This window comes from Malania oleifera, chromosome 5 (assembly GCF_029873635.1).
Source record: "Malania oleifera isolate guangnan ecotype guangnan chromosome 5, ASM2987363v1, whole genome shotgun sequence".
In the NCBI taxonomy this organism is placed as follows: Eukaryota; Viridiplantae; Streptophyta; class Magnoliopsida; order Santalales; family Ximeniaceae; genus Malania; species Malania oleifera.
Genome location: NC_080421.1, coordinates 81,544,831 through 81,689,009, shown reverse-complemented (window position 1 = coordinate 81,689,009; position 144,179 = coordinate 81,544,831). Strand labels below are relative to the sequence as shown.

Genomic DNA, 144,179 nt, shown 5'->3' with positions numbered 1-144,179 from the left:
GAAGCAAATTTTCTTGGACCATGTTAGAGTGATTCCCCATTAAACAAAGGGATCTAGTAAATAAAAATTGAATCACACTAATCTCCCATAAGAATGTTGATCTTCTCAATTATCAATTGGAAATCATGCACTAGAACAACAATGAAGTTTGAATATTCCTCCGAAAAATCAAGATTCACATTCAATTGCCTGGTATCCTCAATGTAGGTTAGCTTGCAGCATTGTAAACTTATAAACCACTAAGTGATGACTTGTAAGTGCAATCAATAGCTCAATGAGGGTCACTATAGAAAAATTGACTATTAGTAATTGATCAAAACCATCACTAATAGTTAGTAGTAATGATTTCTATAATGAAAAAAAATGGTCATTAAAAAGTCATCTCTATTGTCTAGTAGTGATGATTTCCAAAATGCATCATTGATAGTCAACTAGTAGTGATGAATGCAAATTGTCATTAACACATTATATAAAATCACCACTAGTCAACATTTTGAAACTAAGAACATTCGCCACTGCTTGTATAAATTATATATACGATTATCTTACTATTTTACTATGATTCTGAAACAACTGAAATAATCATAACGTTGTATAAACTAATCTAAGTAAACTGTAATAACTGATAATCTGAGATAACTGAATAACTAAATTATCTAAATAACTGAAATATCTTATTAACTCAAATAATTGAATATAATGGTTCTGAAATCTGCATATTAGGGTATTCTGAAAATGCTGCAAAGTATAAGTTTTTGTACGTATACTGTAAATCATGGTATTCTAAAAAGTGTATAAACTATATATCATGATACTATAGAAACTACACAAACGTAATTCTGTAAAAAGTTGTGTAAAACTCTGTACTATATCAATATTATCACGCCACACAACTAAAACTCATTAAACATAATTTGTAAAACCTTGCATATTCCTGCTCTGATTACTCATGAACATATACTATATTTTACTGGTAATAATCTCTACTTTAACTAGCATAACACCTTATCTGATCACTGAAAAGCCCATATTACAATTGGTCCTATATCCGCAGGGTTCCTTGTTAACCACCCTGAAAACAGCATTCTCCATAACAAAATTTTGGTATTTCTTTGTGTGGGTTACATTTCTTATAACTATTGTAAATTTAAATTCCAAATAAAAAACCTTACCTTGAAATTGGAATAGAATTCAAATCACTTCCACCAACGATCCACTCTGGTAGGTTTGCAAAGAACTTTCCCAAGAGCGTCGTGGTGACCTCAGATTGTTGATCTGGAGAGAAACAGGGCCAGAATCGAAGAGAGAAAGGGAGAGGTACATTTAGAGAGAGAGAAAGGGAAACTTCTATGCCAAAATTCTACAAAAATATGATTTTAAGAATACTTATAGCCCCGGATTCGTCTACGAGACACGTCATCTCGTCAATGAGTCCCTGAAGAAAGTTCGTCGACGGATTTGAACCCTTCGTCGACGAATTTCAAATTGCCAAAAACCCCCCCTCTCGGTATCTTCTCGTCAACAATACATGTTCTCGTCGATGAGACTCTCATGTGTTCTCATCAATGAATCCTCTATGTTCATCGACAAGGCCGTAATTAATTTCCTGGGTTATTACATTCTCTCCTCCGTATAAAATTTTGTCCTTGAAATTTACTATCTATGATGAACACCATCCCATAGAGACGAACGGTCTACTTATTTTATTACTTACCCTCACTTATGGCATAGGAATACCGTGGTTACATTCAAAGTTCTAGGAGATTACAACTATAAAAGAAAATTTCTCCAAAACCAAAATACTACCTATCCTATACTCTACATTACAATTACACTGTACTAAACAAAATAAAATTTATCATTACTTTAACTTACACATCACTCCTGTAACCCACTAAACAGGTGGGGGTATTTCTGTCTGATTTCATCTTCAAGTTCCCAAGAAACTTCTTCTACCGCGTGATTCCTTCAAAGGACTTTTACTAGTGATATCTTTTTACTGCGCAAATCCTGATCTTTTCTATCTAAGATCTGTTCCTGGCTTCCTCATATGCTAGAGCATCATTGGATTCTAATTTTGCATAACTAATAATATAGGAAGGATCTAAAACGTATTTCCTTAACATAGAAACATGAAATACATCATGTATTTTGAATAGAGCTGTTGGTAAAGTTAGTCGATAGGCAACTGGCCCAATTTTCTTAAGTATCTCAAATGAGCCAATAAACCTAGGGCTCAACTTATCCTTCTTTCTAAACCTCATGACTCCCTTCAATGGTGCTATTTTCAAGAACATATGGTCCCCCAATTCAAATTTCAATTCCCGGCGGCGAGTATCTTTGTAAATTTTCTGCCGACTCTGTGCTACACTAATTCTATTTTGAATAAGTCGAAATTTATCATACACTTGTTGCACTATTTATGGCCCCAAAATTCACCTCTCACCTAGCTCACTCCAGTATAAAGGAGAATGGCACTTCCTACCATAAAGCGCTTCATAAGGTGTCATGCCTATACTAACCTGATAGTTGTTGTTGTAGGCAAATTTCACTAGTGGCAAATACTGGATCCAGCTACCCCCAAAATTTAATACACATGCTCATAACATATCCTCGAGTATCTGAATTGTTCTCTCTGTGTGACCATCTGTTTGAGGATGAAAAACAATGCTAAATTCTAACTGAGACCCCAAAGCCTCGTGCAAGCTTTTCTAGAACCATGATGTAAAGCGTGGGTCACGGTCTGAGACTATAGATACTGGCACTCCATGGGGTCCAACAGTCTCTTGAATGTAGATCTATGCTAATTTGTTCATAGGGTAGCTAACTTTAATAGGTAGAAAATGAGCTGTTTTCATCAGCTTGTCCACAACTACCTAAATGGCATTCTGTCCATGTGGCACCGGCAGTAGCCCAGTAACAAAATCCATGGATATGTGATCCCACTTCCACTCAGGAATATAGAGTGGTTGCAACTATCCTATCGGCTTTTGGTGCTCAGCCTTAACCTGCTGGCATGTCAAGCACTGCTGCACAAATTTTGCAATCTCTCTCTTCATACCACTCCACCAGAAATACTCTCACAGATCCCTATACATTTTCGTACTGCCGGGATGAACTATGTATAGAGATATGTGAGCCTCCTCTAGAATCATTCTCCTAATATCATCATTCGTAGGCATGCACAATATGGTGCGAAATATTTGAGACCCATCGTCAGAAATTCTAAATTCCTCTCCTTGACCATTTTGTACCCGGGCTATTACCTCTGCTAATTCTAAATCATTCCCCTGAGCAGTTTTAATCCTTTCATATAGCGTAGGCTAAATTACAATACTGGCAATAAATACCTGCGGATCATCCTCCACTAACTCCACGCCGAGCCTCTCCAAGTCCATCTGAATTGGGTGCTGAATTGCCACTGCTAATTGTGTTGTATCCCCTGATTTACGACTCAGTGCATCAGCCACCACATTTGCTTTACCTAGGTGGTAGCTAATGGTGCAATCATAATCCTTGATAAATTCTAACCATCTCCTTTACCGCATATTCAACTCTTTTTGTGTAAAGAAGTATTTTAAACTCTTATGATTAGAAAATATTTCATATCTCTCACCATACAAGTAGTGCCTCCAAATCTTCAATACGCATATCACTGCAGCCAATTCCAGATCATGGGTAGAGTAATTCTTTTCATACTCTTTCAACTTCCTGGAAGCATATGCTATCACCTTACCATGCTGTATCAATACACAGCTAAGCCATTTCAAAGACGCATCACTGTAAATTACATAACCATCACCTCCTGATGGAATCGTCAATACTGGTGCAGTGACAAGCCGCTGCTTTAATTCCTAAAAACTTTGCTCACATTCTTCATCATATGCAAATCTTGTATTTTTCCTGGTCAACCATATGACAGGCCTTGATAAGGCTAAAAACCCCTCAACAAATCGACGATAATAGCCTACCAGTCCTAAGAAACTTCTAATTTCCTGAACGTTCTTTAGCCTAGCCCAATTCACTACCGTGTCAATTTTATTGGGATCCATGGAAATACCATCCCCTAAGATCACATGACCCAGAAACAACACTTTCTCTATCCAAAATTCACATTTACTAATTGGCATACAACTTCTTCTCCTTAAGCGTCTACAGTACCTGCCTCAAGTGCACCTCATGATCCTCAAAATTCTTTGAGTAAACCAGTATATCATCAATAAAAACCACTACAAACTGGTATAAATACTGGTGAAAAAGTCTATTCATCAAGTCCATGAACACAGTTAGGGCATTCGTCAAACCAAATGGCATAACAAGAAATTCATAGTGCCCATACCTGGTCCTGAAGGTTGTCTTCAAAATGTCCTCTCCTTTTACCCTCACTTAATGATAACCTGATCTGAGGTCGATCTTGAAATACACTCGTGTACCCTGGAGCTGATCAAACAAATCGTCTATACGGGGTAGAGAATATATGTTCCTAATAGTGACCTTGTTTATCTCCTTGTAATTAATACACATCCTCATAGACTCATCTTTCTTCTTTACGAACAACACAGGAGCTCCCCATAGCGATACACAGGGTCATATAAATCTCTTCTCCAGCAAGTCTTGCAACTGATCCTTTAATTCTCCCAATTCAGTTGGAGTCATACGGTAAGGAACCTTATAGATCGGCGCTGCCCCTAGAGGTAAATCTATAGCAAATCTACCTCACGTTCAGGAGGCAACTCAGGTAGCTCTTCTAGAAAAATATCTAGAAATTCCCTTACCACTGGTGTACTATCATCTTTCGATTCATTTCTTGACACCTCCTTTGTAAAAGTCATAAACCCCCGACTTCCGTCCAGAAGCAGTCTGCTCACCTGCATGGCTGACACTAATTACAATGAAGCACATACATGTGAACCAATAAATTTGAATTCTTGCTCACTAGGGGGTCTAAAAATTACTTCTTTCTGATGACAATCAATACTAGCATGATTAACTGCTAACCAATCCATACCTAGTATTACATCAAACTCACACATATCTAATACGATCAAGTCAGCTGGTAACACTCTCCCCTAAATTTTTATTGGATAACCCCTAAGCACTCATTGACAACACACCATTGACCCTAACGGTGTAGCTACTGACAATTCCACATCTAAATATTGGGTCTCATATCCAGATAATTTGACATAGGTCCCAGAGATAAAGGAATGAGTAGCACCTGAATCAAATAAAACAAATAAATTGATATGATAGAACAGTAAAAATACTTGTCACTACATCTGGAGCAGTCTCAGCATCACCCGACGTCAAAGTATAAACCCTCATCAAGGCTATATTCCTTTGCTGGCCACCACGTGGTTTTTAATAACCTCCTCGATAGGGTCTAGGAGCTGGGACCTGGGTCTGTTGTCCTGGACATGCTATGTCATGTGGTCGGATCTCCCACAACGATAGCAAACATCTCTCCCTACCCGGCACTCCCCCAAATGTCATCTCCCACATATTTGACATACTAGGAAGGTCTGCATACCCTAATTCTCACAAGGTCCTGTCATCTAGCTCTGATCTCCCCTTTCACGGCCTCCTCTCCATGGCCCTCAACTGGACCCTACCTGAAAACTCTAAGGTGTGGGCCTCTTTCTCTGACTCTGAGCTTCAATACCCCTTTTTATGCCACTCTCAATAATCGTAGCCCTATCTATGACCTCTATAAAAGTCTGAGCCCAAAAACCAATCGTCTGCTCAGGTAAGTTCTGCCTCAACCCTTTTTCAAACTTCCTTACCTTTTTCTCTTCATCTGGTGCCAAATGCGGGGATAATCGTGACAACTTAATAAATTGAGTTGCATACTGAGATACTGTCATCTGCCCCTGAACTAGGTGCATAAACTCTACTGCCTTCGCACTCCGAATGATAGCACGGAAATATCGCTCGAAGAATAGCTTCTTAAATCAATCACACGTCACCGGCACTGGATCCAGCCTCTGCTCTTCAATTAGTCGCGCTGACCTCCACCAACGTTTCACTTCTCCTATCAGTTTAAACACTCCAAATACCACCTTCTATTCATCCGCACATGGAAGCACTACTAGCATCTCCTCAATGTCCTTGACCCAATTTTTTGCCATAATTGGATCAGCTCCTCTAGCAAAAGATGAGGGCTTCATCTGCGTAAACTGCTTGATCGTGCAGCTACACTTCCCAGAGCCCTTGGCCATTTCAGCCATTACCTGCTGGGTAACACTGCATAATACTGCATCAGTATTTGCACCAACCAAGCTGCATGATCCTGGTCTATCTCCCCTAGCTTTCGTACCACTGTTTCCTAGGTCTATCCTGAAAGTAAAGAACACACTTTAAATACCTATCTCCCATGCAAAAACTCATTCCATTTTATTCAACTGAAATACTATATCCACGGTTAACTACCCTCCCTAACCTAAATTCAAAATCCAATTCTACAATTTAGACACACGACCTGACAATAGTTTACTATGACTTTCCAAAAATCATCACCCTAAGAAAGACACAGAAACCACCGCGGAAATCCTGTACCTATACCACTAAAAAAAACCTCAATCCTTTCCTATACTCTGGTATTGCTTCTGCTGCACTCTAAAGTCTATAGAACCTAGCAACTTAGGCTCTGATACTAAACGGTGACGACCTAATTTAATAAAGATTTTTTTTCCTTACATATATATTGTGAACTTCCATTGCTTTGACACCTATTATTATAAGTCAACTGACATCTCGTCCAGATAAGACCTATAGAAACTGTGCTACAACAAACAACCTAAGCAGCGAGAAGCTGAATTCATAAAACCATAACCATATAAATACATTACAATACCAGAGTGTTTGAACAATTTCCTAAACATACATACACAACTGCTCCCAGAAATACTCTCAACTGAAACCAGGGCTATACAAAATAACCTCCCAAAAATACTCACCCTACTGATGGGCAGTATAGTAGCCCCTTCTATTTGCAAGTCTGATCTGCTTGCCTAACTGGTTCACCTGAAAAATGTTAAATCATTGCGATCAGACAACGCTCAATAAGATGAAATATGTTATCACCAGTGTGTGGTCGATGAGTTACATATTTATAGAATCTGATTTAGAAATACCATCGATAATAGAAACTGAGAAAGCATGTATCAATAATGTACACTATAGATTATACCTATGTTACTTAACATAACTGTTCTTATAAATTTTCTGTTCATAATACTTCTAATATTCATAGTTACATCTACCGTCTCTATAAATTTGAGTATACATATAATAACTGAGAAAATTTCCCTGGATAGATAACTATATGTCATGATTTAACCCCTCATGACAGGGTTGTGCGGCCTGTAGGCAGGACCTATCATGTCTGGTAGATCAAGGTAAGTCAATTGGACTCTGAAAGTCAAATCAGCCTCCTCAACCCTTATCTGAAGGAGAGCCTATCCACAACATAGGCACGATCGACTACTGAATACCACATATTATCTGAGAAATGTGGTTGCACTCTGAACTGAATGTAGTTATGGTATCGTACTCTGTAAATTGATTTGTAATGGTCCATCAGGGTCTGATACTACATAACACTTATATATATATATATATATATACAATTATCTTACTCTTTTACCATGATTCTGATACAACTGAAATAACCATAACATTGTATAAACTAATCTGAGTAAACTATAATAATTGATTATCTGAGATAACTGAATAACTGAATTGTATGAATAACTGAAATATCATATAAACTGAAATAACTGAATATAATGGTTCTAAAATCTACATATCAGGGTACTCTGAAAATGCTATAAAGTATAGGTCTTTGTACGTATACTGAAAATCATGGTATTCTGAAAAGTGTATAAACTGCATATTATGATACTGTAGAAACTACACAAACGTAATTCTGTAAAATTTATGTAAAACTCTATACTATATCAATATTCTCATGCCACACAACTAAAACTCATTAAACATAATTTGTAAAACCTTGTATATTCCTGCTTTGATTACTTATGAACATATACTATATTTTACTAGTAATAATCTCTACTTTAACTAGCATGATATATTTCCCTTACCTGATCACTGAAAGGCCCCTATTACAACTGGTCCTATATCCGCAGGGTTCCTTGTTAAACACCCTGAAAATAACATTCCCCAGAACAAAACTTCAGTATTTTTCTGTATACTTCATTTCTTATAACTATGGTAAATCCAAATTCCGAATTAAAAGTCTTACCCTGAAATTGGGATGGAATTCAAATCACTTCCACCAATGATCCACTCTGGTAGGTTTGCAGAGAACTTTCCCAGGAGCGTCGTGGTGGCCTCAAATCATCAATTCGGAGAGAAATGGGGCCGAAATCGAAGAGAGAAGGGGAGAGGGACGTTTAGAGAGAGAGAGAGAGAGAGAGAGGGAAACTCCTGCGCCAAAATTCTGTAAAAATCCAATTTTAAGAATACTTATAGCCCCGAATTCATCGACAAGACATGTCATCTCGTCGACAAGTCTCTGAAGAAAGTTCGTCGGCGGACCTAAACCCTTCGTCGACAAATTTCAGACTGCCAAAAACCCCCCTCTCGGTATCTTCTCATCGATGATACATGTCCTTATCAACGAGACTCTTATGTGTTCTTGTCGACGAATCCCCCGTGTTCGTCGACGAGGCCCTAATTAATTTCCTAGGTTATTACACCTTAGGTCCTTGCACATGCACATAAGATGTCCCAAAAAACACATATATTATCAGGAGAATTGATTGAAGTAAAAGTGGACTTATAGGGTAAAATCAGTGAGGCTTCGGGTGACCAAATAGTTATATTCAAAAAGCTTCAGGCAACAAAACCATTGACCAGTCAAAGTTTTGACTTGATTTTGGGCGATTGAACTAAAAGGAACATAGCATCCCCAGTCAACCCGACTCACTCTAAAATTGAACAGGTCAGAAGTTATCCCAAGTATAGGAGTTCAGTCGTGTAATAATTAGCCCAAAGGCTAGATCGTCTCCTCAGTGAATGCAGTCCTTTGTATATACTTTGTGTCATGTCATATATGTTGCATCCATCTCTTCGATTAATTATAGTTAATTGTGAATTTTTTATTTTCATTACTGTTTAAATACGCATGTGTGATTAATTGTAAATACATTGTTTCCATCATTGGTTGAATAAAATGTGGATGAATGTAGAGTAGAGGGTTAAGAAAAAAAAGATGATTTCACACACTCTCATAGCTTTATACTCGGGCTTTCCCTATTACGATTAGAAAGTAGTGTAATAGTGCCAGTTCCCATGTGGCAGGGCCTATGGGGACCTGCGAACCACTCCGCTTAATCAAACTTTGTCTGGACCTCTGTGAGGGAGGATGGAGCTTCAATCTAGGGACCTTTTTTCAATAGGGATTAAAGCCTAAACACACAGTATTTATCCAAAATCCTTCTTTTGGGATAGAGTTGCAAAGAACCATGTATGTATACCTACCCTGGGTTTGGGACCGAAGCCACATCCTTCTCCACATGTTGTAATCCATGTTCTTTGTACATATGTTAGGAAAATGCTTTGTGTTGTGTACATCCTGCATCCATGTTAAACATTCATACTATTTGGCCAATATTTCGAGAAAAGTCTAATTCATTTATGAAAAAATCAAATTTTATCTCCCAATGTACCCTGCCATGAGGAAAATGGATCATTCTTGGGATCATTAATGGATATGGTTTTTCCCGGAACTCTAACCGAATGATTATTTAGATTGCATTGCATGCATCCATGCATAATCTATGCATGAGATTTCCTCTCTAATGGGTAGGTAATCATGTTCCAACTTCCTATCAGGTGAAATCAAAATTCAGAATTTCAAATTTGAGCCCACCTCTGCCTACCCTTAAACCACCAGAAGTAGAACAAAAGTCATGGCAGAGCAATTAGAAAGCCAGGTTCTGGGCATAAAGCAAGGATAGGAAAAGTTGAGTAGCCAGATGAAAAGGATACTGGATTTTCTATTAGATAGTGCAGGAGCAGGATAATGAAGCTGACATGGATCCTATCCACGCTCTGGGGTTCACCCCGATCCAGGGGCAAACATTGGCACAACCTCCAGTGACCATAGAAAACTCCCTGCCAAATAGTGCTTCATTCATTCCTATTGCACCAATGCCAGGAGTTCCAGCAATCAGAGTACCCCCGATAATGATGATAGATGTGGGGGTAAGCAGAATCGCAACCGAGCGTTATTGTGATGTGCTTGAAGAATGGTTAAAAGCCATTAAAGGATATAATTCATTTGGTTCTATTAACCCGGCAGACCTCTGCCTAGTACTGAAAGTGGTCCTACCACCAAAGTTTAGAGTACTGGATTTTGAAATGTTTGATGGGGCCCAGTGCCCACAAGCTCACCTTTGATTGTATTGCCAAGCAATGATAGCCTACTATGATGATGAGAAGTTGATGATGCACTACTTCCAAAGTAATCTAACCGGTACGATAGCCAGATGGTATATCCACCAAGATAAGGCGTAGATTTGCACATAGGGAGATCTGGCAAATGCTTTCGTAGCTCAATACCGTCATGTTATAGAAATGGTGCTAGATCAAATGGCCCTACTAGAGATTGAAAAAGGGCCCATAGAGACATTTAGAGAATGCGCCTACGGGTGGAGAGACATGAAAATCCAAGTAAACCCCCCGGTAAGTGATCGGAAAGCCATCACCTTGTTTGCGAGTACACTAAAAAACCCCTACCATGGAAATCTTCGGGGAGAAACTCCCCATGATTTCATGGATATTGTGGCCATAGGAGGGAGGATTGAGGCCGACATCAATGTAGGTCTTGTCGAGGATGATAATGTTGAGATTGGTCCGAGCAAGAAGTGGACTAACAAGAAGAAAGACAAGGAATCCCACATGATTCAAGGGCGTTATTAACAAGGTAGATGGAATAGGGGTTCAAGGAGAAATTTTGTTATCAAACCCACCATTAATTAGGTAGTGCATACAAGCACAAGACCCCAACTCATTCCATCCGCGCCTACGCTCGCTCAGCAAAATGTTTAGACGCAGGGAAGGGTTCCTAATAGGATCAAGCCAATTTATGTATTCTATTCAGAATTGTTCCCCCAATTGCTTAAAAGAAAGCTTATCTCATTCATCCCCAAAGTAGCTGTATGACATCCCATACCACACTGGTATGACCCCGAATGCTCGCTACACATATCATTCTAATTCACTCGACCACACCATTGACCGACGTTGGACATTTAAGCACTGGGTACAATCACTGAGGGGTGTCGGTTGTTTGGATTTTGATGATAAATAGTCAAGAATTCAGAATAATCCTCTACCCAATCATAGGAAAGGAAATGATTAGCATTTCGGAAGGAGCCAAAGCCAAGCAGAAAGAGAGTATCAGCCATAGATCCAAGAATAGCTTGAAGAGAGGGGTTTACCTTTTTACAACAGGAGCGGAAATACAAAATTGACAGATTATTGACTATCTAATCCACTTCATATGGTGCTTTTGTCTTCTTTATTTCTTTACTTTTCATTTTCTCTTTGTAATTCTTTGACATTTTCGTCTTAGAGAATTTCATCCCCATCAATGAAATGAAGTTATGCACTTTTGTATATCATTTGCATCATGAGTTCAATTGCAAAGTTTTGTTTGTTAGTGTTTCATGTGGGAATAAGGAAAGTAACATTGCCAATATTCACAAGCCAAGAAGAGATGTTAATTTTGAAAATTTGACCCAAAGGTGAAAGAAGAGGAAGATGGAATAATTGTCCTTACCCCATTGAATTTGAATGTTATGAAGGAGTATTTTACTCTTGAAGAAACTCAACAAAATGAATGTGTTCTTCCAACAATTTCATGTCAGTTCATTACTTTTGTTTTAATCAAATGACAAATGGTCATCCTTGGCCAACTAGTTTTCCCAAAAAGAACCAAATATTGAATTTTCATTTGTTAAACCCTTTAACAGTCATTTTCCAAAATTTAACTGGGTTTGGGATTGCAAAGGTTTAACAGATCATAGAAGATAGAAATTAGTTACCCAAAGTGACAGTAGACCATTTTTCGGCTACCAAGAAAGAAAAGTTGAGAAAAAAAAAACCCCCTTGCTAACCCTATTGAGCTTGAAATATTCAATTCCTCATTTGAGCTATCAAAGGATCACACCCCACATTAGGGCAGTTTCAAAAAGATTTCATCCCAAAAAGAGTGCAAATGGAAGCAAAGTTGATATTCCTTTACGAAAAGAAAAACAAAAGACGCAGTAAAAAATAAAATGCACAAAGAAAAAAATAAAGAAAGAAACATGGGACATAGTTCATAAGTGATCTTTGATTAATGACTACCCTTTTAACATTCAACAAATTTTGAGCCATATTGTACCATTTCCTCTTATGACCTGTACCCCGAAGCCTACACTACAATCCAAAGGAAAGACTTGACCAGATTAGTATACATATTATTGTCTCAAATGAATTGTTAGACTTAATGTTGAGTTTGAATTATGTAATGACCTGATCCTGAAAAGGTACGTAGGCAACTTGTTCAAAAGGAAAAGTTCGGTCAAAATCTTGCAAAAGTCTCACCACAAATTGGGGCGGAAAACGCCATTATGGGTTGGGATTTTTAAGCCTTAGTTTCTTTTTTCTTCTAGAAACCTATGTCCCTAAGCCTACGTTTTGTCCCGAGTCTTAAAGACCATCTTGAGATCAAAACATGGGTTAAACTGGACTAAACTAGGGGCAATAGTTAAGCAAATGAAGATTCCCCAGTAGTTGCATGGCAAAACAAGACATGGGAAAAGAAGCGCTCTTGGTAAAACTAGGGCAGTTGGTAAAAGGTGAAAATCAGCTATTCTTCCTGATGGATTAAAATCGATGTCATATGGCTTTTGAATATTGGCTTAAAAATTTAAAAATTGGTAAAACATGTAAACTTGGTAAAACATCTATTTTTTCATATGACCTCTTGATTAAGCAAATTGATGTCCTGAATGCATGATCATTCATTACGCCAAAAGAGGTTTCAGCTCATATAAACGTTCCCTATTTGAAGCGGCATTTTGAACATAGAAAAACATTCATTCTGTGCTGATTGATATCCAAAATTCATGACCATTCATACTAAAATCCTATCATCCTTAAAAAAGCTCCAAAAGTGGATTGAGTAGTTAAAAAAGTATCCCGCAAAGCTCGATGATTTTTTGGGAGCCAATTCAGAGACTTGCTTAAATAGAATTTAAAAATATGGCCAAGGATAGTTACAAGTAAATGAAACTAGGGCAAATTATGGGTTGAACTTCACTATATCCAGTCCCAGTGCCGTCACATCAGAGTAAATTTCAAAAACATGGTCAAGAGCGGTTACGAAAGTATTTAACTAGGGCAAATTTTCATGTTAAGTTTCATTATAGTCAATCTTGGTGTTTGTACATCAGTGTAAAAGTTGAAAGCTTGGCCAAGATCCATGACAAATGAATGTAATTGGGGAAAATGATAGGAAGAATCTTTAATAAGGACCCTCATGTTGGATTGGAATTTGAAAAATGGCCAACCTTAAAGTTGGGATTGTCGATTACAGGCACATTAGGAGAATAAAGTTCATGCATCAATATGCATAAAAAAGAAAATACAAACTACATGCACATCATCTCATACGTATGATAACATATCCCTGCATTATAGCATCACAATTTGCAACACACATATATATAGCAATAGAGCATCATTCATTCATACTTGTCTTATTGAATAAGCTTCTGAACATCCTTATTGCATCCTTAACTAAGTAATTTTTGAAATTAGGGCAACTGACCCCAGGTACAAATTGACACACTTTGGAACTGGGGCAGTTGACCCCAGGCACAGATTGATATGCTTTGAAACCAGGGCAGTTGACCCCAGGCACAAACATTTGCTTTGAAACTAGGGCAGTTGACCCAGGAGAAAATTAACCCATTTGTTTTAACATCTGAGCAATCCTTGAGATTTTCGAGAGCTTACACTCGAATGATCATTTTGAATCTCAAGATTCTACACTTGATAGTTTCGAGATCCTACACTCGAATGATCATTCTGACTCTCAAGATTCTACACTTGAGATTTTCGTGATCCTACACTCGAATGATCATTTTGACAATCAAGCTTCTACACTTAAGACTTTCAAGATTCTACCCTTAAGATTTTCAAGATCCTACACTCGAATGATTATTTTGACTCTCACGATTATACAATTGAGTAGTCTTAGGGATCATACACCCGAGTTTTCATCTGACTCTCAAGATTCTACACTTGATACTTTTAAGATTCTACACTTGAGATTTTCAAGATCGTACACTCGAATGATTATTTTAACTCTCATGATTCTACGCTTGAGTAGTCTTCCGGATTATACACCCGAGTTTTCATCAAACTCTCGAAATCCTACATTTGAGAAGTCGTCAAGATCCTACACTCAAGCAATTTGTAAACTCTCAGAATCCTACATCTAAGAAGTCCTCGAGATCCTACATCCGAGTAGACACCAAAAACCTCGGGATCCTACACTCAAGCAATCAACAGACTCTTGGAATTGTACATCTAAGAAGTTCTCAAGATCCTACACTCGAACAATCGGTAGACTCTCTGAATCCTACATCTGAAAAGTCCTTGAGATCCTACACTTGAGTAATCAACAAACTCTCGGAATCCTACATCTGAGAAGTCCTCAAAATCCTACACTCGAGCAATCAGCAGACTCTCAGAATCCTATATCTGAAAAGTCCTCGAGATCCTACACTCGAGCAATCAGCAAACTCTTAGAATCCTACATCTAAGAAGTCTTTGAGATCTTACACTTAAGCAATCTACAGACTCTATGAATCCTACATCTGAGAAATCCTTGAGATCCTGCACTTGAGCAATCAACACACTCTTAGAATCCTACATTTGAGAATTCCTCGAGATCCTACACTTAAGCAATCAACAGACTCAAGATCTTAGACCTGAGTAGTCGAACATGCAAAGGACCTCAAGACCCTACACCAGATTGATCATCCCCAGCGAAGCAACTATATTTCAAAGACTCAGAGTCTTATACCTGAGTACTCGAGCAGCCAAAGGATCTCAGGACCCTACACCCGATTGATCATCCCCAATAAAGTAACCATTTTTCTAGGATTCAATACCCTAGACCTGAATACTCGTCTTCTGAAGGATCTCGAGATCTTGCACCCAATCAATCATCCCCAGTAAAGCAACCATTTTTCAAAGACTCGGGTTCCTATACCGGAGTACTTGAGCAGCCATAGAATTCAAGACCCTACACCTTATTAATCTAAAGGCTTGAACCAATTATAATAGGTGTCTTTTATCTTTACAGGCTTGTTACTACAAATAACGTAGGAGAGTTCCTACTGTTACATTAAAGCAACGAAGCCTACAAAGAAGGACGGCTGTCGGCACCCCAAATTTAACCAAGCAGCTTGGAGTAGACCTAATGCAATAAGAATTGACTTGAATCCCGAGAATGGGAGGATTTGATTGAATTCTGGTGAATTCTTAAATCCCAGTGAATACTTGAGTTCCGGTGAATTTTAATCAAGCCCTAGTATTTTAATTGAGTCTCGGTGAATTTTAATTGAATCCAGGTGAATTGTAACTAAGTCTCGGTAGTTTCTAGTCAGGTTCGGGTCCCCCGATGTTTGGAAATTAAGTCTTTTTGAAAAAATTGCAAAAAGAGAAATACATAAAATACAAAATAGAAAAAATACCAAGCAAATATAAAAAATACCATGAAATAAAAATCTAATCCAGCATCACCCACAGAGCCTTCAACAAAAATGGCATGTGCGTAGTTGGTTACATGATTCCTCCCAAGAATAGAGGAGTAGGCAGGGGAGAGAGTAAAAATCTGGTATAACTATTTGCCAGCCAATCCACCACCTAGACTCCCTATAAATAGGGAGTCTCTACTCAGCTTTGTAGGCATGATTCATCTAACCATCCTCGTTGTCTCTATCTTTTTTCTCTTGCAAACCCATCCTCGCCCCACTCAGCTCCATCTCCGCCTAGCTTTCATCGCACAACCACCATCTCCCTCTCTCTCTCTCTCTCTCTCTCTCTCTCTCTCTCTCTCTCTCTCTCTCGTAGCATCTAGGGGTGAGCAAACAGTCGGTTCAGCCAAATTCGGGTAATTAATCGAATTAACCGAAAAATTCGGTTAAATAAAAGCATTAACCGAACCGACTGAATTGGTCGTGGAAATCAAACCGAAACTGACCGAATTACCCGAACGGGTAATTCGGTTAACCGATTTTAATCGATTTTATTTAAAATTTATAATTATACAAAAAAATTAAAAAACCAAATCTAGCTTAATTAAATACCTTATTTATTAATTTTATTAATAAAAATGATATTTTACCATAGAACAAAGAACCCAAAACAAGAAAAATGACGATAAAATATAATAATAATAATAATAATAATAATAATAATAATAATAATAATAATAATAATAATAATAATAATAATGACGAGTATAATTTGGGAGGAGATAGTGATTAAGGATTTAATATCCTTAAATCTATCAAAAGAAATGATCCATGATCGCAAAAATTTGCGGAAAAGGATTTATATATATATATATATATATATATATATATATATTTCAAGAGGCAGACAGTTGCAAATGAAGCCTTAGAAATTTCTTTCAAGAGGCTGGCAATTTTTTGGCTGGATTATATAGAGTTCAAAAGATACTCTGAAAACTATATCCACCAATTGATTGAAGAGAGAAAAGGGTATAGAATATAATGTCACTTTTTGGAAAATGATCTAATTCCTAGTCTGTAAAACTTGCATGTTAGCAGAGCTTTATTGTGGACTGCTCCTAGGATTGTTTGACCAGATCAAGACAATCTTATGCACTTTTCTTTTAATAAAAATTATTAACTGTTTGATTAGTGGGGTATGATGCCAAATTTCACGCTCCCAGTGGAAGCCCTGGCACAGAACCTCTTCACTCCTTCAAGACATCTCTGGCACTTACTACTACTACTACTTCTACTGCTACTATTATTATTGATACTGGCTTTGATCATCTGCCCATGTATTGAAACTTGGATTTTTCACCATTTGTGCAAATTCCTCTTTGTACCATAATGGTTGTTTGGCTTACTAGTAAAATCTCTTCTTTTGCAGCTCCTGCATCTCTACCTCTTTTAAATTACCAAAGGTGATAACCAGGTATGGCCAGATGAAGCTTCAAAGGACCTTGGAAAGTAAAAATACGCTCTTCACGGAACTGGTGAAATAGTGATATGAATAATGGAAACAAATAATCTGTATTTTTCACAAGTTTAGTTTCTACTAAAGGCAAATTAAGCAAGACAATCCCAGAATTCAATAGAAAAAAAAATGGGGTGGAGTGAATTGTGGGTAGGGTACCCACTGTCAGCTAAACTAAGAAACTCTTAATTTTGAAGAAAAAAAAAATCTATAATGACACCATCAGAGGCTCACAACTAGTCAGTTAGGTGTCTTATCCCTATTTAGATAAAATATAATCAATGTAAAAATAGAAGTATAGAACCCTGTTTACATAAAATCTAATAAATGTAAAAATAAAATCATCTGCATACCAAAACAATCTAGAAAATCTTCCTAAAAAAATATAATCACAGACCAAACATGAAATTTAAAGGTCTGCAGTGTCTACTTGGATTTGAGTTCAAGAGTACAAAGTTCATAATATTATATTACAGACCAATGTAAATAGTTTGTGCAAAATAAAAATAAAAAACAAACATAAAATATAAATTGTTTCTAAAAAATTAAAATAAAAAACTAGGACTTCAATGCTTCAAACATCAGCTGACAAGTGACAGCTACAATTTCATGGCTTCTTGTATTAGAAACTCCCACTTTTCAGCTTCTTACATTGCAAAATACAAAGCACAATTTCTCTGCTTATTTCACCTGTAAGTCTGCAACAAACCAAAATAATGATAATTGATAGCATGTAATTTATATGACAAAACACTAAAGCATAATCTCAATATGAAAGTATGAAACCAACCCTTTGTCTTTCTTTGTTTGTCTTATTCACCAGTTGTGGACTCCAATGCAACCTTTGACAACTCTAAAAAATTGTATAGAAGCACTCGTAAGTTGTAATAATTAATCATTCAATGAACAAATGAAAATTTTTGACAATATATAAATATAATATTACCTTTTTCTAGATTTTCAAGGTCATCTATGTCTTCTTCAACCTTAATTGGAGTATGTGAACCCCGAATCCAATCTTGTGTACAGATAAGAGCTTGAACAATTTTAGAAGTCAAAGAACTCCTAAAGGCATCGAGAACACGCCCCCCTGTGCCAAAAGCAGACTCTGAAGCAACTGTAGAGATGGGTACTGCTAAAACATCACGAACCATATGTGAAAGAACGGGAAACCTTTGACTATTTAACCTCCACCACTCCAAAATATCAAAACCCTCCACGTCCTTTTCACAATCCTCCCCCAAATACCTATCCAACTCTGATTTATTATCTCCACCTCCAATTGGAGTCTTGTACTTTTGATACAAAACTTTGAACTTTCGTTCTGCTGCTTCACCTTGACCAGTGGAGCAAGTCGAGCTTGAAGTTTGACTTCTGTTTGATTCTTCATTTTTAAATTGTGACGACTTTTTATACTTAGCAAACAATTCCATTGTTGTATCCTGAACCTGTTTCCCCACCAATAAACCTTTGTCGCCTTCATACATAGTAGAAAGAGCATATTGCACAAATCCCAACTTACGTCTAGGGTCAAGAACAGATGCAACAAAAATCAACATATTCATTTTGTCAATGTTTCCCTAGTACTTGTTGTATTTATCCTTCATTTTCATGCTCATTAAACTCAACTCTAGGTCATCACTATTTTCCCACTCTTTTAGAAGACAATCAATCCCACTAATTTCATCAAAAAAGGCATTACTTGTAACATACAAAGAACCTGAAACTCATATAGTGAGTTCATAGAAGTGTTCCAAAAACATCACAAATTTTCTAACTTGTTCCCAATCAAAACTACTTGGTATGCCATCCCTAGTCTCAAGCTAAATTCTAAATGAAGGATGTTCATCCCTAAACCTTTCAAAAGCCATTTCATATCTTTGAGCTGTGTCTAGCATCAAATAAGTAGAATTCCATCGAGTGCTAACATCTAGGCATAACATCTTTTTACATTCTACTTTTTCTACTTCTGCGCAACTCTTGAAATTTTTCAACATAGCAGGTGAATGCCTAACATATCTGACTGCGTCTCTAACACAAGCAACTGAATCCCCCATTTCTTTCAAACCATCTTGCACAACTAGGTTAATTATATGTGCAATGCACCTCATGTGCAAGAATTTGCCTCCACAAATGTCTTTTCTCCAATTTGAAACTTTTCTTTTTATGTAGGCAATTGCAACGTCATTTGAACTTGCATTATCTACAGTCATTGTAAACACATTATCAACTCCCCAGTCAAGCAAACACCTCTCAATGGCCATACCTATCTCTTCACCTTAATGACTATAAATTGGTCAAAAGTTAAGGATCTTTTTGTTCAATTTCCAATCATTATCTATAAAGTGTGCAGTCAAACACATATAATTGACCTTTTGCAAAGAAGTCCATGTATCATTTGTGAAACTAACCCTTTGAGAGGAGGCTTTCAAAAACTTTTTCAACTTTAACCTCTCTTCCATGTAAAGGTCATAACAATCCCTAGAAATTGTCCATCTTGATGGAATTCGAAAACGAGGGCATGCAACTTTCAGAAGATGTTTGAATCCCATATTCTATACAAATTTAAAAGGCAATTCATCAACAGTAAGCATGTAAGATAATGCCTTCGAATTGCCTCTTGGTCAAATTTCCAATTTGTAAGAGTTGCCTCTGAGCCCTCTGCATTTTTTAAGGCTGGTTGATAATTTAATTGTGTCTGTTTTGTTTCTTCAACATGTGGATTTTGTGCACATCTAACCATATGATATCTAAGTGTGCCTGTACCATTCTTTTTAGGATCAGCACAATAATCAATATGACAATAATGACACTTACCCTTAATTTCACTAGACTCCATCACAAATTTAGTGAAGTGATCCCACACTTCAGATCTTGGTCTCATTCTCTTCCTAACTTTTTCATTAGATTGAGTAGGAGGATTAGTAGCACTCTCACTTGTCATACTAGGATTTGAAGGCTGATGTGGGGAATTAGCTTGCGTCATTATTGCATCTTCCAAGTTTGGCACCTCCACCTCTATAGGCAAGTCATTACTCATTTTCCCTTTAATATCTGAAAAAAAAATAAAAAAGAAGGGTAAAGTCCATCATAGAAGAGTACTAATCCAAATTTTTTAAAAAAATACTCTAATCACAACATAAAGCTTTCTTACCTTAAAAACTTTTACATAAAACAATATGCTTACCTATTGCATTCATATTCATAACTTAGCAAGTGGTAATCATATGCAGAAAGCTCAAAAAATGTGGTTCTGGGTTTCAATTATTAAAAATGCATACAATGAGCACGCGTTGATCATCCCACTGAAATTTAATCGATGCATTTGTTGTGAATAACATTTTAATGAATAAATTTGCATCACTTATTTCTGGCTAAAAGAAAATAAAATTACAATACAACGTTTTTCCACAAAATAAAATGGAAGCAGACACTTGATAATGTTTCAATGGAATATGTTCTCATTGAACTTTCAAGATTTAAAATTTTCAAGCACTAAATAATGCATTCCAATAAAACTAACCAAGAACTAGGATAAATTTTCTCCAGATTTCACCTAATTTTCACGACTCTAAGGTGGTGTTTGGGAGCATCCATTAAATATTTTGAAGCTGAATTCGTTAATAAACACAAAACCAAATTTGTTGAATAATCTGAAGGTCCTAACTATTTACACTAAAACTGAAATACTCATCCTAAATGCAAAATCAACTTCAAAGACAAATCATATTTTCCATTCTAAACCTTCTAATAATTTCTACCGGAAATTATAAATGAAGCAGCAAAAATGTTGATAAATGCAAACCCAAAAAACGCACATAAATATAATAACAAAAGTGGAAGAAGAAGAAGAAGAAGAAGAAGAAGAGGAGGAGGAGGAGGAGGAGAAAAGGAAGAGTTACTGCCACTAGGGTTTGGCTTTGCACGGCGAGGTGGTGGCTGAGACTGAGAGTCCAAGACGCTGAGGAGTGAGGAGTGAGGACCGAGACGAGAGACTCCAGAGGTGGTCCAATGACTCTGATGGAGAGGCAGGAGAGTTGCGGCCTGCAGGCGTGCGCCGTGCGGGGCAGATCGGCACTCGGCACTCGGCAGAGCACAGAGAAACTGAGGAACAAAGGAAGCGATAAACCCTAACTCTAATCCCCAATGACCCAATCCGGCAATCCCCGATTCCCCATTGTGAGAGTGTGAGTCTGTGTGTATGTCTGTGGACTGTGAGTGTGGAGTGAAATGAGCAAAGGCACGGAGCCTTTTTTTCCCACCAGGCCTAGGCCCTAAGCCCCAAGCGGCTAACCGATATTTTTTTAACCGTTAACTGAACCAAACCCGATTAATCAAGAGTTTATAAAATTTTAACCAAACCGCCCGAGCTGAATTTTTTACCCGAACCAAACCGGCCAATTTCGGCCAGTTAATCCGGTTAATTCGGTTTTCACCAAATTATGCTCACCCCTAGTAGCATCTACACCTTCCCCCTTGTCTCTGTGTATGACCTCCTACAAACATAGCTCCAGTCACCACTCCCACGAAAGGGCAGCCACGACTCTAGCTTCGACGCCTTCAGCCCCAGCACATTCGACCTCTCTCCCACTCCTCACCGTTCTCTTGGCACTCTCCCTTAATCTCTCACTCTCGTAGATCTCATTCTTAGGTTCTCCAACTAGCAACTCCAACCTCACTACTGAGTTCCTTTTTAAGCCCAAACATCTCCTGTAGCTCCGACCGTCCTTTGCTTCGGTTCTCTCTCTCTTGTTGGCCAGCATCTTCGAGCACCTCAAGTCAATGCGCTAATTACGAAAGCAATCATGTGGTAAGCTACAACAACAGTACCCCCACGCGGACTCTCCCTAACTCTTGATCTCTCTATCTATGGCAGCACTCGATGGTAGCTCTCTCTCTCTCTCTCTCTCTCTCTCTCTCTCTCTCTCTCTCTCTCTCTCTCTCGCGTTTTCTTTCTCTTTTGATTGTTTCTTTTCTATTGTAGTGTAAAATGAGAAAAAAAAAATCTATTCTATTTTGCTTATTCATATAGTTTCGGATGTCGGAGTTTAGATTCAATATAGTTGCAAATCTATGTTTTAGATCAGATCGGAGCTTGGATTTTTGGTTATGTCTCAATGTTTGTAGATTTTTTTTGTGGATGGTTTAAAGGGGTTTTGGTGACTTTGATTTGTTGAAGTTTGAGTTAATTTTTTGAACAACATTGTTGGGATTGTGTTTTTGTTTCTTGTGTTTTTCTTATATATATATATATATATATATTTGGTTGCAGTGAGGTTTGAGTATTGTGGCTTGGCATTCTAGGTTGGGTTCTCTAGTTTTAGGTCTCTGGAGTGTGGTGACTCTACACGTGCAAATCTTAAGGGGCCTCTCATCATCGCTTTTCTATATTCTACCCATATTTCACTGCTTCCTGACTCGGGCAAGGTCATTGCATTGGATATTAATTTGCCCATGAAGCAAGTATTCCATTTTTTTTTTTTTTTTTTTATGAGCAGTGAATTCTTGTGGCTCCTCTCAGGATTTTTGCAAGTGCCAGTTTGTTGGAGTTCTTAATGCATTAGACTTTATTTTTAATTTTGAGAGAACTTGGGAATCATGGATCAAACTTGACAAAGGAAGAGCATGAGACTTACACACACCCACTAACTCACACACTATATGCAACACAAAGCACACACTAAAACACACCCACACACACACCACTACACACACTCGTGCACGTACCTCCAACACCCATTTTTACACACACTAACACCCTCTCACACACACTTAAATAGGCAGCAAAACACACTCAAACATATAGCAAAACACACAAAGCACTCATAGCTAACTCTCTCACACACACACACATGCTTAACACAGACCTTGATACGTGCACCTTTACACCTGCACCTTACAAAAAAAAAAAGGCCGGGGGGGGGGGGGGGAAGAACACACACAATACCCACACACACTTGTACACACACCTACACACACACTAAAAGGCGCACCACTACCCACACACACCTGTTCACACACCTGCACACACACTAAAAGACGCACCAACACACACTCTAATACACACTATCTCACGCATCTCAAACACTAATTTAATGAACATCCCTCCACAACTTGCACACACACACCACCAATTTACACACACTTATGCACGCGTACACACACACACACCAACTCACCCACTCATGCACGTACCCACCCATGCACATGCACACACACTCATGCACGTGCACAATGCATGCGTATGCACACACACTCATACACGTACACAATACACACCAAAATACGCACTCATGCACGCACAAAATACACACTAACACACACAAACTCATGCATTCCATACATGCACCACCCACGTGGAAAGCACCGCATGTTGACGTTGGTATTGACCGGGCCTAAAATTGGTCAACCCCTCTTGGACCGGTTCTTTCCCAAACCAGTTGGGCCCTTTGAACTGGCATAGGTCCGGTTTGATCTTTTGGTTCGTTTCATATTTTAATTAAATAAATTCACAAAGTCCACAAAAACAATAAAAATTTCAAAAAATCATTCAAAAAACTTGGAAAAATTTTGAAAACACTTTCACACATATTTTCATGATTTTTACTTTAATTGTCTTTGTATTATTTAAATATGCGGGAAAAGTATTAAAAAATCATAAAAATATTTCTACAATCACAAAAAATTCAGAAAAGGCCATAGAAAATTTTGGAGGACTCAAATCCCAAATGAGTCCAAAAACCTCCTGGAGTATTACTTTTCATACTTAGGAAAATCCTACAAAATTTCAAAAAAATCCAGGAGTGTATTTTGTACCCTATTTTCTCGATTTTTTGATCCCGATGATTTCAAAGGGAGGTATGAACTCTTCGGAGTACGATATGCCCTAGTTCTAAGGGAATGCCTATATAGTACCTTCATTTTTCAATTTTTGTAAAAGAGTAATCTTAAAGGCTTATTACATTTTTTTGTGGGATAATTTTCAATTAATCTAGTATTGTTCGTAAGAACGGACACGTAAGGGGTGCTAATACCTTCCCCTCATGTAACTGTACTCCCGATCTTGACTTTGGCAATATAGACCCATTTTACCCTTAATTGGGTACTAATCAAGTGTTCTAACCACACTTCAAACGGTTAGTGGCGACTCCATTACAGCATGTTTTCCACGAAAAATATTATTTTCAAAATTCACCCCATTTTTCCCAGTTCGCAGCCGCACCCATGCATGTTTGGCAGGTCCGGGACGTCGCGACAATGATTATGCATATGTGTCTTTTATTCTATATAATAGGTGATCTAGTGTGTAGAGTATGACTTATATGCAAAATATTAGATCATCAATTCTTATAGAATATAAGTTTATTGTTCACAGTCTTAAATGGAATTGGACACACCACTGGTAGGACTGTAGTACAAAGTTTTAATAGATCTGTCTTGACTATAGGGAATAATATAGGTCCAACTCCTTGTGTTAGTACACTTCGTGTGTATTGAGCAAGACCGTCTTGGGGAAATTGTTTTTATACCGACTATATAAAACAATTAATACCTCATGATTATTATGAGTGCTTATGCTCTTAATCCTGATATGATTATTGGACACGTGCATGTAGTGTTTATTAATTACTTTGATTCATAGAAGAGTGAGATTCTTTATGAGTCAATAAACTCAGTGAGTTGGGTAATGACATTATGTATATGGTGAACATTAATTATTGATGGAATCCACGTCCCGGTATTGAGATTGATGATACCCCCTTGAGGAAGCTTATAATTTTTGATTGTATCAAACCCTACAGGTGGATTTTGAATCTAACTCATCAAATAAGTTAAGTGGAAGGTTTGAGGGAATTAATATGCTAATTAATTAAATTATCAGTAATTTAATTTAATTAACGAGTATCTGTAATCTTTATGTGGGGAGATACATAAGCATTTAATAATAGGAGCTCGAAATTTAATTTCAAATGTGACAAGGAGTGCAATTACAATTCTTTAGTGGTATGAATTGTAATTAACATAATTAATGATTAATCCGAGTTGGATTAGGAATTCTTAATTATATTGGAAGCCCTAGTTATATTTTCCCTGAGGTCCCTGTTGTAGCCTACATACATGTGCTTCATTCAGTGGTGAGGGAAGACGAAAAAGCACACACAGAGATGAGAAGCAAACCCTAACCTTGCTGACGAGCCCACTCTCTGAGGAGCAAGGCATGTTCGAGGAATACAGTAGAAGATCCTTGGTCATCATCAAGAGTTCTTCTTTGATCTCACAGACCCGGGAGTTCCTCTTTGTGCTTGCAGATTTGGGAGTTCTTCTTCGTGCTTGCAGATTCGAGATCAAACCAGAGAGATCTTGTAGGTATGATCCTAATCAAGTAATTAGGATTTGTAAGATCGAATTTTTATTGTGATCTGGGTTTGAAAGATCGAATTTTTGTTTAACTAAGGTGTGCAAGATTGTTTTTTTTTTTTCAATTATCCATATGCACTACAACTAGATCTTAGGAGTATTCCGTAGTAGACCCTTTCAGTGTGAGCTTTGAGATCCTCATGGCTTTGATCGTACCTTAACTCTATGTGCCTTCTAAGAGAATTATTTGTTCAAGCACTAGATGCACAAGTGAGACACTTTAATTTGTCATAATTAAAACAGGATAAGACTCATAAAGTCAACAAAAAAGAGAATGATAACCTCTAGCTTTTATATAATATTAGTTCTGATTAGACAAACAAAGGAGTTTACACGATGTATATCAATATAAGTGCAAAAATCATAAATACAAAATGATATATTAAGTTCAATGCGATCGTAGAGTTTGTTCTTCTTAAAATGTATATATTCAATTGCCTCATTCTTAAAATGACACTTCATATATAGATTGACTCTCAGCCCGAGCGAGCTACTACTTCTAAACATCGATTAAATGATTAATAGTCACTTTTCATTCGAAGAATGTCTTCAATTGTACGAACCTGTCAACTAATCTATGTTTTCAATCTAAAAAAATAAAACATGTCTAAGGAAATTTAGGAACTTGAAATTTAAATTTGATATTGATATGATGTTCCGGTTAACTTTGAATACGTAAAGAATTTAGTTACAAAAGTATGAAGTTCAAGCAACTCAACAATATCATATGCATTTGTCATTGTATTTGTAATAACCCCAAAAATGGCTATACAAGGTTAGTCGAGTGATTCCAAAAATAATAATAATTATAATTAATTAATTAATTTTATAAAAATGAAAAAAATAATAATTAAATTTATTTTTATTTTTATTAAAAAAATATATTATTATTATTATTATTATTATTATTATTATTATTATTATTATTATTATTATTATTATTATTATGTAACCTCCTGAAGCTTCTACTTTAGGAGGATTGGAATTAAAGTGTTCTGTGCAGAGAGCCCCCCCTTCCCCAATTCTTGTCTCTCACTCTTCGTTCTCTCTCCCGCTCTCCTCGTTTTCTCAACGGTTACTCGGCTAATCGAAAATTAGAAGATGCCGCTGGACTCCATTTTTCGTTGCAGTCATTTCTACCAGAATGGATTGGTTGTAGGAGCGGCGTAGGTGTAACTCCTAGGGTAAGCTAAATTTTTTCTTTTACCTCAATTTTCTTGTAAATTTTAAGCCTAATTGACGATCGGACACCACCACGAGAATTTAGGGATGATTCTCTATAAGTCTAGCAGAGCAGATTTCTCATGGGGTCTTCGTAGGCATAACCCCAAATTTGGGATAAGGGGGTTATTAAGGGGCTAATTGTTATTTAATTAGTATTAATTTAGAAATGCTATAATATTGAGCATCTGAGGTTGAACTAAGATTTTTGAAATTTAGGGCCCAGGTGAGCGCCGTAGGTGTAATTTTGGGACCCCGCGGGCATAGTTCAAAAAATTAAGTGAGAGTATTAAATATTAGTTCAAATGTTAACTTGAGGTATATGGAGCCTAAGGAAGGTTATATGAGTATTATTTTGAGGAAACGAGTCAATTAATCTAAGGAAAATGTGAATTGCAGGATTTGACTTTCGGGCGCCAAGGGCGTAGGATCCGGGTTTTAACGAGACTCTCAGTAAACCAGGTAAAGGGAATAAATTATAACAGTATTTTTAGAGTTACTATTTGAATTAATATGTGAAAATGAGCATATGGTATTTTTTCTGGAAATTATTATGATATAAATATCAGATAAATTGTGTGGCATTTGGGTAATATTAAATTGTAATGTTTTGGAGTGTGAAATTAATATACTATGAATATTAGATGAAAACTATGTGGCATATGGCGTATATTGAAAAATGTGAAATATAAGGATGAGTAATTTCTGAGAAAATATTGAAATGAAAATTATTGATGTGATTGGTGAAAAATAATGAAATATGGTATTAATATGTGAGTAGAAATGATTTGCATGAAAAATGAGATTTTACAAATTATTGATATGGGTATTTTGAGAAATGTTGAAATACGTGAAACACGATATATACTATTATGAGATGATGAAATGTGCACAGAAAATGATGAGAACATTTATATTGAGATGAATTGAGATATACTAATATGAGATTAATGATGTATATTGATATGGAAATATTGAAACATGAAAATGAGAACGTGAATTCTAAAACGTATATACTGAAATATGAAAATGGGAAATATGAATATTACAATATGGAATTGAAATGTGTTTGATGAAATGTCAATACCGCATAATGATTGCGAGTATGTGGTAATGATAACCCTGATGGATGGTTATGGAAACCCTAATGATGGGTTGTGATATTGAGCATGGTACCATTGCTAGTGGTGTAGTGCAACCACACAGACTCTTGGAGCGTGTGGCATGACAGTTGATTGAGTTGCTTAGTAGAGTTGTTGTGCCCCTTGAGTCCGAATCAGGGCTATAGGTCAGCCAGTTGTACTACAAACGCTAGATATGTGATATGACATTTTAATCTAACCGAGTTGGCGAACCGTGGTTAGATCGAGCCTTCGGGCTGCACAACCCTGACCATGGGGGGAAGCATGGCGTGGAAAGAAAGATTCTCAGGATAGCTATGAGTTAAAGATGCGATGTTGGTATTAGATACCAAGGATACTCATAAGTCGAATAGTGAAATGGAAACAGAAAGTGAAAGAATGATAAAATGGGCTAAAATAAGAAATAATGGAAAATAAGAAATAGAGAATGGAAAAATTAAGAAATGATTCTATGTGAGTTAATAATATAAATAATTGAGGCAAAGTGAAACTCTCTGCCTGAGGGTTTACTGAGTAATGTGAGTGGCCTGATAGGTATCAGATATGGTCATTCTGGTAGCATGACGTGTTAGGGCAGAGGGAAGCTACCTGTATGGGCGGGTAATCTTCCCTATTATTAGGAACTTCGCGGGTAAATATGTGTTAGAAATGATTGAATATGATAAATGATTTTAAAGCTTATAAAAGCTTGTATTGTATATCTATATGATTATGAAAATATGTTTATCAGTGTATTTTTCTCAGATGAAATGATGATTTGAAAAGTAAAGTGTGTTATAATTGAACTCATATGGCCATACACTGTAAATAATTTATTCCTTCTCACTGAGTTGTCTCTCATCCAAATTATCTAAATTTTTCAAGGAACAGGGATAGGCCAGGTGATAGAGCTCCAGGACCATAGGGAGCTAGGATCCTGACACACAGGGTGAGTTCTTGGACTAGGGAGATGTAATTCCCCTAGAGTTGAGTTATTTTTAGGTATTTGATGGTAGTGTATATATATGTATATTGATACTTTGGGTATTGTATTTTGGTTTTTAGGTATGTATTATCTTCCGCCGTTAGGTTGTATAAATAAAATGACTTTTTACCCAGTACCCAATGCGGGTCAAGTCATATGAATGGTAATAGGGTTGTTGACGTGACCGATTTATGAATGTTGTTGATGATGAGTGAATATTTATTTATTATTATTTTTAAAAAATTGTACAAAAATCGGGGCGTCACAGTTTGGCATCAAAGCCTAGGTTACTAGGTTCTGTAGACTTTAGTAGATAGCGGAATACAATACCAGAGTATAGGAGTGAATTTTGAGGGAAATAGGAGATGGGTAGATTGAAATGTGAGTTAGTGATTGTTAAAGGATGAGGTGAGGATTAAGGTTCTATCTTGCGGCTTAGATACAGGAGTACCGGCATTGTTTCTGTGTTTTTCCTGTGGTAACAATTTCAAGAAAACTATGGATACTATCGTTGGGTCTTATTTCTAAGTGGTAGGACTTAATCTTAAATGGTGATTAAGGGTGTGAAGATAAATGGTCATAGAAGAATAATTTATAAATTATAGCAGTGTATTGGTTGTGTGATAGTAATTGTATACTGAGATTAATTGCTTCCATTACAGGATGGATATTGGGAACAGTAACACGAATGCGGGAGGTGATGGAGTAGGACCTTTCAGTATGGGTGGTGGAGACCCTGACGCCATGTTGCGTAGCGTCACTCAGCAAGTGATGGCTGAGATGGCTAGGAGCTCGAGGGAGCGAAGTTGCACGATTGAGCACTTCATGCGTATACGACCCCCCGTCTTTTGTTGGAGGAGTGGACCCACTGATAGCAGAGAATTGAGTTCAGGACATAGAGGACATATTGGAAGTTCTCTTATGTACAAACAAGCAGAGGATGTTATTTGCCACATTTTAGTTGACTGGGGAAGCAAAGCACTGGTGGGGGTCGGTGAGATTATTGGAGGAGTAGAGGTCGGACCCTATAGCGATGACGTGGAGTCGCTTCAGGGAGATTTTCTTCGAGCAGTACTTTCCCTCTATGGTCCGGAGTGCAAATGTATCAGAGTTTCTATATCTGACACAAGGACCTTTGACGGTGCAGCAATACGCAGCGAGATTTATTGAGCTATCCCGGTTCGCCTCGTACGTGGTGCCAGATGAGGAGAGGAAGGCAAGGAAGTTTAAGGAGGGCCTGAGGTAGAACCTATATGAGAAGATCGTAGGTTTCCGAGCTCACACTTACTCAGAGATAGTAGACAAGGCTACAGTGATTGAGAGCGGCCTATAGAGAGGTGCAGTAACACAGAGCCAGAGGAAAAGGCTCGTGCTTTCTTAGTTTTAGGCAGGGTCTAGTTGAGGTCCGTGGAAGAGATATGGTAGTAGAGGGGGACGATGATAGGAAGGGGGAGATCGAGTAGTACAGGGCAGACAGACGCCCCCTCCTTGTCCCAGATGTTTGAGGAGGCACCAAGGAGAGTGTCGAGTGAGGGAGGTTGTCTACTATCAATGCCACTAGCCTGGACATATTGTGAGAAACTTCTGGCACCGCCAGCGGTAGCGGCTGCTCCTTGACCATATAGAGGAGGCTTTCAGGCATCTCGAGGTGGACAGTAAAGGAATACTGCTTCAGCACGAGTTTATGCATTGACCCCGGGAGATGTTGAGGCGGCTGGAGATGTGGTGACAGGTACTATTTCAATATTGTCATTTAAAGCCATTGTCTTGTTTGATTCAGGGGCGACTCATTCTTTTATCGCCCGGAAATATGTTAAGTTGTGTGGGTTTGAACCTCAGCAGTTAGATATTAGTCTGTCTGTAGCTACGTCGACTGGGGCTGTAGGGATATGTAGAAAGGTACTCAAGGACTGTCCAGTGGGTATTTAGGGAAGGTCTTTATCAGCTAATCTAGTGGTTTTAGACATGCATGGGTTTGAGGTAATCTTGGGAATGGACTGGTTAGCTGTCCACTATGGCAACATTGATTGTTATTAGAGAGAGGTAGTGTTCAGACCTCTAGAGGAACAAGAGTACAGATTCGTGGGATCACATGTGCACACCCCACCTCAGTTACTATCTGCTATTCAGGCACGTAGGTTGCTATTAGAAGGTTGTCGGAGATATTTAGCCTATGTAAAGGCAGTATCAGAAGGGGATTTGAAGGTGGAGGAAATCCCAGTGGTGAGGGATTTTCCTGATGTATTCCCCAAGAATTTGTCGGGACTACCTTCTGATCGTGAGGTAGAGTTTGTTATTAATTTGGTTCTAAGGAAAGCACCGATTTTGAAGGTGCCGTATAGAATGGAACTGACAGAAATGAAAGAATTGAAAAAACAATTGCAAGAACTATTAGATAAGAGGTTTATTCTGCCCAGTCTGTCATCTTGGGGAGCACCGGTTTTATTTGTGAGCTAGAAGGATGGGTCGATGAGGTTGTGCATTGACTATAGGGAAATAAACAAAGTAATTATCAAGAATAAATACCCGCTCCCACGTATCGATGATTTGTTTGATCAGTTACAGGGGACACAAATCTTATCAAAGATAGACTTACACTCCGGGTACCATCAGGTTAAAGTCAGAGCGAAAGATGTTCCGAAGACAACATTTAGAACACGGTACGACCATTATGAATTTCTGGTTATGTCATTTGGGTTGACAAATGCTCTTGTAATGTTTATAAATTTGATGAATAAGGTCTTTTACCAGTACTTGGACCAATTTTTGTAGTATTTATTGATGATATACTAGTGTATTCGAAAAGCCTAGTGGAGCATAAGGAACATCTGAGGATAGTGCTTCAGGTGTTGAGAGCAAAGAAGTTCTATGCGAAGCTCAAGAAGTGCAAGTTCTGGTTGGAACAAGTTACATTCCTTGGACATGTTATATCCAGGGGTAGTATTTCTATTAATTCGAGTAAGATTGAGGTGGTAGTAGACTGGGTACAACTAAAGAATGTGCATGAGATCAAGAGTTTCCTAGGATTGGTTAGGTACTACCGCCGGTTTGTTGAGGGCTTCTCTAAACTGTCAGGCCCACTGACCAGATTGACCAGGAAGGGAGTGAAGTTTGAGTGGTCTGATGAATGTGAACAGAGCTTTCAGGAATTGAAACAGCGACTCATCACTGCATCTGTGTTGACGATTCCTTTAAGAGAATAGAGGTTTGTAATTCACAGTGATGCGTCCCATAAAGGGCTCGGATGCGTGTTGATGCAATGAGAGAGAGTGGTAGCCTATGCCTCACAACAATTGAAAGAATATGAGAATAACTACCCTACCCATGATTTAGAATTGGTGGCGGTTGTTTACGCACTGAAAATTTGGATGCACTATCTATATGGGGGTAGGTGTGAGATATTTACTGACCATAAGAGCTTAAAGTATTTTTTCAAGAAGAAGGAATTAAGTATGAGGCAAAGAAGATGGCTAGGGCTAATAAAGGATTATGACTGCACTATCAGCTACCACTTGGGAAAGGCTAATGTGGTTGTTGATGCTTTGAGCCTGAAATTAGTAGATTCATCTGTGTTTGCAGTGGAAATTCAACATCTGATCCAGATGGATCTAGAGAGGCTTGGTGTGGAGCTAGTAAAGGGCGATCATCAAGCGTTTATTGTTGACTTGGTTTTGCAGCCAACTCTACAGGAGAGAATTAAAGTAGCTCAGAGGAATGATGTAGAACTAGTAGAGATGGGGAAGGTACATGATGGTTAGGAAATAAAGTTCAGCATCTCAAATGATGGAGCCTTGAGGTTCCGTACCAGGTTATGCGTTCCTGCCAACCCTGAGATCAAGAAGGTTATTCTGGAGGAAGCACATCAGTTCCTATATACTGTACATCCAGATAACACTAAAATGTATAGGGATCTTTGAGAGTCCTTCTGGTGGAGCAACATGAAGAGGGAGATAGCTTAGTATATGGATCAGTATTTGACGTGCCACCAAGTGAAAGCTGAGCATTAGAGACCGATGGGATCATTACAGCCACTCCACATTCCTGAGTGGAAATGGGAGCATATAGCGATGGATTTCATCACAACATTACCTCCGGCGTTGCATGGATAGAACGCTACCTGGGTAGTAGTGGATCGACTGACAAAGACTGCCCACTTTTTGCTGATCAAAGTTAGTTACTCCATGGATAGATTGGCTGAGTTATATATCCAAGAGATAGTTAGGATCCATGGCGTTCCAGTGTCCATACTTTCAGAAAAAGACCTACGGTTCACATCTCATTTTTGGAAGAGTCTGCAAGGGGCCATGAGTTCTCAATTGTCATTCAGCGCAACTTTTCATCCTCAAACAGATGGGCAGGCGAAGAGCACAATACTGATTCTAGAGGATATGCTGTGAGCATGTGTTGCTGGACTTTGGAGGTCGTTGGATACAGTATTTGCCACTGGTCGAGTTGGCACATAACAATAGTTACCAGGCCAGCATTGGGATGGCACCGTATAAGGCATTGTATGGTAGGAGGTGCCGATCCCCGTTATACTGGGATGAGTTTGGGGAGAGATAGATATTGGGGCTAGTGCTGATATAGAAGACTTAGGATAAAGTTAGACTCATCAGAGACAGGATCAGAACAACACAGAGTTGGAAGAAGAGTTAGGCAGATACTCGCCGGCGAGAATTGGAGTTTGATAGAGGAGATCACGTGTTCCTAAAGGTGGCACCGCTGAAAGAGGTTATGAGGTTCGGGAGGAAGGGTAAGCTGAGCCTTAGGTATATTAGTTCATTCGAGATTCTTGAAAGAGTGAGTCCAGTTGCCTATCGGCTGACATTACTACTAGTCCTGTCTAGGATCCATGACGTATTCCATGTTTTTATGTTGAGGAAATACGTCCCAGACCCCTCCCATGTGATCAACTATAAAGCACTGGAGTTGGGTGATACTTTAGCTTATGAGGAAGTGTCAGTGGAGATTCTTGATTGGAAGGAACAAGAGCTACGCACGAAGAAGATTCCATTGGTAAAAGTTTTATGGCGCAACCATGCCATTATGGAGGCTTCCTAGGAACTGGAAGATCAGATGTGCTAGAGATATCCACACTTATTCAGTGAAGTTTAGAGTTAAGCCAGTTAGAATAAAAGAAATAATATTGTGTATTTTTATTTGTATAGCGTAACGTAAGATAGATAGAGTTTTTAGGTTTGGACTGTGTATGACTTTGGGAGAATTTGAAATAGTTGTAATCTCTCAGAATGCTCTTTGTAACCACGGTGTTCCTCCGTCATAAGTGAGGGTAATTAGTAAAATTGGAAGAGTTTTCTTTAAGAATGAAAATGTGACGAATAGCAAATTTCGAGGACGAAATTTTTATAAGGAGGTAAGAATGTAATAACCTTAAAAATGGTTATACAAGATTAGTCTGGTGATTCCAAAAAGAAAAAAATTAATTAATTAATTTTATAAAAAAGAAAAAAATAATAATTAAAATTTATTTTTATTTTTATTAATAAAATATATTATTATTATTATTATTATTATTATTATTATTATTATTATTACACACACACACACACACACACACACATATATGTAACCTTCTAAAGTTTCTGCTTTAGGAGGATTGGAATTAAAGTGTTCTGCGCAGAGAGCCCTCCCTTCCCCATTTCTCCTGTCTCACTCCTTGTTCTCTCTCCCTCTCTCCTTGTTTTCTTGATGGTTACTCGCCCAATCGAAAATTAGAAGATGTCATTGGACTCCATTTCACTGCCGTCATTTCTATTGGAGCGGATTGGTTGTGGGAGAGGCGTAAGCGTAACTCTTAGGGTAAGCTAAATTTCTACTTTTACCTAAATTTCTTATAAATTTTAAGCCCAATTGACAATTGGACACCACCACAAGAATTTAGAGATAATTCTCTACAAGTCTAGCAGAGTGGATTTCTTGTGGAGTCGTCGTAGGCATATCCCCAAATTTGGGATAAGGAGGTTATTAAGGGGCTAATTGTTATTTAATTTGTGTTAATTTAGAAATACTAGAATATTGAGCATCTGGAATTGAAGTAAGATTTTTAAAATTTAGGGTCCAAGTGAGCGCACGCGGGTGTAATTTCGGAACCTCGCAGGCATGGTTCAGAAAATTAAGTGAGAGTGTTAAATATTAATTTAAATGTTAACTTGGGGTATATTGAGCCTAGGGAATGATACATGAGTATTATTTTGGGGAAATGAGTCAATTAATCTAGGAAAAATGCGAATTGCAGGATTTGAGTTTTAGGCATTAAGGGCGTAAGATCTGGGTTTTAACAAGACTCTCAGTAAGTCAGGTAAGGGGAATAAATTATAACAGTATTTTTAGAGCTACTATTTGAATTAATATGTGAAAATGAGCATATGGTATTTTGTCTTGAAATTATTATGACATAAATATCAGATAAATTGTGTGACATTTGGGTAATATTAAATTGTGATATTTTGAAGTATGAAATTAATATATTATGAATATTAGATGAAAACTGTGTGGCATATGATGTATATTGAAAAATGTGAAATATAACGATGAGTAATTTTTGAAAAAATATTGAAATAAGAATTATTGATGTGATTGGTAGAAAATAATGAAATATGGTATTTATATGTAAGTAAAAATGATTTGCATGAAAGATGAGATTTTGCGAATTACTAATATGAGTATTTTGAGAAATATTGAAATACGTGAAACACGATATATACTATTATAAGATGATGAAATGTGCACAGAAAATGATGAGAACATTTATATTGAGATGAATTGAGATATATTGATATGAGATTAATGATGTATATTGATATGAAAATATTGAAACGTGAAAATGAGAACGTGAATTTTGAAACATATATACTGAAATATGAAAATGGGAAATATGAATACTGCAATATGGAATTGAAATGTGATTGATGAAATGCCAATACCGCATAATGATTGTGAGTATGTGATAATGATAACCCTGATGGATGGTTATGCAAACCCTAATGATGGGTTGTGATACTGAACACGGTACCGTTGCTAGTAGTGTAGTGCAACCACACAGACTTTTGGAGCGTGTGGCATGATAATCGACTGAGTTGTTTAATAAAGTTGTTGTGCCTGCTGAGTCAGGATCAGAGTTATAGGGCATCCAGTCGTATTACAGGCGTGAGATATATGATATGACATTTTGATCTAATCGAGTCGGCCAACCGCGGTTAAATCCAACGTTCGAGCCGCACAACCCTGACCATGGGAGGAAGTCTAATGTGTAAAGAAAGATCCTCAGGATAACCATGAGTTACAGATGCGATGTTGGTATTAGATACTAAGGATACTCATGAGCCGGATTGTGAAATGAAAACGGAAAGTGAAAGAATGATAAAATGGACTAAAATGAAAAATGAAAGAAATAATGGAAAATGAGAAATAGAGAATGATAAAATTGAGAAATGATTCTATGTGATTTAATAATATAAATAATTGAGGCGAAGTGAAACTCTTCGCCTGAGAGCTTATTGAGTAAGGTGAGTGTCCTGATAGATATCAGATATGGTCATTCCTGTCAGCATAACGTGTTAGGGTAGAGGGAAGTTACCTGTATGGGCGGGTAATCTTCCATATTCTCAGGAATTTTGCGGGTAAATATGCGTTGGAAATGATTGAATTTTAGAAATGATTTTAAAACTTATAAAAACTTGTGTTGTATATTTATATGATTATAAAAATATATTTATTAGTGTGTTTTTCTCAGATGAAATGATGATTTGAAAAGTAAAGTGTATTATAACTAAACTCATATGACCACACACTGTAAATTATTTATTTCTTCCTCCTGAGATGTGTCTCACTCAAATTATCTAAATTTTTCAGGGAACAGGGATAGACTAGGTGATAGAACTCCGAGACCATAGGGAGCTGAGACCCTGACACACAAGGTGAGTTCTTAGATTAGGGAGGTGTAATTCCTCTAGAGTTGAGTTATTTTTGGGTATGTGATGGTAATGTATATATATGTATGTTGATACTCTGATTTTTGTATTCTGATTGTTAAGTATGTATTATTTTCTCCTATTAAGTTGTATAATTAAAATAACTTTTTACCTAGTATCTAATGCGGGTCAGGTCATATGAATGGTAATAGGGTTGTTGATGTGGTTGATTTGTGAATGTTATTGATGACGAGTGAATATTTATTTGTTATTATTTTAAAAAAAAATTATACGAAAATCGGGGCGTCAGAGTATTTATAAATGCATCCTTCATTGCATCTATTATTGCAACCATTATTGCTTCAGTGAGCATATTCACACAACACATGTTTTTGTCACTCATTAAATTTTAATTACCACAAGATGTATAAGTAAACAATATACTTGTTATTGGATATTTACAACTATTTGAACATAAAAAAAATATTATTTTATTTTCGTGTACCAACGATTTACGGAAACTTTTATAATAGTAATAATATGTACTATTAATAAAGGAATCCTTCTTTCTTGATTTAATTTTTAAATCATTCAAAACACCACTATACCTATATTTTGCCTCAAAATATATCTATAACTATATTCCAAACATACTAAAATATTCTATAATTACTCATTAGTGCAACTATTCTTTTGATCAAATTTATATACCTTTTAACTCTTATTATCTTTCTATAATATTTTTAAAAATAAATATAAGATTAATTAAAAAGAAAAATAAATAAATAAATAAACTAATTAAAAATAATCATTTGTTGCGTTGGGTTTTCTCTTGGAATAGAAGGCAAACAGAAGATCATCACATGAGAGAAATTTAGACAGTTTTTTTCCGATTCATCTTTTTTTTAAAAAAAATAAAGAAATAATACTTTTTTGGTGAAAATAATTCCCGAAATGACTCTGACATAATCTCGCTACTTCAAGTACCGAGATTTGTCACATGTCATTCTGGAAATTATTTCTCAAAAAAGATATTATTTAATGTTTTTTTTAAAAAAAATGATAAATCGGGAGATAAATTATTTTAATATATTTATTTAAAAAATGATAAATCGAGAAATAAATTCTTTTGCGTAATAAATTTTTCTGCATAATAAATCAAGAAAAAATTCTTCTGGGTAATAAATTTCTTCTATGTAATAAATCGAAAAATAAATTCTTTTAATATATATTTTTTAAAAATGATAAATCGGGAAATAAATTCTTCTGCTTAATAAATTGAGGAATAAATTTTTCTATGTAATAAATTCTTCTACATAATAAATCGGGAAATAAAATCTTTTATGGTAGCAAGATTTGACACGTGTCATTTCAGAAATATTTTCTAAAAAAAATATTATTTAATATATTTTTTTAAAAAAATGATAAATCAGGAAATATATTTAATAAATATATACTATAAAATATAATTTTTCTCCGCGAGAATCATAGAATTAATTTTAAAGTACTTGAATTGACGAATTTGTTCAGCATAATATATTAAATTAATATTATTTTCTTAGTTTATTTTATTACAATTAAATAAAAAAAATAAAATTATCATTTATCAAGGGAATTTCTTTACTTTTTATAAATTTAACTATTGACTAATTATAATTTTGGAATAAGAGAAGGGTTCTTTTTGTCCATAAAATTAAATCTTGGATGACTTTTTTAGATAATTTTCAACAGTTTAACATATGTAGAGTCATATTTAATAAACTTAAAAGGTGTTATGAATTTTATAAAAAAATAGTATTATCTACAAATGACACAGATTACCAAAATTATTTTAATTTTATACAAATATTAATTATTAAAAAAATATCATTCTATATTTTTTTAATTAAAATTTTAAAAATAAAACTATTTTTTACATCTGCTCAAGCCACCAATATGTTTTTTGTGAAAATATTCATAAAATGCTCTGCAATTCTTTTATTGGGATTGTAGAAAGAATATATATATTTTTTTAATCCCAAAAGGCAAAGTATAGATCCCAAGTTTCTTTTTGAAAGCATAGATTCGGAGGTCTTGAGTTTTAATTTGTAAAAAATTAAGTAAAATTTAGTATATTTTTATTGTACTTAACTTAAATGTGTACATATTTAAATGTATAGAGTCAAGCTATCAAGCTCCTAAACATAGTAAGAAATTAAGAATTATGAAAGTTGCTTATTTGAATGCCTAATGTTTAAATTTTAGACTTCAATTTAAAAATATATTTAGATAAATAATTTACAAAAGTAGACTAAATTTTTTCAATTGAAATAATATCTCAAAAGGGCATATATATATATATATATATATATATATATATTAATAGTTGCCAAAAAATAAAAAATCTTTTGATACTATTCCAAAGTGCAAACATTGAATTTTAAATTTTTTGTAAATTTAAATAAAAATAGAAATTTAAATTTAAAACTTGAAGTTTATATTCATAAACACATAATTGAAAAAATTATCTTTGTCTCCATGAGAAAAAAAATCAAAATAATCTTTCTTACAATCTTTTTAAGACTTAGAAATTTAGAACTCTATTAATTTAGTATTAGTATTCGAACATTAAATTTTAACCGTTAAAGTGAAATAAGATCTTCATCTTTAAAATAGAAAAGGAAAAAAGATTGTATTTATTATTTCGATAAATTAAAAAAATGAAAAAAATCTATGTTTTACATTACATTTGTAAACTCCAATTGGAAAAAAAAAAAATTTAAATAACATTCCCAAAATGTTCACATGCAAACCCCTATGTATTTATTAATTCGTAATTATTTTTTGAAAAAGGTAATATAAAATTATTTAATCATTTTATAACCTTCACATTCCAAAGCAAATGAACCAGCAAGATTTGCCACACGTCCAAAGCTGCCTTATTCATGCACAGTAAATTTCGCTACTTAATCCAACGAGATTACGTCAAGTTTATTTCGGTAATTATGTTTCTATAAAAGATATTATTTAATATATATTAAAAAAAAAAAGAAGGTATATAGGGAAAAAATTCCAAACATAAGAACACCACACGCGAGAAGTCTAGAATTAGAACCGACGACGCGTGCACGTTTCGATGAGTAAAACCCTCCACGTGTCCCTTGCGTCACACTTTCCCGATGCTCTCGCGATGCATCCGGAAGTTTCTCACGCCTAAAGCATCCCTTACTTCCTCACTCCTTCTCTTTCTTCGCTTCCCCTGCAATTAGGAAACCTTCTTTCGACTGAAATCTTTTCGGTTTCTTGTTTTATAGAGAAACAGAACCCTCGCCCTCTCTCCTTCATTTTCCCTTTTCTCGTGCTGAAAAACTAAGTCACGTTTTGAAAATAGTGGCAACGTCTTGACTGTTTCTTGACAAATGTGGCAGCATCCCTACCGCAAATCAGATGTGGAGGCCGGCGCACGGCCGCTCTATCCTATGATGCTCGAGTCCCCGGAATATCGGTGGGCCTTTATCCGCAAGATTTACACAATCTTAGCCCTCCAATTGCTGCTCACCATCGCCGTCGCAGCCGTCGTAGTCACCGTGCACCCGATTGCGCGATTCTTCACGAGCACCGAGGCCGGACTGGCTCTGTACATTGTTCTTATCTTCGTGCCGTTCATAAGTACGTTTCTTCAGCGTTAAGCTTCTGTTTGATTTTGGAAATTTTTTTTTTTTTGGTTGTTTTGGGTTATTGGTTTGGGGGTTTCGTTTTCTTCTATTTGTTTTGTTGTGCTTGATTTGGTTCTGGATGTTTGAAATTGTTGGTGCAGCCCTGTGCCCGTTGTACTACTATCATCAGATTCACCCGGTGAACTACTTGCTTCTTGGGACATTTACGGTGTCTCTGGCTTTCGTAGTTGGGCTGACATGTGCTTTTACTAGCGGTAAGGAATGTAATTTTATGTTTTGGCCCCTTTTGTCTTCTCTATATATTTTCTTAATGAATTGAATGAAAACATATTGGGCGAATACGTTGGTTGAGGCGTTATAATTGTGATTGTATTGACATGTGATGAATTGACGAGTTACGAAGTATAAATTTGAATTGGGATGAATATTTAACTGGCGACTTCTTTTGTGAATTAGTTTTGGGTTGTGCTACCAGTGTTAGGTTTGCGATCAGTTCTAAGCAACATAAAGGCAGGTTTGCAATCAGTTCTAAGCTGTACAAAGGCATAGTCCGGAAAAGAGGGACAAACCATATTAACAGCATTTTCTTTTAATTATTGATATCTAATGTTGGGAAGTATATTTAATTGGTATGTTCTATTGTTCATCCAAAAGGATGAGAAAATGAGGGAGATTGCTGTTCAAATTGACTTGGCATCTTTTTATATTTTTGTTTTTTATTTTTTTCAAGAGTGCACATATCATTATATTTTAAGAAAAGAGTTTTGGGTTTTTTCTTGGGTGATTAAAATCCAGGTGGAAACATAATATTTCCCTACTAGATTCTGGTTCTGTTACATTCACATATTTTTGTATTGATTGTGGATCAGAATTTTGTGGAAAGTGCCTTGTATCTTTAGTAAGAAAAATGATAGAATACTCATATATAAATCTATTGCAAATTTGGAGGCTGCAAATCTGCACAAACCTTCTACTTTTATCGTCAGTGCTGCATGTCCTTGAAGGACTGCATTGGGATTAATCATAGTACTTTTATCTTAGATACTAATTGCACAAATCTAACTGTATATATGTGATGCGTAGAACTTTTATCTTAGATACTAATTGCACAAATCTAACTGTATATGTGATGCGTACAATGTGTTAATTAATCGATTTTGCATACTCCTAATAAGTTAGAATTTCCAAACATATGCCAAACAACGTAGGTTTTCCAATTAATATCTTCTTGTTGGATTGTGGAATCATGAGTGTTTTGTTTCTTTGATTGATTCGGGAAATAGATTTGATTGAGAATGGTTAAATAATTAAGAAGACTCATCTCAGGTTGCTCTTAACATGGGGTGAATTGAGCTTTAATTAGTAGCATTCTCTTAGTAGTTTTGTTTAATTTATTTGGGCATTATCTGGTACAGGATAAAATTGATCGGAGTAATTATTAAGAATGTAATCTTTTATGAGAATAACTTTTTTATTAGTAGTCTATTAGCATTATTTCATCATGGAAGGAAATGTAGAAAAGTAAAACAATCCAAGGGATGCAGTTATTGCTATGATTATTTTGATTGTGGCAATTGCTTTTTGATTTCACCTAATTGAAAGCTTCATTTTTTTTTGATAGATTGGGTTGATATGTGCAGTGTGTTTGTTAACTGTTAATACCCTATATGGTCTGACAAAAAAATTTTGTACTATTTTTTAATTGGCAACAGGAAAAGTTATTTTGGAGTCTGTGATTCTAACAGCTGTGGTTGTGGTGAGCCTCACTTTGTACACCTTCTGGGCAGCAAGGAAAGGCTACGATTTCAACTTTCTAGGGCCCTTCTTGTTTGGTGCTGTTCTAGTGCTAATTGTCTTTGCACTGATTCAGGTATTTCAGTCTTCATGGGCAAGCTCAGTTTTATCTCTCTCATGGATTACAAATTTTGTACGTTTAATTACATCACAAGTTCGTGAAGTTTACTAAATTGCACTTCACTCATTTCAATTTTAATCATAATGGACTATTTTAATTTCATATTCGAACTAGTTCAAAGTCTCTGTATTGTTGAAGTTGGAATTGAAAACTTAAGGATTGATTTGTCGTAATTAAAATTTCAGACAGGGAAAGTGAAGTGAAGTGAGGTGCAATGTTGTAAAAATTTTGGGACGTCTATAATTGATCAGTGTATATGTATAGTCACCTGTTCCATCTAAATTATATGCTTTGTCCTGACCATGGTTTTGGGATTTGGATTCTGGGCATGCAGATACTATTTCCCCTGGGCAAGCTGTCTGTAATGATCTATGGTGGTTTGGCATCGATCATATTTTGCGGGTACATAATCTATGACACAGATAACCTGATCAAGCGCTACACTTATGATGAGTACATCTGGGCTGCGGTTTCCCTGTATCTGGATGTCATTAATCTTTTCCTCTCCCTGCTAACCATCTTCAGGGCTGTTGAAAGCTAGGGTAGTGGTAGTATTGCTATTTTGGTGTAAACGCTTGAAAGTAGCATCTTTTTTCTGGTGCTTTTAAAGTGTTTTTTTCTTGGAAAAATGACTGTTTTTCTTGCACCGCCAATTGTAGGGGACTACTGCCACTTCGAAATTTTTTGAATAATGCTCATCTCTCTCTCTCTCTCTCTCTCTCTCTCTCTCTCTCTCTCTCTCACACACACACACACACACACACACACGCACACACACACACACACACACACACACACACACACCCGTCTGGGCTGGACTCTTCTTTAGATTTGTCGACTTAACCATGGGTTGCTCTTTGGTCAAGTTTAGTCATTCTTAGTCTCTGAAACAATCAAAAAGCTGAGGAGTTGTTGAAAATCTTGACTGTCTATGCTCAAGCTGCCGAGATACACAGTAGTTATAAACAATAATATAAACTTTTCTGAGTTTTATGATTGTTCATTTCAAATTTTCTCTCTCATCTCCATTACTAAAAAGGGGTTCTCATACTTACAAGTTTCAAAAGTACTTGTCATGTCCCCTCCAGCTGATTAAGGATACAATTTCCTATCCTTTTTACTGACTGCCCCCACAAACAGGTGAAGCATGGGTGGTGCCCACAGCGTCTTTTGCTTCAACTGAAATGTCCTCACTATCGCTCTAATGTCTTTTGAAAATGAAAAAATGAGGCTAAATCTTGAAAATGTCACAACCACGCTCCCATGCACCTTCCTCCATGTTCTCCTCGATCCTCATCCCTTCGGAGTTGACAAACCGAAAGGTTTAAGTGGGACGCTTGCCACAGCCTTCGGTTTCGTGGGCATAGTCTACTCCACTAAAATCCAAAATCTTCATATCACAAATTTATACCATGTCTATGATAAAAAAGAGTACCCCCCGGCCCTCCTCAAGAAGATTATTGGGAAGGCAAATTGTCCCAAGAGGCATTAAGGAGATTATCCAAGTCTCGACCTTTGATTCTCACCAACTTATGGCAAAAGCAATGACTGCTTGTTGCTCTAAAATATCCTTCAAACCTTTCACGCGAGTATCTCAAGCAGGGAAACCTTTCACCCAAGTATCTCAAGCAGGGATATACTCATCTTAAATGAACGCATTCAATAAATTATATGCAAACAACAACTTTTAATTAAAAGTTGATTATGATGGTAATTCAATAGATTGTTACGTGTTTTATGATATCAATATGAAAACTTTTGTAGTTTAATGCATTTTAATATTCTTTTGATAGCAATTAAATGAAACTCTCTAGGATCAGATTTATACCTAGTTAGCTAGCGCAGAATCAAGCACTAAACATAATATCAAGTCTGAGTCATGTTTATACCTAGTAATTAAGGAAGTCCCTAAGTCATGTTCATATGGAATAGTATGATTGAATTCCAGATTTAACTACTATCCAAAAATGAAGGAAATTAAATCCTATAATTAGCTAACATGTTATTCACAATGGAACAAGGTGTTTCTGGACATGATCCGAAGATGGTTTCGGACATGATTCGAAAAATGGTTCTCTATGTTGCTTTTGTATGAGACGGTGAATTATCTACTCAATGGACTAAATGAAATTAAAGCACATTTTATTTATAAACCCAAGTAAGACACAAAACTTAGTTACATAACAAGCCCAAAATTCACGTGCCGACATCCGTGTCACAAACATTTTATCCCTAAATTATAAGAAATTGAGGATGCGTGTTAAATGAATAGTGATTATCGTCACTTTGAGGAGTTAAACCACATTCAACAACATCATCTAATCCACTATTTCTGACAATAAATAGCCAAAAATGGTGTTCATGCTTTAACGGATAATCTATCAAACACCTTGTGTGCAACCTTATTACTTACCAATCCTTAGTCTCCTTTTGTTTTAAAACATCCCATGAATACAAATCAAACTTAAACAACGACACAAAACCAACGCAATCAATATTACTCATTTAATGACTCATTCAAACAAATAAAATAAACAATGACAAAATTAAACAAACCTGAACAACCTAATATTTAAACATCCAAACCATGAACTAAACATGAAAATTTCATTAATCTAATAAACATTCAACCATGAAACAAACTCAATCCAACAATAATTTAAATGAAATAACTCAATCCAATAACATAAATGAAACAAACTTGGTCCAACAATAAGTCAAAATACGGTATTGAAATCAACATGAAATTAAAACAAACAAAGAACAAAGGATGGAAGAATTAAAGGAGAGGAGAGAAAAGATAATAGTAGCGGTCAAATTGAGGGATTCCTCTCTAGGTTTGTCTGCCCCAATAACTTCAATCCACAGCTTGTGCAAACCTCCAACAATCGCCTTCAAAGTAAGCCCAAAAATGAAAAACAAACGAACAAAAATTAGGATAGAGGAGAGGGAAGGAGGAGAGAAGAGGATTCTAATCCTTGTGAGTACACAAAGATGCTCCAAAACTCCCAGCTTGCACTGCCCTCTTGCTCACAGCCTCCAACCTCCCTCAAACTTACGTGCACACCTTGCTTAAAACATAATTTCCTTGCCTCCTTTGCTGTCTTAGTCGTGTTTCCCCTTGTTGTAGGCGCATGGGCCTATTTTAGATGGCCCTTGTAGCTTCTTTTCTTCATAACATGGCTGGCCTTGCAGGCCACACACATGTGCACATGGCCAGGACTTGTTAAAACATGTTTTCCTTCCCAAAAATCAGCCCTACCCATGTGGTCTTCTCCAAGTAGGCGCATGGGCCACTTTTGGATGGCCTATGTGACTTGTTTCTTATTAGCCCATCTAGTGTGTCCTCCTTGTGCATCTTTCATTACTTTAAAATGTTTGGACCTTTACCTCTTATTCCTGAGCATTGTCCTACAATAAGTAAGCACGAATGTCATAAATTTACGGGCAAAGATAAGATAATTATCTCAATATCAACAATTAAGTTCAATATTAAAATAATGGACATAATTAGACATTTAAGTAAAATTGTAATACTTAGTTATAATTAGACATTTAAGTAAAATTGTAATACTTAGTTAACGCATTTAAATGCTTAATTATACAACTTTGACACGTAATCACACCCCACAACTAACGTTTTGCTAGTTTATAGCAAATAATGTAAATGCATTCATACCAGGGGAGTAGCAACCATAATTCTAGTACTTTTTAAAATCACATGCCCTGAAATATGCTTGTTGAGTTTAGGAACACAGGAAACAAATTAATTCATATTAAATATCAACTGAGAGATTTATACATCATTCAGTAAATCAGCCAATGTAATGAAATGTAACAAAGCTTGTGTACATAAGAATAAGACTAAAATTCCAAGATTGACTACCAAAAGACATTAATAGTTTCAATCAGAACAGTTAATCTAAGAAAACCGTATGGTGCTACTCTAATTCAAAACCATTGTAGTGGTGACTTTCACGCCATTACACTTTAAAATGTACCTATTTTCTTATATAACAAGAACCTCGATAATAGGTCGTCATTTCCAGTACACAAATGTACAATGGCAGCTTTCACGCTATTACACTTTAGAAGGCACCTACTTTCTCATTTTGTTAGGACCCTGGCAATAGGTAGCCCTTTTCAATACACAATTGTTTTTCTCTCTTTTTATTTCTTTTTTTTTTCTTTTTTCTATTTTTTTCATTTCTTTTTTGCAATTGATCCTTAGCTTGTTTCTCATTTTCATTTGCTTCATACTTTTTTTTTTCTAAGCCATTAGGATATGGTTCATTAGAGTCCCAAAAAACTGAAGTGTACATTAACCAATAATGACCTAAGGTAGTATTTCTAAGTATTTTGACCTGTTTTGTGTGTGTTTTAGTAAAAACTTTTAACATCTTTCTCTTGGTTGAAACTAAATGAAATGGATACATTTTCCTTTTGATCTAAACTTTGATTTGTACTACATCCTACATGTTTGATATCCTAAAAAAAAAATTTTAGTACGTAAAATTCAATAATTAGGAATTTAATATGCTTTGAGCTCAACACCAACACTTCCCCAAGGTGGACCAAACAGTCTAACACATGCAAGCATCACATTAAAACTCTATCACATGGTAGCACACAATTGCACATACAAATGCTCTCCCCCCAACTAAAATGAAGCATTGTCCTCAATGATTGATAAGAAAATCAAAAGAATAATACTAAGAGAAGTAGAAGAGTACCTGGGTAGGGAAGTAAGGGACAAAGAAAAAAAATTGAAACTAAAAGAAAATGTACTTGCAAACAAACTAGAAAAAAAAAAAAAAATGAAATGAAATAAATGAAAGTAACACATCATTGCTTCTCTGGAGGCTTGGGAAGAATTTCATCTCGTGGGTGTTGTTGACTTTTTGAGTCTTATCTTGTTTTGATAATGACAAATAATATGAATCTCATTTGTGCGTTTAGTTTATAAACATATTTATCTTTTAGAGAACACATATGGTAAAGGTAATATGAAAGTCATGAGGCACTTAAAGAACACATAACGTGGCCCATTCCATTGAAAACTAAAGAACAAAGACTAAGGACACGTACTTTTTCAGTTGTAATGTATTTAGATTAAATTGTATGTGCATGTCTTGCTTGAACTGAGTAAAGCTTAATAATGACCGTAGACTGATCTTGGGAGCTCAAACTTTTCATGGAAAACCTCTTACTTAAAAAGACAAATTATACAAAAGGTTTGAAATGATTTTGAAGTTCAAAATATGTTAAAACTCATTTTTATTAAGGGTTCAATCGACTAGATCATAAGCCTGATTGACCAACATTCATGCTTGGAAGATCGAGCAGACCGGATCATTGGCCCGGTAGAGCGAACTAGGCTAGAAAGAAAATCACCTTTGGGCCAGTCGACTAGACGCTGGGTTAGTCGACCAGAACTCGTAGGTTTAAGCTATTTTGAGTAGAAAAATAGGCATAAAAGGCAAATTTATTATTATTATATTACCTAACGGCCATAAAACGGCCATATTGGGTCTTTGCCTATAAATACCAAGTCCAATACCCTTAAAACAACTTTTGCCAATATCAAATCATACTCTTACATTGTTGGGCTTTTTATTTACTCTTTTTCGCAAATCAAAGAGCATTTTACTCTTATATACTCTCTTCATTGCAAAAATCATTTTGAGAGCAAAACTCTAGTTTCTCTTTATCTTGTATTTGAAAATAATTTTTAGAGAAATCATTTATTGCACTTGAATCTTTGAGCATTTATTATATACACCTCACTTACTCAAAGATCATTTACTCTGATCTAGTCTCATTTATTTTCAAAAATCCTTTTGAGAGAGAAACCCTAACTCTATTGAGTTTCATTCATATCTTGTGAGAGTGCATTAAGATTTTCATCATACAAACTAGATTTTGAAGAAGCATTTTATTGTACACAAAAACTCTTATTCTCATTTGTATTTGCGGTTCGAGTTTTGAATCGTGCCAAGTAAGGGCATATCGTTTGGAGAGGTAGCTCCGCCTATAAGGTGTGGTGTAATGGGTACCTCTGCCTGAGTGAAGGAGTGTGTATAAGGTGGCTCCGCCTTAGTTGAAGGAGTGGATAGTGGAAATTCTCAAGCAGTTGTCTTGAGGCAAGAACGTAGGCGAGGATAGTCGAACCTTGTAAAAATCGTCGTGCTTGCTTTCTCTTTCCCTACACTATTTAAATTTTTGCATGTATATGTTTACAGTTAATTTGTTGTGATTATTGTATCTGTTTTATATTTAATCTTGTGCTTGTTTGAGATACCCTAAGATTGAAATATTGTATGTTTTAAAAATAGGGCAAAAAGTGACCTAGATTTTTAAATATCCAATTCATCCCCCCTCTTGGGATTACACCAAAACTCACAATTGGTATCAAAGTTTTGTTGCAAAAAGCTTAAACGTTTTTGTTAAAGATCACATGACTCATCTTGGTGTATCCCTTTTTGGTGAGGGACAATCATCTTCATGCCTTCCAATATTTTGTGGTGTTGACTACACTTTTTGGAAACAAAGAATGCAAATTTTTCTTCAAAACGTAGATTGGAGAGTGTGGAGGGTTGTAGCCAAGGGTGATTTTATACATGTGACAACTGTTGAAGGTAAAAGTGTTCCTAAAGTTGAGGATGATTTTAGTGAAGATGACATGAAATTAGTACAAGTAAATGCTAGTACTATGAATGTTTTATACTGTACATTAGATGCAAATGAATTCAATAGAATCATGACATGTAAAACTGATAAGGATATTTGGGATAAAATAGAAATAACATATAAGGGAACTAAGGATGTGAATAATAGTCGTATAGATATGCTTACTAGTGAATGTGAAGCTTTTAGAATGACTTCCAATGAATCTATACAATCAATGTACACTAGATTCACACACATTACTAACTCTTGAAATGCTCTTGGCAAAACCTATCTTACTTATGAAATTATTAGGAAGGTACTCCGAGGACTACTTCCAATCTAGGAGCCAAAAGCAACAACTATAGCGAAGGAAGAAATCTAAAAGATATAACGCTAGACGAGCTCATTGGATCCCTAATCACATACGAAATGGTGATCAATAAGAGGTTAAATGAGCAGAGCAAAATAAAGAAAGTTACAACTCTCAAAGCTTCAACGAGTAGCTCTAGTGAGGAAAGTGATCAGAACTCCAATGAGGACATGACCTTGCTAACCAGAAAGTTCAGCAAGTTCTTTAAAAAGAACAAGAGATTTGACAAAAAATATTAGGGCTCATGAATAGAAAGAGGAAAGTTGAGCAGGAAAGAACAAAAGGGAGATCCTCCAACATGCTACAACTGCAAGAAAGTTGGCCACATTAAGCCAGAGTGCCCATTACTCAAGAAGGACTCAAAAAGGAAAAAAAAGGCAATGAAAACCATCTCTTGGGACAAATAAAGTTCCAGCAGTTCTGATAGCGACTCCAGCGAAAATGAATTTGTAAATTTGTGCCTAATGGCACATAGCGATCATGAGGTACAATTGTCTTGTTCTTTTTCTTCGTATTATTCTAGTGATGATTCTGATGATAATAACATGCTTATATATGATGAATTGTAGTAGGAGTATCTTAGTGTTCATAAATTGCTTGAGAAAATAACTAAAAAGAACATTGATTTGAAAAATAAAAATAAAGATGTTGACTTTTTGAGTCTGATCCCTGTTTTGATTATGACAAACCACAACATCTCCTTAGTGTGCTTAGTATTTGAACAAATTTATCTTTTTGAAAGCACAAATGTTGACGCAATATGGAAGCCAAGAAGCACTTTAAAATTACATCAAATTGGTGCATTCCATGAATTTGTAGAGACTAGAAGACTGAAGACTTTACTTTTTTAAGTTGTAATAGTAATTAGGTTTCAATAGTGCAAGCATTCCATATGGTTTAAATTGAAGCTTAATCCTGACCATAGATTGACCTTGAGACTCCAAGTTTCATGAAAAACCTTCTACTTAAAAAGTTAAAATCATTCAAGGGTTTTGAAATGATTTTGAAGTCAAGAGAGGGCCAAAAATTTGAATTTGTTAAAGCCTAGTAGATCGGCTCCCAAGCCCCAATCGATTGACCAGTGCACTTGGCTAGAAATGCATTTTTGTAAAGGCCTAGTCGATTGGACCTTTAAGCCCAGTAGACTGGTCAGACCATTTGGCCAGAATTATGAAGTCCCAGTCGACCGGCCTCTCGAAAGGCTAGTAAAGCCCAGTCGATCGGCCTTCAAGCCATTGATGATCCGGTAGCGGATCGTAAGGTTCGACCGACCAAAGCTTGCAAAAATGGAAATCTTCCTAGGGCCAGTCGACCGAACCTCTCGGGTTCAGGCAAATTTGAGCTCCAAGGGATGAAAATTTTGAAAATAAAATATTATTTTACTCCCCAACAGTCAGATAATGGCTAGAAATTGAAATGACCTATAAACACCAAGCTTAACACTTGGAAAATGTTAGAAAAATCATTGGGAGCATACTTCATATTCTTTAATTCCCAAATAATTTTTTTATACTCATTTTGAGCATAAATTTCTATTTCTCTTACTCCTTCATTTTGAAAGTACTTTTTTTTGGGAGAAAATCTTTTGAGTTTTATTGAAAGGCTTGAGCCTATATTCAACTTATATATATTGCTCGTAGGCCTTACTTCATTTGTGATTTCAAAGCATCAAATTCCTACTTCTCCATCATTCTTTTTGAAAATATATTTGGAGAAAATCTTTGAGCAATACAAGAGGGCTTAGAGCATATATTCATCTAATATATATTTGCTTGGTAAGCTTCTCATTCTTGATATTGCAAAGGTCCGTCATTTGAGAAAAGTTATTTTCCAATCTCTTATATTTACTTGGAAAATATTTTGAGAGGAAAGCCCCAACTCTACTAGGCTTCATTTTAGAATCATTTGAGAGTGCATATAGATTTTCATTTGTACAAATCAGCTTATTGAAGAAGCAATTCTTTGTACAATTTTTTTTTTTTTCGCCTTATTTTGTATCCTTATAGTTTGGGTAGTGAATCTTGCCAAGCATGGGGTATCGCTTGAAGAGGAGGGCTCCATCATACTCAAAGAGTGTTGAAAAGGAGGGCTCCATCCTATAAGGAGTGTTGTAAAGGGGGGGTCCATCCTGTAAGGAGTGTTGTAAACGTTTGCTTTACTTGATTAATGGAGCGGTATAGTGAAAGCCTCAAGCGGGTTACCTTAAGGCGAGGATGTAGGCAGGTACAGCCAAACCTCGTAAAAATATTGTGTTTGCACTTTCTTTCCCTACACTATTTATTTTTCCGTAGTTGTATGCTTACGTTTAGTTTGTTGTGAATGTTTTAAATGACTCCAAAATTATTTGCAAGTTCATAGAAGGGAAAAACAATTTTGAAAAACTCCTTGGTGCTCAAAGAAAATCTTTAGACAAGGAAGGACTTGGATTTAATGGAAAAGAAAATAGGAAACAAAAAAATCATTTTTTTTTTGTTTTTCATTTTATTGTTCTAACTAGCTTTTCAAGAAGCATTTCATTGTATGCAAAAACTCTTATTCTCATTTTTATTTATGGTTCGGGTTTTGAGCCATGCCAAATGAAGCCATATCATTTGGAGAGGTGGCTCCACCTATATGTAACGAGTGGTGTAACAGGTATCTCAACTCGAGTGAAGGAGTGTGCATAAGGTGGCTCCGCCTTCGTTGAAGGAGTGGATAGTGAAAATCCTCAAGCGGGTGTCATGAGGCGAGGACGTAGGCGGGGATCGTCGAAGCTCTTAAAAATCATCGTGTTTGCTTTCTCTTTCCCTACACTATTTAAATTTCCACACATGTATGCTTACATTTAATTTGTTGTGATTATTGTATCTTTTTTATATTTAATCTTGTGCGTGTTTGAGATACCCTAAGATTGAAATATTGTGTGTTTTAAAAATAGGGCAAAAAGTGACCTAAATTTTTTAAATATCAAATTCATCCCCTCCCTACTCTTGGGATTACACCATGACTTACAAGTGCAGGTTTATAAATTGAACTGGTGGGTCTCCAAATTTGAGTTGTCACAAAAACTATGTTTTGTTACCTACACAGAAATTAGCTTCAAATAAATCAATGCTCTCCAAGGTGTTAGAAAAAACATATTCAGATTGAATTTCTTGTATTGAATCAGGTGTAATCCCAAGAGGGGGGGGGGTGAATTGGGTATTTAAAAAATTCTTTGACACTTATTTACCGCTTAAACCCTTCTTATATATTTACCAATGAATTCTTGTAACTCAATTACTTATGTGTAAGGCTATCCAACCTATACATGTAATATAGAAAATTTAAAAGCAGTGCTAAAAATAAAGAGCAAAGGGAAGAGAGGTTTTTATGAGGTTCAGCCGACTTGGCCTACGTCCTCGCCTTGAGCAACCACTCAAAGATTTCACTAAATCCCTGCTCCTTAAATTGGGATGGAGCTTCCCTTACAATTTGCTGCTTACAAGAGGCATAGCTCCCTTCTACTCCGCTGCTTACAAGAGATACAACTCTCTCCTCACAAACCGGTTCACACAGTAAACCGTGTCTACAATAGAATATAAAAAATAACACTCAAAAATGCTTCTAACAAAAGCGTGTGAGTACAAATCAAATTCCTAACACATTAACATATGATTAAACTTGAAGCTCATGAATGTATGAAAACGATACAATCGTTTTATGTATGATATGCTTCAACACACAAACCCTCTTTAATCAAAACTCCTAAGTAAAGATATACTTGAAATACTTTGGAGTATATTAAGGTTCTAGTTCACTTTGTAAAGATACACAAATATGTCTATTGTGAACTTGTTAAAAGCCTTATCTTGAATGTTTTAATCAATATATATCAAAAAGCTTTCTTTCAAAATATTTAATCACAACCCGATCTTTGTAATATGTAAATAGATATATGATATGTAATTCAAAGATTAAAATACTGAGTATAAGGTTTTCCAAACAAAGTATCCCTCAATAAGATAAATATTTATGAATACCAAGGATGTATATATTCAAGTGTTTTAAAATATCTAAATTATGAATCTGTTAATTGAAACCAAACTTTGATCAAACCTTTCAATCAATCATACAATCTTAATCAAGTAATGATCTTGTTTAAAATAATTATGTATATGTATAGACATTTTCAAGATCAACCTATTAATCAAAATAGATTTTAATAATAAGCTCTATGAACGATATATATGTATATTTATATACTATTGAATCAAAAACCAATCAACCAAGCTAAACAACTTTTTCAAGTAAAGATCTTTTCAAAAAAAAAAAAAAATTCTTATATATATATATATATATATATATATATATGCACACTCAAGATCAAACTTTTCTAATGATAATGAAAAACACGTAATGAGATGAGAAGTTCTTAAGAATAATAACTTGAATGATCAAACCTCAATACTAGATTGAAGTATAGTTGAATGAATGAATGCCCTTTGATTTTCGGAATAGATTTGCCCAAAGAAGATGAAAGTAGAATGAAGTGCAGACAATCAGCTCAAGTTCCTCTACAATCTTGCAATAATATGTGTTCTTCTCTTGCTGTGTGTCTTAGTTTTGTTCTAGGGTTTATATATTCAGTATATATAGTATCTTACCCTTATGATTAATCTCAGCTGTTGGATCAAAGAAATAGCTCGCAAGTTCGTTTAATAAAAATCACAATTTTAAGTTTTCCGCAAGTTCAGGCGCCTGAGGTCGAAAGCCCAGGCTACCGAAGTTCATTAAGCCTTTGAAAAATCAAGTTGGAATGCAGGGTCAGGCGCCTAAAGAGGGAAGTTTAGGCTCCTGAAGTGGGTTCAAGCACCTGAGGTCCCAAGGTTAGGCGATTGAAGAGCCTCGGCCGACTTGCTGTGTTTCCCATTAATTCTTCAGGCTACCGAACTTAATCTTTAAGATTCTACAGAAATTCTTCAAGCTACTGAGTGTGAGTTCAAGCTACTGAAGTCCCCTTTTTTCTCATTTTTTTTTCTTTTTCTAATTTCAAAATATGCTTTGCTCTTTTTCTTGGGCCTTTTATAAAACATAGTTTCCATGATTTCAAAAACATTTTTAAGTCCATTAAGGTTCCCTGACGATATACATGAAATGCATGAATCCTAAAGAAATTCTAATTTATGTTGAGCCTCAAATTAAATCATATGAAAATGTAGGTACATGAGTTCTAAATACTCATTCCCAAGATGTTCTTGAACTTTGCCGCTTGCATCTTGATTCTTGTACTCTTTGAGTTCCATGGATCTTGCCAAGATATGTTAGCTTTACTTTGTGACTTCCATGACTTGTTTTCTTTCCGTGCATGCTTAATATGGTTCCTATTCATAAACTCAATGCACAGATCAAATGTCAAGTGATTTGTCATTATCAAAACCGGATTGGACTCGTAGAGTCAACAATCTCCCTCTTTTTGATAATGACAAATGCACGAGCAAAAATATATAATGGGTTATGCCTAACAAATCTCCCCTTCAATTAATGTATCAAATATTCAATGAATGACAATATGCTCATGTTTATACACAAAGTGTTTAGCTTTAATCCAAATGAAATATGAAATATGCTTATAATAAATATGCTTATGATGTTGCAATCCATGACATCAAACAACTGTTTCTCCCCTTTTGCATATCTCTTTCTTGCAATTAGTTTTACCAACATTCTTTGCTTCTTTTTATTATTTTTGCTTCCAAATTTTCTTCCCCTTTTGACATCAACAAAAATGTGTAAACTAATAAAGCATGAGTAGACGTACCCTTATGTGTTTCTCCCCTTAGAAATCTTAAGGTTTTAAGCGTGTCCAATTATTGATTAATGCAATACCAAGTGAGTATATCATAAGTGACGTTGCTCCCCCTGAATTATATCATCTAACATAATTCTAAGCAACCTCTCGACTATGGATGAGACCTAATTCATGCCTAATTTGGATAAACCTATCCTCCACAAGTGGTTTCGTGAATATATCTGCCCATTATTCATCCGTGCAGACAAACTCTAGTGTCACATCTCCCTTTTGCACATGATCACAAAGAAAGTGATGTCGTATTTCTATGTGATTAGTTCGTGAATGTAATATAAGATTCTTTGAGATATTTATTGCACTTGCATCTTATAGGAATTGTTTCATAACTTAATCCAAAATCCTTCAGTTGTTGCTTCATGTAAAGCGTTTGAGCACAACAACTACCTACCGCTATGTATTCTGCCTCAGCTGTAGAAAGAGCAACTGAATTTTGATTCATGGAAAATCAAGAGACCAAGGAGTGTCATAAGAAATGACAAGTACCACTAGTGCTCTTCCTATCCATTTTGCTACCCGCAAAATCAGCATTTGAATAACTAAGAATCTCAAAGGATGTGTACTTAGGATACCATAACCCAATGTCCATGATTCCTATCAGATATCTAAGTATCTGTTTAACAACTAACAAATGGGACTCTTTTGGTGCAGACTTAAATCTTGCACACAAACATACGCCAAACATTACATCTGGTCTACTGGCAGTAAGGTATAACAAGCTACCTATCATTCCACGATATAGTTTGATGTCTACTGGTATACCTTGTTCATCTTTGTCTAATTTCAATGAAGCGCTCATAGGTGTACCTAGTATTTTTCCGTCTTCCATATTAAACTTTTTGAGTAAGTCTTTAATATATTTTGATTGATTTATGAATATTCCATGATTTTCTTGTTTGATCTGAAGTCTTAGGAAGAAATTTAGTTCACCAATCATACTCATCTCAAATTCATTTTGTATGGTATTGGTAAATTCATTGCACAATTCTTTATCTGTAGTGCCAAATATGATGTCATCTACATATACTTGTACTAGGAGAATATCATCTTTCTTAGACTTTATGAACAGGGTTGTATCTATCTTTCCTCTTATAAATCCATTTTCTAATAGAAAACCGCTTTACCTTTCATACCAAGCTCTAGGAGCTTGCTTTAAACTGTACAAGGCTTTTGTCAGTTTATAAACATGACCTGGATTCTTATGGTTTTTAAAGCCTAGGGGTTGTTCTACATACACTTCTTCATTTATGTAACCATTTAAAAATGCGCTTTTGATGTCCATTTAATATAGCTTGAAATCCTTAAAAGCTGTATATGCTAAAAGCATTCGTATGGCTTCCATCTTAGCTACAGGGGCAAATGTTTCTTCAAAATCTATACCTTCTTCTTGATTATATCCTTGAGCTACTAATCTAACTTTATTTCTCACAACTACTCCATGTTCATATTTCTTATTATTATATATCCATTTGGTCCCTATGATTGACTTATCCTCAGGTTTGGGAACTAATGTCCAAACTTTGTTTCTCTCAAATTGATTTAATTCTTCTTGCATAGACAGCACCTAGGATTCATCCTCTATAGCTTCATTCACATTCTTAGGTTCTTTTTGAGATAGAAATGCAAAATGACTAACCATGTTCCTAAGAGAGGAGCAAGTGGCTACTCCATGTAATGGTTCACCTATTATTTGATTTATGGGATGATTCTTTATGTATTTCCATTCTCTAGGTGGTTCATTAACCTCATTTGTAGTTTGATCAATTTCAATGGATGGTTCTTTAAGTTCATTTTTCTTTTCTGAATCATTCTCAATTGATAGTTCTTCTAGTTCCTTGTTTAATTCAATTTCATCTTCATTAGTTCTTTTGGAGAAGGGATTTGACTCATCGAACACTACATGAATAGATTCTATGACCGTCAATGTTCGTTTGTTATATACTCTATAGGCTTTACTATCTAAAGCATACCTTAGGAAGATACCTTCATATGATTTCACATCAAACTTTCCTAGATGCTTATTGTCTCTAAGCACAAAACACTTACTGTCAAAGACATGAAAATATGATATGTTTGGTCTATGGTCATTCCATAATTCGTAAGGAGTCTTATTAAGTGATGGTCTAATTAGAACTCTATTTAGCACATAGCAGACGGTATGCACTGCCTCGGCCCAGAAGTATTTAGGTAATTTATGTTCGTTAAGCATAGTTCTAGCCATTTCTTATATAGACCTATTCTTCCTTTCAACTACACCATTCTGTTGCGGTGTTCTAGGAGCTGAAAAATTATGGGCAATTCCTAATGAATTACAATAGTCTTCCATGCCTTGATTTTTAAATTCTCTACCTCTATCACTTCGAATTTTAGTAATTGTATATCCCTTTTCATTTTGGACTTTCTTGCACAGGTTTATAAATTGTTCACATGCTTCATCTTTGTGACCTAAGAATAATACTCATGTGTATCTTGAAAAATCATCAACTATGACAAAAGCGTATTATTTTCCTTCTAAACTCTGAATTGGGTTTAGTCCAAATAAGTCTAAGTGTAGCATTTGGAGTGGCCTAGTAGTGGAGATCTCTTTCTTCTTCTTAAAGTTTGTTCTTGCTTATTTTCCTAGTTGGTATGCATCATAGATTTTATATTTCACAAATTTACTCTTAGGCAATCCCTTAACTAATTCTTTCTTAACTAGTTTTGAGATTAAATCCATGTTTGCGTGTCCTAGTCTCCTATAACAAATCCAACTTATTTCATTCATAATAGATAAGCATGTCACACTCTGTGAAGTTAAGTTATCAAAACTTGTGGCATATACGTTTTCATGACGCTTAGCAATGAATAGTATCTTATTATGAGTTTTGTGTTCAACTATGCACTTGTCATGTTCAAATGATACTTTGTAGCCTTAATCACATAGTTAACTTATGCTCAATAAATTATGCTTTAAACCTTCAACTAATAAAACATCATCTATAATGAGTGAGGAATCATTACCGACTTTACCGATACTTGTGATCTTTCCCTTAGCATTATCTCCAAAAGTAACAACCCTTCATCCTTGGGTATGATAGATGTGAACTTTGCTTTATCCCCAGTCATGTGACGTGAGCATCTACTATCCATATACCATCTATCTTTTGAGGATGCTGATCTTAAGCAAATCTGTAAGACACAATCAAACAACTAGCTTTGGTACCCAGATTGTCTTGGGTCCAAGGGGATTAGTGCTAGATTGATATTTGATCTTCCATACTTTTTTTATTTTTACATATTTATTTTTTAAAGGATAGTCAAATTGTATGTGACCCAACTTTCCACATTTTAAGCATGTAGTATTTCTATAATAATTCTTAGTTGGAACATATGACTTTGATTCTTCTATAAAATAACCCATGTAAAGATGTCTTTTCTTTAGATTTTCCTTACCATTAAAACTGAGTCCTTCCTTTTCTAGGGAATTTCTTTGAAATCCTAGGAGCTTTTCAAAATTGTTTTGTCCTTCAGTAAATTTACAAATGATTTCAGATTTATCTTTCAAATCATTTTCTAACTCTTCAATTTTCAAATCTTTATTTCTTATGAAAGATGCATGAGATTCATTTTGACGTTCAAGTAAGTTTGAAAGTTCTTTGACTTTACTTCTCAACTCAGAAATTTTCTTTGTTTTCTTCTCAAGCATTTTAATAGTGTACAGGTATTCTTGTTTCAGTTCATCATATGAAATCATATCATTTTCATTTTCAGAATCACTAAAATAATATAAAGATGACGAAAATGATGATTGTACCTCAAGGTAATCATGTGCCATTAGACATAGATTGACCACCTCGTCGTCACTGGATTCAGATTCTGAATCACTAGTACTGTGTGTATCCCAGCCGACTTTTAGCGCATTCTTCTTTTTCTTTGAGGCTTTTACCAGCTTGGGGCACTCAGGCTAGATGTGTCCAACTTCTCGGCAGTTGTAGTATGTGGGTGGATCCTCCTTCTTTTTCTTCATGCTTTGCTATCCTCTTTCTGATTTAGAGTTCCGAAATTTTCTGTTGAACTTCTTGTTCTTCTTCAAGAACTTCTCGAACTTCTTTGTTTGCAAGGCCATGTCATCATCCGTTTCGGAATCGCTTTCTTCACTTGAATAGCTTGATGATGCCTTAAGTGTAGTGACCTTCTTAGCTTTGTTTTGTTCATTTTTCCTCTCGTTTATTGCCAGCTCATAGGTGATGAGTGATCCAATGAGTTCGTCCAGCGACATCACCTTGAGATTTCTCCCTTCTGCTATTGTTGTAGCTTTCACTTCCCACACTAGAGGTAATCCCCTGAGTATTTTCTTGATCAACTCATAAGTAGGGTAAGTTATTCCAAGATCATTTAAAAAATTAATGATGTGTGTGAATCTAGTGTACATGGATTTTATGGATTCATCAGTCGTCATTTTAAATGCTTCATATTAACTAGTGAGCATGTCTATCCTACTATCCGTAACTTCCTTAGTGCCTTCATATGTGACTTCTAATTTTTCCCAAATTTCTTTAGCTGAGTTACATGCCATTATCCTATTAAATTCATTGACATCTAATGCACAGAAAAGTAAGTTCATGGCAGTGACATTGATTTGAACTGACTTCCAATCCTCTTCAGAATATATTTATCTTCAGTTTTAGGTACATTAATCTTATCAATTACTTTCATGGGAATGTGATTTCCCTTAGTCACTATTTTCCAAACCTTCCAATCTACGTTCAGTAGATATATGCTCATTCTACGTTTCCAATAGGTGTAATTTACACTACAAAAAAATGGGTGGTCTAGTGGATGAGTGTCCCTCACCGAATGGAGTTACACCAATGTGTGCCATGTGATCGTTTTACAAATTAACTATCAAGTCTATGTAAACCCGCTCTGATACCAAATGTTGAATCAGGTGTAATCCCAAAAGGGGGGGGGGTGAATTGGGTATTTAAAAAATTCTTTGACATTTATTTACCGCTTAAACCCTTCTTATATATTTACTAATGAATTATTGTAACTCAATCACTTATGTGTAAGGCTATCCACCCTATACATGCAATATACACAATTTAAATGCAGTGCTAAAAATAAAGAGTAAAGGGAAGAGAGAAGACAAACACAGTTTTTACGAGGTTCAACCGACTTGGCCTACGTCCTCGGTTTGAGCAACCACTCAAGGATTTCACTAAATCCTTGCTCCTTAAATTGGGACGGAGCTTCCCTTACAATCCACTGCTTACAAGAGGCACAACTCCCTTTTACTCCGCTGCTTACAAAAGATACGACTCTCTCCTCACACACCGGTTCACACACCGAACCGTGTATACAATAGAATATGAAAAATAAACTCAAAAGTACTTCTAACAAAAGCGTGTGAGTATAAATCAAATTCCTAACACATTAACATATGATTAAACTTGAAGCTCATGAATGTATGAAAACGATACAATCGTTTTATGTATGATATGCTTCAACACACAAACCCTCTTTAATCAAAACTCCTAAGTAAAGATATACTTGAAATACTTTGGAGTATATTAGGGTTCTAGTTCACTTTGTAAAGATACACAAATATGTCTACTGTGAACTTGTTAAAAGCCTTATTTTGAATGTTTTAATCAATATATATCAAAAAGCTTTCTTTCAAAATATTTAATCACAACCCGATCTTTGTAATATGTAAATAGATATATGATATGTAATTCAAAGATTAAAATACTGAGTATAAGGTTTTCCAAACAAAGTATCCCTCAATAAGATAAATATTTATGAATACCAAGGATGTATATATTCAAGTGTTTTAAAATATCTAAATTATGAATCTGTTAACTGAAAACACACTTGAATCAAACCTTTCAATTAATCACACAACCTTAATCAAGTAATGATCTTGTTTAAAATAAGTATGTATATGTATAGTCTCTTTCAAGATCAACCTATTAATCAAAATAGATTTTTCAATAATAAGCTCTATGAATGATATATATGTATATTTATATACTCTTGAATCAAAAACCAATCAACCATGCTAAACAACTTTTTCAAGTAAAGATCTTTTTAAAAAAAAAAAATTATTCTTATATATATATATATATATATATATATATATATATATGCACACTCAAGATCAAACTTTTCTAATGATAATGAAGAACACGTAATGAGATGAGAAGTTCTTAAGAATAATAACTTGAATGATCAAATCTCAATACTAGATTGAAGTACAGTTGAATGAATGAATGCCCTTTGATTTTTGGAATAGATTTGCCCAAAGAAGATGAAAGTAGAATGAAGTGCAGACAATCAGCTCAAGTTCCTCTACAATTTTGCAATAATATGTGTTCTTCTCTTGCTGTGTGTCTTAGTTTCGTTTTAGGATTTAGATATTTAGTATATATAGTGTCTTACTCTTAGGATTAATCTCAGCCATTGGATCAAAGAAATAGCTCGCAGGTTCGTTTAATAAAAATCACAATTTTAAGTTTCCCACAAGTTCAGGCGCCTGAGGTCGAAAGCCCAGGCGACCGATGTACCTTAAGCCTTTGAAAAATCAAGTTGGAATGCAGGGTCAGATGCCTAAAGAGGGAAGTTCAGGCTTCTGAAGTGGGTTTAGGCACCTAAAGTCCCAAGGTCAGGCGACCGAAGAGCCTCGGTCAACTTGCTGTGTTTCCCATTAATTCTTCAAGCTACCGAACTTAATCTTCAGGCTCCTGAAGAAATTCTTTAGGCTACTAAGGGTGAGTTCAGGCTGCTGAAGTCCCCTTTTTCTCAATTTTTTTCTTTTTCTTATTTCAAAATATGCTTTGCTCCTTTTCTTAGGCCTTTTATAAAACATAATTTCCATGATTTCAAAAACATTTCGAAATTCATTAAGGTCCCCTAATGATATACATGAAATGCATGAATCCTAAAGAAATTCTAATTTATGTTAAGCCTCAAATTAAATCATATGAAAATATAGGTATATGAGTTCTAAATACCCATTCCCAAGATGTTCTTGAATTTTGCCCCTTGCATCTTGATTCTTGTACTCTTTGAGTTCCATGGATCTTGCCAAAATATGTTACCTTTACTTTGTGACTTCCATGACTCGTTATCTTTTTGTGCATACTTAATATGGTTCTTGTTCACAAACTCAATGCACAGATCAAATACCAAGTGATTTGTCATTATCAAAACTGGATTGGACTCATAGAGTCAACATCTTATTTTAACTAGAAAAGATCTTTATCCAGTATGGTTTCCAAAAAGTTCACTTCTTTAAGAACCAATCTTTAAGGAAAAAGTGTTGGAATAGTTACCTTTGATTCTTCAGAAACATCAACAACAAAATTTTTACCTAGTTCTTTGAAAGTGGAACGCTCACCACTCTAACTAGCTTCTCTATTCGGTGTACCAATCACCTTATCACTGCGGAGATTTGTTACGCCATTGCAATATCTGACATTTACTCTAGTAGAGGATGGAAGTTCCATGGTTGCAACTTGCACATGAGTATTTAGCTGGGCTTGAGATGGGGCTTCACCTTTCTCTAATGCACTCAATGTTGTGTTTAGCCTAGTCAATCTGGTCTTTATGTCATTGATGGCTTAATAATTCTGAGTGTTGATCATATTTTTGCTTGCCATGATTTGATGAAAGGTAGCACCCATATGAGCAACCGTATCATCCAGTGACTTCTTAAGAGGTTGAAGAGACTGCTGATGTTGAGCCACTGGGTACTGCTAAAATGTTGCCTGAGTAGGTGCAGTTGGCTGACTTGATAGCCCTAAATAATTTCTCCATAAGAAATTAGGGTGATTTCACCATGTTAGACTGTAAGTATTCGAGACTAGTGGATTCTAAGGTCGACCCACCCAGATTACATTTTAAGGTTGCTCTGTACTATTCTGCTCTTCCATCTCCATTGAATCTAATCTTCTAGTGATTGTAGCCAGACATGCCTAAACATTAACGTCATCCTTTAGTTCATATTGCCCTCCACCAGGCATTGCTCTTAATGGTTGAGCTGCAATTGGTCTTCTATCAATCCTAGTAGTCCACTGCTGAGCATTTTCAACTAAATAGTCAAAAAATCTCAGTGCGTCATCAGGCTCCTTGTTGAAGAAATCTCCTAAACACATTGTATGGACAAACTGCTTCGATTCAGGGGTCAATGCAGTGTAGAAATAGTTGGCCAATCGCCACGATTCAAATCCATGATTATGACACATGTTAACCAGCTCTTTAAATCTTTCTTAACTTGCATGAAATGTCTCATCAGCTCGTTGCATGAATTGATTGATCTGTTCCTACAAAGATTGAATTCTTTGTAAAGGAAAAAATTTATGCTGAAATTATTTTTGCATGTCAGACCAGCTAGCAATAGAGTTTGACCTAAGAGAATTAAACCACGTCTTAGTTTTGTCTTTCAATGAAAAAGGAAACAGATGCAATCTAATTGCATAATTAGTAACAACCCTATTCATGAATGTAGTGCATGGAAGCTCAAAATCAGTTAAATGCTTATATGAATTTTCATACTCGATCCCATGAAACAGAGGTATCACAAATATCATGTCATGCTTAATGTTAAAATTCTATGCATTCTCAAGTAATATGGTGCAAGATGGTTGTGTGGTTTGTGTGGGCTGCAGATAATTGTTAAGTGTCCTAGGAACTTGTTCAACCATGTTATCAGCAAGGAAATGATTTTCCAAATCAGTATTAGAACCATGATCAATGCTAGAATCCAATTCGACACTTGAAAAACTACTACTAACACTATGATGTGCGCAACACAATCTATTTTCTTGTCCATAGCCTATGACATCAAACATGAGTGCCACAAAGATGAAATGCTTCAAAACAACTAAAGTAGAACAAAATGCAAGAAAGAAGAAAAACAGGAAACAAAGAGCACTAATGATGCAAACAAGAATTACAAAATCTAAACAAAGAAAACTAAAGAAATAAAAAAAAAACATATAATAGGAAAATTCAAGACTAAGCAAACCGTTCCCCGGCAACGGCGCCAAAAATTTGACTTTACTCTAAAAACACTTTAGAGATTAACTCCCAAGTACAAGAGTGTCGAAAAGTAGTAATTGAGGAAGTCCCTAAGTCATCTCCATAGGGAATGGTATGATTGAATTCCAAATTTAACTACTATCCAAAAATGAAGGAAATTAAATCCTATAACTAGCTAACATGTTATTCACAATGGAATGGAGTTTTCGGACATGGTCCGAAAAATGGTTCTTTTTGTTGCTTTTGTATGAGACGGTAAATTATCTACTCAATGGAATAAATGAAATTAAAACAAAGTTTATTTATAAACCCAAGTAAGATACAAAACTTAGTTAGGTAACAAGTCCAAAATTCACGTGCCGATGTCCGTGTCACAAACACTATTTTTGTCCCTAAATTAGAAGAAATTGAGGACGTGTGTTGAATGAATAGTAATTATCCTTGATTTGTGGAGATAAACCACATTCAACAACATCATCTAATCCACTGTTTCTAACAATAAATGGCCAAAAATGGTGTTTACGCTTTAACAGACAATCTATCAAACACCTTGTGTGCAACCTTGTTACTTAATCAATCCTTAGTCTCGTTGTGTTTTAATACATCCCATGAGTACAAATCAAAATTAAATAACTACACAAAACCAATGCAACCAATATTACTTATTCAAACAAATAAAATAAACAATGAAGAAATTAAACAAACCAAACAACTTAATGTTTAAACATTCAAACCATGAACTAAACATGAAAATTCCATTAATCTAATAAACATTCAACCATGAAACAAACTCAATCCAACAATAATTTAAATAAAACAACTCAATCCAATAACTTAAATGAAACAAACTTAATCCAACAATAAATCAAAATACGATGTTGGAATTGGTGTGATCCAAAGGTGGGGGGGGGGGGTGAATTAAATTTTTAAAACTTTTTGGCTAATTTAAACATTTTGCCGATTCACCACAAATCATATCCCATTCAAATATAGTAGTGTATGTAAAGTGATTAAGCTATGTGTGTAGACATACACATGTAGAGCATATCACTACAAAAAAACCTGTTTTTAGTGACGAAAGTATTAGTGATGGTTTTAAAACCATCACTAATAGTGTGGTATTAGTAATGGTTTTTAAGAACCGTCACTAATAGTGTAAGTATTAGTGACGGTTTTAGTAGTCGTCACTAATACCACACTATTAGTGACGGTTTCAAAACCGTTACTAATACTTTCGTCACTAAAAACAACGCGATAAATATTTTTCGCGTGAAAATTTTTCCGGGAAAATATTAGTGACGATTTTAGGATATTAGTGACGGATTAAATTTGTCACTAAAAGTCACTTATTAGTGACGATTAACTAACCGTCACTACTAATATTTATGAATAAATAAAAAAATTAGTTAAGGGTATTAGTGACAGTTTTGAAACCGTCACTAATAGTTTTTTCATTTAAAAAAATATAAAAAAATAGTTTAGGGTATTAGTGATGGTTCTCCCAAACAGTCACTAATAATGAGATATTAGTGACGGTTTTGAAATCATCACTACTAGTATTTTTATTTAAAAAATATATATAAAAAATTAGTTAAGGGTATTAGTGACGATTTTGAAACTGTCACTACTAGTGTTTTTATTTAAACAAATATTAAAAAAAATTAGTTAAGGGTATTAGTGACGGTTTTGAAACCGTCACTACTAGTGTCTTTTTTTAAAAAATATTAAAAAAAATTAGTTAAGGGTATTAGTGACGGTTTGGGAGAATCGTTACTAATAATGGGGTATTAGAGACGGTTTTGAAATTGCTACTACTAGTTTTTTTATTTAAAAAATATATATAAAAAAATTAGTTTAGGGTAATAGTGACGGTTTTGAAACCGTCACTACTAGTGTTTTTATTTAAAAAATATATAAAAAAATTAGTTTAGGGTATTAGTGACGGTTTGGGAGAACCATCACTAATAATGGGGGTATTAGTGACGGTTTGGGAGAACTGTCACTAATAATGGAGTATTAGTGACGGTTTTGAAACCGTCACTGATGCTTAAAATCTAAAATCCCTTAAACGCGCCACAATCTGCTTAAATTTGCTTCCCCGCTCTCTCCCGCTTTCCATCTCCGTCACTCTCTCTCTCTCTCTCTCTCTCTCTCTCTCTCTCTCTCTCTCTCTCTCTCTTTCTCTCTCTCTCTCTCTCTCTCTCTCTGCATCTGCAGAACTTTTGTTCGATCTTAGACGGCACATAGCTTGCCTCGCAGTCGATTTGATGTTGCCCTCTCCTTCCTTGGCATCCCTCTGCCTTTTGATTGCAACCACCAGCTTATAAGCCAGAGCAGGCCACGCACCAGTCACTGAGAGCACCAGCAGGCCAGTCCAACTCCGAGACATCAGCAGACAGGAGGGCCTTCACCAGCTGTTCCACACAGCCACTGCAACCACCCACTCTGTTCCACACCAGAACACCCGAGGACCACGACAGAAAACCAGCAGCAGCTTCTTCCAGCTACCAGAGCAGAACTCTTTCTCTTCTTTTATCTTATTTTATTCTTGTTTTTATTGAATATTGTTATTGGTTTCTTATTTTGTCCTTCTTTTTATTTTAATTGAACATTGTTACTGCCTTCTTATTTTGTTCTTGTATCTATTTTAATTGAACATTGTTACTACCTTGTTATTTTGTTCTTGTTTTTATTTTAGTTGAATATTGTTATTGCCTTGTTTTGGGATCTATTAAAAGTTTAAGTTCTAAAAATTATTCAAGGTGTTTTATATTTATTGCAGTGATTATCTATTTAGTTTCTCAAGTAGTTTTAGTGACAGCTTTAATATTAATTTAGTATTTCACTATTTGCTTAAGTCCAGTTGAGTTTGGAAAAGGGTTTGTTTCAAAATATGTGTCATGTCCTTGACTCACTCATAAATCTAGTCTTTTTGTTGAAGCTCGTTTTAATTAGGGTCAGACTTCCAATTTTAATTTTCATACACGTGCATATGATTTTCAATTATGTGATCTTTTTCTCTTTTCTTATGGCCTTCTTTCAATGATGATGATTTGAATTTGAATGTAGTAAAAAATGAAATTGAGGAGGAGAGTGGGAGATGGAGTTCATATCAACACGTGGGAAAAGCAGGGTCCGTCATTCCGACGACTTCTTTGGCCGGAACTGAGGTCAGCGTAGAGGAGATTCCAAGTTAGTTTTTTTTTAATGCTCAATAAGTAGATTAAAAATTATATTTTTGATTTTCTTTGTTACCATTTTTAAATTTTGGTCCTTACCTCTTTGAGAACGATGCCAGCTATTAATTGTGTTCCCATTCTAACCTAAGAATGTTTTTGACAAGCCCTTAAAATAGTCCTATATCAATTTGGTAGTTTTGAATATTATCCCTGTATTATCTGGAATCGTTCCTAAACTTTTTAATTTTATTTAGTTACTGGTTCTTATTTTCTCTGTTTCTACAGCTGCCTGCTCAATTCTGCTCTTCAATTTATACTAATATGTGTTGTTATTTGTTGTAGTTGTTATCTTTTGCGAAAAAATTCATTACATGGCATATTTCAGTGAAAAAGTGAAAGGTCCTGGATTCCTAATAAATAATTTTGCGTGTATCTTGCTGCCATATTTGATTGTTGATGTAGATATGTATTTACTGGTTTGAATGATTCTCTCATCAAGATTTGGTTGATGGAGATTGCATTCGCTTGGCTAGTTGTCGAGGAGTTGTTGTTGTTGTTATTATTATTATTATTATTATTATTATTATTATTATTATTATTATTATTATCTTTTGCGTTAAAATCATTACATGGCATTTCTCAGTGTAAAAGGGAAAGGTCTTGGATTCGTAAAAATCATTACATGGCATATCTCACTGTTAAAAAAATTGGATTGGAACTGTGGTTCTTAGTTTAGCTTTTTTGTTGGAGTTGGAAAATTCCTATGTTTTCAAGTCAGTATTTTGACGAATTCTCTTGATGATGGCAAACAAGACTCTACAAGGTTCGTTTAGGAGTTCAAAGGACTTTAACAAGGGGTTTCTCCCTTGTTCCATTATGGTTATGATGGAAGCATTAAAAAAATCGTTAAGGGCGAGCTTTAGAAGGGAATTTGTTTGCAGGTTTTATGGTTGGGGATGGGGTAAGGTAAAGTTGGATTATTTTGTCCGTGCTTTATGTGGGTGATATCTTACTTTTCTTGTTTAGCATTTGAGGTCATTAGTGATTTTTTAGAGGAGTTATATTCTCATTTAATTTGTAAATTTTAGTTTATATGGCATTGAAAAATTCCGATGTCTATGTGCTTTCCAATCCTTCTCATTAAATGAACAAAAAGCAAATTCTGTGTAGTTTATATTTTATACATATCTGTTGATTTAAATTATTTTAAAATTATGTTTATTTTTGAATAAGAAAAATTTTAAATAAATTCTGTGTGGGCTTCATCAATGGCAGTCAATGAAATCAGACAAAATTAAGTGATTGACAGGTGGTTAACATTCTATCGAACTCACAACTGCAGTGGAGGCAAAGGTGGTGCATGAATTTTGTTGTAATTGGGTTTCAATTGAGGGCAGTAAGTTTAGGATGTGTCTGAGATGCATTTGCCAAGGATAATAACTGTTAATGGCAGTGGATTTCAAATAGAAAACAAAAAATAAAAAATAGATTCTTGATGTATATAATATAACATACATACATGCACACACATACACCTATCTCTCTAACTATTGTTAACAAAAGATGGTGAGGTAGTTGGCAATCAGATTCTTATCTGTGCATATTATTCCAAAGCGTGTTTTTTTTTTCATAGATTTTTAGTTTAAATAAAATTTTTCAAATGAAGGATAACCCTGATATGGATAATATTTGTGATCCTGTGGTATTTATCAATTCTACTCTTACATCATTTGCACAAACTACATAGTCATATATGATTTTTCCCCAATTTTTACATTACATGATCCCTTTTTCGATTCAAGTGTTTTTTGAGTATTTATTTATGTGCAACCAAAAATTAATTGTTAATTGCCAAAAAAGGAGATTAAAAGTAATATAGGGTCCAGAAGAATGGATGGAACACTAGAGGAAGTGACATTGTTTCCCATGCAAGTCTGTAGAAATTTGTTTCCCATTTTGCTTGTTTGTTCCTTCCTCCCACTCATTTTAGAGTAGCTAATGGCACTAAGGTTTGATTTTGGGAGAATGCTTGGCCTGGTTACAGTCGTTGGAGTAGATGATGTTTCATCTTCTTAAGATTTCCACTCTTCACAATGCACGTCTCATCTCTTTCTTTTCTTTGGAGAGGAGCTCTCTTTATTGAGATTTTCATTTTATAGTGAATTTCATACCAATAGTGTCTACTCTGTGAAATATGTTGTTTATGGGATAATCCAATATATTTTGATATATGTTGTTTATGGGATGTATGAACACGTTATATTATTTAATGCTTATTATATGAAGTTCTTGTGCACTTGTAAAATTCATTACTAATTGGATTATTGTGAACTGTTTATAATAAACACCTAGGTTTGGAGCATATCTCTATGGAAAATGTCATATTTACAGGAAAAATGCTGTCAAAATTTTTCAGAAAACATATACTAATTTTTTAACTTTCTTAATTTATAGGGTTTGCAACTGTGACAACGTCAGCACGATGTCATGCACTACGGATGCAGCTTTTGACTTTTTTTGTTATCTGAACAGATGAAATGTATTTGAATTTGAATTTGTATAATGTATTTATATTTAAATTTTAATTTGTATAATATATTTTTATTTTAATTTGAATTCGTATAATATATTTGTATTTGTATTTAAATTTGAATTAGAATTTTGAGTAATTTATGAATTTTTTTGCAATTATGGTTTAATGTTATGTATAAGAAAATGTAATTTAATTACAAATTTTTACAAGAATTAATAATTGGGGAAAAAATTATTTTTACTACTAATTGTTCAATTTAAATATTAGTGACGGTTTTAAAACCGTCACTAAATCCATAGTATTAAAACCGTCACTAATAATAGAGCAATAGTGATGGTTTTAAAATCGTCACTAATAATAGAGCATTAGTGACAGTTTTAAAAGTGTCACTAATAATAGAGCATTAGTGACGGTTTTAAAACCGTTACTAATAATAGAGCATTAGTGACGAATTTAAAACCGTCACTAATACTATGGCTTTAGTGACGATTTTGGTCGAACCGGTGTAGAATTTATAGTGACGGACTTAGGTTTTTAGTGACGGTTATAATCCGTCACTAATACTCTATTATTAGTGACGGTTTGAAAAATTCGTCACTAATAAGTATTAGTAACGACAGATATAGTGACTAATTGAAAACCGTCACTAATACTCACAAAACTGTCACTACTGGTTTAAAACCGTCACTAATAATCTTATTTTTTGTAGTGTATCTTATTAAAAATAAATGTGTGCATGCGAATAACTATATCCATGAATGAACAAGCATACACATACTGAATTTAAAGTGCAGTATTTAAATGAGAGAGCGAGAGAGAGAGAGAGAGAGAGAGAGAGAGAGAGATGATTTGTTATCGAGGTTTAGCCAAACTAGCCTACGTCCCCGCCTTAGGCATACCTCCGAAGGATTCCACTAAGTGCTCACTTTAACTGGGCAAAGCAACACCACTTACAATCCTCTCCTTACCGAGCAAGAAATACCCCAGGTCATAATACAGGGCTGACCCCAACCTACACACCTCTCCTTACGGGGTAAGGAATACCCTAGCTCAATTTCCAAGTTGAGCCAAATTGGTCTCCTTTACGGGGCGGAGACTCTCTAGTTCAATTACGAGCTGAACCTAACTAGTCTCCTTTATGGGGCAGAGACTCTCCAATTCAATTGATAGACAGAATCCAACCGGTCTTCCTTATGGGGCAGAGACTCTCCAGTTTAATTAATGGGCTGAACCCAACCGGTACAATAAAAATATTTTTGTGCATTAAAATGCTTCTACAACTAAACAAAGACATACACTAATAAAGCTCCAAAACGTGCATTCTAATATGATATGAAAATGAGCTTAGAAAAGTAAGGGTGAATTTTTCAAAATTATTTTTGCAACCTTTATATATGATATATATGATAAAAACTTCAAAGGTTTAAACCCTATAAAAAAATTCTTCAAAAATATTTATCAAGAAAATAATCGGGAGAAACCAAGATTTACTCTCAAAATTGATTTTAAAACAATAAAGGCATTAATGAGAGTAAATGCTTTTGATGATATAAATGCCCTAAAAAATTTGCACTCTTTCAAAAATGATGTTACAAGAAAATGGATAAGTGAAAGAGAGATGGAGAGAGTGTTTAAAAATTTTCCTTAAAGAAATTTTTGCAATAAAAATAGTTTGGGGGAACGTTGATTAACAAAATATTTTGAAAGAATTTTAACATTAATCAAAGTTACTAATTTGAGTTATGGACGGGGTATTTATAGAATTTCTGAAATTTTGACAATTGAGGGACATAGAGGGAATTTTGAAATTTATTTAATTAAAAATTAATTATGTTTAATCCCTTAAAAAATTCGGAATCTAAGAGGTTTGGTCGACTGGTGCTAGGGACAGTTGGTTGAGCACTCACAAAGAATTTGAAAATTAACATGGGTTCAGTTGACTGAGGAAGTTGACCAATTGGTTGAGTTAGGGCGATTTTTGAACCTTTGTAGGTTTGGTCGACTGTGGGTAAGAGTCTATTAGCCGAGCTAACATGTTCAATTGGCTGACCCATTTTAAAACGTGAAGGCTGGTTGCCCGAGGAAGGTGGAAAAGTCAATTTTCATTGGTTAGTCGACCGTGGAAGCTACGTTCACTTTAGGGTTCGTTGGCCGAGGCATGGTCAACTTATTTGACTTTTGTTTGTAAGTGTGGTCAGTCCACTAAGAAGTACAAAGCATTAACTGGTCGGTCGACGGATATTTTTTAATTTAGCTTAAAAGTCCAACATTGGTCGACCGAAGTCTTTGCAAAAATAATTTTAGCCCTGGTTATGACCGTATAGATATTTCAAAATCTTATTTGATTTTAAATTTTATGAAAAGGATTTTTAATTAAACTTAGGTGCCCTAAGGTCAGTCTATGGCTTTTGATTCCCTACAGTCGGTCTATGGTGCTGTCTGAGCATTCAAATCATATCACGCAAGATATATGCATTATTACAGAGTAGATATGAGAACTAAAATGCATATACAAATTAAATCAAATTTCTTCTTTTCTTTTACTCTTCAAGTCTTCATGGAACATGCCAAGATGATGTGAACTTTAAACGCTTCATGGCTGCCATGTTTCCTTAATATTATGTGCGATCTAAAATATGTTCCTGTTCACGCATTTAAAAACACACATAAGATACGAGTGCTTTATTAGCATCAAAACAGGTATCAAACTCAAAAATTCAACATACGATATTGAAATAAACATGAAATTAAAGCAAACGAAGAACAAAGGATGGAAGAATTAAAAGAGAGGAAAGAAAAGATAATAGTGGTGGTCGAATGGAGGGATTCCTTTTTAGGTTTGGTTGCCCTAACAACTTCAATCCGCAGGTTGTGCAAACCTCCAACAATTGCCTTCAAAGTAAGCCAAAAAATGAAGAACAAAAGAACAAGAACTAGTATAAAGGAGGGGGAAGGAGGAGAGAGGAGTAGAAAAGAGGATTCTAATCCTTGTGAGTACAAAAATATGCTCCAAAACTCCCAGCTTGCTCTACCCTCTTGCTTACAGCCTCCAACCTCCCTTAAACTTACGCACACATCTGAAAAGGATCTAGCCTATTTGTGAGGTGTCGGGTCCTTCACCTTAACATCTTAGCTGACATTAGCATTTCATTTCATGTGCATTTTTATTTGTCTTATTTTTTCTTTTGTTCATTCTTCAATTTCTATAGTTTCTTGGTCAATTAGGACTATTATTACACTTTTTTTTCTTCATACCACCAATAGGAATTAAGCTCGAACAATAGTTCATAAAATAAGTCTATCTCTAGGGGTGGTTCAGCCTTCACATCATGAGTAGGTAACAAGACCTAGGTTTCTATCTTCCCACTAGATGTCACCTCTAGGCTAGTAAGTCAAAAAACAGAGACTAGTGTACAAATAATCGTCTAGAAGAAAAGAGACTAAGTTTCGTGAACTCAGATTTGATGTTAACTGAGTTTTGTGAACTTAGATTTGATGTTAACACTCAAAAGGATGATAAATAGCTCAAAGATATCTTACAAGGTGTCATAGTCGCCACGGGTGTTCTCTCAGTACTCACAAGGAACCCTAAGTGCAATGAATCATGTGAGTGTGTCTATTTAGCCTCATGAGATGTCGTGTAAATATAAGAATTTATATAGCCAGATTAACACGAGTGTATTACCAATCAATTCTTCATGGAGTTACAAAATCATATAAAGAGTAGCAGGTGGATGGCCAAGCTGGAGGAGTAGCAGGAGGAGGAGGAGTAGCCAGCAGCAGCCGTGAGTGGAGGTGGTTTGGAACAAAGCAACAGCAGAGTCCTCGCTAAGCAGCAGCAAAGATTCTCATTGTGGCTGAAAGAAAAATAGTAGCAGCTGATCCTCTGGCAAGTAGCAGCTAATCCTCTGGCAAGCAGCAGCAATAGTGGCTGGGAAGGATGAAGAAGAAGAAGAAGAGGCAGTAGGGGGGTTCGAGGTAGCAGCAGCATAGAGAGGACCTCTCGGGTTTGTGGGCTTACATCAGTAAGGGGTGTAAGGGGAGTAAGGGGGAAAGAGAAGAAGGATGAAGGAGAAGGAAGAGAAAGGAGAGGGGTAGCTGGGAGCAAGAGAGAGTCGAGAGAGTTAGAGAGAAAGGGAGAAAAAGAGAAGAGAATGAGGGTTGGAGAGAAAGGAAAAGAAGAAGGGTAAAGGGAGAGAAAGTGGAGCTAGGGTGCAGGTTGGGAAGAGAAGGAATATAAAGGGGAGGGGTAGAGAGCCCTATGCCCAGCCAAGGAGGATCCGACCCAGCTGCATGGCCGGGTCACATTAGGGTGAGTTGTAATATTTTTTTTCTTTTTTCTATTTCTCATTTTTGTTTTCAGTGAACAAGCTCGAGTTTGATTGTCTTAGAGCCCTTATCTCTCGAAACTTAAAACAAGGAAGTTGTATATAATTTTCTTGGCTTTCTACATAATTTTGAATCATCTTGATCAGAGCTCTAATGAGAAAATTATGCCTGAATTACGAACTGGTGCCAGGTTTAGCTTCTCATAATTTTCCTGTGATAAAAAAATGCTAAAAATTCATAAATTACTCAATAAAATCCAAATATTACAAATAGGACACCGTGTTAAAATATTGAGAACAATTAGGTATTTAATTAAAAATATAAGCCCCAATGTATGAATTAAATCACCTAATTACGCAGTTTAAGCGCGTAATCAATGATATGAACTATGATGCACTAATAATTGATTGATGTATAAATCTTGAAAAATGAACTTACATGGAATCTGAAATTGAATCTAGAACTATTTGATCATATGAAAGATTTTTTTTTTTTTTCAAAACATTGTTATAAGTGTGCTTATTGTAAAGGGGAGCCTTATCAAGGTTCACTCACCTTTACTCCTTATTTTTCATCATGAAAAAGGGGGAGATTATTGGCCTAACGAGGCTTATGAATCTTATTTTGATGATAACAAATCAAATGAATTTAACATGTTTCAGTTAAAGTAATGATGTTTTAGGAATCAAGCATTAGAGTTCAAGATCAAGTGATCACAAGTGTTATGAAAGCCTACATTCCAAAGGCAAGTGATCAAAAGAAAGTTCAACGATCAAAGAAAGAAAAATCTTAAGAAAGAAGACTCAAAGAAAGACATACATGAAGACTTTGTGTTTAGAAATTTTTTTTAAGTCTTAAGAAAGTCTTATGTAAGTAGTTCAATTAAAGAAAATATGGATGCTTTGAAGCTCATTAGGATTAATTATTGACTTAGAGACCAAATTTGATTTCTTGGACTCCCAATCTTTGTAAAAACTTGGGAAACACTCCAAATAACTCAGGGAACACGAAGTAGAAGCTTTTTAACTCTATAAATACATGAAAAACCAAATGATTTCATACACCAAGAATTACAATAAGCAAATCAAAGCTATATTGCTCTCACACTTCAAAAGCTCTTTTGCTCACACATTCTTACTGAAGCATTACTGAGTTTCTGCTGATACAACCATACGGTTCTTGTGCTCTTACTAAGATTTTTCAATCCCCTCGAAAAGGTTTAAATTATATTATAATATTATATACTCATAATATAATATATATATATATATATATATATATATATATATATATATATATATACAATATAGATACTACACCTTCCCTGGTTTGTGCACGGTCATTCGAAAAGGTATGGACTTGAAAAGAATGAAATTTAGAGAATCTTTTCAACCAATAGTCACTATCAATGATAACTCTTCCATTCTTTTCATCCACTATATGTTAAAAATAATCCCAGTCCATGACTAGACATATAGTTCTTTCCTTCAGATTTGAAAGATCAAGGTTGCTTCTATTAGGAAAAGTGATAAAAGATTTTTAGGACCTGATTCATCGAAGAAGCTAAAAATGAGTAATGCTTCTGTGAAGTCTTTGCACAATACTACAACGTATGTCTCAAAGAAACTAGAAAAATCTATCTTCCGTAGATCATGCTGCATGAAAGTGGGACTTTCTTGGGGGAAAAGTATGTCTCAAAGAAACTAGAAAAATCTATCTTCCGTAGATCATGCTGCATGAAAGTGGGACTTTCTTGGGGGAAAAGCTATATAATATGATGTGTAACGGCTCTAGTCCCATTAACCCTAGGATCAACATGCTCTTCGAGCTCATTATCTCATATGCTTCAACCCATCCAGATTTTTATTTGGTTTAAATTGATAATTGCACGATGTTAGAGCTTTACCTCCCTTACTACTGACCGAGTGTGTATTTGCTTCCCTTGCTTACTAGCATGTTTGATCTTAGGGTGCTGCTTTGAAAAGTAGAATGATTTTAGGGGATGACACCTGGTTAGATAGATTTTTGAATCTGTTTGGATACCTGACTACATTCTAGTTTGAATCACGTAGCGCTTGTCTCTTAAATTGCTCATTCAAAATGTACATGATTTTAGGTAGCATTGGTTTTGTTTTTTTTTTTTTCATCTTGACCACTACGTAGGTGACCTATAATAGTACTGATGGGGCCGACATGTTTGTTTGGCACGACGAGCTAAGGTAATTCCTTAGCCATCTTTGTTTCTGTGGGAAGGCCTTACCTTTAAACTATTTGTTTTAATTATTAGTGACGGTTCAAAAAACTGTTACTAATATGATCTGTCACTGTTCATTTGTTTTTATTTTATTTATTTTTTCGTCCAACATTATATATGTTAAGAACACTCTCAGTCCATATATGGCCAGACATATAGATTGATCTTTCCCTTTAGATAGATTTGAAAGAGCTAGCTAGGTTGTTTCTATTAGGAAAAGTGAGAAAAGATCGACCTTCCGGACTTGATTAATTGAAGCAGTTAAAAATGAGTAATGCGTCCGTGAAATCTTTGCACAATACTACAAAATTTGTCTAAAAAAAGTTGCAAAAATCTTTTGCAGATGATGAAAGTGGAACTTCCCTGGGGGAAAAGCTATATAATATTTTGTGTAACGGCTCTGGTCCCATTAAACAAGAAAGACTATTAGTGACGGTTTAAAAAATTCGCTAATAATAGACTATTAGTGACGGTTTATAAAAATCGTCACTAATAGAAGACTACTAGTGACAGTTTCAATAAACCATCACTAATAATGTGTAATAGTGACGGTTTTCTAACCGTCACTAATAAGTGCCTTTTAGTGACACTTTAATCTCATGACTAATACTCCAAAATACGTCGCTAATATTTTACCGGGTTAGTTTCCGCACGGAGAATGGTTTTTTGCGATGGTTCGGCGGGAAACTTTGGGTTTTAGTGACGAATGTATTAGTGACGATTTTACAAACCGTCACTAATACTTACACTAGTAGCAACAACTTTTAAAAACCGTCACTAAAAAACCACTTTTAGTGAAGAAATTTAAATCGTCACTAATAGTTTCATCACTAATAATTTCGTCACTAAAAACTAATTTTTTTTGTGGTGTGTGTAAGTTAAACATTTTAAATGAAAGGTTTTTCATGAAAGATTGGAGTTCCTAAGGTCAATCTAAGGTTAGGTAAAATTTCAATTCAAATCAAATCAAAAGATCATGCATGCACAATTGAAACCTAATTGTAATACAACTGAAAATATAAGTCTTTAAGCTTTACTCTTCTAATATTCATGGATGTGCCAATTGATGTGAGTGTGTAAGTATTTTGTGGCTTCCATTTTGCATCAGTCATTTGTGCTTATTGAAACATAAACATGTTCAAATACTTAACGCACAAATGAAATGCTGTGATTTGCCATTATCAAAACGGGATATGACTCAAAAAGTCAATAGGTTTTTTGTTTGATTGGGAAAATTCCCTAAACTTGTTAAATGGAGTTTAACTATCTCATCACAATGTCTCCATCAAAATTTCACATCTCTTTTTTACGGATGGGATACTTATTCTTTGTAATATCTCTACTTCAAAAGTTAAAGGGTTGAGAATGATCCTTACTTGTTTAGAGGCAGTGGTTAATTTGAGAAATAATTTTAACAATAGCAACTTGTATCCTATGGAGGTTGTCACTAATTTGAAAGAGTTTTCTATGTTTGATTGCATGGTTGTTTATTTTCTGCATACGTGTGCTTTTGTGTGTGTGTGTGTATGTGTATGTGCGCGCGCGCGCGTGCATCTTCTTTATGAGAATGAAGCTAATAAATTGGGGTAATATAATCCTTAACCATCTCCTGAGGGGCTAATTTTCTACTAGAATTACTTTAAGCTCACTCAAGGGTGATTCTATTAGACTTTCTAAATTAGGTGCACACACATTTCACTTGATCTTGCATGTGTGGATTGTTTCTATGTATGTTTAGTCTATTTCACATGCATTTTTCATGTTTTGTGTTGTGTTTCTCTTTACTTCCTTGGTATGCTTCTTGTGGATTCTAGTATATATATCTTGTCCCTTTATTAGCTTGCCGATGATGTTGTGTGCATTTATATTTGAGTTGAGTAGGCATGTTATCATATTGCTCTTGTTACACTTTTCAGTGTTTATTTGGGAGAGGGATAAATTGAATAAAATGGGAAGAATTTGAGTTTTCGTTAGTTAAATCTAAAGCAAAACTTAGGCTAATCAGGTATCGTCCGCTGAACAACTACAAAGGGGTTGCTAATACCTTCGTTTCACATAACTGTACTCCTAAACTTCATCCGGGGGCACATACCTCTAGCTAATGAATTCTTTGTACTTTGGTGTAGCTTAGACACCAATAAATTGATAGGAACTTATATGTATTCTAACATCACCCAAAGTAAAAATAAGTTAGCAGTGACTAATTAGTTGGACAATGTAGTGGCCAATTTCTCACCATATATATTACTCCCCTCATTTGATTTTGAGTTCGCGACCCCGTCGATATGATTTTAAGATTCCCTTACTTTGGGGAGTTATACCCAAGGAACATGGCAACAATGAAAAATAAAATTAATTAAAAAATATTTTTCTGATTCAAGCATACCTTGATTGTTGTTTTACGGAATTAAGAATATGCAAAATTTGAGAGCATATGAAATTAATTATATATATATATATATATATATATATAAATAATATTTATTGAAAAAAAAAAAAAAAAAACTGCCCATGTGATTAGCAAGTACAAAATATTCTTCAAACAAGAGCGAAAGTCATCCATGATCCCTGGAAGGATTTATGCTAAATAGCCTCAGCTGGACAAATGTGGAAATCTTGGAGGAGCTTAATAAGTAAGGAGGAAGAAGGGTGGGGGGGGGGGGGGGGGGGTGGTGTGGAAGCTGGAGGGACTCTTTCACATGGCGAACAGAGGCAGTGGAATGCTTCTTTTTTTGGGGGGGTGAGAAAGCAACAAGGCTGGAGGGACTCTTTCACTTGGCGAACAGTGGCAGTGGAATGCTTCTTTTTAAAGTCATTCGGTTACCTATCTTCCCAAACGAGACAAGCACCTTCTTCTTCTTTTTTATCTTTAAAAAAGAACAAGGAGTGTTCCACGTTTTAAGAAAGCTAGCGCAAAATAGTCGATATTTTTTTTTATCGTTTACTGTTTTGAAATGTTTCGAATGTTACAGTATGTATTTTAGTCTTTAGCTATAGCTGTTATCAAATGCTGAATTATATTTTCTTGAAGTGTTAAAATAGTCTAAATTATATATATACAGTATGCACATTATGTGCTGCATGGAGATAATTTCTGGGTCTACCAGCCGATCCCCCAAATGGAATCCTAAAAAGTGTGAAAGGGGAAGTATAATATTACACTGCAATAATTAATATTCGCGGGCGAAAATCTTGAAGCCTGTAGCTGCTTCCACACGCATCAATTGGTCTATAAATTGCATGCCTTGACTGATACACACCACATCCTGCTAGCTGCTCGCCAGCCAGCCAAACAGAGAAATAATTAGTTAAGATCTGGAAGTGGAGAAAGAGGTCAGGAAATTGAGCTTGGCTTCCCCACCATGGAGCACCCACGCCCGACGATCCCTAGGAAATACTTGTTCAAATGCGCCATGGGTGGGCAATGGCTAGAGGTGGTGGCCTTATACAGTGCGGATGACGCGGAGGAGATTCAATCGGGCAAGATCACCCGTGCCGGCGACACCGCCTTGCACCTAGCGGTGGCCGACGGTCAGGAAGAAATCGTGGATCAACTGGTGAGCCGCCTAAAGGACCCTCCGAAGGCCTTAAGCGTGCAGAACAACCAAGGGAACACCCCTCTCCACTTGGCCGCCTCCATGGGAAGCGTTCCCATGTGTTTCTACATCGCCGACCAGCGCGCAGGAGATCTGGTGGCTAAACGGAACAACGACGGCGAAACCCCATACTTCCTAGCAGCCCTCAACGGTAAGAAAGATGCGTTCCTCTGCCTCCATTTCTTATTAGGCGAGACAGATGAGGATCGAATGAACAATGGCCTTAAGTATGCCAGAAGGAGCGACGGCGATACCATTCTCCACTGCGCCATCGCCGGAGAACACTTTGGTGAGAGCCCCCTCATCCATCACCTTTGTTTCATTCATTAAGCACGGACATGCATGCATGCATGCATTTATGGCATTTAATTACGACATTTTATTCTCAGGTAAATATTTTATTTTCATTAGATATGGAAATTAGATTTGAACTTGGGTGTTGGAGAAAGATATTCGTCCTGTGCGGAGCATGAATTTAGGATTGTAGATTTGAATTTTAAACTATTCCAACAAATTTTGATATAATTTTGTATTATATTTATCCCTACCTAATATAAATCCACGCCTAAAATCTCTCAAAACATAAGATGAATGATTATATTTCCTATATAGGATAAAATCCAGCCATACCTGGGAGTTTTAAAAATTAAGACAAAATAAATATAATTTTATTGACAAGATAAGCTTTCTGTTAGTTGACCATTAGTCAATCATAACGAAAAATTTAATGTTGTATTTAACAAAATGACAATTTTACCCTTTCATTGGATTTTGATAAGATAAATTATGAAAATGATATTAATTTAATAAATTAAGTTAAAAATATTGATTAATTAATTATAATATATTTTGAAAATTAAACTTATAGTTGAATTGAACAACTAGACACTAAGTCGAGTCAATAAGTGGGCACAAGCATTGAGGACATAATTAAATTATTATATTAAAATTTTTAAAATTATGAAAATAAATGAATAATACAAATAATTCAGAAACAAATATTAAAGTAATTTTATCATTCCAAAATATTTGTTATATATATTTCATGAAAATTAATGACTAAATATATCTTTAACAAATAAAATATGGGTTTAAAAAATTGATTTGGATCAAATAGTTGGTTGAAGTATGGCTTATTTTTTTGGGTTTGGTTATTTACCACATTTAATAACATAAATAAAATAAAAAATATTGAAAATTAAACTTGAACAAGAGGATGACCGGCAGTCCACCTTTGTTGAATTTGGACAGGAGTCGGCCACCAACCTCACCAACCAGGCCGCCATTATTGATTATACAGTTCTAACAATTGCTATAAATAGATGTGTGTGTGTGTGTGTATGTGTGCGTGTAACCTAATATGTGGTGTAGAGAGAGTGAATAACTAGTGACAAGAGAGTTTGTGTATTTACAATATTCCTCTCTGTAATATATATTTTTTTCAGATTGAAATCAATTGAGTGTATTTGTGTGCAATCCTCGATGAATTTCATTCACAATCAGTGATTGAGTGAGTCCCTGACCTCCACCCTTCAAAGAAAAGTCAAGTGAATTGTTTTAAACAATGGTCTAACAATTAACATAAATTTGAGTTTTTTTTTTTATCCACTTAGCATTCATATTTTACAAACAATGGAACTAACATCCCGTTTTATAATTTTAACTTATAAATAATAAATTTTAAATTTTTATATTATCTTTTCTAGCACTATGTTTGATAAATTACTTAAATCTAAAAATATTGTATTATGTTTTATTTATTTTATGCTGCGTCATTAAATATATATATTTTTAAATTTTATATAATAAACATTTTATAGTATTATAATTTCCAGGTATTTTTATGATTTATATTTTTTATATATATATTTTAAAAAATTTAAAATAATAGTACATTTTTCTTATCACGTTGATGTCAATTGATTGATTTAAAGGGATTGGACTTGATAGATCAGTTAATTTGAGGACCAATTAGGTTTTTTAATCATTTAGTTTGTTTTCAAGACATTTTGATGACCAATTTTTTTCAATTTAATTTATTAAATACGTGTTATTTTAAAAATATCATTTTACTACAGCTAAAATTAATTTTTTTCACATATACGTAATGGCGGACTAATGATCAACCAATGGAAGGTTTATTTTGTCAATAAAATTAAACCTCGATCAGAAGTTTTTTTGATTGTTTTTGAAAACAAGGGGGATGAAGTGTCATTTTCAAAAAATTCTGGATGTAGTGTTGGATTTTAATATATATATATATAGTTTTAAAAAATTGATTTGAATATAATGGTTGTTTGAATCGTGGCTTACTTTTAGGTTTGGCTAAAGGCCATATTTAATAATATAAAAAAAATTAAGAAAAGTTAGGTGAATTGTCTCAAACAATGGTCAAACATTAGCATAAAATTAAGTTTTTTTTATCCATTTGGCATTCATATTTACACATCAAAAAACTAACATCCCATTTTATAATTTTAATTTACAAATAATGAAGTTTAAATTTATTTTATATTTTTTTCAACACTATGTTTAATAAGTTACTTAAATTTAAAAATATTGAACTACGTTTTATTTATGTTATGGTGTGTTTAGTCATTATATTTTTATGAAAATTACATCTAATAAACATTTTTTAGTATTATAACTACTACGAATAATTTTTTTTGATTTATTAGTAATTTTTATTTTTTTCTTTTAGTTTTTTAAAATTTAAAATAACAGTTCATTTTTTTTTATCAGATGTCAATTACTTGCTTTAAAGGGATTTCACTCGATATCCCAATTAATTTGAGAACCAATTAGGTTTTTTAGTTGTTTAATTAGTTTCCTTTCAAGACATTATCTTGACCAATTTTTTCAATTTAATTTATTAAATATGTGTCATTTTTAAAATATCATTTTATTATGGCTAATTTTTTTTTCACATAAACATAACGGTTGACTAAATTGAAGGTTTATTTTGTCAATAAAATTAAACCTCAAGTGACTTTTTGATAGTTTTCATACATATAAGGGGTGGAGTGTCATTTTCAAAAAACTCAGAGAATATTGATACATATAACGTTGTGTCCAAATCTATGCAAATGTAAGTTAATTAAATATAAAATAAAATTATATTACATTTGAATATTGAGTCATGCATGCATTTCCATTCCAAAATAGAAAGAAAAGAAAAAAATGCTTTGTAAATTTATATTTTCATCCTAACTCATAGGAAATTATAAGGGACCTCTCTCTCTACGTACCCATGTGTCTGTTTTCTAAATTATACTCTTATTGAAAATGGGTACCCCTATGATATTAATGAATGTAGGACCAATTTATCACATGTCTAACGTTTAAAATTCAAACGCACGAACATTTGGAGGAGGAGGTCCTTGTATAATTTCTTGTCCCCACATTCACTTATCATGTTGTTATGCCCTTAATTTTATTACTTTATTGGTCAAAATCTTGATATCTGTTATACTTTAATTTGAAAATTTTATTAAGATGTGTTAACGTTTGGACTGTTAATTATGGTGAATTGTGGAAACAATTCACCATAATTATGGTGATGTGTTAATATGTTTTGGGTCACATTTTAGATCTTAAAAGTCGAAACATTTATTCCGAACTCATCGCTGTCATGTGCATGCTCTAATTTTAAAAATTAAATAGGGTGAGAAAAACAATCACAGCTAAACAAACACTTTACTAAATATTCCATTGAAAAATACTCTCTATGTTTTACAGATGTAGCATTTCAAATAATACATCTCCTCAAGCAAGACCTTGTTATTTCCATGAATGAGCAAGGATTTTCTCCTCTTCACATCTTGGCGAGTAGGCCCTCCTCTTTTAGAAGTGGTAGCCACCTCGCTCGGCTCAACAAATTAGTCTATCTCTGTAAGAATTAATCTTTTTCTTCTTCACCAAGCTCAAATTGACAATTAATATATGAATTGCTTTCATACTCATTAATTATTTCTTTTCTTAATTTTATTTTCCTTTCTTTTAAAGTACAATAAGTAGTGATCATAATATTTTCAAATGTTGTTCGTATGAAAAATACATGGGCCTGCGACATCATAGCGGCCTGCGGCCCATATCTCTAATTGTTAGGCGGTGTTATGTGGACTCATGACGATCAGCGGCTCATGATGGTCACAAGTTAGTAAAAAATATAGCATGATTTTTATTCACGTACAATCCGAAGTCACATAGAGAATTGGGTCTTTACATTACTTAAATTGATGTCTTTTTAATTCTCATTTTAATTTGTATTCAAGTTAACTTGTGTATCATTATTTATTTTTGAAGGAATATGTAGTAATTAAAATATGCTATTTTTTATTTTTATTTTGTACGATTAATTAATCTTGACGTTGGTTTTTATTTTTGAAGGCATTTTTGTTGAAAATCTCGAGATAGCGCCTCTTCCGAATCACCAGAGTTTGGTTGATAAAAGAATTTTATTGGAAAAGAAAAAAAAGCTCATCTGTCCAAGAAATTATGAAATGTTCGTCCAATTCAGTGAACTGCTTTGGAAGATGATTAAATTCACAGGTCGGTCAATCAATCAAGAATTTTCTATATTCCCATATCGTGCAACTATGCATCGAACTAATCATATAGTGCACCAATTAATATCTAACACCTTCAATGGGGAGGAAGAATTGGCCCGTCATTTAAATGTAGGTTTTCGAAACCAAAATGTGATGCAATTATCAAATTTTAGTTGAATGTTATCCATTTTATCTCATTGACCCGGTAGCTTTATTTTATAAAACGTTATGGAATTGAGCTTTAAATTCACCTAATTTTATGTCCAATGTTTATATGTGCTCCACTAATTTTTTGCAAAGCAAAGATTTCGATAGAATATGAATACTTCGAACTATATATATATATATATATATATATATATATATATATATATATATATATTAAGAATGATCTTTTGGAAAAGAAATTATATTTTCAGTTGAACTGAAATAGCTCAAATTGAAGCATCTGGCAATTACAATAGCAGAAATGACCATTTATGCAACTGTTCAATCTGCTATGCTATTACTCTCATAGGAAAATTCATAAAGCATTCTTCAAGGAAAAGTGAAGGGCAAAGGGATTCGAAGAATCAAATTGAGTCGTCAACCCGCACCAACTTTGATCTGCTGCTGCCAAAAACCATTAAATTATGTTCAGGTAATTAAGGTGAAAGAAAACATTCTCTTGACATTTCTTCTTAAAAATTAACAAGCACAACTGCACTGGGAGCTTCAGAGTTACAAGTCCCAACTTTCAATTAAACAAATCCATGCCTAATCCTCTTTTGTTTATCCTTGCAAAATATGTAGTAAGCACCTCTTCTACCATTTACAGAATGCAGTTCAAGATCTTGCAGATGCACAGATGATGAAAATCTTCAGAAAGAACAAGACAACCTACATCAAGGTAACACTGTGATCCACTTTCAGAAAAAATTTACATTATCGTAATGAATGTTGTTTAGAGGAAAAATAACTTTTACTCATTTGTCTAGTTAGGATCTTTAGCTGGTTTGATATTTGAATGTTATTCACACCTAATACTCATGGTAGCAAATAGATGAACACAAAAGAAATGTTATCATTAAAATAAATATATTTTGGAAAAATATTATTTTATTTTATAATTAATTTACACCTTTTAGTGTGAAAATGTACAAACTAAAATGAATTAAAAATTATACTATAAAATATATAAAATAAAATAAATAAAAATATCAAAATAAGATGAAGACAATGCAAACAATTGATGGGTGGAGGGGACTCACTTAATCAGTGGTTGTGATTGAAACTCAATAAGAAAACACTCAATTGTACACAAACACTCTTTACTTTCAATAATAATCTAAATATACAAAGAACTCTCAAAATACTTAATTCTCTCACTGGTTACTCTCCCTCTTCTCCACCACATATTACACACACACACACACACACACACACACACACACACACACACACCCCTCCATATATATATAGGTATAGCAATGGATAGGGATGGTAGGTGGAGATCAAATTCAATAAAGGTGGGTTGGTTGGTGGAGGTGGCTACCTACTGCAGCTCATCAATTCAATAAAAGTGAGCTGGGTTGGTGAACGTAGCTGGATCAAGTTTAATATTCAACATCCACCCCCCCCCCCCCAAAAAAAAACACTTGACTCTCTTGGCTTTACCATTATGAGCATTATCTTCAGTCTTGCAAAAATATCATGCTTGAGTGGTTTCGTGAAAATATCAGCAATTTAATAATATGTTCTGCAAGACATCAGCACCACTTCTTTCTTCTTGACATGCTCCTTGATAAAATGATACCAAGTATCAATATGTTTGCTTCTTTCATGAAAAACTGGATTCTTCGCAAGTGCAATCGCTAATCGTTTGTCGATGTAGACTTTTGTGGGGTCATCTTGGAGAAATCGCAGATACTTCAGTACATTCCTGATCCATATACCATGATAAACAAGTGAGCTGGCAGCAACATACTCAACTTCACATAATGACAACATTACGATGGGTTGCTTCTTTGATGACCATGTAAACGTTGTATCTCCCATGAAGAATGTGAAGCCAGTCGTGTTTTTCCTTTCATCAAGATCCCTTCCCCAATCTCTATTTGAATAGTCAATAAGTCTGCAATCACCTCTTGATGAATAGAACATACCATCAATGATGGTACCTTTGACATAGTGGAGTATCCTTTTTGCTGCACTTAGATGGGATTGGTTAAGAGTCTCCATGTACCTATTGACCAGTAAAACTCTATAGAGTATGTTTGGTCTGGTGTACATCAAATACCTCAAGCTTCCAGCCAGACTCTTGAAATATATGTGGTCAACATCTCCTTACTCATTCTTTCTCAACTCCAATCCCGTTTCAACAGGAGTTGTCACGGGGTTTCAGTTGTCTATCCCAAACTTGTTCAGTATTTCTTTTGCAGAATGGCTCTTGGAGATGAAGATTCCTTTTTCCCCTTGCACGGCTTCTATGCCGAGGAAATAAGCCATCTGGCTAATATCCATCATTTAGAATTCTTTGATCATGCTCCTTTTGAAAACGACAAACATCCCTAGATTGTTGCCAGTGAATATCAGATCATCAACATATAAGCAAGCAATCAACATGCTTTCGTTTGTCTCCATATTGATGTATAGAGCATGCTCATAGGGACACTTCTCAAATCTATTCTTCTAAAAAAGTCATCAATTCTCGTATTCCACACATGAGGTGCTTGCTTCAAGCCATAGAGTGCTTTCTTTAGCTTGTACACTCTATCTTCTTTACCCTTTTTCATGTATCTAGGTAGCCGATCAATATAGATCTGTTCTTCTAGAAAACCATTTAGAAATGCTGATTTCACGTCTAGTTAGTAAATCTTCCATCCATTTTGTTCAGAAAGTGAAATTAGTAGTCTGATAGTCTCAAGCCTGGCAACCAGAGCAGAGATTTCTCCACAATCAATCCCTTTTTTTTGCTTATAGCCTTTGGTGACAAATCTTGCTTTGTATCTTTGGACTTCTCCTTGAGTGTTCTTCTTGGTCTTGTAGACCCATTCCCCACTAATAGTCTTGTGGCCCTTTGAGATATTTTTTAGCTCCCAACTCTTGTTCTTCTCGATGGATTGAATCTTCTTATCCATCACTTTTCTCCATTTGTCTTCCTTTTTAGCCTCCTCAAAGCTAATCGGATCGCTAGTCAACAATATATAGTATATAGTAACGTACACTTCCATAGGTTCTATATTTTCATACAGACCAGGTAGGGTATGAGTTCCTCTAGGCCTCATGTCTAACATTTCACACTTAATTGGTGATGGAGCTTCATTCCTCAGTGGTGAATGAAAACCGTGTGGAAGTGTCTACCGTTCAGGAACTTGTGACTCGATAGCCACTTCTCTTGCTTGTGTGGGTTCTTCTCCTTCAAGTGTCAATTCTGCATCTTTGGACGATTCAGCTTGATCCCACTTCTTGGATTCATTTCCTTCAAAAATGACATCCCGACTAAAAATGACTTTCTTGTTGATGGGATTATAAAGTCAATATCCCATGGTGTTGTTGTAGTACCCAATAAGGATGCACTTCTCTCCTTTGTCCTTCTTGTATCTAGGATATTGGCATAGACTATGGATTCAAACACTCTAAGATGACTCACACTGGGCTTGTGAGTGGCGTGGTAGATCTCCAGTCGGCTTGCTTTCTAAAGCTCTTTTTGTGTTGCTTGCTCAAAACACAACTTTCATATATCTCATTCGAATGCTAGATGTTGGGTAAGTCATTCACCATCATCTTGTTTCCCAAGTGCTTCAAGCTTTCAAAGTTGAGGTGTCCAAACCTTAGATGTCACAACCAATCTTTGTTGTTGATGATGACGCTTAGACATCTTGGTGTGTTGTGATGGATGACAAAAAAGAACATCTGATTCTTTGCCATAGTGACTCGAGTGACGAGCTTACCTTGAGCATCTAACATCGCCAACTGCTTATCTATAAGGTTAATTTGGTAGCCTTTATCCACAAGCTATCCAAGACTCAAGATGTTGGTCTTCATGTTTGGCACATAATAAATGTTGGAGATGAAAGCGTGATCTTCGGCCTTATGCTTGATCAGAACATCTCCTCTCCCTTGAACTGGGACTTTAAAGAGTTTGCCAAAAGAGATCTCCCCCTGAATTTTCTCATCAAGTTTAATGAATACGTTCTTTCTGCTAGTCATATTGTTACTGGCTTTAAAGTCGAGGTACCAAACACTTTGGTCTTAGGTTGAGTAGTGCATCATTAGCATCAATGACTCTCCAACTACATGTTTGGTTTCGACAAAGTTAGCCTTCCCGCTAACCTTTTTTTGTTATCGCTCCCAACACTCGTTGCTATAGTGGCTAAACTTATGGTAGTTATAACATTCAATGTTTCTTTTATCAATGTTCTAACGGTTATTGTAACTGCTACTTTTCTTCCATGTCCTCTTCCGCGAGATCCCCGACCTCGCGCTCATCCTCGATGCGACGTCCCCGCTTGGTTGTGTCTCCTATCATTCAAAGATAGTTTTGACTATAGGACTTGTTCCAATGACTTACCATCACTTCTTATGTGCACCTTATGCTAATGAGCTTGCAAAGATCCTACAAGATCTTCTATAGACACAGTTGGTAGGCTTGCCAAGGATTGAGTCCTTAACTACCAAAGATAAAATTTATAAGTCTAACTACTCCTAAGTTCAGTAGAACAGTAAGTAAGTCAGGTGTCGATCCTCCGAGACTGGTTGCAATTGTTAACCACTTCTAACCTAGTTTACTATAATTTGTGTAAAAAGGAAAAATGAGAGATTTTGATTGGATTTTCTAACAAGTACTAAAAGAATGTAAATTTTACGCTAGCACTACTCCTGCAAAGCATATCTCAGATTATGAATCACACTTAGATTGTTGTGCGCGCTGGCTATGTCTGGTCAACTAACCATCTTAAGCTAATGGCTAAGTGAACCATTCGATAGCATAGAGTAGCGAAGGTGCACCAATCGCCCAGAGTATGATTAGGAACCAAGGTATACTCTATTTCATTGATCACGAGATGACCCCGTACATGAACTATAGCCTAATCTGTATAGGTGACTGAATCCCTTGCTAGGCCATCCTTTACTATATGGTATCATCACTCTCAAAGATGTAAACTTGCATGATATTGAAATCAAAGCAGTAAAGAAAGCATGTAAAGGAAAATAGTAAAAGAAAGCATGTAAAAATCATTCAATTGCAACTTGAACGTCTATCATTAACGACTGTGAATACAATCAAAAGATCATCTATCTATGCAGCAGCACAAGGAACTTACAGGTTGTCATAGGCCTTCAAAGAATCCTTGCACGAACTAGTATAGGAATTGAAATAAAAACAGTAAATCCTATTCTAAGTGGCTCTTAATGGCTTCCTAGGCCTATCACCAACTTAAAAGAGGCCAAAGAGGAACCCTAAGCACATAGTCGAAGCTATTATTTATACCCAATAGGGTTTACAAGGCTTAAAATTCAAAATAGGAAAGTTTTACAAAAATCTCGTGAAGCAGTTCGCGTCTGTTGACTAGGTTGCATCCCTGTTCTCCCCTGATTGCACCCTGGTCAAGGCTCTTGAGAAATCAGGAATTCAAATTCAGGTCTTCTCAACCTAGTCACACCATTGGGTCTTTCTGGTCGAGATGATGGTTGAGGCTTGCAGGATCCCAATCTTCAGGAAAGCTCTGGATCTCAACCTAGTCGCCTTTAATGGTCTCCCTAGTCAAGCTGTTGGTCGAGACTCTCAATATCTCTAACTCAATTAGCTTCAGTATCTCTACCTAGTCACCCCTTGGGATCACTTGGTTGAGCATTTGGTTGAAGCTTGCAACAGTTCACCTTTAGTCTTGAACTTTGGAGTCTGCAGCCAATGACCTAGTCGCCCTTGTGTTTGCCAGTCACACCACATGGTCGAACAAGATCTTCTTTCCTTTGATGAATTGAGGCTCTAAGGGCTTGGTTGAGTATCTAATTTGAGTTTTATGCATCCCAAATACTCCTTTGGCTTGTCGTATTGCTTAACTCCTCAGTTTTAACCTGTTTTTCCTAAAACATGAACAAAACCTTGCATAACTATGAACTATAATAACAAAAGGTAAATACATGATAAATGAAGACAAAACAAAGGTAAATGGGGGCCTAAAATAATGCATTTTAGGAACACATCACAACCCCCACCTTACACATTGTTAGTCCTTTAGTAAAGAAAAAACTATGAAAACTAGAAAATCCTATCTACCTCCTCTTTCATGGGAAAAATGGTTGCATTTACCATATGTAACAAGGCTTTAAACCCCTAGGTGACCTGAGTTGATGAGTTGTAGTCTTGCGAGGGTTTCCAGGGTGATACCCACAAACACCAATATCAGTAAACATCAAATAAGATCGCATGCAAGACATACATGTCATTTAACATATAGGAATATAACCTAGTTACACAAAGACTCTTTCATATATAAGTCCACTATACACATAAATATGAAGCAAATCACTCATGCAAGTCTCAACAGTATATAGCCATCAAGAAATTCATAACTCATAGAGATTCAACCAGCTATTGCAATTTAGAGTTAATATCATCATATAAATTCAAGTATAAATAGGCAAAGTCAACAAGGAATTTGTAAAGTGAATGATTTGTCACACTTGGGTCACCCTTAGACACCTACATAATGGTCGTCTTGACCCAACCTCACTGGTATACTCTCAAAACACTCAAGAAGATGAGTTCACTCTCATGTGTGAGGAAGAATGCCATGATCAATCATTTGACATATTTTAAAGAAGTAACACTAAAACTAGAGTGAACTAGTCTCATAAGAATGGGATCAAGCCTATTAATGAGGTGTCGAGTCCTTCACCCTAGTGCCTTCTCACCTACTCGCCACATCCAACCAATAAGACCCTAAATCAACTTATCTATAGACCAGACATGAATACATCATATGAATCAGACAGCTGAAGAAGCTTTATACATATAGGCACATGCGTGTTGTGTCCCTAACTCTTTTTATATTTGGAGCAGGTATTTTATTTATTTTCCATTTATTTTTCTCATTTGCTCATTCTTTTTACATTTTTCTTTCATGGTTAGCTAGGACAAGTATTACAACTTTTTGTGTCTTCATGCAACCAAAAGGAAACTAAGATCGAAAAGTAAGTTCGTGAAATGTGTCTATCTCTAAGGGTGGCTTAATTCTCATGTCTTGAGTAGGCTACAAGACCTAAGTTTATATCTCCCCACTAGATATCACCCCTAGGCTAGCAAATGCAAATATAGAGACTAGCATGCAATGAATATCCAGGAAAGGAAAGTTGAGTTTTGTGAACTCAAAGTTTAACGTCAAAAACTCTAAAAAAAAAAAAAAAAAAAAAGCAAAAGACTCAACAAAACCTCACAAGGTGCCATAGTTGCCACAGTTGTTCTCTTAGTGCTCTCAAGGAGCCCTAAGTGCTACAAATCATGTGAAAGTGTGTCCTAGCCTTGTGAAGTATCATTTGAATACAAGAACTTGTATAATAGTATTAAAATGAATGAACCATTAGTCAACCCTCATAGCGTGACAAAATAACACATTGGCTATATTTTGTGAAACTACGCACAAGAAACTCACTACATTGTTAGTGAGCATAATAAGGTCATATAAATGATAAGCCTAAGCATGTAACGTGTAAGTGATGTAGAAGTACATAAAGGGCATAAACAGTCTTGTCATAGCATAAAACATATACTGTTCACTGAAAATTTTTGAAAATAAGGCCCTTTTTGTGCTCAAAATGTGCCATGTAGTGTTTTCCTAACCCTCTACCCCTAACTTAAAACTTCGGTGTCTGTACTGAAGTATGCAAAGAAAGAACCTAGAAAGTATGGGAGGGAAACATTGCACGGTGCTATGAAATCAATTAGTGCACCTTAATATATAATAAACACATAAAGTCTAGAAATAGCAAAAACACGCATGGTTACACTGAAGCACAAAAGACAAGTCAAAAGCACCATATAGTTTCATTAATTTCACTGGCAGTACAATGGAAGATGTAAACATTATAAGACCAAGTACAACCAACAAAAGCATGGTGATATACAATAAAATAAAATACAAATAAAAGACAAGAAACCAAATAAAAATAAAGAAAACAATATACATATGCAGAGAGTGCCTCAAAAGATCCCAAGAACTAACCTAAGCCTAATCCTAGTCCTCCTTGGTCGACTTGCCGGCATTGTAATCGAAATCACCCCCCCTTAAGTCACCAGATGCATCAAAAGGAGTATCCTCAGCAGAATGGTGAGTTGCGCTAGAGTGCGGGCTCAAAGTAGCCTTCTCCTAATCAGAAATATTACCAGAAACAACTGGCGAATTAGGTGAAGTTGGAGTAGGAGATGGCCCATGAGCAGGAGCCTGTGGGACTGGCATAGGTGCCGCTGGTGGAGGGGGCATAAATGAGGTAGATGGCTCGATAATGCCACTAGGAAAAGTCCCGTCATCAACTAGGTGGTGTATAAAAGGGAGGACATGAGGGGATAGGGAGCAAGGTGGCCACACCTAAAGAGGTGCTAAAGTCCTCAGTATGCCTATTGGCAGAATCAAGGCTATGGTCATATCTAGGACTGGTGGGGCAGGTGTCAAACGAGTTGATGGCTTAGTAGCTGACTTTGTAATAGGGGGCACCTCAATAGAATGCACGGGGGACTGAGCCTTGCCTGTGGTGGCAGCTGGTGGTAGGGTCTCTATAGGATGGGTATCCTCTTCCTCCTCATTGAAAGATTCAACCCAAATCATAATCATCGGGCTTGTTAGTGGAGTGGCCTGAGGAGGGAGAGACAGTCAGGCCGGAGAATGCACTGCTGGTGAAGCTGTGAGAGATGGGGAAGCTAAAGGCACTAAAGGGCTAGGGATCGTGGCTGGCATTGAGGATCCGAGGAAAGAGAATATCATGAGCGCATACAGGAAACATACTCAAAATGCGTTAATCAACGCCTCGAATCCCTACTAGATGGTCGCTCGGGTGTCTACCAACTCATGGTGCACCTCAGACTGAAAGAGCTCAAAATCATGGTGCAGGCAGCCCAGATCATCCCCTGCCAAAGGCATATAGGGGGATATTGGAGAATGTGGTGCTGCCTCTGAAGGATCGGCCTCTGTTGGTGCCGCTGTGGTAGTGGAGGGCTCGGTTGTCGTCCTCCTCCTTTTCTTTAGGCCTCGGTGAGGAAGTGGCACCGGTGGCTGTGTGGGCTCATACTTGGGGTTGTGAAGGAAATTTGGTACAAGGAGCTCCGACCCCAGGACTCCCTCAAATGGAGCCAATGGGTGAACCTTCAGCCTGGCTATGGTTACCAACTGGCAAGCTTTGGCGCCACATCCTCTCAATGGTGACCTCGCCGATGGAAATGTGTGCATCAGGATTGTCCAAGTTAATCTTCAGAAACATCAACATCATCATGATAGGTTGGGTATATGGAATGAGGTGTCTCCCCAGCTCCTTAGTAGTCTGACCTTCCCCATGCTTCAACGTTGGCTCCTTCAGCTGTGGGTGCCTCACGTTCCTCATATAGAATGTGATCATCTCATCCATCATCATCTGAGGGATATCCACCTCCATATTGTTATGCAAAGTGTATTAAGCCTATAGGTGGCCACTCTGAATGGTGGCCAAATGCATAGATTTTATGCTAGAGGATCAAATCCCAGAGGAGTAGGTGGTTTGGTACCCTGCTTCGAGTAGTGCCCGTGCCTTGCACCATATTACCTCCATCACAATACTGGCTGTGGAACATCTATCAAATGATGTGGTGGACATCTGAGGAGTTTAGTGCTTCCCATGGTATGCTGTCCGCCTCAGGATGGGACCATGCAACACTTCTTCTATTCGTGGTCATAAAATGGTCAAATTTCCTTGTTTCAAGGATCTCGACACAGCACTTCTTCCATTTGTGGACCCGAATCTCATATAGTCAGAATGCATACATTGGCCTGAAATCGTAGTCGTCCAGGGTCATCCTCTGAATGGCCTTCCCTTTCCTCTTTTTCTCTAGCTTTGCTTGGGCTGCTCGACCCCTCGACACTGCTAGTGCAAGTGGTGTATGTTTAGGCCCGGATAATGGCTTGTCTCTCAGTTGAGTCTGTACTCACTTCCACTTGGCAGCAGAACAGGAAGATTGGGGTTACTTTAAGGCCACCCTAGAGTGTGAACGATGACGCATTGTTTGGTGAAGGGAGAATGAAGGTGATCGGCCTGGTGAAGGGCCATATAAGCGATATGGGAGATAAAAGAAGAGGAAGATGAATGGGTACTAGTGCTATAAGGGGAAATGAAGAGTCATGACTGCTAGAGAAGGCACTGAGCGAAACCCTAAGTGTGTGAACAAAGTGCTCACACAAAAGGGTACGTCGCCGGCGCTAGGGTAGGTGGCCGGAGGGTCGCCGGAGGCTCAGAGAAGGTGAGGGAAGTCAGATCAACTAGGTCGAAGGGAGGTGTGACGAGGTTCAACCATGAAATGAAGAGAATAGGAGTTGAAGAGTTGTGGAATAAAAAAGGGGTTTAAAATGATCTTGTGCAACTTCGACCAAGTCGCACCAGCCTTGTGCTGGTCGCGCCTGGTCTTATCCCCCCACTTAAATAGGAACACTAACTCCCGACTAGGTCAGTCTCTTCTTAGTGCTGGTCATGCACATAGTCGAACCTCTCAGTAATTTACAAGTTTATAAAAGTTTAGAGACTTGACCAGGTCATGCCAAAGTGATGAGGGTCACACGCTTGGTCGAACTTCTTAGTACTTTGAAAGTTTTGAAGACTTTCATGGCTCCACCAGGTTGCACTTATGCGTGTTGGTCGCACTTTGGTTGCACCCCCAACTAACCTAAAACCTATTCTAAAGACTCTAAACCCTATTTACACTATACTATACAACCTAAGGACTCAAAAGGAAAATAAAATTACTTGGGCTGCTTCCCGGAAGCGCTAAGTTTATCGTCTTCAAACAAACGCAATGAAGGATTATGTTGATCTCACCCTAGTTTGAAAAGAGGGGTTTCTTCCACCATTTATTTATTAAACCAAGTCTCACCTACCTGCAACCGTCCCTCTAAACTAGAGAATGAATAATGAATGACTAGAATAAGCTCATACAGGTCCTCCAATAAAGATATAGAGGGGTTCTCATGCTGAAGTGTACCTTCTAGAGGGTCCCTTCACAAAATTGAGGGAGCCATTTCCTCAACACATTCATCAATCATGTCAATATACACAACTTGGATGTCATCAGGTGGATGTTGGGAAGCATAAAATACAGTCAGCTGAAACTGCATGTTGCCAAAGCACACGATGATAATTTCGGTCTTACATTGAATACAGGCATTAGCTATAACTAAGAATGGTCGTCCTAATAGGACAGGGATCGGATCCTTGGTTGGGTTGGCAAATTGCATATCTAAGACTGTGAAGTCCATAGGATGGTAGAACTCTTTGAATTTGAACAAGACATCCTCCATCACAACTCGGGGCTGTTTTACTGATTGGTAGGCAAAAATAAAAGTGACCGAGGTGGGCTTCGGATCTTCTAAGTTAAATTTCTTATGGACTGAGTACAGAAGGAGGTTTGCACTCACACCTAAATCCAAAAGAGCCCTATTACTAGTGTAATCGCCAATTACACATGAGATGGTTGGAGGGCTGAGGAATTTTAGTTTTGGAGGAAGGTGACCTAATAGAATTGAGCTCACATGCTCACCCAACCTAACTTGTTTGTTCATGTGCACCCTCGACTTTTGCTTATGTGTGCACAAGTCCTTAAGGAACTTGACATATACAGGCACTTGCTTGATAGCATCTAAGAGAGGAATATTGACCCGAACTTGCTGAAATGTCTCGATGATGGACTTAGTGTTGTTTTCCTTCTTAGATTTAGAGGGTGCATGAAGAGCTACTGGGTATGGTGCAGCTGGGACATAATGGGGAAGTGCTCCATTGTTAGATAGGGTAGGTGTCTTGGTATCAGCTACCAAACTAGGAGAAAGAGGATTACATGGTTCATTATTGGGTTCTTCCCTCAACTTCTTATTACCCTTTTATGTGTCTAACTTCTCCCTAATCCTATTTTTACCTCCTTACCACTCCGAAGAAAGGTTACAACCCGGGCTTGCTCATGATATGACGAAGGTCCAGCAGTCAACTCACATTCTACCCCACATTGGCCCTTAGGACTTAGTAAAGGCTGACTCGACAACTTACCCTTATCCCTCCTACTCAAAGAGGTACCTAGTTTCCCCATGGCAACTTATAGCTTGGCAATGGACTGGGAGTGAGAGTAGAGTAATTGCCGATCTACTTGGTGATCAACCTCAATGCCCTTGAGGGCTTTCAGAACCGTCTCTTTAAAAGAATCATATTTGGGTTGAGGAGGAGATGATTGCTGAAAATATGAAGGTTTAAAGGTAGACACGAGGATTTAGGGATTTTTGGTATAGGTGAGGAGGTGAAGCAATGGGTGATTGTTGAGGTATTTGGGGTTGAAAACCTAGAGGTTGTGGCCTTCAGGAGAAATTAGGATGTTGTTTCTATCCAAGATTGTACACGTTCGAATATGGGTCATTGCACAACATATCGTACCAATTATAGGTGGCCTTTACTTCCTCCTGCACAAACTCAGGAAGGGGAGGCGCATGGGGGAAATTATAACATGTGTGTGAAGGATTAGAACAAATGGCACACACCTCTGCACACACCACATGTTAAGGTTGTTGTCCTAAGGACAAGAACTAGTATAACTTTTTACTATGGTGTGCAGTATGGGTGCAAGGTCACAAGGTCATGGTCAATGGCTAACTCAAAAACCCTATTAGAATTGGAAGAAGAATGTAGAGGTGGTAGACGAGTAGCAATAGCATGCTACAGAGAATTCTCGGCGAGGTTCTTGAAGAGAGCCTAGGCCTCATTCTCATATTTGGTGAGGAAAGTACCTCCACAAGATGCATCTACCATGGACCTACCTCGTTGAGCTAGTCCTTCAGAGAAGGTCTAAACTAATTGCTACCTAGGGACTTGATGATGTGGGAATTTGCGCAAGAGGTCCCTAAAGCGCTCCCATGTCTCGAAAAATAGTTCACCATCCAATTATGAGAAACTAGTGATGGCCTTCCTCGGATGGTTAGTTTTCCCAATAAGGAAGTAAATTTTTAAGAACTTGTGTTACATGGTGGCCGAGTTGGTCACTGAGTTCGGCTCTAAGGAAGTTGTCTTTAAAAAAGAAAGGGAAAAGCCTTAATCAAAGGGCATCATCACCAAAATTAGATATTTAGATGGTGGAACAAATTTCAAGAAATTCATCAAGATGCTTGTAAGGATTTTCAATAGAATTCTCATAGAAATTGGGAAGCATCAAGATGATGGAAGTCTTAATCTCAAATTTCCCTGCCTCGACATTCAAAAATCGGATACAAGACGACGAGGTGTATTTGTTGGGTATAAAGTAGTCTCCAAGGGGTCGATGAGGTTGCTCTTCCACCGCAGGTTGGAAGGGAGATTGGGGTTTCGAATTTTGAAAGGCAAGAACTGGATTACGTTCAGCCATGACTTTAGGTTCCGACGACTTGGCTAACTCGGGACTAGAGGTAGATTTCCTAATAGACCTATAGGGTCTATAGGAACTAACTCATAATCCAAAGAGTGCAAACTCAACATATACACATGCAGCACATAATGAAGACTTCAGAGTATCAAATAAAAGGAAAAAAAAAAACAAAGTATAATACTCTAAACTAAAAATTGGCTTACAATCAAGACATAGTCCTCGACAACGATGCTAAAATTTGGTAGGCTCGTCAAGGCTTGGATCCTTAACTACCAAAGATAAAGTTTATAAACCTAACTACTCCCAAGTTAAGTAGAAAAATAAGTAAGTCAGGTGTCGATCCTCGAAGACTGGTGCACAATTGTTAAGCACTTTACTATACTTTGTGTAAAAAGGAAAAGAAGGAGAGATTTTGATTGGGTTTTCTAAAAACTACTAAAAGCATGTAAATTTTACGTTGACACTACTCCTACAAAGCATATCTTAGATTATGAATCACACCTACACTATCGTGCAAGCTAGCTATGTCCGGTCAGCTATCTATCTTAGGCTAATAGCTCTGTGAACTATTTGATGACATAAAGTAGCAAAGGTGTACCAATCATTCGGAACACGATTGAGAACCAGGGTATACTCTATCACAACGATCACAAGATCACCCTGTACATGAAATGTAGCCTAATCCGTATAGATGACTGAATCCCTAGCTAGGCTATCCTTTACCCTAGGGTATCATCACTCTCAAAGATGTAAACTTGCATGGTATTGCAATGAAAGCAGTAAACAAAGCATGTAAAGGAAAGTAATAAAAGAAAGCATGTAAAAATCATTCAATTGCAACTTGAACATCCATCACTAATGACCAGGAATACAATCAAAATATCATCTATTTACGCAGTAGCACAAGGAACTCAAAGGTTGCCATAGGACTTCGAAATCCTTGCATAAACCAGTAGAGGAATTGAAATAAAAACAGTAAATCCTACTCTAAGTGGCTCTCAATGGCTTCCTAGGCCTGTCATTAACCTAAGAGAGGCCAAAGAGGAACCCTAAGCACATATTCGAAGATATTATTAATACCCAATAGGGTTTACAATGTTTACAATTCAAAACAAGAAAGTTCTGCAAAAATCTCGTGAAGCAATTTGCATTTGTCAACTAGGTTGCACCACTTTTCTCCCCTGGTCGCGCCCTCGTCAAGGCTCCTCAGAAATTAGGAATTCAAATTAAGGTGTTCTTAACCTAGTTGCACCATTGGGTCTTGCTGGTCGAGATGATGGTCGAGACTCGCAAGATCTCGATCTTTAGGAAAGCTCAAGATCTCAATCTGGTCGCCCTTCATGGTCTTCCTGGTTGTGTTATTGGTCGAGACTCTCTATATCTCTAGCTCAGTTAACTTCAGTATCTTGACCTAGTCTCCCCTTGGGATCACTTGGTTGAGCACTTGGTCTAGTCTTGGAGCAATTCACTTTCAGTCTTAAACCTTGGAGTCTGCAGCTTGTGACCCGGTTGCCCCTTTGTTAGCTAGTTACACCACATGGTCGAACATGGTCTTCATTCCTTTGATGAATTGAGGCTCTAGGGGCTTGGTTGAGCATCTGATTTGAACTTTATGCATCCCAAGTACTCCCTTGGATTCTTGTATTACTTAACCCCTCATATTTTAACCTGTTTTTCTTGAAATATGAACAAAACTTTGCATAACTCCGAACTATGATAACAAAGGGTAAATACATGATAAATGAAGACAAATCAAAGGTAAATATGGGCCTAAAATAGTGCATTTTAGGAACACATCAATGGTCTCGAAATATTTCGTTTCTTCCAATGTGACAACTATGTAGTCAAATTTTGCATCGAAAGATTGCAAAATTTTCTCACATGTACTCATATTTATGAGATTCTCTCCATTTCTCCTTGACTAGTTTAAGACAACCATTACCTGAGTATAGTACTCAGTAATGGACTTAGATGACTTCATTTGCAAGGATTCAAATTCACCTCGTAGAGTTTGGAGGCGAATCCTCTTCACTTTGTTGGCTCCTTTGTATGTCTAGTGGAGAGTATTACAGACTTCTTAGGATGTCTTGGCAAAAGCAATGATTTCGAACTTGGCCTCATCAAGGCTCTGGTAGATTATGGACTTGGCTTTGCAATCCCTTTTTCGATCGTTACGGAGGGTCGTTCGTTAAGCATCAGACGTTGATGCTTCGACTTTTTTGATGGGGCTTCTTTGTACCCATCTTCAATGATACCCATGACATCCTTTCCACCTAGTAGGGCTCTTATTTGAATGCACAAGTTGTCATAGTTGTCCCTTGTCAGCTTTGGAATTACCGCTTGTGTAGTAACGTTCGCCGTTGGGTTTGATATATTTCAAAATAGAATGTTAGGGATGGATTTAGGCAAATCTAATGCTACCAGTGTGTTCAAAAGGTAAAAAGCCTCCAGGAATCGATTTTGGGAAGCAAAGAACCAATCTTAATAACATTGAATCGGTTAAAAAAAATGTTTTGGACTGATCTGGCGGAGTTAGTTTTTCTTAACAGAAGATTAACAACATTAGATAGCGTTGTTAGATCATGTGGCGTCTTCTAGGCAAGTCGCGTGTCGGTGAAAAATTCACAGATCTAGGTGCGAGTTAGTCTTTAGGCCGAGTTGTGCTTGCGGGTCTTCGGTACGAGTTGTTGTTGGCAGGTCGCGAATTTGGTTATGGGTTTCGGGGCTAGGTCGCATCTATTGGGTGAAGAAGGAGCACGTCAGTGCATTAGGCATGTGATGTCACCGTTCAACACTTGTGTCAATGCATGTAGTTCGTCTCGTCGACGCAAAATCAGCTGTCGGTGCGTCTGAGCACGTGGAAAGGCATCCCAATTTCGTTTGGGATGCAGTTTTCACCTATGGACTCGTTTGATGCAATCTGTGTGATGGTATGCTCAAAAATTGATTTCGAGCAACTTTAAATATAGGAAAAAAATTTGAATTCCTCTTTGTTCGCTTCTATTTTACGAATTTTGGAAAACCTTGTTGCTTTGATACCACTGATTGGTGGAAGGGATTTACTCAATCACTAGTTGTAATTGAAACTCAGTGAGAAAACACTCAATTGCACAGAAACACTCTTTGATTTTAATAATAATCTAAAAATACAAAGAACTCTCCAAATATACAATTCTCTCACTAGTTACTCTCCCTCTTCTCCACCATATATTACAGACACACACACATCTCCATATATATAACAATGGATGGGGATGGTGGGTGGAGATCAAATTCAATAGAGGTGGACTGGTTGGTGGAGGTGGCTGCCTACTGCAGTTCATCAATTCAACAAAAGTGAGTTGGGGTTAGTGAAGGTAGCTGCATAAAGTTTAATATTCAACAACAATACTCTTTCCTGGCATATATCAAAAGGTCATTGTGTTGACCCTAGTTTACTCATTGATATATATGTTGTTAGCCTTCGTTAGAGGAGTAATTGTTGGGATTTGATTAGCCTTAATTATAGGAGTGATTGTGGAGATTGGATTAGATTGTATAGTGATTTTTCCTTTCTTTGCATAACCTCCTTTTGTATAAAAATACCTCTTCTACAATGATAATATACATCCAATTTTCTCCCATTCTTCTTGATCTAATATGGTATCAGAGCCCTAGTGAATTTTTTCCCAGCCTTATCTAGCCACCGCACCGAAGATCTATGCACATTAGATTGTGAATTCGAATATGCTTGGTTTGGGTTTAGCTAGCCTCTTATTTATCATTCTTCTGCACAACTTGTCACCATAGAAAAAAAGCAAAGTTTTTTCAACCTATTCACACCATGCATTCTTGACAAATTTAACTATAATCTTTAGGCTAAAAGCATGCGTAGTTTTCTCATTGGACAGAAACTTTGGAAAATCACTACTAGTGAACTTGGTAAACCAATACGAAAGGAAGGAGAGTTGCAAGAGAAATTTCTTGAACGAATTGATTATTGGGAGGCTAAAAGTCATCAAGTCATTACATGGCTTTAGAGCACTTCAATACCATGAATTCATATTTAATTTGAGCAGTTTGATACAACCAACGAGCTTTGGGATTTTCTTTCTTATCGATATACTACTACTGGTCTTGCTCATCAATATCAACTTTGGAATCTTCAGCACAATTTAAAGCAGGAATTTGGACAGTCAAGCAATGATTTCTTTGCACATGTTTCAACCTCTTTGGAATTAGCTTGCTCAATATCAAATAACTACTGATGATCAAATGGATCTCTTTCAATTTCTTATGGCATTCCATCCTGAATATGAACAAATTTGTGCTTCCTTACTGCATCGACATCCTCTTCCTACTTTGGATAATGCCATATTTGAGATCACTTTTTAGGAAACCAGTCTTGGCATAATGAAGTTTCCTACATACCCTTGATGTTGTTTTGGTCATTGCTTCTCAGCCTTAGTATGGTGATCGGTCTCCTATCGCATCTGGTCAGAAATTTTGTAGGCACTATCGTGGAATGTCGATATTGCCATCGTCTTGGTAATATTGTTGACAATTGTCCTACTCGACCTCCTAAACCTAGTGGAGATCAACCTCAAACATGGAATAAATCCAGGTCTTCAGATTTATCTGTTGCTCATATTGCTGAATCTTCAGAATCCTCAAACTCCCAGTATTTTTTATTTTCTCTAAAAGATTTAGAAAGTGTTCTCAAGTAAGCTATGTTATCTAATAATTCTTTAGCTTTGGTTACCGTCTCAGGTACATCTTGGTTCTTTGATTTTACTTGCTGTAATCACATGCCTTTTGATTCCTCTTTACTATCGTCTCCGATCTCTCCCACCTCTACACATATCATTGACACAGCCATTGGTTCTTATATTAAAATTAATCATATCACTCATGTTTCCTCTTCCACACCTTCATTTCCAAATACATATTATGTGTTTGGCCTAACCTTGAGTCTTATTTCTATTGGTCAAATTTGTGAACTTGATCTCGAAATAATCTTTTTTATTGATGGTTGTCATGTGCAAAAACTGCAAGACATTACAAATTATTGGGACTGGACGTAAAGTTGAACAGTTGTTTGAGCTCAACTATCTTTATGTTCCAATTTCCCAATCTCTTCCATTTGCTTCATCTACAATTTCTTCTGAGTCTCTTTTTCATCTTTGGCATCTCGGTTAGGTTATGTGTCAGCTAATAAACTTCATTTTCTTATTTCTTCTAGATTATTAGACTCATTGAAAACTAAATCTTTGCATTGTTTCCATTGTGACTTAGCTAAACAATCAACTTTGTCATTTAATAAAAATGATTCTATTTTTTCTAGTCCTTTTGATTTGGTGCATTCTAATATTTTGGGCTCGTCTCGTACTCCTACTATGGGAGGTTCTTTTTACTATGTTTTGTTCATTGATAACTATTCTCGATTTACCTAGATATATCTCCTAAAAATATATTTGAGTTGCCCCAAGTTTATATTACTTTTGCCACAATGATTCACACTCAATTTTTTCGACCCATTAAAGTTTTGCATATGAATAATGCTATGTAATATAAGGACTCTTATTTTCTTAATTTTCTTCAAAACAAGGCATGATTTTCCAACGTTCTTGCCCTGGGCACATCTCAACAAAACGGACGTACATAACGTAAACACAAACATATTCTTGATTTTGTTAGGGCAATGCTTTTATCTTCATTGTTCCTAAACGTTTCTAGCGTGAATTAGTTGTTACCGCTATTTTTACCATAAACCATGTTCCTTCCTTCGTTCTTCACAATGAGTCACTGTTTGAAAAATTGTATGGTTAATTATCCACCAAATTATAAAACCTTAAAAGTGTTTGGTTGTGTCTGCTTTGTTCTATTGCAACCTTATGAGTATACCAAACTTGAACACCAAGCACATCTTTGTTGCCTCCTTTGTTATGGTATTAAACATAAGGGATATCGTTGTTGGGATCCAATTTCGAATCAACTTTGAATATCTAGACATGTTATTTTTTGGGAGCATACAATGTGTTCTTCTCTCTCAAAATTTCATGGTTGTGCCTTATCTTCTTCTCTATCCTTTACTAATCAGTTCATTGACTTGTTTCCTAATAGTTCTCCTACAAGATCTGCTTATGAGCTTAGCATTTTTTTCACGTCTTCTATGAACTCGTCCTCAAAACCTGCACCATCTGTTGAGCCTATAACTACTCAATTTGATTCTTCTTCTTCTTCTTCATCTGTCCCCCTCTCCTTTGTCGTTTTGACAAAGTAAGTAATTTGCCTGTTAAATTTCATGACTATCATTAGTATTCTACCATTGCATCTCTAAATTAACCTTGTTCTTAAAAAGAAGGTCGCTATAGTCCTATGTGGCAGCAAGCACTGACAGATGGAATTCAGGCCTTGGAAAAGACACATACTTGGGACTTGGTTGATCTTCCTCCTAGTAAAAATTTAGTAGGTTGTAAGTGGGTCTACAAAATTAAAACACACTCACTCAGATGGTTCTATAGAGCGTTACAATGCTCAATTAGTTGTCAAAGGTTTCACACAAGAGTATGGGATTGATTACGAAATGACCTTTGCATTTGTGGCTCGAATTACATCTATTAGAAGTCTCTTAGCCATCATCATTGTTAAAATATGGAAATTATATCATATAGATGTAAAAAATGGCTTCCTTAATGGTGATCTTCAAGAAGAGGTTTATATGCGACCACCATTATGCTATGCTCATGCTTCCCCAAAAGTTTTCCATCTTCGTCGAGGCCTTTATGGTATGAAACAAGCACCTCGTGCTTGGTTTTCAAAGTTTTGTTTGACCATTGATAAGTTTGGGTTCTTCTTTAGTTCTCATGACTCTGCTCAATTTATTCGTAAAACTAACAATGGCAGGTTTCTTATTTTATTATATGTCAATGACATGCTTATTATAGGTGATGATAGTGAAGGCATATCTAGACTTAAACGTTATTTGTACCAAAATTTTGAAATGAAGGATTTGGGAGTTTTGATGTACTTTCTTGGGCTAGAAGTATCTTCGTCCTTCGATGGCTTTAATCTTTCTCATTCTAAATATGCTTCTAACCTAATTTCTCGCACTAGTTTAAGTGATAACAAGACAATGTCTACTCCTCTTGAGAAAAATATTTAGTTCACTCCAATGGATGGAACGCCACTTGAAGATCCTACTCTATATCAACAACTAGTTGGTAGTCTAGTATACCTCACTATCACACTCATTGATATTTCATATGCTGTTCATTTGGTAAGCCATTTTATGGCTGCTTCCCGTACTACCCATTATGCTGCTATTCTCTGAATTATTCTCTATGTTAAGAGTACTTTGTTCCATGGACTTCACTTTTCTTCTACTTCATCACCTGATCGCATGAGATATGCTGATGTTGATTAGTTTAGAGATCCTACTGATTGTCGGTCCACTATTGCTTATTGTTTCCTTCTCTATACCTCACTAATTTCTTGGTGAAGTAAGAAACAAACGGTTGTAGCTCGATCTAGTATAGAAGATGAGTATTGGGCTTTTGCGGATGCCACATTTGAGCTTTTATGGCTTTGATGGTTGTTGGAAGACATGGGTTTTTTTCACAATTCTACCTCCCCTCTTTATTGTGATAATAGGAGTGTCAATGAGATTGCTCACAATGATGTTTTTCATGAGCGAACAAAATATATTGAGATTGACTGCTATTTTGTTCATTAACATTTTGTTTGTGGTCTTTTGAAGCTTATCTCTGTTGGTTCTATTGATCAGTCTACTAACATTTTTACCAAGTCTCACCTTCTTGGATGTTTTCATGACATGGTATCCAAACTCATGTTGGTTTCCTCATCACCATCTCGAGTTTGAGGGGGGACGTTAATTAGCCTTAATTATAGGAGTAATTGTGGGGATTTGATTAGCCTTAATTATAGGAGTGATTATGGAGATTTGGTTAGATTGTACAGTGATTCTTTCTTTCTTTGTATAGCCTCCTTTTGTATGAATACCCCTTCTACAGTGATAATACACATCCAATTTTCTCTCATTCTTCTTGATCTAACATATGTAATGCTAGATGCGTTGGGACCAACCTAAAATTATTTTGCAAATTATCAATGATATACCTATTCTCAAAGAAAAAATTTTAAGAATTTAAGGGATTATGAAGTAAATATTATATATATACACACACATACACATATTGTGGGAAAACTGTTTTCTTAAAAAAATGGCAATAGGATGGAATATAGGTGTTTGTTTGAAAAAATAGTTTTCTTATTATCTCATATATTTTGGGTTTGAAATGGATCATATGATTTTTTTTTTCTTTTTATACTTTTTGGAAGTATAGCAAATAATAAAGTATCTAAAGATTAAATACTAAATTTATTAGCAACAAGTAGTGATTCTAAATTTGTGACATTTGCATGAAATTTGACAATAGTAAGGTTTGTTAGCATTTTATATTATTTGATATGTAATGACTAATATATAATTGTTTCTAATTTGTGGCATCCTTTGCTCAGTGGATGAATCAAACAAAGACAATGGAAGGAAAAAATATGGTGAACCATTTCCGCCCAACTACAAGATTTTCTCTGAATTCATCAAGATTATATACAAATTTATGCTCGTTGTACTTGGATTAGGTATGCTAACATAGCGCATGCAATATCTTAAGGCTTTCACTCCAATATAGTTTTACTCTTTTTATTATTTCTTCTTGAAAGAAGTAGGAGATTACCTAGCCACAATGGCTAAGCCAATACTTTTGTAATTCAGAGGCTTTAATCAGTAGGATAATGTTGATCAAATGCACATCTTAGCTTTTCATATATGCCAATGCACTTTTGAGTTTTTGAAAACTATCAAATAGTCCTATAAGATTATAAGTTATAGAGAAATTCAGCCTTCTATTAGTCAACAATTAGTTATCAACAAGTAAAAAATGATTTCAATCATTACTAGTCATTATATTAATGAGTTTAAATATTTTTTTTTAATTGTTAACTATAGACTAATAAAATGTTGTATTTATCTATTAATTACAATTTCAAAGTCTTTTTTTTTTTTTTTTTTTTGTAGTTATTAGAAACTTAAGGGGTGTAGCGTCATATTTAAAAAGGTCTATAGGGAGTTGTTGTTTATATAATCAAATTTTATTTGCTTTAACATTATTAAAATTTTAAAACATTAGCAACATTATCATACACAAACAATTCAAAACATTAATTTAGCCATAATAATTGAGTAATCAATGGCTATGATATTTTTTTTAGGGGGGAGGGGATGGGGATTACAAGTCCTTAAGTAATAAGGTAAAATCCAAATTAAGGCAACCCTTGAGTTTTTTCTCTACGACTATATATGGACGCTTGAGCTTTTGACAACTATCAAAAAGGTGCATGAAATTATACTTTATTCACTAATACAACCTTCCCAATCTTAAGTTTGATATTTTTTTTATTATATATATATATATATATATATATATATATGTATGTATATATATATATATATACACGCACACGCACTTAAGGATGGGGAGAAATATTGAAGATTAAAGCCAAAAGAGAGAAGCATACATGGTCTATTCAGATCTTGGAGGAGCTTCTTCATCACAGCTCAGGGTATGAGTACAACGATACTGGAGGAGAACCAGGAGAACCCATCCTACCATCAGCAACATCTCTAAACGAAGGTAGAACCAACCCTTACGAATTCATCAAGACTTTAGAGAATGAAAGTGCAGAAACTAGTCAAATGAAAGATGGAGAAAACGAAAATGGTAAACCTCTCTGATCTCTTTCTCTCTCTCAATCAAAAACAAATGAGAAAAGATAATTAAAAAAATAAAAAAATAAATCTAGCACAAAGGATTGACTGTATTTGATTAATGTTTTCAATTAGTTGCTCAGCTTTTTATCATTTCTTGATAGAGAGGAAAAAGAAAGAGAGAATTTGGCTAGCGTAGTTTAACATATATACCAATACATCATTTTTGGCTTGTAAATTAAAATCAGTGACATATATACTTACATACACATATGTGGTGCAGCGGATAAAGGGAAAACTGAATCAGTATTGGGAATGGAAAAGAACATAGCGTTAGCACAAAACGATGCTTCCAGTGATGTGATGGAGAAAATGCAAGATATGTTTCCGGTGGCCATCCATGACATCAATGACCCAAACAAGAGTATGGTCCTGTCGGTACAGGAGAAGAAAATCCAAGACATGTCAAAAAAGGAGACGCCCATTTTGATTGCAGCAAAGAATGGAATCAGAGAAATAGTGGAGAGAATTCTTAACCAATCTCCAGTGGCCATCCACGACACAAATGCTGACAAGAAGAACATAGTGCACTTAGTAGTGGAGCACAGACAGCCTCTTGTATACGATTTTTTGCTAAACAAAAAACCCCTAAAGCAAACAATATTTAGTCAGCAAGATAAGGAAGGGAATAGCGCTTTGCATCTTGCAGCAGTTCTCAGGGACCATCAACCTTGGAACATTCCCGGTGCGGCCTTACAAATGCAATTGGAAATGAAGTGGTACCAGGTATACCTACAAGACCTTTTCCTTAATGTGTGGTCAACTACAATTAGGATCAGTGTTTACAAATAATAATGAAATAAGGTGCTTATCTTAATCGCCTGAAATACTTCTGAGGAATACTTTCTCTATATATGATTTAGAGCCCACTAATTACAAAAGTTATATATTTATGTATAGATCTTATTATAATGTGGTGCAGGACTCACTTCAAATATCTTTCACTTGTGAGTTTAACTATTAAGATAGAATCCTAGCTATAATTCGTGGGTTCCAAATTATAGGTGGATGAATTGTTTCTTTCCATCAATCATAAGCTAGGTTGTATGTCCCCCCTGTTATTCCATGTAGAGACATCAGCGAACTCCATGTCGATTTGGGCTTAAGAAGTGGTTCCCTCGTGTCTAGTAGGGACAATGACTGGAATGCATGCCCCATATATGTTTATTATATTACTGTTTCAAATAAAGATACCTAGAAAACAAAAAGCAATGAAGTACCCATGAATGATTTTAATTGATGCAGTATGTTAAAGAGTCCATGCCACTACACTTCTTTAGTCGCCATAACAACCGTGGCAATACACCAAAGGACATTTTCGGAGAGTCACACAAAGACCTTGTCCAAAAGGGAGGTGAATGGCTAAACAAAACCTCCAAGTCATGCTCTGTTGTGGCAGCACTCATAGCAACCGTGGCCTTTGCTACATCAGCCACTGTGCCTGGTGGCAACTCAAAAAATGGCAAACCAAGATTCGAACACCAACCTGCATTCAACGTCTTCGCCGTTTCATCCCTCATTGCTCTCTGCTGTTCAGTTACCGCAGTGATTATGTTCCTGTCCATTCTCACATCTCGACACCAGGAGAAAGATTTTGGTAGAGGCTTGCCCACAAAGCTTTTGTTGGGTATGACGTCGCTCTTAATATCCATCGGTGCCATGTTGGTGTCTTTCTGCGCTGGCCATTTTTTTGTGCTTAGAGACGAACTTAAGTATGCCGCATTTCCAGTTTATGGAGTGACCTGCTTGCCAGTTACATTTTTTGCCATCGCCCAGTTTTCCTTATACTTCGATCTATTATGGGCTGTCATCAACGCTGTACCACAACGAAGCTACAAGACCACCCTTTAGCTTGGCATATTTCAACTGATATCAAATAAAAAAAATGTTTTTGTTTAAGTTGTTTCATTTTTATTATTGTTTTTAGTCTTTCGTTCGTTTGTTTTTTTTTTTTGATTTCTTCTTTTGGTCTTGTAATGTCTTCTATGGTTTCATTAAATATACCAACTATTGAGAGATAAGCCTTTCTCTTCTTTTCAATATATTACTCATCTAGTATAAGTGGTTGGTATACATGCAATGCAAGTAGATAAATCAATATATGAGTTGTTTATTAAATTTCAAATATATATATATATATATATATATATATATATATATATATATATATTGTTGAAGATTAAACTTGAGAACAGTGGGACGGTGGCAGTAAAAATTTGACTACAGAAGCTTCATTAACCGGCAGCCCACCTCCATTGAAGTTAAGCAAAATTTGGCTACCAACCTTACCAAACTAGCCACCATTGTTGATTATTTGTTTTCTATAATTGCTATAAATAGGTGAGTATGTGTGCATTGTAAGTGTGGTGTGTTGAGAGTTGAAAGCCAGTGAGTGAGCGAGAGATTTTGTTTGTTTGAATTCCTCTGTATTATTTTTTAGATTGAAATAAACTTGTTTGGTATTTATCCTCACTGAGTTTCAGTCACAGCCAGTGACTGAGTGTTCCTCTCCACCCATCAGTGGTATCAGAGCGTCCAGGTACGCCGGAATTCACCAAACAGAGGCGAACAGAGGAGAAATTCAATTTTCTTCTCAGTTTTGAAGTTGCTCCAAATACCAAATTAAGCCTGCCATTGTGCAATTAGACTCGAGACGATTCCAACGGTGGGAACTACGTCTCAAAAGGACACCCGGAGAGTCTACACGCGCTCCCACGCGCCTCCCACGAAGACAGCGCTCTTCACACGCGCTGCACGCGCCGACGAAGACACCGGTAGACGGCGACACGCGCCTCACGCTCCAGCACGCGTCTTCTTCGCCCGATTGGCGAGATCCGACCCGGACAGCGACCCGCAACCCGGCCCAGCGACCAGCAACCCGGATCCGTACCCGAGACTTGACCCGCATCCGACCCGCTTCCAGAAGCGACACGCGGCACGCGCAGAGAACACCACGTGGTGTAACGGGGATCTTTAACGCCCTTAAACGGCCGTTAAGTTAAACCGGTTAGTTAAAAATTCACCAGAATTGCCTATAGCCGGTTCAGTGATTTTTAGACCGGTTCTTTGCAAACCAAAACCGGTTCCTAAGGTTTTTTAATCTTCTGAATTTATTGGTGGCATTAGATTTACCAAAATCAGCCCCCATTTCTCTGTTTTTTATATATTAAATTCGATGGCTAACGGTACTATCCAATCGGTCATTCCAAAATTGACCCGAGAGAATTATGACAACTGGTCGATTCAAATGAGAGCCCTTTTAGGTTCTCAGGATGTCATGGACATCGTTGAAGATGGGTACAGAGAAAGCCCATCAAAAGAAGTCGAAGCAGCTATGCCCGAAGCTCAAAGAACGACCTTGCGAGTCGATCGAAAGAAAGATTGCAAGGCAAAATCCATAATCTACCAAGGCCTTGATGAGGCCACGTTCGAAATCATCGCCTCCGCAAAGACATCTAAAGAAGTTTGGGACTCTCTCCATCGAACACACAAAGGTGCAGATAAAGTAAAAAAGATTCGTCTTCAGACATTACGAGGTGAGTTCGAATCTCTCAAAATGAAGTCTACTGAATCCATTACAGACTACTATACACGAGTAATGGTAGTATCAAATCAATTAAGAAGAAATGGAGAAATTCTCAATGACGAGAGAATTTGTGAAAAAATTTTGTGATCTTTAGATCCAAAATATGATTATATAGCTGTGACCCTAGAAGAAACAAAAGACTTGGAAACAATGTCTGTAGAAGAACTTGTGGGCTCACTCCAAGCCCATGAGCAAAAAGTCAATAGAAGAAGTGATGATAAAGCACTGGAGCAAGCTCTCCAAACGAAGTTGTCCCTCACTACAGATAGATACGACAAAGGGGGGACGTCACAACAAGGAAGAGGACGAGACTGAGGATCTCGTGGAAGAAATTCTGGAAATTTTAACTCCAGAGAAGGTGGCAGAGGCAGAAGAGGTCCCACTAGAGGAGGACGAAATCAACAGAGCTATGTCCCACAAGGCAGAGGACAAGGAAGAAGAGGAGGATATAATAATCGCTCGAATGTAAACAAAAGAAACATTCAATGCTACAATTGTCACAAGTATGGACACTATAGCAATGAATGTTGGGGGCGACAACAAGAAAAGGTTAGCGAGGAGGCCAACCTTACCGAAACTGATCATGCAGATGGAGAGTCGTTGATGCTGATGGCACACAATTCAACTCCTCAGGACCAGAGTGTTTGGTACCTTGATTCTGGAGCCAGCAACCATATGACTGGCAGAAAGAACCTATTCTTTGAACTTGATGAGAAAGTTCAGGGGTAGATATCTTTCGGCGATAATTCTAAAATCCCAGTCCAAGGGAGAGGAGATGTTTTGATCAAACAGAAGTCTGGAGATCATGCTTACATCTCCAACGTCTACTATGTGCCAGCCATGAAGACTAATATACTTAGTCTCGGACAGCTCGTGGAGAGAGGCTATCGAATTAGCCTCAGTGATAAGCAGATGGTGATAATAGATGCTCGAGGAAAGCTTGTTACTCGAGTTCAAATGGCAAAGAATCGAATGTTTCCGCTTGCCATTCAACATGATACGCCAAGGTGTTTGAGCGCTATCATCAAAGACAAAGACTGGCTATGACATCTAAGGTATGGGCATCTAAACTTTGAAAGTTTGAAACAATTGGGAAGCAAGAAGATGGTGAAGGGCTTACCCAATATTCATCATCCAAATGTGATATGTGAAAGCTGTATTTTGAGCAAGCAACACAGAAACAGCTTTGGAAAGCAAACCGACTGGAGATCAACCATGCCGCTCCAGCTAATACACACAGATGTGTGTGGTCCATTAAGACCATTTTCGAATGGACAGAATCGATACTTCCTCACCTTCATCGACGACTACAGCAGGAAGACCTGGGTCTACTTCTTGAAAAGGAAGTCAGAGGTATTCGATAAGTTCAAAGAGTTCAAAACTCTTGTGGAGAAACAGAGTGGCTTCCGCATCAAGTCACTCCGGTCAGACCAAGGAGGAGAGTACAAAGACGAAGCTTTCCTGGAATTCCTTAGACAACAAGGAATTCAGAAACAGTTCACACCATCATACACTCCCCAGTTGAATGGTGTAACCGAAAGAAAGAACCGCACAATCCTTAACATGGCTAGAAGCATGTTAAAGGATAAGAATGTGCCCAAGAGTTTTTGGGCAGAAGCAGTGTTATGTGCAGTCTATCTGCTAAATAGGTGTCCGACGAAGAGTCTTGACACAAAGACACCATATGAAGCCTGGAGTACTCACAAGCCTAGTGTGAGTCATCTGAGGGTGTTTGGCTCCATAGCCTACGCCAAGATCCCAGAAGCAAGAAGGACAAAGCTGGATGATAAAGGAGAGAAGTGTATCCTTGTAGGATACGGCGATAGCACCATGGGATATCGACTCTACAATCCCATCAACAAGAAAGTCTTTCATAGCCGGGATGTCATCTTTGAAGAAAATGAATCCTGGAAATGGGACCAGGCTGAATGTTCCAAAGATGCGGAATTGACACTTGAAGGAGAAGAACCTACACAGACAAGAGAAGTGGCTATCGAGCCACAAATTCCTGAGCTGCAGACACCTCCACATGGTTCACCACAGACAAATGAAGCTCCATCACCAATAGAGCGTGAAATCTCAGACATGAGACCTAGAGGAGCTCGAAATCTAGCCGATCTGTATGAAAATACAGAACCAATGGAAGAATATATTGCTCTAAACTGCCTGTTGCTAACTAGCGACCCAATTAGCTTTGAGAAAGCTAACGAAGAAAACAAATGGAGAAAAATGATGGATGAGAAGATTCAATCCATCAAGAAGAACAAGACTTGGGAGTTGACAAATCTCCCGAAGAGCAAAACTATTGGTGTAAAATGGGTCTACAAGACCAAGAAGAACACTCAAAGAGAAGTCCAGAGATACAAAGCAAAACATGTCGCCAAGGGTTACAGGAAGAAAGAAATGAAATTGATACCTTGCAGAACGTATGATTAGATTGCTGACATTTTCACAAAACCACTCAGGCATGATATTTTTGTAAGATTGAAGATAATGCTCGGAATGACAAAGTTAGGAGAGTCAAGTTTAAGGGGGGATGTTGAAGATTAAACTTGAGAACAGTGGGACGGTGGCAGCAAAAATTTGACTGCAGAAGCTTCATCAACCGGCAGCCCACCTCCATTGAAGTTAAGCAAAATTTAGCTACCAACCTTACCAAACTAGCCACCATTGTTGATTATTTGTTTTTTGTAATTGCTATAAATAGGTGAGTATGTGTGCATTGTAAGTGTGGTGTGTTGAGAGTTGAAAGCCAGTGAGTGAGCGAGAGATTTTGTTTGTTTGAATTCCTCTGTATTATTTTTCAGATTGAAATAAACTTGTTTGGTATTTATCCTCACTGAGTTTCAGTCACAGCCAGTGACTGAGTGTTCCTCTCCACCCATCATATATATATAAAATTAAATGATTGATTATGTAATAATAAAATAAAATCACTTTATTGTTAATATTTGAAAATTAAACAAAGATAATTGCGAATGGCACCACTTTTCCTATATATATATATATATATATATATACTAGTGCATGCACCTGCTATAACTTATTATTATAGGGTACAAAAGAGAAAACTAAATACGGTATGTGTTTTAGTAAATAAAAGTTCAATTTTAGTAACACACTAAAAAGATACATACATACATACATATATATTGTAAAAGCTAAACACCTTATAGGAATCCAATAATGATCAATTTCGTACTTTTCAATACCTCACATTTTTCTCATATTTGAAAGAACACTCAAAGCACAATGTTAGCATATCAAACCTTGAATAAATCAAAATTTTTTTAAAAAAAAGTGAAATTATTTTTAAAATTTTACTTGATTTGTGAGACTTCTCCCAAATACGGATCCCTGATAATAACACATTGAAAGTATCCCAACAATTATAATATTAATAAATAAAAAATAAAAATAAAATAAGACCACAAGATGCATCACACTGAAACAAAGGTCCCTTGCTACAATTTGAGCACACATATTGCAAGGACTTGAGCTCCCATAATAAAATTAAAAGAAGTTAGAAGAAGAAGTGGTATTCAATGCCTTGTCAATGATGTCTGAATTTAACAACAAAATCAGCTTGTCGAATTTGTTTAGTGCACAAAGACATAATATTGCAACAAATTGAATTCTATCATATATAACATGGCTTGTAATAGGAGGATATGCTAGGAAGTGATGCTTTTTCTTTCATGTCATGAATTTCACAATGTAAATTTTAGTATCATGTCCTTATTTTTGGAGCATTCTACATTTTAGTGAACTTGTAAATTTTAAATTTATATTTATATCAATGACAATAGTTGTCCTACAAAATTGTAATTTTCAAATATTCTCCAAAAATAAGTTGGAAAAAACAATTATAGCATTCTATTATTTATTTTGATATAAAAAAATTATGATGCAAAGGTGAAAAGAAAATTGATACATTTAAAACACAAGTAAATAAATAATTAATTCAAAGATATAGCGGAAAAGCTACACACAAATTTAAATATAAAGTTGGAGTTTGAAACTTCCAAACACAAGCTTAAAGAAAAAGAAAATCAATTCTTGAATTTTATTAACTATTGTATATATGCCTCGACGATATATTTCAAGCTTTAAACATTGTAAATAATATCCATTTAGCAAGCTACATATTTCCTTCTTTTCTAAAATCCAACACAAAATTTCTTTAGGCATCATACTATAATCTTTCTCTAAATCAATAACATGGACAAATATTTGACTTTAGTGATTGAACTTGTATGCAAAAAGTTGAATTAATTTTTAGATATCCTTGACGTCACTTATTCTTTTTTCTTTTTTTTTTTAACATTTCTATATAATTTTTTTATTTTTTTCTATAATTTTCTAGGATTTTTCTTGACTTTTATTTGAATTTTCATTATTATTTTATAGTTATTTTTCTAAAATAAATAATTAAATAAAGTGAATCACAAAAAAGTGAACTACTAACTATTGCATAATAATAATAATAATAATAATAATAATAATAATAATAATAATAATAATAATAATAATAATAATAATAATAATATTGACTCTCTGAGTCCGATCTCTATTTTGATGCTAACAAAACACTGTGAACTTATGTGTGTATTTAGCATGTGCACAGGTCTTCAATTGAGATCACACATAAGAGACAGAGAGCATAGTGGCCAAGATTGATTATACATATTCACCTGACGTACTTCATCGAGTGAAAAGCATGAAGACTGAAGACATTTATGTTTTTATTGTAATTGCATTTAAATTTTGGGTTTGTAATAATAGATTGTATTATTTGAATGTCGCGCATGATAGGGTATATGCTCAAAAGACCATAGAGTGATAGTGGGTCCCAAATCATTGCATGAAAAAGCTCCCTATAACTTAGCATTAACAAATATGTGATTCGCGGTGTCTTTAAAAAGGAGTTAGAATTTGAATGGACAAAGCTGGTATGATCGATCGACCGAACCCCAACACATAGAAACACTTCGGTCGATCGAACCTCCCCAGGGTAAAAAAGTTGACCACTTGGTCGACCATCCTAAAATGAATATCAACGCCCTAGTCAACCATCCTAAAATGAATATCATGCTATCCTTGAGAAGAAAAAGACTGAAAAGATATTGAAAATTATCTGCTTAAGGAAAGAAGTAAATGATTATTCTAGAGCTATATTCAAAGTTTTAAACGTAAAGAATAATCATAATAAATCCTTAAAAATTTAAAAGAAAAATCGTTTCAAAAAGGATTTAGGATTATCATATGATTCGCACTCTCATGCCTCAAGAAGTAATCATAGGTGTTGTAAGCATAATCTTTCATGTATTTACAAAACTTGCTTACATTGTGAAAGAAAAGGACACACTCGATTTACTTGCTCATCCATAAGTGTCAGAGGCTTAGAAAAATAGATGAAATGGATAATCATGAAAGCAAACCTTGTAGGACCTAAGGAAAAATAAATCTAAATTAATATTATATAATCATTTAATTCATCTTTAGCTCTTAGATTTAGGGATAGTGATGACCAAAAGGCTAGGAAGTGGTCTTTGTTTAATATGTCAAAATCTTGGTATATGCATTCACTATATAATATTGTGTTACTAAGAACCTTTAGAGAATCACGTCAATGTATTAAAATATATGTAATATATCCAATTCGAACTTAATGCATATATATCATAATGATTGGATGAAATATGAAAATATTGGCCATAACATAATTAAATGAAATCCACTTCCAAATGGACAAAGTATTATTTTTCAAGTAAATAATTCAAATTTCTTAACTCATGCTTAAATATGAATATCTAAAGTTAAGCATATTTTGTCCATTGCACAAGTTTGAGTTTTAGGAAATAAATTCCTCTATTTAAACATTTTGTCCTAAACTCATCTTGAAAGCCTTAAATGCCTAATAAAATCTTTAGTCATCACTTTAGGCTTAAAGCACTATTGATCATAAATGACTAATATATTTTGAGTGCTTCTCATAGCTATAACCAAATTAGAGGCATCACTAGAGGATTGGTCCCTTTGAGTTTAACTTGTAAATCCTTTATTTTTGGTTTAATCCCTCCATAGGAAATCTTTATCAAACCATGATCATATTAAGTATAGATTCATCATTTCCTTGGTTCGTATCCTTATTCTAAATTGTGATCATATCTAAAGGATAACTTCCATCCTCCAAAAAGCACTGTTCCATAAATAATAATATATGCTTTTGTGCTCTTTGCCAAAATAGTTAGGACAATGTCTTTAGATCGCTTCTTATCCTGACAAATGGTTTGCCTATCCTAAAAACTGTTCTGTACCCATTAGTGATTTAATTTTCAATGAGCATTTATTCAAACTCCCTTCTCAAGCTCTCAAAACTTTAATTCAAACCCATTAGAGCATTATTTACTTATAGATGAGTTGAATGGCTAATATGATTAGACTAGGTCTCTATCCAATTGAATGCATAAAATTCAAGTAGACCTATGCTCATCCATTTAAAAATCAAAACCATTAGAGCTTCTGCCTCTCACCTCATTAGGACTCATAAAGAAAAAAGGTAATGTAGGCTTAGTTCATTTAAAGAAATATTAATTCTGACTTCTTGGTCCGATAAGCCTAATGCATACATGCCAAGTCAAAATCCATTGAAAAACTTAATATCTTTGGCTAAAGAAAGTAGATAAATAAGAAAAGGCGTAAATTGAATAAGAGCATAACTCAAGCGGAGCTGTTATCCTGCATATATATATATATATATATATATATATAATATTTCTCTTATACTCTTATATCGTTTATGTTTTTATGCCTATATGTGTTTAGTACTGCAGCACTATCCATGATTCAATGAATGGTTATAATCTTTTTGATGGATAGTTTACATTTCATTGATTTGTTGATTACTACTGGATTGCATGCTTGTGTCGAAAGTCTCTTGTATGGCGGACGCAGTTGATGTGTATTGCATACTGGTAGTGGTTATAGGTTCTTGCATGTTTAAACTGAATTATATATTACTTGCTTGAATCTATTAGGTACATGTTTTATGGAAAAACATCCAATTTACAAACGACATGTTGCCAAAATTTTGGCAGACTTTTCCCAAATAAAACCATGTACAAAGATGATTATGATAAAATGAAAATTAAAATATTTTTGAAAGGATGAGTGAAAACTAATTGAATATTAATTTTCATCCTTACATAATCATCTGGTATTTACAGGAGCTGAACTCCATCCCTATAGAAAGAACATAAAAGACTCAAATACATCACTTTGCTTTTTAAAATATTGAGGCTCTTCTGATATCCTTGAACATTGTATCCTGCACTTAAAGTTCTATGATTTGATATGAAATATTTTTAGGTCATGAATTGCATAGAATGCCTTAATATCTATTTCCGATAGACTTCTTTCTATAAGGATGACTATAATGATTAGAGATAAATATTGTTAATAAATATCCAATATAGTTGTTGAAGAATAGTTTGCGTGCTCACTTATACTTTGGCATATTCAATGAAATCAATCCCTTGCAAAGTATAAGTAATTTATTTAATCTAAACTATGATTCAAATTGATAGGGGGAGCATCCAAAATAAATTTCCATATTGATATGCTCTCCAACTTTTGAGGCTTAGATCTTTGTTGTAATTCACTATGGCACGTGCTTAACTGGAATGATATTATTGAAAATCTTTGTTTGTATTGTCGTAGTTTTTTGTACTTGCCATATGATCATGCATGTGATTGTTAAATTTTTAAGATCATTATGGTTATGGTTTTCTGGTTATATTTTAATGTGTACTTAATAGACAGATCAGAAAATTTGTGCTTGCTTGTTTTTTAAATTAAAGTTTCTTTTTCAACAAGCAACCCCTAGCACCAATTTGCAAACATTATAAGACAGATATATTTATTATTATTACACACACACACACACACACACACACACACATATATATATATATATATATATTTATTTATTTATTTACATGTACTTTTGGCAAGATCAAATTTTAAGACTAAACTCTTTATCACTTGTCTTATTATTATATACTATATGTTTTTAAATTGCATAACTGGTTCGGTAACTTGACATGAAAATGCATGCGAACTAGTTAGACTTCTTTTATGTTCAAACCTTTTATTTGGTATCATATGCCGTGTGCTTTTAATTCAAATCTTTCACGGGTCTTATGATATGTTTCAATTGCAATGGTTTGTGTATATTTTTGGTCTAATCATGTTTGTTATGTCATTTGAACCTTTTAATGACCAGTTATACAGTTTGTGTGCCGCATTGCTATATTTCACGCTTTGTGAATTTGTTTAAACGTGCGAATCATGGCCTGATTTATATTGTTATGTTTGGTTGATACAATTCTCAATTTAAAGTTCTTCTGATGTATGTGTTGATTTGAGGGTTAATAGTAGGACTAGGTCACCCAACTCCATCCTACATCAAGGATCAGTATGATGAATTCTAGGCTAAACAACATTCTGACACCAAGAGTGGAAGGGGAAGGTGACTCTGCTAAAAGAATAAAAAAGGAAGATAGCTAATATATTAAGGAAAGAAGTAGAATTAGGAAAAGCATTGAGAGCACGAGTGTTTGAGTTGGACATGCTAGCTTATAGCTCAAAGAAACACTAGGAAGAATCTATAGGGAAGAAGATGAAGTGTAAAACATTTAATAGAAAGCATCAATCTAATTTGAATAAACTAACTGAGGAAAACCAATAGTTGAAGATGTAAAAGAATGAAAGGGAATAAGAGAAAACTAAATTGACAGAAAGAGAAGCCAAGCTATAAAACTCAAATAGATTGATTCATCAAATCTTAGCATGAACGAAGAACTAGGAGTCAAGCTTTAGGAGTCCATGGCACATGTACACAAGTAGTAAGAAGAAATTGTAGCTTAGTAGATGCACATCCAAGAGCTATAGTCGATTATAATGCACAAAAAGAAAAGGTTTCACGACTATTGGCATTTGAGGAAGAGTCTTAATTAAGATAAGTTGCAGTTCATTATTCTGATTTTTCATGCCATGTAGGATAGGCATCTTTCTTTAGAACCTATTCTATAGTAGGTAGGCATATCAGCTTAGATATTATACCCTATGATTAAAGATGCAAATGATTCGGTGGTTTCTACTAAGACTTTTGATTTGTATGATGTAATTAATGACTTATGTTGTAGCCTATTTCAAGAAGGCTAGTTATGTATATGAAGAGGAAAATAAAAAATCCCTCTTTTATAATAAATAGACCTTGTACTTGAATTTGTGGAATGAAATAAAGTAGATGATATTTGCCTCTCAATAAAGCAAGGATTCACTTAGCATGTTGTATTAATATGCAATTTTCATTTTATATATGTTTATTGTTGTGTTTGCCTTACGTTGTGTTCCTTTTCGTTATGGATGTTTTAATTAATTTATGTGTCATATTCATAACCTCTATCAAAATTCCTCAAAAAATGAAAAACTAGCAAGCAACTTATGACCTAATCATTATAAAAGCTCAATCACAGAGTGATGAGTCCCGAAAATGCATCATTTTAGGTCCTCATTTACCTTTTTTGTTTTGTCTTCTTTTGTCATATATATGCCGTTTGTTATCATATTTCGGAGTTATGCAAGGTTTTTTTTTTTTTTTTTCTCGGGAAAAACAGGTAAAAATCGAAGAGTTAAGCAATACAAGAAGCCAAAAAAGTATTTCGGATACTTAAAGCTGAATCAGTAGTCCAGCCAAACTCCCAGTGCTACACAAATGATAAAAAGACTTTGTTTGACCATATGGTGCGACTAGGTAACATAAGGGGCGACCAGATCTAAAGCTGCAAACTCTAAGGTTCTGACTGACAATGATATGTTGCAAGGTTCGACCAAGTGTTCAACCATGTGACTAAGTCGAGATATTGAAGCTTATTAAGCCCAGAAATACCGAGAATCTCGACCAAGTGCTCGACCAGGACGACCTTGAGGGGTGACTAGGTCTAGATCCTGAGTTAAACTAAGGATTGAAATATTGAGAGTCTCAACCAAGTGCTTGACTAGCGAAAATAGGGGTGCGACTTGGTCTCCAACGACGATGTTCTGCCCGAGATTTTGTCCTAAATTTTTCTATTTCTAAATTCAAATCTTGCAAAGCCTAATGGGTATAAAATTAGCTACAAATATGTTCTATGAGTTCCTCTTTGCCCTATCCTAGGTTAGTGATAGACTTAAGATGTCATTGAGAGCCAAGTTAGATTAGGAGTAGTGTAGATTTTTGGATTGTGCAAGGTGTATTCGACGACCTGTGACAACCAGCGTAACTCTTGTGTTTTCCAGTGTATATTACATGATAGTTCAGTTGTATTTTTAGGTGTTAGTGATAGACGTTCTGATTGTAAAGGGATTATCTTTTTACATGCTTTCTCTTTACTACTTTCATTTACTTTTTTATTTATTGTTTGGATGGTGATGATGTTTTGTCACGCCCTGAACCCCGAAATGGGACCCAAGGGTGAAAATGTAATCTAACCTGTCTCTGTATCTGATAAAACATCCAAAGACACAGTACAATGGATGAGGGTCCAACCTTATGGGGTTCTCAGGCACCATAAACACATCCAAATATAATCATATACGCAGCGGAAAAAGGCCATTCTATATAAACATATGCAGTACCATACCAGAGTTTATACAAGAGAAGAACATGACTTTATCAAAATGTACAAACTGGGTGTCCAACACATCGCAAAATGGCAACCCATCAAAATACAGTCCTAGCACTTACCCAAGCGCTAAATGCAGTACAACGGCCACTATGCTCCCTACACCAAGACGCAAGTTCTAGTTACTCGAAGGACTAGTAAAAATGTACGTACAGCAGGGGTGAGACACCTCTCAGTAAGGAAGAACACAGGTTATATCGGTGTGTGACATTTGAGTGTTATCATGATACAACATACATGTGCATGTAAATGCATTCCAGTACTAATTTCCACAGTGCACACACACACACACACACACACACATACACATGATCAGCAATCCTGGTGTCGTCACACCCTTTGGCCTGAAGCCGGCCCACGACATACGGCATTGGCCCATAGCCAACCCGCGAACACAGCTCCATCAGAACATGGCGAGTCCCCGACTCCCATTTCATCATACTGGCGCTAACTGGTGGATCCACACCCTTCGGCCTGATCTACCGGTATAGGCTCACACCCTCAGATATAGAGCCAGACACTCTTGCCTATGTGGCAGGCGATAAACACACGCTCTCAGATATAAAGCCGGACACTCTGAGTACCTGGAATAATTCATAACCTCGTTCCTACTAGCATTTCAACATATCACACACACATGCATGCTCATATAACCAAACAAACCACACCCATTTGGTAATCTAAATCATGATTTTTCAAACAAATACAGTTTAAACACAAGTCAAGGCACGACCATCCCAATATCACAATATAAATCACCATATACACTCGGTTTTCAACAAAACCAGGGATGCAGCCCATCGCCCCCTTTTTCCCAAAAACTGTAATAATGAAAAACCCATAGTTTTCCCTATTAGATCCCCCCAAATGAGTAGCTAAAACACAAATAGGACCGTGAACCGTAGTTCCACCGAGTCTAATTTCAAAAATAACCAATATAAACATAGTTTCCTTTACCTTTTCCCTGAATAACAAATCCTGAACTCCAAGGCCCCTAAACAGCGAACTAAGTTCCAAAACCTACAAATCACAGTATAGAATATGCTCACAAGACAGTCACCTACAAAACTACCGAATCAGAATTGAAAATTGAGCCTTACCTCAATTTCACACCGAAACCCAAAACTCTCCGAAACGAGATTCCAATCCGTAAAAATTGTAGAGAATCCTTCCACGATCCTTATGGTAACTTTTGATATCCAATTCCATCAACGATCGATGAAGAAATCTAGAGAGAGAGAGAGAGAGAGTAGGGAGAGTTCTAGAGAGAGAGAGAGAGAGATATGTTTTGAGTTTCTTAGTGAGAAAGTAAAGGAAAATGATATTTATAGCCCTTTGACCCAAGCAACTTCGTCGACAAAATGGTGTTCTCGTTGATGAATCTTTCACTAACTTCGTCAACGAATCGATGGTCTCGTTAATGAATCCTGATATTCCCGATTTTTGAAATTCCTCGGCTTCTCCTTATCGACGAGTCTTTGAATTTCGTCGACGAGAAGAACAAAGGCTTCGTCGACGAAATCTAGTTTCATCGACAAAATATCCGAAATTCCTAATTTGCCCCTCTTTTATTTATTTAAACCCAGTTATCACGATTCGGGTTCTTACAATCTCCCCTCCTTACAAAAATTTCGTCCTCAAAATTTGCCATCTTTCATTCACAAATTTATATATAAAATCCAATACGTAGACACAACTCAAACGAAAACTAGCGACCATTACAGCGTAGCCCCATCATACACATACACATACATACCCTCACTTATGGATGGGAATACCGTGGTTACATCTACAATTGTCTCAGGAGTTCACAATACACGCACACTCTCGACGACTAACCATCTATCCCAACCCACAGTAGGATCATGTATAAGTGCTTAAAACAACTACAGATACTTCTGGCGTATTTTTGTTTCCAGTTCCCAAGAAGCTTCCTTAACCTCGTGGTTCCGCCACAATACCTTCACTAACGGTATCTCTTTGGTACAAAACTTTTGAACTTTACGGTCCAAAACCTGAACAGTTATCTCCTCATACGCTAAAATATCCCCAATTTCCAACTCATCATAACTAATAACATGTGAAGGATCCAACACGCACCTTCTCAACATGGATACGTGAAACACATCGTGGACCCTCGAAAGTGCTGGAGGTAATGCAATCCTATAGGCTACCGGACCCACTCACTTAAGTACCTCGAATGGTCCGATATACCTCAGGCTCAGCTTGCCCTTCCTCCCAAATATCATCACCCCTTTCATCGGAGCGATACGTAGAAATACCTTACCTCCCACTTCGAACTCTAACTCACGGCGGCGAACATCTACGTAACTCTTTTGCCGACTTTGAGCTGATCTAATCCTCTCCCAGATCAAACCCACCTTCTCAAATGTCTGCTGCACAAGTTCAGGTCCTAACACCTGACGTTCACCAACCTCATCCCAACATAAAGAAGATCGACACCTCCAACCATACAAAGCTTTAAACGGTGCCATCCCGATACTAGACTGGAAGCTGTTGTTATAAGCAAACTCCACAAGTGGCATAAACTATATCCCGCTACCACCGAAGTTTAACACACAGGCTCACAACATATCTTCCAATATTTGTATCGTCCTCTCCGACTGTCCATCAGTCTAAGGGTGGAACGCTGTACTGAAAGCAAGCTTCATCCCCAATGCCTCTTGCAAGCTCATCCAGAATCGAGAAGTAAACCTCAGATCTCGATCTGACACAATGGACACCGGTACCCCGTGCATTCTCACAATCTTATGCACATACAAATCTACTAGTCTACTCAAAGGATAGCCCACTTTCATTAGTATGAAATGAGCAGATTTTGTCGGTCTATCCATGATCACCTAAATAACATTCTGCCCGCGAAGTGCTGGTGGTAAACCAGTCACAAAATCCATGAAAATATGCTCTCATTTCCACACCGAAATAGGCAAAGGCTGTAACGGCCCTGTGGGTCTCTGATGTTCAGCTTTCACCCGCTGACAAGTTAGGCACTGCTCCACGAACTGAGCAATATACCTCTTCATACCAGACCATCAAAAGGTCTCGCACAAGTCTCGATACATCTTCGTACTACCAGGATGTACCGTATATAAAGAACGATGCGCCTCCTCTAGAATCGTCCTTCTTATCTCGTCATCATTCGGAACACATAGTCTGGTCCGAAACTTCAACACACCTCACTCAGAGATGTTAAACTCTGTAGCTAGTCCCTGCTGTACCTTTTCCATAACCTTTTCCAACTTTGCATCACTCGCCTACGCGACTTTTATATGCTCAAATAAGGTCAGTTGGACCACCAAACCAGCAAGATAAGCCCGATGATCACCACCCACCAACTCTATACTTGAGCTTTCCAAATCCCGTATGATGTGACACTGAGTCACAACCACAGATACAACCGTAGGCCCTGACTTCTGACTCAATGCATCAACCACCACATTAGCCTTCTCCGGGTGATAACTAATTGTGCAATCGTAATCTTTAATCAATTCAAGCCACCACCTCTGCCTCATGTTCAACTTCTTCTGCGTGAAGAAATACCTGAGGCTTTTATGGTCAATGAAGATCTCACATTGCACCCCGTACAAATAATGTTGCCAAATCTTAAGCGCATATACCACAACAGCCAATTCCAAATCATGCGTACAGTAATTCTTCTCGTACTCTTTCAATTACCGAGAGGCATACGCCACTACCTTACCTTGCTGCATGAGCACACATCCCAGGCCTTTCAAAGACGCATCGCTATAAATCACAAACCCACCATTCCCCAAAGGAATGGTTAACACTGGAGCAGTAACTAGTCAGTGCTTCAACTCCTGAAAGCACTGCTCACAATCACTAGTCCACTCAAACTGCACTCATTTCTTGGTTAATTGTGTCAGAGGTCCAGAAAATTTAGAGAAACCCTCTAAAAACCGATGATAGTGACCTTCTAGTCCTATAAAACTCCAAACCTCTTGCACATTGTTTAGCCTTACCCAGTCGACCATAGCTTCAATCTTGCTAGGATCAATTGATATACCATCCCCAGTAACCACATGGCCTAAGAACGCAATCTGACTCAACTAGAATTCACACTTTTTCAGATTAGCATACAACTTCTTCTCCCATAGAATCTGTAACACAAACCTCAAATGTTCCACGTGCTTTTCCGTACTCCTCGAGTATACCAGAATGTCATCAATAAATACCACTATGAATCGATCGAGGTACTCATGGAAAACCCTGTTCATCAAATCTATGAACACCACCGGAGCATTCGTCAACCAAAATGGCATGACTAAGAACTCGTAGTGGCCATATCTAGTTCGGAATGCTGTCTTTGCTACATCCTCCGCTTTAACCCTCACCTGATGATATCATGACTGAAAATCAATCTTCGAAAAGACCCGTGTGCCCTGCAATTGGTCAAAGAGATCGTCTATACAAGGTAAAGGATAGCGATTCTTCATAGTTACCTTGTTAATATCACGATAATCAATGCATATCCGCATCGACCCATCCTTCTTCTTCACAAACAATACTAGAGCTCCCCAGGGTGAAACACTAGGTCGAATGAATCCCCTATCCAGTAGTTCCTGCAACTGCTCCTTCAACTCCCGAAGTTCTTCTGAAGCCATCCGGTATGGAGCATTAGAGATTTGTGCCTTACCAGGCAGCAATTCTATCGCAAAATCCACCTCACAATCAAGAGGTAAACTGGGTAAATCATCTGGAAACACATCCGGGAATTCGCTGACTACCCGAATATCCTCGATTCTCAACTCATCCCACGGTGGTTCTTGCACACATGCTAGGTACCCCTAACATCCGTCCAAGAGTAGCCTCCTCGCCTGTAGTACCGACAGAATCTGTGGAGTTGAAAGCACACACGATCCCACGAATTCATACTCCTGCTCCCCAGAAGGTTTGAAAACTACCACCTTCCTATGAAAGTCGATCACAGCATAACTGGAGAACAACAAATTCATCCCCAGAATGACATCAAATCCCGACATGTCTTATATCACAAGATTCACTGGTAGCAGCTTTCCCTGAATTTCCACTGGGCATTCTACCAACATTTTCCTACAGAAAGATACACTCCCAGATGGCATAGTAACAGATAATACCTCATTCATGTCTTGGGTCTCTACCTAACATCCTCCCACAAAATTCACAGACACAAAGGAATGGGTTGCACCCGAATCAAATAAAACAGAAGCCTTATTCGAAAGCAACCATAAAGTACCTGTCACCACGTTCCCTGCATGCTCAGCATCTGCTGGAGTAAGAGAATATACTCTAGCCGGAGCTGTATTCGTCTGAATGGTTCCCCGAGGTATCTGATTGCTCCCTCAGTCCCCACTGAATATAGGCACATCTCGCCTCGGTGCACGACAATCATGAGCCATGTGACCAGGTCGACCATAGTTATAGCAATTACCATCAAAAGACCGACACTCACGCTTGTGCCACATGAAGCACCTGGTACAACGACCACTAGTATCCAAAGATATATATCTTATTGGTGCAAAATGTATTTGAAAAATAGTGTTTTAAATCTTTGAAATATTCAAAGTCATATTTTTATTCAAGGATTTAATCTTCCGAGTTATTTGATAGCAAGAACTTAAATTTGCGTAATATTCAAGACTATTTTTTTAGAGATCTTATTTGGTATTTTTGCATAAAGTGATTTGAACTCAAAGTTCTCCAAAGCATTTATTTATAAAAATTATTTTTGGGAGATATTGATAAAAAGGTAGATTTGTAAAGCATATCATTCTTCTTATAAAGATCATATTATTACATACATACTAAGTTTCAAGTATTTATCATATGATGATGTGCTAGGATTTATCTTGTACTCACTAGCTTGGTTAGAACCATTTTGAGTTGGTGCAAAAATTGTAATCTTTATTTTGCAATCACGGTTCGGGCTATGAACCAGGATTGAGGAGGAAGCTACGCCTCTTGTAAGCAGCAGGTTGTAAGGAAAGTTCCGTCCTAGTTAAAGGAGCAGAATTTTAAGGGAATCCTTGAGTGGGTTGCTCAAGGCGAGGACGTAGGCTAAGGTAGGCCGAACCTCATAAAAATCAAGTTTGCATCTCTCTTAGCCTTACCTCTCTTTAATTTCCGCATAATCTCATTGTGTATATGTTAAACTTTTAGTACGTGTGTGAGTAATTGGGTAACGTTGTATGCTTGATAAAGACACACATAAAATTAATTAATTGTGAAACATTGAGGTGGTTGTGAGTAGCTTGCAAGTTTGAAATTGATAGTTTTCAAAATTAGAACCTAAAGGATCTATTTTTTTAAAATACTCAATTCACCCCCCCCCCCTCTTGTGATAACATTGTAATTCACATATATTATTTTGAAATCAAAGATTTTACTCTCACACACATATATTGATATATACACATTTCTAAGAGTAGATATATTGTTTACCAAAATCCCGTTGAGCTTAAACTCTTATCATGTGTGAGTGTATTTAAGCTTCATTGGTGTACTTATTTGCTTAGAAGAGAAGTACCTGTATTGTACACAAAATTCATATCTGTGTTGTAATTCCTGATGTGTGATCTTTGAAAGAGGATTGCACTGACCTGTATCGTACATCAGATTACTTAAACCCGATTAAGAAAGCACCGTATGGTTTAGACCCGGTTAAGAAAACCAGGTACATCTTTCTATGGTGTGGTCGTAAAGGTTAGGGTCAGCCCTATGAATCCTCTTGCATGTGAGCTTGAGGTGGGGACATAGGCAGTATTGCCAAACCCTAATAACAGATCTTGTGTTGCTTTCTCTTTCTCTTATCTCTTTACATTTTGTACATGTATGCTTGCTCTTAAATTGTTGTGAATGTTTTATATGCTTTAAATATCTGTGTACATATTTATTTGGGAAAAACTGAGCCTGCTATACTTGTTTTGATTATCTGCTTAGTTTGATATTTGTGATATTTTTGTACGCATAGAAAGACCCTAGGTTTTGTAATACTTTTTGTGACTTGGATTCAACCTAGGAAGAATTTTAAAATACCTAATTCACCCCCCCCTCTTGGGATTACACCAATTACATTAGCTTCTGACCCCGTTAACATGATTTCTAAGCCTTTTTCTACACCATAATCTAACACTTATAATGTAGGTTGGAGAAATTAGCCTTACTTCAGTTGGAGAAATGATCATCCCACGTGTTTAGCACATCCCAGAGCTGATGCACCTCAATATTCAGTTCATACCCAACAAAATGTACCACCTCTAGCCTGAGAATTAAGGTGTACTCCCAAGAGGGGGGTGAATTAGGTTTAAAAATTTTCTTTGTAAACTCTTTAGTTGAGTGTTATCCCCTTTCAAATTAATTCCCAACAATCACATAATCACAATAATATTAATCAACAACCTCACAATAACAAGCAACAATCCATAGTATGTAAGTATATTACCACAAACCAAATTCAATCTCCTATGAATAAACAATGTTCAAGATCAACTATAAATTTCAATGAGAAATATCAAGATAGAATTTCAGAGGATTGATCTCAAATATCTTGCAATATACCTTCAATGGGATATTCAAATTCACAAGGTCTAGTTTAGCTATTTTCTCAAAATTTTCAATATTTAGAATTTTTCAAATCATATAACCAATCAATTACTTGATCCAAATACCAATTAAAATCAAGATTTTAGTAAACTCCCAATATTCAGCAATTTAGTATTCAAGTATAATCTGATTTTTGTTGACTTTTTGGGTCCGTCTTCTGTTTTGATCATGACAAATCACAGTATCTCATTTGTGTGCTTTAAATATTTGAACATTTTTATTTTTCTAAGCACGAATGACAGATGAGAAATAGAAGCCAAGAAGCACTTAAACAAGCATACCCCAGCTTTTTCCATGGAATTGCAATGGAGCAGCGCATGAAGGCCAATCTTTATTTTCAGTTGTATTATTATATTTTCTTTTATTCATGTTGGGTCTGTAATAATTCAAAGGACTGTAATAATGAATGCATGGCATGCATGGTTGGGACTATAAGCTCGAGATTGTAGTTTGACCATAGGGATCACCTTGCGGTCAATTGACACCGGATTTTTTTGGTGTCTTCAAAAAGACCTAAAATGACCCTAGGACACTCATACATGCATAAGCATAATGTGTTTATAAGGATAGAGTGATTTCATAAGAGAAAATAACTGAAATGCATCAAAAATGCATGTTTGATCGACCGTACCTTCACAATGAAAACCTATCGATCGACCGAACAGGTCACCAGGTCAACAATTTGACCACTACATGGTCGATTGAACCCTGCCCAGTTCAAATAATCCAGTCGACCGAACTCTCTCCCGGTCAAATGTTTGACCATACAGTCGACCGCACCTAAAGCTTAAGCCACCACCTAGTCGACTGAGTTCCCACGTGTGTTTAGCCAACCACCCGGTCGACCAAACCACTTAGTACAAATCTACACGGTCGACTGAACCACGCTAAAATGGAAAAATTGCCTTAAAACCCCTAGTCTGGTCGACTGAACCTTCAGTTCAAATTTCACCTGATTGACTGAACTTGGACACTTGGTCAACCGAATCTCACCTTTGGTCGACCAGTGCTCTCGGGTTGCCATATTATTTTTACCGCAGTTAAAGGTTTTAAACAGGGTTAATTTTCTTAATGATTTTTAAAACAAACCTAATAATACCAGGTGCATCCCCAACGACTATAATTTACCCCTCTCCTATATATATGTCTTCATTTGTCCTGATTAGAGAGAGATTAGGAAAAAGATTAAGAAAAATGTTCTCTCAATTCTCCAAGCCTATTTTTCACATACTACTTCCACACACTTTCATAGTCCGAATTTCTTGATTAATCAAGATTTGTGAGAGTTTCTATTATGTCTATTGTAGCTTGCTTAATACTCTCAATATTGTGCTTGTAGTTTTTTGTTGATTTTTTTAGAGTTTAGCAAAGAGTTATCCCACTGATTTAATTCGATAAATCTAGTGTTGGGAAAAACTCATAAGCTTGAGGATCTTTGCATCATCATTGCAAGACTCCTATAGCTATAATTTTTGGTGTGCAATTATTTTTCCAAGCTATAATATTTTCAAACTACTCTTGTGCTTATTTCTTTGAAGGAAAATATTTTGAGTTATTTTGAATGTTTAATTGGCATCTTTGAAACTATGATTTGTTATTGAGATTTGTTATAACTTGTTTCAAAGAAATAGCTTGATAGAACACTCTTGAGCATATACATGATTATACATTGGTGAGTGTTTGCTTGCACGAAGATCATTACACACATACTCTCACATACTACTTGATATATTGATATTGTTTAGAGAGTAGTCACATTAAACTTCAATGAGCTTATAGTTCTTATCTCTTGGAAATGCATTGGTTATTGCATGCGTGTATTGGTACAAATCTGCTTATTGGAGAAGCACTGAAAATGTACACTAAATTTATATTGAAAATTTTTTGTATTCCAGGCGTGGCCTAAGGGGGTGGTAATCTAGCCCAATAATGATTGTGTAAAGGTTGGGGTCAGCCCTATGAATTTGACCTAGGGCATTCTCCGCCCTGCAAAGAGAATTTGTAAAGGTTGAGGTCAGCCCTATGCTAATTAACCTGGTTGTAATAGGTGTCGCTCAACCCGTTAAGTGAGCTTTAGTGGAATCCTCAGGCTTGTGAGTTAGAGGCGGGAACATAGGCACAGTTGGCTGAACCACAATAACATTTCTTGTGCATGCTTTTAATTTCTGCATTTTAAATTCCAGCACATGAATGTTTATATTTTACTATTATGAATGATTAGGTTTATAATTGCATAGAGAGACCCTAGGTCACATAATACTACTAATCTAGTTCAACTTAGAAGGAATAAATTTTAAATACCCAATTCACCTCCCTCTTGGGAAATACACCAAGGCAAACATTTTTCAATCCAACAACAAACAATTAATACAGTTCCTTGATCAATATTTCAGCAATTCCCCAATATTCAATAAGTTCTCAACAATCAAATAACCATACACGAAGTTAATATACTTGCAATAATTTAAAGAGATTAAGGGAAGAAGAGAGGAACACAAGATTTTTTACAAGGTTCAGCCAATGGCCTACATCCTTGCCTCAAGCAACACACTGTGAGGATTCCTTTCCAACTTCATTACCAGGTGAAGTTACAACCTATCTCCCTTAAAGTTGAAGTTTGCCTCTTTAAGGTGGATAAGTCAATCTAGGGTGGTCTTCGTTAGATGTGGCGAGTAGGTCAGAAGGCACTACAGTGAATGACCTGACACCTCATGAATAGGCTGGATTCCATTCCTATGAGACTAGTTCACTCCATTTTTAGTGTTAGTTCTTCAAAATATGTGGAATGTTTGATTATGACATTCTTCCTCACATATGAGAGTAAACCTATCTTCTTGACTATTTTTGAGAGTATGCGCATGAGGCTGAGTCAAGATGACCATTTTGTAGGTGTCCAAGAGTAACCTTAGTGTTGGAATTGGTGTAATCCCAGGAGTGGGGTGAATTGGAATTTTAAACTTTTTCCTAAGTTAAACCATATATCAGTAATACACAATCTAGGGTCTTTCTAAGCATATACCAATTACACAGATAAAAATAATATGCAGCGATTAAATAATGCGCAACATTCACAGTATACCAAATATAACATACATGTGCATCAATGTAAAGTACTAGAAATTAAAAGTAGACACACAATATGTTATCGGGGTTCGGCCAATACTGCCTACGTCCCCGCCTCAAGCTAACAAGCAAGAAGATTTCACTAAGTTGCTCACTTTATGGGTGGAGCAACACCGTTTGCAACACCTTACCAGGATGGTACACCTAGTTCTCTTAACCAGGTCTGAACTAGTCCGGGACTATTCACAGGGCTAGTCTCCTTCTTCTGACCATACATCAGGAATGCAATAGATAATCAAATAATTTTTGTGTATACGTAAATGCTTCTACTACAAGCAGGTATGTACAACAATTACAGCTCAAAATACACTCACGTATGATATGAAAATAAGCTCAGTGTGAGTATGGTGATTTTTCTCAAAATAAATTTTCAGAATCTTTAAGTAAAATATATATAGTGATTATTTCAAAGATTCAACCCCAAAATATCTCTTTCCAAAATATTTTCAAAAGCTTGTTCAAAGGAAGCTAGGGTTTTTGCTTTCTAATGATCTTGCAAAATGATATGCATTAATGTGAGCACAGATGCAAGAAGACTTTCCCAGCACAAAATATATGTGCTCAAGTCTTTCAAAGTAACAAATATAAATTTTCCCTAATAGTATTTATCAATAAAATATATGGATGATTCAAGATGCTTACTCTAAAAAAGAATGATATTCAAGGTATAAATATTTTGAGTAAATGCTTTGAATAAAAAATGCCCTAAATAAAACCTCTCTTCCAAAATAAATTTTTCAAATGAATAATGAAAAGAGAGTTAAATGATTTGTAAAAATAAATGCCCAAGTGATTCAATGCTTTCTTGTAAGATTTATCAATAGAATAATAAAAGAGAGTAAAAAATTTAGTATAAACTTTGAGAGAATTTTTGGGCTAATCTTATTGCTAATTATGAATAATGAGGGGGTATAAATAGATTGGGTGAAAATGTGACTGTTGGGGATACACTGGGTATTTTGGAAAAAGATTAAACAAGTTTAACAAAAATTAACCCTGTTTAATTTAAGGTTTGGTTGACTAGATTGCTAAGTTTTGTCGACGAGGTCATTTTTGAACTAAGGTATTTATTGACCAAATTAAGGCGATTTTGAACCCTCTGAGGTTCGGTCAACCAAGCCAAGTTCAGTTGACCTAATTCTGAGGTTTGGTCGACCAGGTCGAATTTGAACTAAGATTTCGGTCGACCAGAGTGTTGGGAATTCCGCACGTGCCAATTTAGTTGACCAGAGCGTTGGAGTTCATTTTAAAATGGTCGACCAACCAAAGTCAAAATGTTGACTTCAGTTTGGTTCAGTCAACTGGGGCATTAAAAATGCTAAGGGTTCAGTCAACTGAAGCTTTGACTTTGGTCAACTTCTTAGTTCGGTTGACCGAGGTCAAATGACCTTGTGATGTTTGGTCGACTGAGGCAAGTGAAATTCCAATTTTTCCCCTAAGGTCAGCTATGGTCCTCATTCGGTTCCCTATGGTCAAAGCGTTTGAATTATGCCCAAAAACCTGGCGTTGGTTGACCAAGTTTTTGTAAACTTCATTTTAGCCCTACTCTTTAACTCTAACCAGTTCGTTATTTAAGAAATGAGTTTTGGTGTAAAGTGTTGGTCCCTAGGGTCTGTCTATGGTCATTCTGAGCTATCCATTCACATTATGCATGCAATGCATTATTACAAATCAAAATATAAAAACAAATGCAAGTACAATAGAAAGTGTACGTCTTCTTCTGTCTTGCTCTTTAGTTCAATGGAATGCACCAAATTGATGTGAGTTTTAAGTTCCTACTGGCTTCCGTTTTACAGTATCTTATGTTTGTGCTGAAATGAAAACCTGTTCGCCCACTAAATGCACGCATAAGACACTGGTGGTTTTTCAGCATCAAAACAGAGATCGGATTCAAAAAGCCAACACTTAGTGTGATGAATCATTCACTTTACACAAGCCTTGTGATGTTGCCTATCTATACTTGAATTTAAATTATGATATTAACTCTGAATTGCAATTGCTGGTTGATTTTCTATGAGTTATGCTTTTCATGATGGGTATACACTATTGAGACTTGCATGAGTAATTTGTTGCAGAGTGTCTGTATAATGAAGTTATGTATGGAGGAGCCTACTTGTAACTAGGTTATATTCCTATATGTGAAATGATATAATTGTGTTACATGTGATCTAATTTGATGTTTACTGAAATTGGTGTTTGTGGGTATTACCCTAGAAACCCTTACGAGACTACAACTTGTCCACTAGGGTCACCTACGGGTTTAAAGCCTTGTTGTATATGGCAAATGCAACTTGTATTTACATATCTCATATGATGTAGTTGGAAGCTCAAAAGACCCTAGACTGGCCTTATGTAGTGGTTCCAAAAAAATAATTAATTAATTAATTAATTAATTAAATTACCATTAATTAAATAATATAATATAATATTATATTATGTTTCATATATATATATATATATATATAAAAGGTATCCTGAAGCTTCTTGAAGCTTCAGGAATTAGAATTCCTGAGAGCAGCCTGCGCTGTGATGCCCCAATTTTCATACGAATTTTTTTTTTATATAAACAATATATGTAACCACATATCGGCCACGTCAACCACTGATATCATAATACATAACCCAGCCCAAAAATGGGTACCGAGTATACAATCATACTCATATATACAACCCTAGCAGCGGAAGTCATTTCATATATACATACACATACCATAACGAATACACATACCATAGTACTACCATCCATATATACAAGTCAACCACAGAACTCTAAGGGAATCAAACCTCCCTAACTCAAAATACTCACCCTATCTACTCAGGGTATCTTCTCCCCTCTATCTCGGAGCTCTATCACCAAGTGTAGGTCGGTTTCCTGAAATATTTAAATGATTGGGTAAGACACATCTTAGTAAGACACAGTGTGTGGCGGTACGAGATTCATTATATCATAACATATATTTGTTTCAATAATAACATTTTCTAAGAAAATATACCATTTCCACAATCACAATCATACAAGTATAAAACACAAGCTTTCATAAGATTTCACTTCCATTTCAAAAATCATTCATTCGCAACCCAAGTTTACCAGTGAAGTTCCTGAGAATAGGGAAGCTTACCCACCCATACAAGTAGCTTCCCTCTGCCCTGATATCATTTGCATCCTAGACCGAATAACTTGGGTTCAACTACAACTGATACTTATCAGAGCAATCACTTTACTCAATAAGCCCTTAGGCGGTGTGCTTTACTCCGGTTTAATTTTATATATATATATATATATATATTATTAAATCATGCTATTTCATTTCTCATTTTCTTTCTTGTTTCCATTCTTATTTCATTTCCATTTCCATTTCCATTTTCATTTCCTTTTCAATCCAATTTCAATTTCTAGCCCATGAGTGTCACTAGTTTCCAATACGTCCGTGCATGTACTCATGGCTGCCTAGAGGATATCTCTTCATGTCATCCTTTCCCCCATAAATAGAGTTGTGCAGCCCGAAGGCTGGACCTAATTGGGGTTGGCCGACCCAGTTAGGTCAAATATCATTATATATCATGTGTCTGTAGTACGATTGGCCGGCCAAAAGCTTTGATCCAGACTTAAGGGGCACAACAACTCTACTATACAACTTAGACTACTATCACGCCACACACTCCACGAGCCCGTGTGGTTGCACTAACTCTACTAGCAATGGTACAGTGTTCTCAATATCACAACCCATCATAAGGATTTCCATATCCATTCATCATGGTTATCATTGCCACATACCAATAATCATTATGTGGTGTTGGCATTTTATCAATCACATGTCTGTATTCAAATTTCATAATTTCACATTTCAATTCTCACAGTTCAATATTCATATTGTAGAATTAACGGTGCAATATTCACATTTCTCACGTCCATATTTCAATATATATATTGTATTATTAGCAATACAATACACCCATTCACATATTCTCAATTTCATATTTTCATATCAATATTCACATATCATTATTCCCATTGCAACATTATCCTTGCAATGTTCACATTTTTAGTATACTCATATCATATTCATATTGCAGTATTTACGTTGCAATATTTTCATTTCTCTTTTTGACATTTCAAAGTCTGCATTATAATATTAACGTTGAAATATTCACAAAATTAGTATTCTCAACTCAGTTTTCACAATATAGTATTTACAACTCATTTCATCTCATATTACAATATACATTTCTTATATTCATCATTTCTCAAAAAATATACATTTTTAGTACATTTCACTTTCATCATTTTTCCCCCATTTCAAAACTCATATCTCAATGCACATTTCATAATCTCATATTCTCAGGGTAAATCATTTAACCCAGTTTTAAACAATTTTCAATATTAATCATATGCCGCACAAATTTTATCTGATATTTATATCATAAATAAATTTTAGGTAAAATATCATAATACCATTTCTCATATTTCTCAACTCATAATTTTCAGAAATAGACTACTATAATTACCTGGCTTACTGAGAGGTGCACTAACACCCTAAATTTGACACTCCTCGGCGTTCACATCTCAAAAACCTAAAAATCATATTTTTACCAAATTAAACAACCCAACTCGCTGAACATTTATCATTCAAAAATCTCTAAACTCTATATACTCCAAGTTAACTTTTAAGCCCTTAAAGTATCCTACTTACCCTAGTTTTGGGATGGTGCCCCAAAGCTCCAATCCAAAAATCTACTCCCCCTAAGATGTAGAGAATCTTCCTATGAACCTCATAGCGGTTCCTGATCGTCAAACCGAGCTGTAACGAAGCTGAAAATGAAGAGAGAAGTGAGAGAGAGTTGTGGATCTAGAGAGCGAAAGTGTGAGAGAGAGAGAGAGAGTGAGTGAGAGAGAGAGAGAGAGAGAGAGAGAGAGAGAGATAGAGATAATGCACGCTGAAATGACAAATTTGCACATTTATACCCCAACATTCGTCGATGAATTCAAGTGGCTCTTCGACGAACCCATAAAGGAACTTCATCGACAAGGAGGCTATTTCATTGACGAACTTGAAATTCCCAAAACTCTCTCAATAATCTCTTGTCAATGAGACACGTGTACCCCGTCACCAAAATCTGTGGGAAATTTGTCGACGAAACCCTATTTTCTCCCTTTTTAAAATTTCCTTCCCTTTACTCTTTCCCTTATTATTATTATTATTATTATTATTATTATTATTATTATTATTATTATTATTATTATTATTATTATCCATGAATAAATTTTCTAGATCTCTACATTCTCCCCTCCTTATAAAATTTTGTCCTCAAAATTTGGCATTCATCACATTTCCAATGTTAAAGAAAAACACCACCATTTTATTAATCACCCTCATTTGTGGCAGAGGAATACCGAGGTTACATAGGGTTCTAGAAGATTACAACCATTGAAAGAAAATTATCCCCAAAACAATTCTTATCAAAACCAAAACTCTAACTATCCTACACTATACAAATTAAAACACATACCTTAACCTTGGTTCTCACCGAACAGGTGTGGGTATCTCGAGCGCATCTACTCCTTTAATTCCTAAGAAGCTTCCTGTACTGCATGGTTGCACCACAAAACTTTAACCAATGGTATGATTTTCATGTGTAAATCCTATTCTTTCCAATCGAGAATCTGCACTAGCATTTTTTCATAAGATAAGGCATCACTGAGCTCTAGTGCCTCATATCTGATCACATGGGAGCGATCTGGGACATATTTCCTCAATATGGAAACATGAAATATGTCTTAAATTCTAGTCAAAACTGGCGGTAATGCCAACCTTTAAGCAACTAGACCCACTTTTTCAAGAATCTCGAATAATCAATTATACGTAGGGCTCCGCTTGCCCTTCCTCCCAAATCTCATAACTCCTTTTAACTGTGCCACCCTAAAAAATATGTGATCTCCAATGTCAAACTCTAACTCTCATCAGCGAGTATCTACATAGCTCTTCTGCTGACTCTGTGCTGTTCTGATCCTGTCCCTGGTGAGTCTGACTTTATCCTCGGTCTTCTGTATCAGCTCTGGCTTTATCTCTCCCCAATCTCATCACAGTACAATGGGGATCAACATTTACACATAACTTAGTATGGAATCTCAAGGCTCCATCCTTTGAGATATTGAAATCCTCTTCCAGACCATTTTGTACTTTCTCTATAAGCTCTACTAGCTCTGCATCACCCCTTTGTGCTGCTTTAATTCTTTTCTATAGAGTCGGTTGTAACACCTTATTGGCTATAAATACCTGATGATTACCCTCTGCAAATTCTATCCCCAGCCTCTCCAGATCCATCTGAATTGGATGCTCTATTGCCATTGCAGACACTGATGCACGTACTGATTTCTAGCTCAAGGCATCAACTACCATATTAGCCTTTCCCGAGTGGTAACTGATGGTGCAGTCATAATATTTTATCATCTCTAACCACTTCCTCTACCTCATGTTCAATTCTTTCGGTGTGGAAAATTATTTCAAACTCTTGTGATTAGTAAGAATATCGCACCTACAACCATAAAGATAATGTATCCAAATCTTTAGTGTGTATACCACTACTCCTCAAACTTCCTCACTTTCCTCTCCTTATCAAGTACTAAATACAGAGCAAACCGAGACAACTCAATAAATCTAACCATATACTGTTGTATTGTCATCAGTCCCTGCATCAGATGCAGAAACTCTACTACCTTCGCACTCTTGATAATAGTAGGAAAGTACCTCTAGAAAAAGATCTCCCTAAAGTGGCCCCATGTCACTGTTACAACATCCAGTCTCTGCTCCTTCAACAGTTTTTTTGATCTCCACCAGCGCTTTGCCTCCCCGATCAGCTTAAATGCCACAAATAAAACTTTTTTCTCATTTATACATGGAAGAACTGCCAGCATGTCCTCTATATCTTGGACCCAATTCTCAGCCACAAATGGGTCAGCACCTTTAGAAAAAGATGGGGGTCTCATCCGGGTGAACTACTCAATCATGCAGCTCTGCTCCCCTGAACCTCTAGCCATCTCTACCATCACCAGCTAAGTGACACTACATAACACAACATTTGGGTCTCCTCCGCCCATACTAGAAGGCCCTGCATCATCCCTTCCAACTTGTGCACTACTACTCCCTGGATCCATCATGCAAAGGATATAAAACCTTTTTAGAACTCTAATATCATATCTCACTAATACACCCAGTATACTCAAACTCAACAATTATTCGGCTACAAACGTTGCTCTTATCATTCTCAATTATCATTTAAGATTCAATCCTACCACACAGAAACACGATCCAGCGATAGTATCTATGGTTTTCCAAAGGTTGTCATCCTAGGAAAAACACAGAAACAACCACGGAACTTTTGCTTCCAGGTTGCAAGACAGAACCCTAAATTATAATCTCATCCTCTAACAACAACTAATTCATATCTCATCAATATCCACTCCTATACTCTGGTATTGTATTCCTATGTTTACCAAAATCTGCAGAACCTAGCAAACTAGTCTCTGATACCAAACTGTGATGCCCCGATTTTCATACTGATTTTTTCCCATGTAAACAACATATATAACCATATATCGGTCACGTCAACCATTGATACCATAATACATAACCCAACCAAAAAGTAGGTACCGGGTATACAACCATACTCATATACAAAACCCTAACAGCAGAAGTGATTTCATATATACATATACATACCACAACAAATACACACACCAGAATACTGTCATCCATATGTACAAGTCAACCACATAACTCTAGGGGAATCAAACCTCCCTAGCTCAAAATACTCACCCTGTGTACTCAGGGTATATGCTCCCCTCTATCTTGGAGCTCTATCACTAAGTCTAGCTCGGTTTCCTGAAATATTTAAATGATTGGGTGAGACACATCTTAGTAAGATGGAATAAATTATCTACATTGTGTGGCAGTATGATATTCTTTATATCATAACATATATTCAATTCAATAATAATATTTTATGAGAAAATATACCATTTCAACAATCATAATCATATTGGTAGAAAACACAAGCTTTCATAAACTTTCACTTCCATTTAAAAAATCATTCATTTGCAACCCAAGTTTATCGGCGAAGTTCATGAGAATAGGGAAGCTTACCCGCCCATACAAGTAGCTTCCCTCTACCCTGATATTGTTTGCATCCTAGCCCAAATAACTCAGGCTCTGTTATAACTGATATTTATCAGAGCACTCTCCTTACTCAGTAAGCTCAAGTGGTGTGTTTTACTTGGCTTTAATTTTATATATATATATATATATATATATTTATATTATTAACTCATGCTATTTCATTTCTCATTTTCTTTCTTGTTTCCATTCTCATTTCATTTCCCTTTTCATTTCATTTCCATTCCTATTTTCATTTCCATTTCCATTTCTAGCCCATGAGTGTCACTAGTTACCAATACATCTGTGTCTGTACTCATGGCTGCCCTATGGATATCTCTCCACATCATGCTTCCCCCCACTAATAGGGTTGTGCGGCCTGAAGGCTGAACCTAACAATGGTTAGCCGACCCGGTTAGGTCAAATATCATTATATATCTCATATCTGTAGTAGGACTTGCTGACCAAAAGCCCTGATCCAGACACAGGGAGCACAACAACTCTACTATACAGCTCAATCTTCTATCATGCCACACGCTCCATGAGCCCGTGTGGTTGCACTAACACCACTAGCAATGGTACCGTGTTCTCAATATCACAACCCATCATAAGTGTTCCATATACATCCATCAAGGTTATCACTGCCACATACCAACAATCATTATGTGGTGTTGGCATTTCATCAATCACATGTTTGTATTCATATTTCATAATTTCACATTTCAATTCTCATAGTTCAATATTCATATTGCATAATTAATGGTGCAATATTCACATTTCTCATGTTCATATTTCAATATATGTATTGTAGTATTAACATTACAATACACCCATTCACATATTCTCATATCAATATTCACATATCATTATTCCCATTACATCATTATTCGTGCAATGTTCACATTTTTAGTATACTCATATCATATTTGTATTGCAGTATGTACGTTGCAATATTTTCATTTCTCTTTTTCACATTTCAAAGTTAGCATTGCAATATTAACATTGAAATGTTCACAAAATTAGTATTCTCAACTTAGTTTTCGCAATATTGTATTTACAACTCATTTCATCTCATATTACCATATAAATTTCTTATATTCATCATTTCTTAGAAAATATACATTTTTCAGTACATTTCACTTTCATCATTTTTCCCCCATTTCAAAACTCATATCTCAATGCACATTTCATAATCTCATATTCTCAGGATAAATCATTTAACTCAGTTTTAAACAATTCTCAATATTAATCATATGCCACACAAATTTCATCTGAAATTTATATCATAAATAAACTTCAGGTAAAATATCATAATACCATTACTCATATTTCTCAATTCATAATTTTCAGAAATAGACTGCTATAATTTATTTCCCTTACCTGGCTTACTGAGAGATGCACTAACACCCCAAATCTGACACTCCTTGGCATTCATAGCTCAAAAGCCTAAAAATCATATTTTTTACCAAATTAAACAATCCAACTCACAGAACATTTATCATTCAAAAATCTCTAAACTCTATATACCCATTACATTAAACCCGTAAGTAATCCCTAACTTACCATAGTTTTTTGGGATGGTGCCCACACCCCCCCCTGCCCCGCCCCCTCCCCGCCCCAACCCCCCAACCGCCCCGCCCGCCCCCCGCCGCACGCCCCGGCCAAGCACTGCCACTCCATCCAAATACCAATCTGAAAATCTCCTCCCCCTGAGACTGTAGAGATCTTCCTATGTCCTTTGGGCATCCCGTAGTTCATCAAATCAGGTATAAAAAAAAACAAAACAAAAAGAAAAAAAAAGAAAAAAAAAGAGCGGGAAAAAAGGGACCACAAGAGGAGAAGTGAAAAGTGATAAGAAGAGTGAGACGAGTAGAAAAAGGGTCATGGGATCTAAGAGGTGGTGAAAAAGGAGAGAGAGAGAGAAAGATAAATATTGCCCGCTGAAATTGAACAAATTTTTAATTTATATCCGCACATTCTTTTGACGAATTCAAGTGGTGGTCGTCGACACCCTAAAGGAACTTCGTCGCGAAGAGCTATTTGTCGATGACCTAAGTTTTCCTAAACTCTCTCAATAATCTCTCATACGAGACAAGTGTACCCACTTCGCCAAAATCTATAGGACCTGCATCGACGAAGACCCTGATTCATCGGACGAAGCCCTATTTTCTCCCTTTTTAAAATGTGCCTTCACTTACTCTTCCTTTATTATTATTATGCTTATTATTATTATTATTATGATCCATGATAATTTTTTTTTTGGTCTCAACATTTGCCATCTCTCCACTCTCTCTAGACCATCTCTTCACTCCTCTCTCTCTCTCTCTCTCTTCTCTACTCTCTCTCTCTCTCCCCCTCTCTCTATCTTCCTCTCTCTCTCCCTCAATTTTTCGACGATACATTCCTCGATTGAAGAACGGAAACTGTCCCTAGGTTTCATTTCTAGTCACCAACATTTTAACTGGAGTGGCTTCATCGTTAGAGCGTTGTAGACACCACTTGGTATCAGGGTAAGGGGAATAGGTTATATCAGTTTATTTTGAAATGCGCCCACTTAAATTGTAGGAATTGTTTCATAAATGAATATATACATGATTTTCTGAGTATTTGGCTTATGCGAAATGGTAATTTTTGAATTATTATACGTATGTTGTGGGGACTAAATTTT

At 36.0% G+C, this 144,179-nt stretch overlaps 2 protein-coding genes and 1 non-coding gene across 4 annotated transcripts; all 3 read left to right on the top strand.

The window, feature by feature from the left end:
• Positions 1 to 40,045: 40,045 nt before the first annotated feature.
• LOC131155109 (protein LIFEGUARD 2-like) lies at positions 40,046 to 43,240 on the top strand. The gene is made up of 4 exons (XM_058108037.1): positions 40,046 to 40,625; positions 40,774 to 40,887; positions 42,346 to 42,503; positions 42,883 to 43,240. Exons 1-4 carry the CDS (start codon positions 40,376 to 40,378, stop codon positions 43,087 to 43,089), a joined length of 729 nt encoding a protein of 242 aa, XP_057964020.1. The 5' UTR covers positions 40,046 to 40,375; the 3' UTR covers positions 43,090 to 43,240.
• A 36,753-nt stretch (positions 43,241 to 79,993) lies between these two features.
• LOC131155503 (uncharacterized) lies at positions 79,994 to 110,323 on the top strand. Of its 2 annotated transcripts, XM_058108698.1 has the most exons (9): positions 79,994 to 80,618; positions 84,068 to 84,220; positions 84,719 to 84,880; positions 85,397 to 85,519; positions 85,697 to 85,768; positions 106,994 to 107,116; positions 108,007 to 108,255; positions 108,526 to 109,028; positions 109,548 to 110,323. In XM_058108698.1, exons 1-9 carry the CDS (start codon positions 80,096 to 80,098, stop codon positions 110,151 to 110,153), a joined length of 2,514 nt encoding a protein of 837 aa, XP_057964681.1. In that variant the 5' UTR covers positions 79,994 to 80,095; the 3' UTR covers positions 110,154 to 110,323. The 2 variants fall into 2 exon arrangements, with proteins under 2 accessions (XP_057964681.1, XP_057964682.1); XM_058108699.1 differs by lacking the exon at positions 84,068 to 84,220 and having other exon boundaries at positions 80,008 to 80,618.
• Positions 97,943 to 98,048, top strand: LOC131156828 (small nucleolar RNA R71). Its single transcript, XR_009137098.1, has one exon. It is a non-coding gene; the product is annotated as a small nucleolar RNA R71 (small nucleolar RNA).
• Positions 110,324 to 144,179: the final 33,856 nt, after the last annotated feature.

Bases quoted from the DNA above. Each gene is read 5' to 3' on its own strand.
- LOC131155109 (XM_058108037.1), top strand. From the start codon at position 40,376: ATGTGGCAGCATCCCTACCGCAAATCAGATGTGGAGGCCGGCGCACGG. The intron at 40,626-40,773 runs GTACGTTTCTTC...TTGTTGGTGCAG, and splicing joins TATCTTCGTGCCGTTCATAA to CCCTGTGCCCGTTGTACTAC. The intron at 42,504-42,882 runs GTATTTCAGTCT...CTGGGCATGCAG, and splicing joins TTGTCTTTGCACTGATTCAG to ATACTATTTCCCCTGGGCAA.
- LOC131155503 (XM_058108698.1), top strand. From the start codon at position 80,096: ATGGAGCACCCACGCCCGACGATCCCTAGGAAATACTTGTTCAAATGC. The intron at 107,117-108,006 runs GTATGCTAACAT...CACGCACTTAAG, and splicing joins GCTCGTTGTACTTGGATTAG to GATGGGGAGAAATATTGAAG. The intron at 109,029-109,547 runs GTATACCTACAA...TAATTGATGCAG, and splicing joins TGGAAATGAAGTGGTACCAG to TATGTTAAAGAGTCCATGCC.